This window comes from Oryza sativa, chromosome 6 (genome assembly GCF_034140825.1).
Source record: "Oryza sativa Japonica Group chromosome 6, ASM3414082v1".
NCBI classification, from domain to species: Eukaryota; Viridiplantae; Streptophyta; class Magnoliopsida; order Poales; family Poaceae; genus Oryza; species Oryza sativa.
The window spans coordinates 6908639-7046248 of NC_089040.1; the positions used below are offsets into that span (position 1 = coordinate 6908639).

Genomic DNA, 137610 nt, shown 5'->3' on the forward strand with positions numbered 1-137610 from the left:
ATTTTTCGAAAACGCTATAAAAGTGGCGACAGTTTTTCCCTTTAAAATATGTCGGTTTGTGGTGCATTGAATTGACGTCAAGATTGGCGCTAAAACAGCAGTATGCTATGGCCGGGAGTTCAGCATAGCACGCTCATACCAGCTTAGCAAATATCTTTTCTTGAAAAAAAAACACTTCTCATATATTTATACAAATTTATATAGTAGTTACATCCCACTTACACACCACTTACATATGTAATTTTAGAATTTACATATGTAATTTTGAGACTTACATTGTAAATACACTAAAATTATATATGTAATTTAGGGACTTATAATGTAAATAAATACCGACTATTTTTTAATGAAAAATATGACGCCATAAATATAGCTACTCCCTTATTTTTTTCCCTGCACGGCTAAGAAATTATCGTACGGTGGCTGAGGCGCTTCTTGAAATCATCGTACGGTGGCTGAGGCACTGTTCGGTTTGCTGCAAGGACCGGATATACAATCGAACCGGTCACAACCGGATAAACCGGGCGGTTTTTGGTGAAAACCGGCGAACCGGACGCATCTAAACAGGCGGTTCTGGCGAGCACGTGGACCAGGCTACAAAGGCCCACTAGGCCCAAGTCATGCATGTGTCATTTTTACTGAATAAATGAAACAAGGGTGGTTTGGTCACAACCGGATGAACCGGGCGGTTTTTGGTGAAAACCGGCGAACCGGACACATCTAAACAGGCGGTGTCATGCATGTGTCATTTTTACTGAATAAATGAAAAAAGGGTGGGATGATGGGACTCGAACCTGGTTGTCTCGTTACAAGTTCAACAACTAAGCCAAGTAGACCACTTACACATGTTGTTTAAAGGAGAATGCACATATAATATGAAGGCTCCGGTTCTGCAGTCAAACCGGACGACCCAGTGGTCAGACCGGTGAGCCGGTGAACCAGAAGCTTTACTGGTTCGATGGCCGGTTCGGCTTTTTGCACTATGGCTCTGGGCATCCAAGCAATCCTGGAGTATCTCAAACTCTGGGATATCCTTATGTCAATCCAACTATCGGATGAGCCTGACTCTATGATTTGGAGGTGGGAGTCCTCAGGAGAGTATTCTTCTCGGTCAGCATATCGTGCTCTGTTCTTGGGAAGAATCCATTTCCAGTACAAGCCTATTTGGAAATCTTTGGCGCCTCCTCGTTATCACTACTTCCTTTGGTTGGTCTCTCTCAATAGATGCTGGACGACAGACCGTCTCCGGAGCCGTGGCTTGTCGCACCCGGAGTGCTGTGTTCTTTGCGATCAAAGTGACGAGACTATCGAACACCTTTTGGTTGCATGTCCGGAGTACTGGCAGTTGTGGTGGATTGCTCTCAGAGCAATTGGACATTCGGAATGCTTGCCGATCAATGAACCCTCCTTTCACCTTTGGCTCTGTGACAACAGAAATAAGGTGACCAATGCGCATCGTCGGGGATTTGACACCATCGCAACCCTGGTAGTATGGACGATTTGGAAAGAGAGTAACAATAGAGTTTTCAATCAGACCAGCAGATCTTGGATGGAGATCACTCGGGCCATGATAGGTGAAGCTGATCTTTGGAGACTGGCTAGGGCAGCCATTCCTAGCTTAGTAGTCCATTCGGATAGGGAGGGGTCGCCAAATTATTTTGGATATTAGGCTTTAGTATTCTTGCTCCTCTCCTGTATTCTGTCCCCATCTTTTTTCTTTTGTTGCGCCCGCCTTGTACATAAACTTTATCTCTTCTTAATACAATGATGCGCTTCTTACGTATTAAAAAAACGGATTTTAGCGTACGCAAGTGGGACGACGGACGGAAAAACAACACCCGAAAACCTTACATAATCTTTTATTAGGTATAGATTTAACGTTTTCACTTCTCTTTTAATAAATTTCGATATAAGATTTATTTTTCTTATACTTAACTTTCTTTTTGTTTGGTTGGTTGTATATGTAACGAGGTTAACATTGGAGCATTGGTGTGCAGCCGTGGGTGTGCACGCCATAGTGGCGGACACACTCATTGGGAAGGGTGGGTCGGCCGGCCCAGCTACGGTCCGTGTCGCCCCACATCCCCAAACCCCATTTTAGTCATGCTAGAAAAAAATGCTCGTACGTTGCAACGAGAAGGCTATTTTAATCTTATTATTGTTAGGTGGTTTAGTTAAGGTAAAATTCATCGTGGGAATTCGCTTGGATATATGTTTTTTTATAAAAATATCATGAGCTGCAATTATGAGCCTAATCGTGTCAAGTTAGTATGCGAGTTTTTTTTAAGAGATTTCTTATACAACTCCTTTTGTATTTCTAAAAACAAACGAACTTAAAAACCGACTCAAATACGTATATTTATTTTCAAAAGCGAATGAGCTTAAAAACCGACTTGTATTATACAAGGATGACGCACCAAAGTATCAACAAAAACATCTTTAATTTTTATAATAGTAGAGATATATGAAGAAACTTATAAGGTCGTTTTTAATCTTTGATAGTTCGAATGGTTGAAAATAATTTTTGTCCCTGCCGTACTTGCCACCGTAAGTACATATATGTGCTCAATATAATCTAGTCTCCACTTTCTCAAAATAATAATAATAATAATAATAATAATAATAATAATAATAATAATAATAATAATAATAATAATAATAATAATAATAATAATAATAATAATAATAATAATAATAATAATAATAATAATAATAATAATAATAATAATAATAATAATAATAATAATAATAATAATAATAATAATAATAATAATAATAATCTAGTCTCCACGCGATGTCCAAGTATAATTCCTGATAATCATCACGGAGAAACATTGCCTATCAAGACGGCTAATTTCACCCAACGTGGCTGACAAACGCATGTATGTGAACATACAACCAGATAAAGTCCTAGCAAGATAATGAAGAGCCATCGTTCCGCGATCAACCATGTTCCGTAGCTTAACCCACCCATATTTTTAGTTAATAAATTCAAGTCTGAAGTCTCCAAACCTGTCAAACTGTAAATTTTAGAAATATCAGAGAAAAACAATGCGCGTTAAGGCCGAGATAACCGGATAATAATGAGATAAAGACAAAGTATCTGGAATAGATAAAGTTATAACAGCTTTTCAAATTAATCCACACGTGAGAGATGAATATACTTGAAAGGAAAACAGACCGGTGTCATTACAACAAGTGTTTACCACTATATAACCAGCTGTGGCATGGACCAACGAACATCGACCACATCAACCCACGTACAGAAACCCAGCTTTCGCAAGTAGATGAAGATGGCGCATCCTCCTCGTCGTGTTCTTGGCCTTCTTCGCCGTCGCCTCGCTGCAGCCATCGGCAGCCGTCAGGGACGCCCAGGTGTTTAGAAGGCCAATGCCGACGTGTCCCAGCTATCAGCTTCGCTGGTTGGATTGCCAGGTCTACCGCCACTGCAAACGATCCAAATCCCAGGTCTTCCACCATTGCCGCCACTTCCGACGATCCAAATCCCATGTCTTCCTCCATTGCAACCACTTCCGACAATCCAAATCCCAGGGCTTCCACAACTGCAGCCACTTCCAACGATCCAAATCCCAGAGCTTCCGCCATTGCCACCACTACTGCCGTCAGTTTCCATCACACCGGGATCATCAGGTGCACCAGTACAAGTCCCCAATAGCTCCCAGAGCGCACTGGCAGTGGCAGCGCCTATCACACCACAGCCGACGGAGTGCTTGTCGTCGCTGATGGCACTGATGCCGTGCGTGGAGTATGCCACCAAGACCGATGTGCCGGCTCCGCCAAGCGTCTGCTGCGACGGCTTCAAGTCGCTCGTGGAGATGGCGCCCATCTGCCTCTGCCACGGCATCAACGGCAACATCGGCAAGTTCATGCCGGCGCCCATCGATCTCACACGCATGATGTCTCTTCCAGCCACCTGCGGTGTGACCCCTCCTGTCGAGGCTCTCACCAAGTGCTTCAGTAAGTATTAGCTTCATTTTTCTTTCTCAGCAGTTTCCCGAATTTCACATATATATATCATTTTAATTAGCTGTGTTCTACTTTTGCAATTCTTTTTTTCTCAATTTATACATAGTACTAATAATGTTTATCTACGGGAAGACTGATTTTTATCGATGTTGTGTTAATTTTGACAGCGGGACCAGTGCCACCGTTGATGCCTGCTCCTACTCCTGCTGCTGCTCCATCTCCATCTCCCGGTAAACATGAATTAACAATTCTTTATAGAAAAAATAATACATGTTATCTTCATCAATCCTGAATTGATCCTCTCCGACGAGTGCTGTATTCTGATTCTGATTTTTGTTTTTTTTTTAATTCTTCTGCAGAGCCATCAGCTTAATTTATAGCAACAAGATGGATGCTCATAAATTAGGTGCAATCAAGTAGATTAGAAGTTTGATCTTAGATATAATATATAGTACCCCAGTACATATGAGTGCATATATGGCTGCATGCTGCCCAGCTAGTTTTTTTTTTTAGTTTCACTCTGCAAGACGTTGTAATTAGGTCTAATCTAGGGGATCAGTCTAATTAGTTTATATCAATGTCATTTGTACTCTGGTGCAAATATATATATAAGTACCAAGTCGTTCAATATATTTTTCTCCTTGCACCGTATAGACATAGTCGGTTCCGTTGTCGATATATATATTTATTACATGGATGTTTCATGTCATTATTATTCATGAGTACTCTCCCTTACTGTTACTGAGATAATTTTACGTTTTAAATCAGAATGCTTGAATTGCACAGGTGCTGGTCGATTCGTTAAAAAAAATGTATGTTACAGTAAGTTATTAAAATCTAACTAGAAAAAATGTGTTGCAATGGGTGAGGCTATTTTAATCATATTATTGTTATGCTAGAAAAATGCACGTGCGTCGCTACGGGTAAAGGAACAGTTAAATGCTATAAAGTCTAGAGTTAACATGTATATAGTACTGTTTCAAGATAGATAAATTATTTATTAGGCTAATGATAATCACGACGGATAAAAAAACACGCTCTCTCTCTCGACCCTTGTGTGACAAACTATCATATCATTTCCAAAATCGAACACATACTCGTGTAGAGATGGATCGTGTCAGGACTCACGCGTGGACGACTGAATAAAATACATGTGCATTGCACTGCGTAATGGTTAGGTGGATGAAATATGACCTCAATGATTTATCGAAGCACCTAAGTATAATCATAAGTACCGGCGACAATTCATAGTTATCACAAATGCATATTTGTGCTTGGACAATTAATCCACTCTACGCGTGCAGGATGTGAATGATGTCCCTAACACATGGTCCCGATGATTGTAGCATTGGAGAAACAGATAGCCGAGCAACACACCTTTACGTATAAGTCATCAATAATGAATTTTTTGGGAGGTCATTAATTATTTTAAACTACAATTTTTTATGGCACTTTTATAATCTTTTATCATAATTGATGATTGCTATAACATTGCATTGATTATAATCACAATGCAACAGTACAGTGCTATGCTCTAGCTGACAAAACCTGAACAGTGCCAGCCGTGCCATATGTTCCTTTTTCTTCTGTAGAAAACCTCTCTTAGCGCATGATTAATTGAGTTTTATTATTATAGTAATTAAAAAATATATAGTATTTTATATCAACTTGTATATAGAAAGTTTCAAAAACGCGCTAACAAAAATCGGAGATAGAAGGAACAGAGCCATGGTGTGAAGTTTCACGCCATGCACATATTCAGTTTTCATGTTTTGAAAAAATACCGATTGGTTCATGTATTTATATTGATTTTTGTGTATATAATATAATTATATTTAATTTTCGAATTAAAAACTGGTGCATTATAAGATTTTAGAATCACTAAAAATCTATTGAAGAAAGAGGTGCAAAACTTCTGTTTTTTCAGCCCTCGGATGTGCATGGTCCGTGCTAGTGATTGAGAGAAAAAAAATTACGCGCAAATATGATTTGAGACGAGGGAGTGAAAGTAGAATTATTCTAGGGCCTAGGTAAACATATATTGATTTTTGTGTATATAATTTAATTATATTTAATTTTCAAATTAAAAACGGATTTATTATAAGATTTCATAATCAATAAAAATATATTAAAAAAGAATCAATAAAAATCTGTTGAAAAAAGAGGAGAAAAAATTTGAAGGCAAATATGATTTGACACGAAGGAGGCAAAGTAGACTTATTTTAAGAGAGACCCATAGACACAGTAAAAGTAATAAATGGTGTTAAATGGAGAGGAAAGTGGGAATCAAACCCTGGTGGCCGAAATGAAAACTTAGATAGATTGCTACACGTGAGAGGTAATTACATGGAAGATACATATACCATATCAAACGTGGTTTTGGGGTAGATAAAAAAAAAACCCCGGTCCGACTGTTAACCGGATTAAATCCGGATTTTAGCGACGCGTGTGGTATGACGGACAAAAAAACATCCAGAAATCAAACGTATTTTTTAATTATTAGGTATATAGACTAGAAAAAATGTCCGTGCGTTGCAACGGGTAAAGTCTATTTTAATCTTAATATTGTTATATGGTTTAGTTAATATGAAATTCACTGTGGGAGTTCGCTTGGATATATATATTTTTTGAAAATCATGAGCTGCAGTTAGGAGTCCGATCGTCTCAAGTTAGCATGAGAGTTTTTTTAAAACAAATTTCTTATATGATTCCTTTTGTATTACTAAAAGTGAACGATTTTAAAAACCGACTCAAATACGAATATGTATTTCCGAAACCAAACGAACCTAAAAACTGACTCATACACGGATAACGTACCGACGTAAACATCTTCAATTTTTATAATAGCAGAGATATAGATTTCTTACACATTAGTCATCAGTCTACTATTGAATAATCAGATAAATCAAGTATTTTAAGTAGGAACAAAAATTTTTATGAAAATTCGTGTATAAGTAGTACCATTTTGACCGTTTCTGATTTTAGCCGTAAATAAAATTCGATTTTCTTTCTATTCCTTTAGCACATAATACAACCTACAGTAAATAGTTAAATTGGTAAATATATAAAAAAATCCATTTTACTCACTTGAACTATTTTGATGAAGCGCTTAAACCCCTAAATAATTTTTCATCCTGTTTTATACCCCCACCCCCGAACTATTGAAAGTGGTTCCGCTTATTTTCTAACAGCATTTCTTTTTTTTATCTCTCTCGTATAAGTTATATACGTTTGTTCGACTACCAATCTTCGTTGTTAACTTTCTCAATATTCGTGCCGTGTATTATTACGCCAATACCGTAAACTAGCGACTATGGTTTGTGTGTGTTGTATCATTACCTAATTAGAGCTAGCTCTGCCACCACTGCCATTCTACCTGTATTTTAAACCTGCATCCGCAACTGGCACGCCATCGCCTGACGGCTGGACTGGAGTCGTGAAGCGAACCGGATTTGTTCTCACGTGGATATGGTGCAGCGCTGCACACCGCGAAGCTTCCACTGGCAGGTGGTCCCCGGCTGTCAGCCAGTTCTACGGCCGTCGAAGAAACGTTCCGAGGTTTGTTTAGCACGCCGGTTTCCGTTCGTGCGTGGGGACGTGGGGGTTTTGCCCCACTTTCCAAAACCACCTATTCCTCCGCGCGTGCACCCCGAGCCGTTAACGTCACCGACACGCGGGCCCCGCGAAACGGGTGACCCCGCATGGCAGACAAAGTAACTCGCTTCTGGAGAGGTGGGGCCCTCGGTCGAGGTTCCCGTAGCGGACGACGGGGAGGGGAAGAGAAGAGAAGAAACGGCTACTCCTCCCCGCGCGCCGCGCGCGGCTGCGTTGGTTTTGGGGTTTTGGAGCGTTGCGGATTGCCACGGCGCACGCCACCGGTGGCGCACGCTTTACAGGTGGCTCCCCCGCCGTCTCCCCCGCGTGCCCTCCTCGCCGTCGTCGCTCGCTGCCCATTTCATCCCCCGCACGGCACGCGCGGGACGAAAGCAAAGCACGCGCACACACTCAAACCCGCGCCTCCTCCGCTCTCGTCCGTCGCTTCGGTTCGGTTCCGGCTCGATCGGGGAGGTTCCTCGGGGCGACCATGTCGTCGGCCGTCGTCGCGTCATCCACCACGTTCCTCGTCGCGCTCGCCTCTTCGGCGTCACGGGGAGGGCCCAGGAGGGGGAGGGTGGTGGGCGTGGCCGCGCCGCCGGCCCTGCTTTACGACGGCCGCGCCGGAAGGCTAGCCCTACGGGCGCCGCCTCCGCCCCGGCCTCGGCCTCGGCGTCGGGATGCGGGCGTGGTGCGCCGCGCGGATGATGGGGAGAACGAGGCGGCGGTGGAGCGGGCGGGTGAGGACGACGACGAGGAGGAGGAGTTCTCTTCGGGCGCGTGGCAGCCGCCCCGCTCGCGTCGCGGCGGCGTCGGCAAGGTGGGTTGGTGGTGTCGATCGGGGCGCCGAGATCGTCGTGCTCGAGAGGTGTTCTCTGCTTTGATTCGCTTTGATGTTTTCATTTGAAACCGACGCGTGTGCTTGCGCGTGCGCGCGCTGTGTTTGCAGGTCTTGAAGCGGAGGGGCACCGTCCCGCCCGTCGGCCGGTACGGCTCCGGCGGTGATGCGGCGAGAGTGCGCGGGGCGGCCGCGCCGGCGCCGGCGCCGACACAGGACGCCGCCTCAAGTAAGAACGGAGCGCTTCTCAGCGGCCGCGACGACGACACACCTGCCTCACGGAACGGATCGGTCGTTACCGGCGCCGACAAGCCTGCCGCCGCCACGCCGCCGGTGACCATAACGAAGCTCCCAGCGCCGGACTCCCCCGTGATCCTTCCATCCGTAGACAAGCCGCAGCCGGAGTTCGTCATCCCAGACGCGACGGCGCCGGCGCCGCCACCGCCCGGTTCAAATCCCAGGTCGTCCGCTCCTCTCCCCAAGCCTGACAATTCGGAATTTGCAGAGGATAAGAGCGCAAAAGTTGTTGAGAGTGCTCCGAAGCCAAAGGCGACTAGATCTTCCCCTATTCCTGCGGTAGAAGAGGAGACGTGGGATTTCAAGAAATATTTTGATCTGAACGAACCGGACGCCGCGGAGGATGGCGATGACGATGATGACTGGGCTGATTCAGATGCGTCAGATTCTGAGATCGACCAGGATGACGATTCGGGCCCTTTGGCTGGGGAGAATGTCATGAACGTGATCGTGGTGGCTGCTGAATGTTCTCCCTGGTGCAAAACAGGCATGTACACGATATATACTTCTTTTTTCTCTTTTTTGTTCTTCTGATCTTGTAAATTTGCTTCAGTTACTGATATGAACAAGTGTTGCATTTGCACAGGTGGGCTTGGAGATGTTGCAGGTGCTTTACCCAAAGCTTTGGCGAGGAGAGGACATCGTGTTATGGTATTACTCCTTTTTTCTCTCCTTCATGGTTGGATGTTTCTTCCATTCTTACAGATTTGATCATTTAATTAACGTATATTTTCAGATATATAAATTTGGATCAAATGTAAAGCAGATTAGTTCTCTTATGTTCTTTTGTTTACATAATCATGATGGCAAATTAAAAAGGCTACTCCAGCTGTTAGATTCAAAATACAAAAGTAATATTGATAAATTTGCAAATCTGTACTTGAAAGCTAAATTGCTTACTATTGTTACAGAAATGTTCATTTCTAACATGCTGTTGAAAATATATACACTATGGCGTAGCCGCTTAGATCATCACGTGGCCATGGAAACTAGTGCCAAAAGTAGTTCTCTTAGTTACACTAGTTACATACCTGTACATGATAACGGATCAGGCCCATACAATTAGGGATAGATTAGGAGCCCGTTAACGAACTAGGCCCTTATAATTAGGGAGGGACGGTAGTTACTTTTCGCATATGGACATGCTGCACGTGTTGGGAGGAGGGGATGGAAGGAAGACGACTTCGCTTTTAAGATAGTAGAGAAATGTAGCAATTTTTTTTAGCAATTTTAGTTATGGTAATAATATAAACCACAACGTATTCAGAGATCGGAAACGGGGACTCTCGGTGACTTCCTGATATAAACTGATAACTGGCAAATGCATCTTTCAATCTTAGGTTGTGGTACCAAGGTACGGTGATTACGCGGAAGCCCAGGATGTAGGAATCAGGAAATACTACAAGGCTGCTGGACAGGTGTGTGTCAACAATGCAATCCAAGAAGACTGGCATAGGAGACGCAAATTCCTTAGTAATTGGTTTTTATTTTGGCCTGCAGGATCTGGAAGTGAAATATTTCCATGCATTTATCGATGGAGTTGATTTTGTGTTCATTGACGCTCCTCTCTTCCGTCACCGTCAGGATGACATCTATGGGGGGAACAGACAGGTGAAGCTTCTATCTGTTTGGTATTACATTGCATTAGTAAAACTTAAGTTGCATCTCCTAGGCGTACTGATTTGAAAATGCTTACCCATTCCCATTTTCATTCAGGAAATCATGAAGCGCATGATTCTGTTTTGTAAGGCTGCTGTTGAGGTATTTTCTCCAACTCCATTATCAATCATTAATTTGGTTTTAGGAATGAGATGTATTTGTTTGGTTTGAGGATTGGTCAAAAGCACAAATCATTTTTTCTGTTGATAAATAGAAGAAGTGTATTAACTTTTGGACTGAAGCACACAATAAGTAGGAGAAATGAGGTCGCAGTAGATGATTTGAATTTGATCCCTCAAACAAACAGCCCGTAAATGTTTCTGCAAGATTTCACAGAGATTCATATTCTTTTTTATTTTAAATATATTACACATTATCGCCAAATACACGGATGAACTCCTTCGATACCTCTAGCAGCATTTCAACCTGCTACCGTTCGTAATATGCAATGCTCTTGCCAATGTTGTCATATGTTCCCCTACAAAGGGCTATATTTTCTGTTTCTGTACAATCGGCAGGTTCCTTGGCACGTTCCATGCGGTGGTGTGCCCTATGGGGATGGCAACTTGGTGTTCCTTGCAAACGATTGGCACACTGCACTCCTGCCTGTTTATCTGAAGGCATATTACAGAGACAATGGCATGATGCAGTACACTCGCTCTGTCCTTGTGATACATAATATCGCTTACCAGGTTTTGTTTTTCTCTCCTCCCTAATGAATCATCTTTATTCTATTTGTATGCATCTCCTGCTGTTTGTTAGAGAAATTAGTTGAGTGCACAAATTGTGGGTCATGGTAATTATTGAGCAGGGACACGATAAACTCTTCTTCAGTCTATTACTACTTTTAGTTCAGCAATTTCTCCGTTTCATATTATAATTTATAAGTCGTTTTTTTTCTAATCAAACATCTTTACGTTTGATTAACTTTATCGAAAAATTTAACAGCATCTATAACATCAAATTAGTTTAATTAAATATAATGTTTAATGTAATTTGATTATATGTTTGTTTTGTATTGGAAATGTTATTGTATTTTTCTATAAACTAATTAAATTTAAAACTGTTTAACTTAAAAAAATATCAAAACAATTTACAATATGAAACGGGCCGGGGAGTACTTTTTTTGTGTGCTAAATGGTTCGTGTAATGTTTGTAGGGCCGTGGCCCAGTAGATGAATTCCCCTACATGGAATTGCCGGAGCACTACCTGGATCACTTCAAGCTGTACGACCCCGTCGGCGGCGAGCACGCCAACATCTTCGGCGCGGGCCTGAAGATGGCGGACCGGGTGGTGACCGTGAGCCCCGGCTACCTCTGGGAGCTGAAGACGACGGAGGGCGGCTGGGGCCTCCACGACATCATACGGGAGAACGACTGGAAGATGAACGGCATCGTGAACGGCATCGACTACCGGGAGTGGAACCCGGAGGTGGACGTGCACCTGCAGTCCGACGGCTACGCCAACTACACCGTGGCCTCGCTGGACTCCAGCAAGCCGCGGTGCAAGGCGGCGCTGCAGCGCGAGCTGGGGCTGGAGGTGCGCGACGACGTGCCGCTGATCGGGTTCATCGGGCGGCTCGACGGGCAGAAAGGTGTGGACATCATCGGCGACGCGATGCCGTGGATCGCCGGGCAGGACGTGCAGCTGGTGCTGCTGGGCTCCGGCCGCCGCGACCTGGAGGTGATGCTGCAGCGGTTCGAGGCGCAGCACAACAGCAAGGTGCGCGGGTGGGTGGGGTTCTCGGTGAAGATGGCGCACCGGATCACGGCGGGCGCCGACGTGCTGGTCATGCCGTCGCGGTTCGAGCCGTGCGGCCTCAACCAGCTCTACGCCATGGCGTACGGCACCGTCCCCGTCGTGCACGCCGTCGGCGGGCTGAGGGACACCATGTCGGCGTTCGACCCGTTCGAGGACACCGGCCTCGGGTGGACGTTCGACCGCGCCGAGCCGCACAAGCTCATCGAGGCGCTCGGCCACTGCCTCGAGACGTACCGCAAGTACAAGGAGAGCTGGAGGGGGCTCCAGGTGCGCGGCATGTCGCAGGACCTCAGCTGGGACCACGCCGCCGAGCTCTACGAGGAGGTCCTTGTCAAGGCCAAGTACCAATGGTGAAGAGACCATGTCCGCCCGCGGTCTCCGCCTGCGCGTTCGGCAGCTATAGCTATAGCCTCCCTGAAGAAGCTTGGCGCTGCTGTGGAGGTGCGACTCGGTGGCGGTGTGGCGCCGGCGCCGGCGCTTGCAGGGGAGGTGTTTGTGCTGACCGAGCTGTGCGTTGAGGTGCGCAAATTAGCTTCCGGTTTGTGTGTTCATGGCGAGGCATGGTGGAGTTGAGGGAGTATTAAGCTTTGTTTCAGATGCATCATGCATGCGTAATAGGATGTTGTATTTAATAATGTGTTTGTTATGTCCATTGATGCGATGTTACTTCTTCATTAGCTCTCGTGTCTGAATGGATGTGACTTGTGAGCAACTGTGAGCATGCGGTCCGTGATTCAGATTGGTGAAGTTGTGCCGTCAAAATGGTTAAGATCTGCACGGCCGGCGCTAGAATCAGATCTCCATACCATACGCTATGTTCGGGGCTGAACCGCTGAACTACGTACACCAGCACCTTTGCACAACCGAAATCGAACGAGCTGTTTGCCTCTTGCTTGTTTAAATCACCAGGAAAGACACCTAAAAGCAAGTTACTACCTCGTCCCAAAACACTGTAGTTCCTTTTTAAAAAAAATCAACAAATACCATTAAAATACAGTCAACAAACAATGACATTTGCCATTGCGGGAACTATTCTAAACCGATATTTGCATGTCATCTAAATGGTTATGATTTTTTTTAAAAAAATTAACAAGATAAATTAATATGTAATAAATTACTCCATAAACATATTAAACATATTAGGTCAAATTTAACTTCTACAAATTGTAAAAAAAAACAAATCTAGCGGCCATAGTTTAATTTGTTTTTTATTATAACTAATAGAAGTTGAATTTTAACTTGTATGTTTTTGAATTTTAATAGAATTTGTTTTTTATTATCACACCCATAACAATCTATCTAGTTGATTTTTTTAAAATTTTTTCATAACCATTTGAATGACATGTAAATAACAAGGGGATGTCCCTCGAGAGTTTAGAATCCACTTCCAATTTATAAGAGAAATTAGGATAAAAACCTTATAATTGTACGGCTCATTTTCTAAATGCATCCCACATCAATTTTTACAACATTACTTCTTGAAAAAAAAAGAATTTTCCAAATCGTATTATGGCCTAATGCACAAACCAAACACACTAGGAGAGCAAGCAGTTAATTTATCAACTAACGATCCAAAACTGACTTGTAGCACCCAAAAGGAGCTTGTAAAGACAACTGCGCAGAACAGTATAGTACTTGAGAAAAATGACTTTTCCAATGACAATTTAGGAAATTAAGCACAACTGGCATCACAATTTATATAAGAATCTAACACTCATACATCACTCAGTTTCTACAGTCCAATATAGACTCAATTTGTACAATCCTAATTTCACTCACCTCCAACAACAATGATCGGTTGTACATCACAATTTACATAAGACAATTTACATAAGATTCTTTGTTATACATCACTCATAACTCCAAAGTTCACTTGTCTACTACTTCCTCTGTTTCACAATGTAAGACTTTCTAGCATTGCCCATATTCATATAGATGTTAATGAATCTAGGCATATATGTGTCTAGAATCATTAATATCTATATGAATATGGATCTAGAAAGTCTTACAATATGAAACGGAGGGAGTATCAGTTAGCAGATCAATGAACCAACTATGACACAATTGTAGACCAGAGAATATTTTAGAAATTGACAACATTACAGCTACGATTGAACAAATGCTAAGAAGGATAAAGAACACATACCAGCCTTATGTCCTCTTCATTTGAGTAGTAACTCTTACCTTTTGGATCAACAACTTCTAGGGACCACCACACAGTGCTGGCGTGTAAATCTAGAGGAGCTCGACGGTGCCGCCACACCAGCTGTGCTTGGAGTCGGAGGTGCCGGCAGCTAAGTGCAGAAGGGGAGAAACGTTGCAGGCAGGAAAGGGAACGCCAGATGTGCGGGGAGTGGAGATGGATGGCCAGAAGATTGAGAAAAACTAGTTGCCAGGTTTGGATCTTGCAAAAAAACGAGTGAAGCATGCTACCATCGCTGGATCCATCGCCACCTAGGGTTTGAACCATGATGAGAGGAAAAAAAAACTTGGAACAAGGGGCATAATTTCTGGGTTAGGGTTTCACACTAACGTACCTTGATCTGGCGCAACGGCTCCTGCGACTGCTGTGGCTTTTGCTCATTCCAGCGACGGCTCTGGTGCTCCTGGTAGCGACGATGAGAAGACTAAGAGCGAGAGCGAGGGCGGGCGTGGCGGTGGAAAAACGGAGCCGGTGTGCGCAAGGGAGGGTGAGGTCGGGCGCAGAGCGGGAAAAAGGTTAGCCGGCCCACACGCGAGGGTGGCGAGGGTGATTTTGGGACTGGGGGCCGAACTCATGGGCTAACGACAACGCAGGCAAGCCACAACCTCCACAGCGTGGCTGCGGTGGCGCGGTGCTAGCTCGCTCCCATGCCACTCGCCCTCTATTAGGCGGAAGAACGCGTGATCAAGTCTGGAAGTACGGACGAACGAATGTGGCGCAGAATATTTGCTGTGGAGCATATAAGATGAATGCCAACTCAGTGCACTGCCCCTGCGAACGCCTAGCGGCGCATAGCCTCGCGAATATGTGCTCGGATTGCAACATGACACATGACCTGGATTTCAGTCTCGTCCAGTAGCTGAACACGTGCAACACGGCCTGTGCAAAAAAGGCTCTCGCCGGGCAGGCGGGCACGTCCAATCCCTTCGAAAATGGCTTTGGGCACTTTTTGGCTGCATGCATGGGCAGTCGCCAGTCGGTAGCGACCGCTACTGATGCGCCGATGGACGGTTTCGCTGTCGCCGTTTTGTCTGCACTCCGTCTCCACCGTCCGCCGCGACCACACTGCTTTGCAGCCTTGGCGTTTCCGCTCGAAGAGCCTGCAGCCCTGCACCCAGCCCCCTACTGGTTTGAAGGGGATTGTAGAAAGTTATTGAGAGATTAGGGCATGTACAACGGTGTTTATTAATGTTCTCTCTTTATTGCCATGCAAGTAAATTTGGTGACATGGAGGAAAGAGAAAAGAGTATGGTTGTTATGCATGACAATGGCTCAGAGTTGACTCTTAGCATTTACTAGAGCAAATTTTGTTGCATGGTGGTTAAAGAAAGGAAATAAAAGTAAGAAAAAGTATTTTGATATATTAATGATTAGTAACCATATTGTCTCTAACTGTTGTAGGATTGTTAGTCTCTAAATAACGTAGAGCTCATATCCGACTCTACCTTTGTACATGCCCTTAAGTAATAATAATTTTACACTATAATAAATACGAAATAAATTCTCTCTAATAACTCTCTTTTTTAAGGATTAACCAATCATGATCTAAAAAGAGTTATTGGTCATGGACAGGTTTAATTAATCGTAGAAGTAGTGGAGATAGCGAATGGCCATGTACACTAATTGTGCTATAAAGATTTTTATTTTTTGAACTCGCAAAAATTTTACACATCAATTGAGAAGTACGTAGATACACACTGCACTCGGTCACGGAAGACCGACGAAAAAAAAAGAGGGGAAACACCCTAGATATAAGACTGGAAGCTTAGCTAAGAATACAGGTATCACTAAGAAGCATTTTTTATCAGTGAAAAAAGTTATAAGCATTTTAATCGTAAACATGCTTTCACTAGATTCCACGGATTAATTCCTTGTTTCATGTCTTTTAGATGGGTTAGGAATACAGAGTGTGCTTGTGTATTGAAAAGGAAAAGATTTTTTCACAAGCTGCGGTTTGCAATGGACCTGCCAGTTGGGCAGCCAATTTTAATTTTTAGGACGTAACGTTAAGTTAATTTAAGTTGTTTTTCTTCCCTCCGTTTAGCTTCTATTTTTTTTTCAGAGCAAAAGTGTAGGGTTTGTCTGGGTTGGAGCCCAATTCAACCGTGCCAAATAATTGGCATGACGAAGATTACTCCTTTGGTTTGGAATCCAAAAAAATAGCACTGCCAAATGAATTATTTGACACATTTTTATAGCAACTTGCAAGTTGAAAGCCTATTCAACCTTTGCCGAATATTCTAACGATGATCCAAACAACTTTATCAAAACTTTGACAGTGGTCAAATCATGCCATTACCAAAAGATTAGCAAGAGGTTATTCAGATTATAGCTAAAATAAACCTGTCAAAATTTTGACAAGTTGATAATATTACCAAAATTTTGGCAGAATTTCTTATGTATTTACCAAAGTTTGGCAACAAACTAAAAACTAAATATAGAAACTTCTTTTTGTAACGTTGCAAAAAAAAAGGTACGATTAAAAATGACATCAATCTGAACAGCCCCTAAGTCTAGCAATAGCATTGAACCAAGCATGCCCACGGTCATATATGTCTATTTACCTCTCAGATTATAAACCGCACCCAAAATTTAAATTTTAAAGCATAGTTATAAGCTGTCTTTAAAGTTTCTTTTTATCATACTGTATTTTTATTTTTATCAAGGGGTTTTATATTATTAAGGACACAAATATAAAGTTTTATTCGTACGTTATTTTTTAAAAATTTTGCAACTAACTTCGAAGTTTTCACTGATTTATCGGCTTAAGATTTGTGGGTCCACTAGTCATAGAAATCAGTTAATAGTCGGGGACTCATCGGGGAAACTGTTTTAAAACACTCGGGTATACGTCCACTCGTTTTTTACATGTCACCTAAATGGTTATAAAAAATTTTAAAATAATTAATAAGATAGGTTAATATGTAATATATCACTTCACAAACATGCAAGTTCAAATTCGATTTCTATAAGTTGTAACAAAAATAACAATTTTGACTGTGAATATACATATACAATTAGAGTTTAATTTGTTATTTTTGTTACAACTTATATAAATCGAATTTAAACTTGCATCTTTTGTAAAGTGTGATATATTACATATTAATTTATTTTATATTTTTTTAAGAAAAAATATAACTATTTAATTGACATGCAATAAATATAAATGGGTAGTCATCCTGGAGGATTAGAATCCATCTTCGACTCATCGTTAAAGTACACCCAAAATAAAAAGGCGAAAAGGCGCCCTGGGCGCACCGAAGCGCACAGAAAAGCAGCTGCAGCTGCAACCAGAGCCGACGACAGGCTAAAAAGGCAGTCGCGAGCAGTGAGCACACGAGCGCGGGGGCCATGGCCATGGCCGGCGCCGACGGGCCCACCGCCGGCGCCGCAGCGGCGGTGCGGTGGCGAGGCGGCGAGTCCCTCCTCCTGCTGCTGCTGCGGTGGCCGTCGTCTGCCGAGCTGGTGGCGGCGTGGGGCGCGGCGCGCGCGTCGGCCGTGGCGCCGGCGCTCGCGGCCGCGTCCGCCGCGTGCCTGGCGCTCTCCGCCATGCTCCTCGCCGACGCCGTGCTCATGGCCGCCGCCTGCTTCGCCCGCCGCCGCCCCGACCGGCGGTACCGCGCGACCCCGCTCGGCGCCGGCGCCGGCGCCGACGACGACGACGACGACGAGGAGGCCGGCCGCGTCGCCTACCCCATGGTGCTCGTCCAAATCCCCATGTACAACGAGAGGGAGGTACGCGCCTACGTATTTTTTGACCGTACGTATACGCGCTGGCTCGCGCGTGAAAAGTACTAAAAGTGTAAAACCGTATCCGTATGCGTATACAGCTCGCGTACGTACGGCTCATTTGGGCTCTGTATGGTCGCAGGTGTACAAGCTGTCGATAGGAGCAGCTTGCGGACTATCGTGGCCGTCGGATAGGCTCATCGTGCAAGTTCTGGATGATTCTACGGATCCAACGGTCAAGGTAAGCTCAAGCTTTGGTTCTGTACGTAGTGGTGCTGCTTTTGTCAGACGTGGTATGATAGGCTGAGGAAAACGCTGGTGCAGCAAGCACATCCTGCACAGGCGGATATGGTATATGTGCCAATTTTGATAATGATATGAGTTGTCTATGAGCCTCATCGGTTGGCTTAATAAGTCAAAAAAAAAACCAATATTTGAATTTTTATCTAGATTTTAGAGTTGATTTTAAGATATTTTCAACGTAATTATTTTAGCGTTGGTTTTTAAGGGCTGGTTTGGTTTGAGGCATAAATTAGGCTTACCAATATTTGGCAATTTTAATAGTGTTTAGTGTCTATTTGGTTTGAAGCCAAATTTTGGCATGCCTAAAAAAAATAGGCCATTTCAATAGTGAATTTAGATTATTTTGGCTTCAATCCAAACACAACTTTGCCTTACCAAATTTAGTCATGCCAAAACTTGCTAAAATTTGGCATTGACAAAATTTGGTAAGGCCTATTTAGGCCACAAACCAAACCAACCTTAAGTCACTACGAAATATATAAAAGTTTTACCTATAAATTAATTTTTATTTCCTAATAAGTTGTTTTGGCTTATTAGGAAATATGGACAACTGATAAGGCTCTATGGATTGTTAGTGGACCCATTATATACTCTGGTTGAAAATAATAGTCGGTATATAGGTTGGCAAGATTATGTGTACATGTTCTAAATTTTAGTTCTCGTATAGGCTTTGGCGTGCAAAAAATGTGTCATACGCGCGGGGTTTAGGTGAATCAGCATGTATGAGATGAAACATATTTGTTGTTCTGCAATAGTGACAACAGCAGTAGAGTTGTGAAAAAAATAGTGCATATGCAAAATGCTAGTTGCTAGAGATAGTGGTATAACTTAGAAATCACTTTTTGTTGTTTGGTGGAGTTGTTGGTAAGTTTTCTGAAATGAAATCGGTTGTTTTGAGCCCATGGGATGGAAGTCATGGATACGTGGACAGTAGCGAGTTGTCAGATTAGATAGTGGCATGGTGCCATAGGGCAGAGGGTGAAGTGGGATTGGATTGTTTCGTCAAGCTGGTTGAGGCAGAACAGATATTGTACGAAATAATGTAGTAACTGATAGTGATATATATGGAGTGGGAATTACTGCAATTCAAGAAAAATATATTGATGAAGTCATGAAGAGGAAAGGCACAAGGAACTTATTACTTATGTATATGCCAGCAATGTCCTTACAAATTACTGTAGTTAGAAAATATCTATAAATTTAGGATGTACATCAAAGCACAAAGAGAAAGAATAAGGAATTGATGACAAGAGGTAATACATCAAGAAGTCAAGAAGGGTCAGCTTGCATACCTGTTTGAAAATTCGGATGAATTTAGCATATTTAAATTTGCTCAAATTCCAAAAACATTTTGTTCAGAAATATTACGAAATTCCGGTCACCCGGTAGATTTGTTGTGCTCACGAAATTCTAAACCCTGTAAAGAAGTATTTACCTATTTATTGGCATAATGGTATCAATATTTACTTGTTTTAGTATAAACTAGTAGGTTCCCTAGCATTTGCCCCGCTAGATTTAACTAAAGTTTATTTATATGTTATTACTCATATGCTTCATAATCTTACATATTTCATATTTAATATATTTTCCAAGACACCATATACGTTAAAAACTATGGTACAATTTTTCTTCTTTCTTTCTTTTTTTTGTGTGTAACAGTGCCGATATTGGAGTGTGACTCCAACCATGGTCTTGCAAGTATTATCTCAAGCTATTTAATTGCAGTGGTACTGGATTTTTTTCCCCTTAAAGATGAATCATTTTTGTAGTGTAACTCTAAATAGGGTCTGGTGGAGCTTGAATGCAAGTCTTGGGGTAATAAAGGCAAGAATGTAAAATATGAGGTGAGAAACACCCGGAAAGGATACAAGGCTGGTGCACTGAAAGAAGGATTGCTGCGTGATTATGTGCAACAGTGCAATTATGTTGCTATATTTGATGCTGATTTCCAACCGGAACCTGACTTCCTCCTGAGAACAATTCCATATCTTGTGCGTAATCCACAGATTGGCCTTGTTCAAGCACATTGGGAATTTGGTAAGCTTGAAAAGCACTCAAATTTACCCTACTTAGGTTCATTAATTTGGTTAGCATATGCATATTGTTCTCTGACCATTCTATTAAAAAATTGTCCCATACCAAGCTGCCAACAAAGTATCTCATACAAATCCAAACACGTCTATACTACCGGTAGTAGGCTTTATCCTTTTTTTTTAGATAAGGGAGATGATTACATTCCTGGCTTTTCCATCTAGGATGCACGCGGCTATAAAGTTTGAGTTGCAAAAAGAAAAAAAAGTAGGCTCTGTCTGATGCATCTCTTGTTCCGATTGACAGGAACTTGCTGACTGGCATTTCGGGACGATTTTGCAGTTAATACCAGTGAATGTCTGATGACAAGGATACAGAAGATGACACTACATTATCACTTTAAAGTAGAGCAGGAAGGAGGTTCATCCACCTTTGCCTTCTTTGGATTCAATGGTAGTGTACAAGAGAGAAATATCTCAACAAAACTTAATCACTCGCATGCATTGCTAGAGGATTAACCTATTTTGACTCCAGGAACTGCTGGTGTTTGGAGAATTTCTGCCCTTGAAGAAGCTGGGGGATGGAAAGATCGAACCACAGTTGAAGACATGGATTTGGCAGTCAGAGCTGGTCTTAAAGGATGGAAATTTGTCTATCTTGCAGATGTCAAGGTAGGATGGTACTGACATGTTCATCTGGATTTGGTTATCTTGTTAAGTTGTACTTTTTTTTACACGTCTTACATTAGTAAAGGCCTTACAAATCAATGCAATACAGAATAAAAAAGAGACATTTAGGACTGCTAGAAGCATGGACATTTTGCCAATAGTTTGATGTGAAACAGTTTAGGAAATGTGAGAAATATGTAAGCAAGTACCTTTGCTTTTTCTTTTTTTTTTTCATATAGTTGGTATTGTAGTTTAATACCCAACTTTTTTGTGGTTCACAACAATATTTTTCATGGATGTTTAGCAAGTAAATTATCATGGAAATTATAGGTAAAAAGTGAACTTCCAAGCAATCTGAAGACATATCGTCATCAACAACACCGGTGGACCTGTGGAGCAGCAAACTTATTCCGGAAGGTTGGAGCAGAAATATTATTCACTAAGGTAACTTTGCTTGTTAGCAATAATCCATGGTATACACTGAATTATTTGGTGACATTTTTTCTGATATGCATGGGCCTCAACTTTATTTCCTGATATATTTTGTACCCTTTTTTTTGTGTGACTAACCTGACCATTTTTTAGATAGTTTCTAACCTGACTATTTAACTGCAACATTACTGTTTGTTTCTTGGACATATCTATGTAACATCATGTTATATTCTTCTATTTCTTGAGCAGGAGGTACCATTTTGGTGGAAGTTTTATTTGCTCTACAGCTTCTTTTTTGTGAGGAAGGTTGTTGCCCATGTGGTACCTTTCATGCTCTACTGTGTAGTGATCCCGTTTTCGGTCCTAATCCCCGAGGTCACTGTTCCTGTTTGGGGAGTGGTTTATGTCCCAACAACAATAACACTTCTACATGCCATTAGAAACACAAGGTTTCCATGCTTGCATGTGAATTAAGCTTTGTTAACAACAAATATTTTACTGCCACATAGGAATGTTTCATGTTCCTAATTATAGTTACTACTTTTTTTTGCTTTCAGTTCAATCCACTTCATACCATTCTGGATCCTCTTTGAGAATGTCATGTCGTTTCACCGAACAAAGGCGATGTTCATCGGCTTGCTGGAGCTGGGTGGTGTGAATGAGTGGGTGGTTACTGAGAAGCTCGGCAATGGCAGCAACACAAAGCCTGCATCTCAAATACTGGAACGGCCTCCCTGCAGGTTCTGGGACAGGTACAAGATCGATCGAGACATTAAGATATTTGATCAATATTAAACTAAGTTGAGTCCAATTTGTGCATGTTCCTTGTGATTCTTGCAGATGGACAATGTCGGAAATTCTGTTCTCCATCTTCCTTTTCTTTTGTGCGACCTACAACTTGGCGTATGGAGGCGACTACTATTTCGTTTACATATACCTACAGGCTATAGCATTTCTTGTCGTTGGCATCGGTTTCTGTGGAACTATCAGCTCTAACTCGTAGCAGAGAACAACACTGATTATTACTGAAGGGATTGCTCACTCTAGTTCATGGTGTAATAACCTCAGCCCTTTGTCTAATTGTCCTGTGCTATGCACATGAAGGCAAAGATCGCCTGGTAATATGACCTTGTTGTAATTTAGTTCAAAGATCCACGTTTCATTTTATAGGAGAAATGCTTGTTGTAGTGTTGCGTCATTGACTCGTTGTGCTGGTTCATGTTCATTGTACTCTTCAGGCTAACTAGAGGTTGGGGCGCGCCAATGGCGCGCCGCCTGTGCGCTAGCAGGGTGATAAAGCAAGTGTAATTTATTATTTAAGGGAAATCGTCACATGAGGATCAAAGCATATCAAAGCAGGCAGTCATATGTAAATAGAGTTCACTTTCAATCACATACATAGATAGCACTACTGAGTGGTTCTTAAGAGTAACCGTATACATAGATGGTTTTTAAAATTTACAATGTAGTTTAGCAGGCACCGTAAGAGCTACCATGCAGACCTAATTAGCATGGCAATGGGCACAGAACAGCTTGGAACACCATGTCCATGAGACAGAAATATGGTAATTTCCTGTTACCAAAAGGATTAGCATATTACAACATAGGTTCGCGATATAGCTTTCACAGGGCATTTATCGTTGCTTCCATGTGAATTTTCTTGTAGAAATGGAAGATGCAGACTGATTGGAGATGGATGTTATTTTCTGCTGCAAACAAAGTCCATTCTTTCTTTTAGATTGTAATAACCATCTGTCGAGATGCAAAGGAACATCGTCATTGGATCACCACCTGCTGTTTAGACCTGATTATCGATGGCTGTTCTGCGCCGCATAAGTGGCTGTATGTAGTTTTCTTAGTAATCTCTGGCAAAGTACTTGGATGGAAATTAATTGTCAGCGAATCGATATAGCTATGAAAAGAATAATAAGTATCTATTAGAGTAGGTAAAAAACAACAGCTGGAAAAACTCACCTAGCTGGAAAAACTCACCTCTATCTTGCTCGATGAATGTTTTGTTCATGGTGACAGCATAGAATTTGCTTGAACGGGCGAGGTGTACTGTTTGATGTCTGAGATGTATTCCTTGATTTCAGATGTCACTTGGACATTTTTCACACAAAAGCACAGGTCTTCGAACGTGCGTTTGGGAACACCTACACCTTTTTCTGTGCAGATCTTTTAAATTGTTGGGAGAGAGGGCAATCACATAACTAAATAATTGTTTTGTTGAGATGTATATGGGTAAGGTTTTGCGCAGTGCTGGTAAAGAAAATCTTTTTTTTTTGTTTATTGTTCTATTTGTTAGCCTTTGAAGATAAAAGCTAAGAAAATGGTAAATCAGAATGTCACTTTTCACTGTGAGCTATATAGAAGTATTTTGCACGGCGTGATCTAAGAGCAAGCTGACCTGAATGACAAAGGAACGGATAGCAAATTTACTTGTTTTTTTGATGTTCGAATGCACAGGGGCTGGTAATTCTGTTTCAGTGTCAGATGACGTGCCTGAAACGTTAACATTCAGTTAGTTTTAAGTAGAGCTGTCTATAGACACATGGAGTTAAACGTAAACATAAACAGATAAACACATATATGGATAATTGTAAATATGAAATGGTAAAAGGAAGCCTTCAGTTGAGCTGTTAGATACGATAACTGTTTTGTTTTTTGCAGGAGCTTGTTCCCTGAGAACTGCATGTCTGGAGTGATGATCATCGAGTTGTTTTTTATGCCATAGCTGGAGTTAGCACGCAGGGGAAGCTTGCTACGGCTGTCTCTGTCAAAAAGCAGCACATCAACCATGGACGAAGAAAGAAACTTGAATACAATGTTTTGTCCGAAACGAGCCCAACACACTGAACAAAATGTTTCCATCCCTTGCAGATAAAAAACGATCCCGATATTTCTTTAAACGTGACAGTCTGTGGTGAGATATCTAGTGCAAAAAGAGTTTTTTTTCCCCATGTCTTGCTTTGCAACTTCGTGCAAGTTTGTCTAAACAACATTGCATCAATAACGAGCGGCAAATCAAGGCTGGTATTTAAAAAGAAAAGGTAATTTTTACTCACAAAACGCTTCTGGCTTAGCGGAGTGAATTTTAGCATAGATGATGTAGGCGTATCCATGGGTAAGAACCTGCAACATATGTTGGGTTTGTGTCAATATCTGGGTGAAGGCAACAAGCTATAAAATAGTATAATATCTGAACTGAAAGAAGCAGAACTGTAGACAATGAGTATTATGTATGTTGACTTGCGTTATATCGAAATGTAACATAAATTAGGGCAGGTAAAAAGGATGTATATGAAGGGTTTTTTTTCCTATTGCTTGATGTAACGTAATATATATTAGTAGTGCAAACAATGTTCTGACTTCTGAGACAATGAAATATGAGTGAATTTATTGATGGGCAGTGAAATATTATTAGCTGAATGGAATAAAATAGCATATTACAATAATTGAGATAAAACATCTACTGACAGGCATAAGAGAATTGTATAGTAGTAATCATGATAATACGTTAATGGAGGTGAATATTTCGGAATTTAATTGTAACAGAAAGTATCAAGGAATGGACAGATGAGTTTCTTATTTTGTTGCATGATCGTATAGGGCAGTGAAACAGGGTCATGCAGGGCGGCTAAACCGGTAGCAGCTAGTATGAGTACGAATTGGTTCCTAGGTTACTGCGGATAACAGGATTGCTTTCGTTGCACCGTGGGCATTTAGCTGAGGCATAATTTATCTGATGATGCTAGAGAAGATAAATATCAACAAAAATAGGCATAATCTAGCAGCTTATCATGCACATCTTATAATGACAATGTAATTTTTGTGAATTATTTGAACATCAATTTTCTGAATGAGATAACTGTACTGGAGATTTCGTATTAATTTTGGACAGGCTCTGAGTTTGCTTCGAGGACTGCCTAAAAACCGAAATACCATCACATTTTCTCAATTTAAAATCAGTTTTGTTTAATCATGAACCTAAAGCTAAATCTTTGAACTTAAATATATTAAAAAAATGTTGAATCTGCTGCGGCGCATGCACTGTTACATCTCAAAGATCACTTGATCATGCTATAAAAAATCATCCTTTACTTCATAGAGCATCGAAATTATAAGTGTCATCATAAGCTTTGAACAAGGAAGATGAAGCTCTGAATATAATGATAAACTGAATGCACATCATAAGTGTCATCCTGAGAATGATGGTGATTATAATTATTTTTCATATGTTACATTATTGAAGCTATAATGTGAAACTCATGATTACTTGTAAATATAGCAACAAAAAGGAACTACTTTTCATGTACTGTTAACTAAAGGACCAGAATAGCATAAGAGGGGAAAAACTAATATGAAAACCTCCTGTAAAGTAAACGGCACCAAGTTGGTTATTTGGTTCAGTCAACAATCTAAAGAAGAATTGAATAGACCAACAAATGTACTTCCATCCCAAGATGCGCATAGTAGAATAAATTGCATAGAGCTCACCTAGCCTAGCTTTATTTGCACCATTCTCTTATGCTCTTGCCATCACCATCATCACAAATTGGAGTAGGAACACGGTGAGATCTCATGTCCTACAAAGCAGACATTGTGATTTAGGAGAGGAGAGCAAGAACATGTAAATAAATAGGATAATTCTTTATAAAATAAACAGGAAAGATGGACGCAACAAATGCTTTTCTGCAAACAGGGAATCCTACTTGCATTCAGCGCAAGATATCCCAACAGGAGGCTCAAGTGATTATCAGACCACCAAAATTTTAACATATATATCTTTTGATTTTTTTTTCCTTCCATGCAGCAAGTTATGGAAATTACTGCAGCTACCCTGGTTTAGTGAGCAAGCACATTCAAGTTTTCATATCCACCTCTTTTCATGGAATACCAAACGATATAACATCTTGATGGAACACAAATGCACATCCAGGCCAAAACGTTAGAAGCAAATTCGAAACGCATACAAAATATTGCTAACCACCAATTTAATACTTCAATTTTCCTTTAAATCAATTGAAACAAATGTTATCTACTCAGGTGGACATGGATAAGAAAAACAAGAAACAAAAAAAAGGGATTCATGTGAAGGAATAATCAATCACCATCAATGATGGAATTGATGGATGTCTGACCTTTCACGCTGCTATTGTCCACGTAACCATATTTTCACTTGAGCCTGAAACCAAAAGGAATAAAAAACAGGGCCCAAGATACAACCCTTGAGAAGGAGATTAGTGGCTAACTTCGTGCCATTGCAAAAGGCCAAACGCAACACATTCAAACCTTTTCTCCCAGGAATCACATATAAAAAGCTAGGAAAGCATCTTATATTATACTGCTACATGGAAAATAACAATGCAGCATGTATTAAGTCATGCAATCTACCATACATCAAACATCAGATCCTCTATCCGAAAGAAGCAAGGTAACAATATAATTCTTTCCAACAAGCATACATATGTTGGAACCTCTAATGTATCTCTTAGATGTATTAAGAACAAATCACGTTTAGAGGAAAATTAATATCTAGCAGGAAGCAAAGAAATAGTTATTGAAATGATTAAGAAACTGTAGGGAATACCTTCTGTACTCGGATGCCATGACTGATGTTATGCCATTCTTGTCGTAATACACCTCTGTCTGCACCTCATTAAGCACCATCTTGCCGTTAGTAGCACTCCTTATCTTGGACAATTCAATACACCAGCACTATACAGTATTTCCAAGCATCAATTCAACTAACAGCTCATCAGTGCGGTTCACTTGTTCCACTAATTCCTCAAACCTGCTAATAGACAGCAGAAGATGCACATTGAATACAATGTCGATGATCTGGTTCATGATGCACCCATCAAATGTCTGGAGCTAGCTAGGAACTGATTCACCTAATGTCTCAGTATCGCCTTGATGTCTGTCTGACTTGGTCTATGGCTGGGGCAAAGTGGCCACATCAGTGAGTTTACCCGTCTGAGGATGGAATCATCAGGGATAGGACATCAAGCTGTCAATTGTCGTGGCTGTTGTACTCCAGTACTCCACTACGAATAGGGGTGAAAACGGTAACGGTAATTACCGGCCGACCGGCGTTCGTTTTCGACTTTCTACCGGCCGAGCCATATGGAAATGGTAATCGACCGAAACAAAAATGGAAATGGTAAAAAATATGGAAATGAAAACGGAAATGGTTTTGCTGTTATACCGATCGTTTCCATATTTACCGTATTCTTGCGGAAATTACCGTTTCTTATAATATGGTAATTACCGTATTCTAAATATGTCGATATTATAGGACATGTTTATACTTGACCCACAGCTTATAGATTAAATGACTCTTCAATAAAATCTCTAACTTTTGTACATGGCTAAAATGAAGTTAATTTATAATTTATATAGTATAAGCTTGAATTTATGTATATATATAACATACTTATGTAAAGTTAAATATATGTTTTTATAGTTTAATGTTTCCGTATTTGTTACCGGTTTCCGATCTGTACCGACATGTTTCCGTCTGTATTGTTCCGTTTCCGGTTTTCCGATATTTCCGATATCGTTTTCGTTTCCGACTTTACCGTTTCCGATTTCGTTTCCGAGAAAAATATGGTTACGGAAATGGTTGAGGCTGTTTTCCGATCGTTTCCGACCGTTTTCATCCCTAACTACGAACACGTAGCATTCCTGCACTTTTGCAGAGGCAAAAAGAGAAACCATGAGAAAACAAAACCAAAGCAACAGATACAATGAATCCTCCAATTCCATAGCCACACCTACAGTTGTAATTTTAGCAAATGATTTTGCCTCGCAAATCTTAAGGCCAAATGAGGCATAGCACAAAGCATCTTTTATTAACATTTCTGAGGATTATGCAAAAATAAAATTCATAAACAATTTTTAGATAAGTAAATAATTGGCATTATCTAGAGCATAAATATATGGGATATGGAAGTATGCATGGCATTGCGTGCTTAACAATCACATATTTATGTAGACACTTTGGTAGAATAAAACATAACTTTAATTTTGTTTAGGAACACATAGCTTTCATTATTCAGGGGCAAGCAAACAGACAAGGCCCCTCGATTAGGGGAAAAAATAAATAAATAAACTCTAACTGTGAATTGGGGGAAAAGAATCACAAGGTTTTCTAACATCTGCTTCTAATTTGTACAAATCACAGAAATGTAGCAGAGCATTTGTCCTAGAAGAAATGCAAGAATAAAACAACCAACCCTAACCACCCCAAACCCTTGGTAAGTGCAAGAACAACAAAAGGTATATGGTTTATGTTTGCAACTCCACCCTCTCTTCTTCCCTCCATGTTGGTTTCCTTGGCGAACCTTCGGGAAAAAAACCTGCAAAGGAGAAAACCAACCAATCAATTTCAGCCAAAAAAAGAAAGAAAAAAAAGGAAGGAGTAGCCACCACCTTCCTTGACATCGGTTCTGTCACCAGCGCCGTTTCTTCGATGGCAGCAGCAACGGAGGGCAGAGCAGTGACCGTTGGCGATGGCGACAAAGGATGTAGCGGCAACGGTCATGGCGGTGGCAGAGGCGGAGACGGCTGCGCTCGCGACGGCGACAGCGATGGTGCGAGGGCGGAGGCGGAGGCGCCAGGAGAAGGCGACGCGACAGTAGCGGCAGAGAAGGTGGAGGCCGTGCGAGGGGGAGGCAAAGGCGCAGAGGGAGGCGGCCAGCGATAGGGACGGCGGGAGGTGGAGGTGGCAACGCGATGGGGAGGTGGAGGCGGTGGCGGCGGCGGGGGAGTGGAGGCGGCGGTCGGTGACGGGGACAGGGCGATGGGGAGGCGGCGGCGGCGGCGCTATGTGGCGAATGGAATGATAATGCCATCATTTGAGGTGCTCCGTTTTTCCAATGGAAAAAGGAAAAACGGAGCACCCCAAATGATGGCATTATCATTCCATTCTTTTGGAAGAAATCGTTTCGTGGAAGGCAGCAATGTTGCACTGCATCAGAAAAAAATAAGCACATAAACAACCTTAACTGCACAAATACAGTATTAAGTAGTTACATTAATGGAAAAGCTCTTCCAAGGATAGTTTGGACTTACCAGAGAGCAGCAATGCCAAGGATGGCAGTGAGAACAGCATTGACCAAGTCTTTCGAGAGAAGCTTGAATAGAAGGTACAGAGAGAGAGAAGCATAGCACTTCCCACCAAAGGAAACCGCATAGCATGCTCCTTGGACATTGAAGGTTTTGTCCCCACTAAGATACAAAAGAGCATGTGTTAAATTATATAATTCAGAGAAGATCGGTAGCACAGTAGCATCAGATCTAACATCCAAACTTTTTGGGAATAAACAAACAAACTTTTTTTCAAATAAGATAAAAATCATGCTTGAAGTGCTTTCAATGTAAAACAACTCACAACAAAATAAATTACAAATATGTAAATTTTTCAATAAGACAAACGGTCAACCATGTGTCTACAAGCTAACGGCGTCATGTATTAAAGAACGGAGGTAGTATGAACTGTTTCTGTGCCAAAAAACATAGAAATACTATGGTGGTTATGTATGTGACCTATGGGCAACTTCCTATTAATATTTAGGGCCAAGATCATTTTAGTGCAATAGAAACAAAACAATCTTAATCTTTAACAAAGGTGGCTTCTCATGGTCATAACTTGAGTCGAATCAGGGGCCGAGGTCAATTATCAGTGGCATGTGGCGATTGAGAATTAGTATATACAAGTTGATGTTGAGGCGTACCTTGTAGGTCGGCGTTAGAAGGATCAGCAGTGATGGCTTCATCAGCTCCAGTCAGGGATGCCTGCTGCCCTTGTAGATGCTATTCCCAGTTGCAGCTCAAAAGTCGCCACCTTGCCCTCCCCTTCTTCCGTCACCATAAGTGGCATGGGATGGATCAGACGAGAGGCCTCCCCCTCCTGATGACTCTATTGAACAGATGTGGTGGGTGGTGGGAGTAGGTTGGAATGGCGGCGAGCAACTGCTCTTCTGTGCTAGGCCTGGTTCCTCGTTGTTCGTCCGCATCTTCCGTTACCTCTCCTCTTGCTTCGTCTCGCCGTTGCTGCCGACCACCTTGATCATAAAACATATAGAAATGCACTTTCTATCATCAGTAATATGAAAACTACAAGAGCGTATGGTACACTATAACATGGGGAAAAACCATAGATAGAAACCGTTTTGCTCCAAAGGACAAAACAGATGACATATAATGGGAACATCAGATTTATCATTGTCTGCATAAAGTGAAATATAAATTATATTGGTTAAGAGGAAGGCAGATCACGAGCTAGCGGTGAGCAAATGAGACTCCATGTTAAATGGAACCAGTAAATTCAGTATATTTATTATTTTTAAATGAACGATAATTGTCAGGATATTCTCTTTTCCAATCAGCAATACACTATAAACAAAATTCATTTGAAAGTGAAACTGACCTCTATGGTACTGATGTATGCTATAGTAGGAAGGAGGAAAACTAAACAGCAAGTATATATTCATTTTATTTTCAATTTTCTCTCTAGTTCAGTCACTTTCGAACAGATGCATAATAGCCGTTGACAATTTAGCACTGGGATATGCACATACACACATACACATATAAGAGACATGGCACTATCATTAACAATCACATCCACTAATTTCGCAAAACTGTATTTGAGCTGTAATGGTTAAAGGAAAAGGATGAAGCGATAATTACCTTGTTCTCAGCGTGTGTAGACCCCCAATTTTAGAAATCGGAAATCATCTGTGTTTATCCGTACCAATCCCTGGATCAGTAGTTGGTACACACATATATAGTTGAATCACAACATATCACGAATGAATTCAGGCTAAAAGAGTTAAATACTTACATTAGGGCCAGGTAGGCCAACAACTATCAGAGAACAACAGCGGAAGACAAAATAATATAAGGGCCCGGTTAACATGCCACAGGCAGTCGACTGGGGAACGAGACCTAGAACAAGACCGCACTCCGATCATCTTGTTGGATACGCAAGCGTACCGACAAGGGCTTCTCTTCAATACTCTCCTAAAAGATATATGAATAGCAAGGGTGAGTACCAACCGTACTCACCAAGCCACCACAATAACAATGCATATGATAGAGGGTATTTCAAGGAATGGCTTCAGGTTCTTTTGCATAAAGCTAATTTTACAATTCTTTTCACAAGCCTAAAAGCTAGCATAGACTGATCAAATTTTAGTACCAGTGTTCACTTTAAACAACGACGGTTCTGTCCACCATCCATTGTGATCCCAAGGATAGCTTCCCGCCATTGAATCGTCATGGTTTTCTGAGGATGTCCACCTTCCCTCCTCTCGGGAAGTGGCTCCATTAGCATAAAATTCATCATGCAATATCCCATCCACCACAAGTTAAGAATTTAGAGTCTAGCCAAGTGTAATACATGTCCCGGTGCTCAATAACCACGAGCACGGCTATTCGAATAGATTTGGTTTACTCACACTGCAGTGGATGTACACTTTACCCGCACTCCGCGACTGCCCAACACATGAGCCTCGTCCCAACACATGAGACGCGTCACGGCAAAGCTTTTCGATAACCTCGCATTGGCAGTACCCGCTCCATGAACTTAAATCCTCATGCACTCTAGGCGTCCATGTTTCTAGCAGTGAGAGGAGTTCTGGCGCTCCCGGGAAAGAGAAGTCTCACACACATATTAAATTATGGTTCAAGTTAAGTTCTCTCTCTCACATACTCATGGCAGTCCTACCAATGGCGACACCGATGTAGGGCACGCCTCTCGGCCCTACCTCAACGGCTGTCCCACCGTAGCGCACCTGCCTCACTCAGGGGTGAACCATCTATGCAGGGATACTGCCTCCGCTCGGCTATCTAATCCGCTAGGTCTATACCCATACGAGAAGTGCGGTTGTACGGGGATCGTTTCATGCTTAACTTCATGGCTCGGTCCTTAATTGACCGGGGACGGTACTAGCCTTTTCCAGATACCACCCAAATCCTCCGTCCGCCCCAGTCGAAAACAGTTGTTTAATTTTATTTCTCCTTTCACAAATCATGTCATCAACATCATGGCAATGTGGCGCTCATGTCTCCACATGCCGCATCTCAATTACCTTCCCAAAGGTAATTGCCCAAGCATATAGAATTTGATAAATATGAGTATGCATGATTCTAGAATAGCATTTCTAAGCAATTGTCATAGTTGACTAGGGACTCATACGTAAACATGGTTACAAAGATTTAAGGGTAAACAATAATCAAGGCATGGCATAATCACAAGTGGGATGTTCATCATTGCATGCAATTTTATTTGTAAACAAAACAATTTCGCAATTGGGATCAACATGTTCAAGGAATAGTGATGACTTGCCTTGCTCAGGATAGTCCTTATTCTTGATATAATTCTTGATCAACCTTCACCTCCTGGAAGTTGCTGACGTTGCCTCACGACTAACCGATACACAAAGTCTATAATACGCGAGAAAAACCAATATTCAAGCAACAATCAAATATGCACAAACAAAATATATTTGTTGAGGTTGAACCTAAGGTTGCTCATATTATTCACGCTTGCTAATGGGTTCCAATATGCTAAGGGCTAAAGTTTCTTAATCTTTCTGTTATCATGGTGGTCTATTTAAGAGCTAGCCAATGTAGTATGAATGAGATACGTATCTGGCTAATTTGTGGTTTAGTCTAGCTAATGGCTATGGAAGGATTATGGCTACACATGCATCTATCTAAATAAAATGGTCGTATACCAGAGATTCTATTGTCGGATGGATTTAGGATCAATCAAATAATTACAGTGAATCATTTGTATTATTTATTTTATTGATGGAAGCTTTACTTTAATTATGAACATATTTTACTTGTCACAATAAATTATAAAAGGTTAATAATTATCCATGCTTTGTATGTTAGAGTTGTTTAGGTTAATCATATTATGGTTACAGATTATCCCATCACATAATTTTACAATGAATAATCCTAATTTACAGTTGAACTATAATTATAATTATATGAGGTCAAGATTTATAACTAGTATTTATCTAATATACATGTTTGTCATACACTCCCTCTTAATTTCATATATGCAACACGCAAATTAATACTATACCGTACCACTATAATGGGATGTATAGTATATGTGTAAGCAACAATATCTTATTATTGGATAATATATTTGAGTAGTTTCTTTTTACTGTAAGCTATACAATACATGTTGATTTTAAGATGGCTCTGTTTGGTTAACTAATGGATATCAACCGACTATATATATATATATATATATATATATTCTACTTCACATGTCATTGTATCAACTAATTTTTTTAAGTGGTCCAAATACAACTAGCTCTGTGATTACTCTCCTAAACAAGTTAAAGATTCATCTATGTGTGTTTATATTTTAGTTACAAAATATGAGGCTAAACTTTATGTAAATAATTTATAAGTCATGGAATTAGTTATATTTGGACATAGGCTAGTAAATGGCACTAATATTTTCCTTTACACCCATTAATTTGAAGGATTGATTATAACTAATTTATTTGGTTGCTACAGTGACAAGACATATTAAAGATAATTATGCTACTGTACAATATCCATTTTTTTATTTATTGGCACACTATTTAGGTTAACTATTATCTAATCATTTGATATTAATTAATTTATAATTATAAATATATTTTATTGAATAGTGAATTATATATCATTGGAAAGCTTATGAATTTAGATGAATTTAGGTTCAAGTTTCACTCAAATCCGAGTTAAAATGAATAAGTTATGCTAGTGTAAAGATTCAAATTTGAATTAATCCGAGAAATTGCGAAAAGCTACTGTTCATAAACGATTTATTTTTAATCCAAGACATATCCATTGACAAGTGGGACCCCGGGTTTATTCCTTTTTCCTACCGAATTATTTTCTAAAGGGAAATAGGAAGAGCTAATGACAAGTGGGGCCCACATGTCATAAACTCAAGACCATAAAACTTCTATAATTAGATTTTTAACCACCCGGACCCACATGTAATAGACTCAACTAATAAAGATTAAGAAGGGGATTACTATTCACTAAACACGTGGGACCCACTCTAATCTCTCCTCTCCTTTCTCTCTCTCTTTTCTTTTCTTTTCCTTTCTCTCTCTTTTCTTTTCTTCTCCTTTCTCTCTCTCTCTTTTCTTTTCCTTTCTCTCTCTCTCCTTTCCGGTTTCTCTCCTCCTTCCCTCTTCTTTCTCTCCCTCGGCTTCTCCCTTCCTTTCTCTTTCTCGGCTCCCTCTCTACCCGGTGGCACGGCGACAAATAGGGGGGGCAGCGGCTCACCGACGGCGGCGGTGGCGACGACGGTGGCGGCGACGACGGCGCACGGCGCAGCACACTGAGGCGGCGGCGCGGCGGTCACGAATGCGGCGGCATGACAGCACGAGGGCGGCGGCGCGGCGGCTCGAAGGCGGCGACGCGGCGGCGCGTGGAGAGGGGGAAGAGGGAGAGGAGGGGGAAGATGGAGTGAGGAGAGGGGAGAACGGTGGCTCTTATAGGGGAGAGAGGGAATAAGATGAAGAGGGAAGAGAAGGGAGGGGGTGACGCGACGGCGGTGCGGCGGTGCGGGGCTCGGGGCGGCGTGGGGCTCGACGCACGGTGAGGGCGATGGGCGACGCGACGACGACGGCGGAGCGTCGACGGGACGGCGCGGCGCGGCACGGGGCTCGGCTCGCGGCGATGGCGACAGGGCGGCGCGGGGCTCGAGACGACGGCGACACGACGGACGCGACGCGCGGGCGCAGGACGGGGTGACAGCGGCGGCGCGCGGCGCGAGGCAGTGACAGCGACGGCGCACGGCGCGGCAGCGGCGACGCGACGGGCAGGCGGCGCGGCGTGGGGCACGGGCGCGGGGCGGCGTGGCAGCGGCGGCGCGCGGCGCGAGGCAGTGACGGCGACGGCAGCGCGGGGCAGGGACGGCGATGGCGATGTCGGCGCGGTGGCAGGCGACAGAGAGAGGGGGAAAGAGGAAGGGTTGGGTTAGGGGACCACGTCGAACACCTGGCGGCCGATGAATAGTGTATTTTCCTATTTAATCCCTATTTTAGCCTATTTCTTGTGTAAATTTGATTCTATAAATCCTAGATTTTGTATAAATGAAGTTTACCCAATATTTGTGTCATTCCAACCAATGGATTTATTCTAGATTAATATTACTCATATTTTATTTATATAATTTATTTGAATTTTTAATTAGGGTTAATTATTATTATTATTATATATTTTTCAAAGTTTTCCTATTTTTCTTCTTTTAGGGTTTTGGTTGATTTATAAATTGAGAAAAGTTGCAAATTAAATTTGTATTTACTCCTAAGCATTTAGGTGACCGTATTAAGTGTTCAAATGTGAATTTGCCCAAAATTTAATATTGTCCAATATTTAAGGTTTATTAAAGATTCTATAATTTTCTAATGAGACTGTTATTAACACAATAGCACATTAGCTCAATTTATTTATATGTTAGTTTATTTTATATGGAGGGGTTTAATATATCAAATTTCAATCCCTAAATGCAATTAGGAACTTGGTGCAATATCGATCTACATATCGAATTAAATACTCCCGTAATTCTATTATATATACAGAGAGCTCAGTTTATTTGAATGATCATCATTTCATGTGTACACATATTATGGCACCCACCTACATTATTCAAATATTTTAATATTTGATAAAATAGGTTAATAATAACTTTTCTTTTATTTGATTTTAATATCTTGTGCATAATTATTTGTAGGATTAAATATATTCCCGTAAATCATATCTATTGCTTAAATGTAGTTCTTTTCTTTACTTTCTTGGTGATCATTTACGGTTTGGCAAGCAATAGCAATCATAACAACCAGCATGATGCAAAAGTTTTAAAAAGTTCGAAATTTTCGTGATTTTCATTGTCTTGAATTTTCAGGATGTTACAGCGTGCGGGAGTGGGTTCCATTGGTGGCGAAACGGATAGCAGGTGGTGCATCCATGGCAGCGAGGGATTTGTCGGAGAGGGATTTGTCGGCGACGTCGCGGTAGAAAAACCTAATGGCGGCATGGTGGAGAGGCAGGGGGGCGGGGGGAGGCATAGGGGGAATCGTTGGTGGGCATTGCCGTCCGCTTGATCTGCGACCACACCTGCGGCCGGACCTGCGAGCCTCCTTGCAGGCCCTCGTCATTGGCGCACTGCTCCCCTCCGCATCCGTGGCCACCGGCTCCGCCTCCCTACGTCGTCGGCACCTTCACAGCGCCTAGGTCCCACGCCGACCATCGCATGACAGCTGCCTGGCCACTGCCTCCGCCGGGCGCTCGGATCTGGCGCCGGGAGAACGAAGACAATGCCCGTCTCCAGATCCAAGCCGGCGAGGAGAGTGGACGACAGCGCAAGGGAGAGGCGTTCGGAGACAGCGATGCGGCGACGGCGTTGGAGGGGAAGCAGGCGGCCACGGGTAGGGTTTGGGGGTGACCGAACCGGAGCACAACGGAGGCGGAGGTGGCGACGGGGACGCGATGGATGTGACGGCGGAGGTGGAGATGACGACGGCGGCGACGCGACGCGGAGATGGAAATGACGACGGGGACGGCGCGACACGGAGGCGGAGAAGTCGGCACGCGGCGGAGGCGGAGATGATGACGGCGGCGGTGCGAGGCGGAGGCGGGGACGGCGGCGCGGAGCGGTTGTGGTGGGAGAGGAAGAGGGAGGAGAGGGCGTGAGCGGCGGCGCTGGCTAGGGTTGGGGGAGGCGTTCGGGGATGCCGACGCGATGGCGGCGGCGGCGCGAGCGGAAGGCGGATGCGGAGGCGGCGGGGCGAGCGGGCGACGGAGGCGGAGGCGGAAGAGAGAGGGGGTGAGAGAGAGACGAGAGGAAGAAGGGGGTGGCGGCGGCTAGGGTTTGGGGAGTTTGTAGTGGGCGTCATTTTGTGTAAACGCCCCTATACTTTTATAATTTTACATATAGGTCCCTATCTGCAATTCTTTCTCGGTAACTTTGTTCGTGGGGGGCATATTTGTAATTAGTAAAAACAGGAGGGCTTTTTTACAAAAATACACCCGAGCACTGTAAGTACTACTGTAGCGAATCGCTGACGTGGACACGCCGAGCGGCCGCCCAGCTATAGTTGGCCATATGGGCCGCCCAGCACGGCACGGCCCAGGCACGGCCGGGCCTGGGCCGAGGTCAGTCGGGCCGGCACGGCCCGACGAACAAGCCGTGCCGTGCCGTGCCAGCCCACGGGCTACAACCACGGCCCAGGCACGGCCCAAGTAGCCTCGGGCCGTGCCGGGCTGGCCCGACGGCCCGGCTAGCCCATTGTGCCCGTGCCGGCCTAGGCACGCCCTGGCAAAAAAACCCCTTCAAAGGTTCAATTCAACACAACAAATTGACATAACACATCAAATTCATGAAATTCACATGTAATTCATCAAATAAGTCAAAGAATCACAAACAATTCATCAAGTCACCAGTTCATCAAATCATGCATACATCACGTCACAGATTTACAAGCACAGATTTACAAACAAATGAACAATTCTTCAAGTCACCAATTCATCAAGTCACAGTCTCACAGATTTACAATCAGTTCAAATCAATTCATCAAATGCATACATCAAGTCATCTACTATTTTCTATCAAGTCCATCTTAGAATCACAAACCTCAGAAAGTTAGAATATAAAAGGGGTTTATATAAGCTGTGATTGTGCAATGGCTGCCTCATTAAAAACCTTTCTAGGTAAAAACTCACACCTCGTGAGAAAACCCTAGAAAGGAAAAGAGTACAGCCCATAGCTAAAATGTTCATATCAATTACAATCATCCAGTTCAAGGGTTTACATCAATTTCATCATCAAGATACATATTCTCATAAGCATTTTGAAGCTCCACATTCTCAGTAGTATGCTGACTTTTTGCATCTGCTAGCTCCCAGTCCTTGATCACTGCCAGAATTTCCACCAGCCTAGGGTTTAGACGCCGCCGACGGTCCTCGATGATCCTGCCAGTTAAGCTAAAAGTAGACTCGGACGATATAGTAGAAACAGGAACAGTCATAACATCTTTAGCTAAGATTGAAAGAACATGATAAGTTAGTTTGTGCTGTTGCCACCAACTAAGGATATTGAAGTCATCATCATATTGGTTGACAGTGTCACTGTCAAGATATGCAGACAGTTCAGAAGGATTGAGATTAGCAGTTGAAGAAGCTGCCTGAAGCAAAGCAGTAGCAGATGTCATCCTGGATAATGAACTAGCACCAAGCCCAGCACCTGGACTGGCACCAGCATTACCAGCACCTGGACTGGCACCTGCATTACCAGCACCAAGCCCAGCAGCAACAACAGAACCAAAAATCTTCCCCCATGCAGTCCTTTTCTTACCAGTGGAAGGGCCTGGAATAGTGGAACTATGCAATCTAACAGAACCAAACTTTCTTTCATACTTAGCAAAAGTATCAGACAATGAAGCTCTAACAGTTGTTAAATAAGCAGAGTAATCATCACCAATGAGTTGAGCCATAATCTGAAGCACTTTACTAAACCCCCTAATCTTGGCCCTAGGGTCCAAGATAAATGCAAATGAATAAAGAATTGGAATTTTAGACCAGTAGTTCATAAACTTAGTTTTCATGGGACCAACAACATTTGCAAGGTTTTGAACATTGCCATATGTGTTTAGATGTCCAGCAATCTCTAAAATGTGATGCATGATTAATGGAGATGTTGGATAATAAACACCAGACAAAACAACAGTTGAATCATAAAATTGTTCAAGGAAACACAAAACAGATTCAGCACATGCCCAATGTAAGTCTGTGAGTAATGGATGGTCATTAACAAAAGGATGTTGTGTACTAATAAATACTGTGAATGGTTCCCTATGTGGTATGAGATGCTTAAGCATTAGATAAGTTGAATTCCATCTAACATCCATGTCCAAACCAAACATACGAGGACCATAACCCGCAGCAATGCAAACATTTTTATATGTAGCAATGCGCTGATTAGATGCATTCAAGAATGAAATGGCAGCTCTAATGTCATTTAGCATGGGCTTGAACTTGTCAAGTCCAGCCTTAACAATCAAATTGATGATATGACATGCACAGCGTTGATGCAAAAATAAATCACCAATATAACCAGACAGAGCAGGAGTAAGGGTGTCCATAGCTTTAGAATTAGCAGAAGCATTGTCTAATGTAATAGAGAAAACCTTATCAGTAATACCATATTCTTCAGCAACAGCAATCACACGCTCAGCAATATTAGCACCAGTATGTGACTCATTAATAAGCCTAAGACCCAAGACCCTCTTTTCTAATTGCCAATCAGAACTAACAAAGTGAGCTACAACACTCAAATAATCTTCCTTAGCATGACCAGACCATATATCAGATGTCAAAGCAATAGAGCTAGCAGAATTGAGACGATCAATAATAATAGAACGACGATCCTTAAACAACTTATAAAAATCTCTGGTAGTAGTTTGTCTAGAGACAGGAACAAATCTAGGGTTATGAGCAGCCTTAATATAGTTCACAAAAGCAGGAGATTGACCAAAACTGATTGGAAGATCCTCTCTAGCAATCAATCTACACAATTCAAACCTAGCAACTTCAGGACTATATTCCCATGGAATAACAGAACCATCTGCACTAAATCTAAGCATGGACTGAGGCAAAGCATTAGACCCAAGCTTTCTAGGTTTGCATGACTTAATATGCCTAAGCAAATGTCCAGTGCCAGCAGAAGAACGAGCACTCAAAGTTTTATGACAGTAATTGCATTTAGCAGAGACTCGAACCCTATTACCATTGGTCGTTTCATAAAGTTCCTCAAACTCATCCCATACCTTAGAGGTTTTGGTCTTCTTGTTGGTACAAGTCGCACTAGAGCCAGTCGGCGTCCCATTGCCACTGTCGTCGACCGGCGGGTCGTCGTCATCGACATTCACATGGATCGGGATGTCGGAGGTATTGCCGAACACCTCCACATGATCCTCCTCCACATCATCATTGTCATCACCGCGCATCCCCATAGTCCTCAACTCGTAGTTGACAGAGGTAGGATCGTCGTCCATCGCAGGCACTCTGGTCCCTCAACGGCGGCTGCCGCTAAGCAACGGGCTTGCGACCTGCAAGCAGCCAACAACACTCAAGGTTAGGGTCGGAAATGGAGAAAAAAAAGAAAAACGATGGTTCCATGCTTGTACCTGCGCAGCCGGAGCACCGGAGTTGCCGTTGAAGACGATAGGCTCACGGATCTACGAGAAGACCAAGGGATCTGGCGAAGAAGAACAAAAGGGAAAGAGACGAAGAGGAAGGCTGGATCTGGAAGAGTGGAAGGACGATGACTCAGGCGACCATGCGTGGCCGGTGGCCCCCATCCTCATGCGCCCCTCATGCGAGTCAGGCGAGGCATCGATCGGAGACGAAGAGAAAGGCTGGATCTGGAAGAGTGGAAGGGAGGCGACTCGGTGAGTCTCACCGGTGCGCGCCTGAGGCCCTGAGCGAGTGAGCGGCGGACGGTGGAGGAGGAGATCTGGTGGGCGGTGGAGCGTCGGAGGCGGATCGGCGGAGGCGGTTGAGCGGTGGCGGCTAGGGTTAGGGTTAGGCGGAGAGGCGGAGAGCGAGAGGCGAGAGGGGACTGGGGAGGGGAGGGGCAGCGCTCGCTGGCTTATATATGCGGCGCGACCTGGCTGTCTGTTGGGCTGGGCCGTGCTCGTGCCTACCGTTGGTACGGGCCGTGGTCGTGCCGACCGTTGGGTCGTGCCGTGCCGGGCCGGCCCATCTTGCCGACCTCGGTCCGTGCCGTGCCGGGCCGGCCCACCGTGCCCAGCCATAGGCCCAGGCACGGCCCAATAGTTGTGCCGGGCCGGCATGGGCCCGACTGCTACCGGGCCGTGCCGTGCTTGGGCCGGGCCAAATTCCCGTGCCATGGGCCGGGCCATCGGGCCTTGGGCCATATGGCCAACTATACGCCCAGCCCGCCACACTTAAAGTTTTCTAATGTGAGCCTGTACAACGGAATAAGTTCTTACATGTACTGTTGTCCTTTCCGTAACAATGGGCTTCTGGCCCTTTTCCTGTTACTAATTGATTAATTAGATTAATAAATTGTTCATAAGCGCGCATCTTTATTGTTGATCATGAGATTTTTTTTTAGAAAATTATTGATCATGAGATTAGTATTAGTAACTAAGCAAACATGCGACTGTAGCGCCATGGCGTCATCTTTGCCTATATGTGGGCCAAAGTGTAATCTATGTGGCCTGATTTCTGTCCAATTTGTTCATAATCCCAATTCATTCAAAGGTGGATCGGATTCATTGAGGCTCCCATCCGATCGTCTAAATAGCAAAGAATAAGTCAAAATTTAAATTTTCAAACTTAATTTTGAAATTGATTTTAAGATATTTTTAATATAGTTTCTTTTTAAGCATTGGCTTTTAAATCATCAAGAACACATATATAAAAGTTTAAACTATAGTTTTATTTTTATTCTCTAATAAGCCGTTTTGGTTTATTAGGGAAAAAGCCAAATGACGGGGCCTGAGCTATCAATGGGCCTGATTAGCTAGCCGAATTCAATGACGGGCATCCCTCTAGCCCGGCTCATCTCTCTCATCCAGGCTGAGTTTGGCCTGGATGAGGAGATACACATGCAACCATTTGGTTGTTTGTATCAGTTTAGCCTAGCTGGGATGAGATTTTGTTTGGTTACTTGCACTAGAGATATGATTGGGTTGAAATTTTGTTTGGTTGGTTGTATGGATTGTGTGTGGTTACCTCCTCAATTTTACAGGGTGAGGTTACCTTTACCAAATATATAACTAAAAACCATATTGCATAAGCCTAAAATACGGTAAATTGTAATAAACATCAACATATCAAATTCAATAAACTAGAGAAAAACAATTTATCGCACAAATAAATTCAAGCAACGGCTGTAAAGAAAATTATGTCGGTAAACATTAAACTTTTGTGCTAGGCACTTTGATAATACTACTTTGATATCATCAGTCAATGGATAAGTGTGAAAAAACAAAAAACAAAAGGAGAAGGAAAAAGAAGCGTTGATGAGCAGCAGCTCTCTGCCCTACAGCTCATCTCTCTTTGCCTCACTGCTCGTCGGTGAAGCTCACACAGCTCGCCGCTCTGGATCCCTGCTATCGCAGCTGCTGGATCGGTTGGTTGCTCGCCGGATCTATAGGCTGGCCACCAGATCTGGTCGGGATTGAGAGGGAGTGGCAGGTATTCAGCACGGAGATGACTGAGCTGTCAGGGAAGACAACGACGGCGACGACCAAGAAGATGAAGGCAGCGTTCGAAGCAAGGAGGGAAGATAAGCCACTAGTGAGGGCCGGCCAAGCTTGAGGCCGGAGGAGCTTCGTCGGGACCGGTCAAGCTCGAAGCCCGTCGTGCTCGTGGTCAGCCAGGCGATTGGAGGCGAATTAGATGGCGATGGCTTGAGGGGAGGAGAAGAGATGGAGAGCTTACGCAAATGGAAGAGAAAGGTAAGCAGACTCACGGCCCCCTGCCCCGCGCTTGCATCCGCGCATGCATCCCCGCACCCGCGTCTGCACGAACGGAGCCTGGCTGAGTAGCGAAGGTCGATGTCCGCGTTTCCTCCGAGCCTGGCTCCGGGGTGTGATTTGCACGAGTTGAGCCTGGCTCGGACGGACGTGCAGGCAACCAAACACGCCATTGCCTGCATCCGCAATGCGAGCCAGGCATCATACAGGCAACCAAACACACCATAGATGGGCCGAATTTGTAGACGAAGAGAAATTTCGGCCTGAATTCGGTGACAAAGATATAAGACAGCGCGAACCGTCCTCCTCCCGTCCTCCGCGCCGCCGCCTCCAAAGCCAGCGCCATCCCCATACCCTAGGTCTAGCGCCATTTCCATACTCCCGCCCTCCCGCGCGCTGCTCCTTCCCTCCTAGTGGCCGCCGCCGCCACTTCGCCCGCACCCGGTTGTCAGATCTGTGATTTCTATGTTCGGTTTCTCTGCTATTTTCCCCCCGGCTGATGGATTCTTTGCTTCTCAGTCTCAGATCTGGTTTCTGCAGATGCTTCTCCAAATCGATGGCATGTTTTGGTGTTTTTTGTTTTTCCGTGTTCACCGATTGATGCGTGCATGCCATGCCATAGTCGGTATTCATCCTAGTTCTCGATTCGTATGACTCCCTTCCTTTTTCCCTTACTAGAGTAGAGCAGATTAGCAGATGACGAGAATCGAGACAAGGTGTCTGCAGCGCCCCTCGATCCGAGTCGGGGAGCGCGATAGCATGATGACTCCGTCTAGGGGAATCTCTGATGCAAGATACGTCAGTTTCGCGCTTGCATTTCATCTTTGAGCGTCTTGTGATCTTCATCTCCTGTCTTTTTTCTCCCTTTTCTTCCGTGTTCTTTATGCTGGTAAAGTTGCCTGTGATGGTGTTAAATATATTTTGAGCTTTCAGCTATGAAAAATCATTTTAATCTGAGGCACTCCGATTCCATTACTCCATTGTTGGTGATGCCATTGCATTTGTGAGCTAGTAGTAGCTATGAAATGAAGATGCTTATGAAGTAGCCAATTAACTTGTGCGAATAGAGGTTTACTTATTTTGGAAGCTTAATTTTTTTTCTTGTTTGTGGGAGATTATAAGTTAACTTGCTTTGTTGGGGCATCTTGATCTGCAAGCCTAATGATTACTGATGTTTGTAAGAACGGAGATCTGAATGCGCTCCTCCGTCGAAGCCCGCTTGGTCTATGTGGTGGATTATGTAGTAGTACTGTACTCCCTCCGTTTCCCATAATATTCCATCAATTTCATGATGTATGTTCCATTTTCACATGTCCCTCTCATTGTCATTCTCTTCCACTTCCACCCAGCAGGCTTAAGCAGGCTCCGGGGATGCGTATGTAGACGCAAGTGTTATGAAGGCTCTGACGGATTAAATAATGCCCCCTTCAGGATTCATGGCTTTGTTATAAGTGCAATTGGTTAATTCTAGTTTTATGTGGATGACATGATCTTCTCAGTGTCCACGACAAATTTTGATTTTGACAGCTAATATGCTGTCAGCTTGCTAGTGCTACGTGAATTTGGTTTATTGTCTTCATATCTTGCAAGATTTCACTACGAATTTGGCATATGATGAGAAGCAGGACAAGATCACCTGCCGCATTCCTGATCCAAATCAGGGACGCAATAGCATGATGACTCTGTCTAGGGGAATCTCTGATGCTAATACTCCTATCTGTTTTTATGGCTTCTTGGATTTTGCATCCCTTTCCATGTGAAGCACTGATGCGTTTTCGATTTTGATGGCTATGATGGTGTTATATGTACACAAGCATTTTGCAACTAAAAGTAACTAATCCGAGGCATTTTGTTGCTGACATAAAGTTGTTCTGATCTTCCAGCCTGATGATTGCTCTTGTTTGCACTAAGAACGGAGATCTGAATGAGCTTTTCCGTTGAAGCCTGCTTGGCCACTTGGTTGATCATGTGAATAATCCCTCTGAATTTTCTCTCAGGGTTAAATGAAAATAAACCCTGACATACATGCATGCACAAACATATATATCCCTCTGATTATCTTCCACCAAGCAGGCTAAATGGGCTCCGGAGAGGAACATGTAGATGCAAAAAATATGAAGGCTTTGGCAGATTGATTGGATGGTGTCTCTAGATTCCTTGTACTTCCTTAATAATCTTGGTTCTTTGAAACTTCGGTGCTGCCTGCTTTCCATGCATGCAGCCAGTGCTGTTGTTTACTGCCATTTGTTTTTGTCTTCCAAAAATCAACTTTAACTTTGGATGGATCTGGGAACGTTGCTAGTTTCTGTCGATCCTTATCATTGATAAAACATGATTAATGTTGCAATTTTTAACATTTCATGACATGAGTGATGTTAGCATATGATGAGAAGCAAGACAAGAACATCTGCAGTGCATCTGAATCAAATCAAGATGCAGCAACAGGATGACTCATGTCTAGGGGAATCTCTGATGCTATTGTCACTTTTTATTCATTCTCCTGCACTATGCTCTGTTCTTCCTGATGATTACCATTACCTTACTTTGCACTAAAAATGGTTATTTGAAAATATGCTTCTCCTTTGAAGCTTGCTTGGCCTCTGGTGAAACATATAGTACTTCCTCTGTTTTTAAAAAGATTAGTTAGATTTTCTCTTTGTAAATTGCATCGCAAGTCCGTACATATGCACACATCTTTTTACCAAGATGGCTAAGGTGGACTCTAGTGGATTTATCTTGCAAGTACTATGAAGGCTTTGGTGGATGCATATAATGCTCCTAGTAAAATTTATTTGCACTAGATTTGGTGGATGATGCATAGAATTTGTAATGCTGCCTAATACTTCTCCATTATATGCTAATTTGCTAACTAATCAACTAGGAAAATACAATTTATAATTTATTGTGAAAATGTTCATTCTTTTGGTTTCATCGTGTGAGATTAGGACTTGAGTGCTTGGGGCATTGCCATTGGGGGCATTCTGATCTGCTGGCCTGATGATTACTAGTGTTTGCACTAAAGAACGGAGATCTGAATGTGCTTGTTCGTTGAAGCCTGCTTGGCCACTCCGGTGATCAGCTTCTGCTGATGCTGTACTACTACTACTCCAGTTGAAATTGCACTGGCTGCCATTTTTGTCATGCCGTGTGCTTGCTGAAATTTTGACAAATTGACCCTTTTTGAAAACTTATTTTCCCCCTGTGCTCGCTCTGATTCTTCCACCAATTAGGCTGAGCAGGCTCCGGGAAGCAGATTTGTAGATGCAAGAAATATGAAGGCTTGACTGGTCAGAATGCCCCCGGATCTAACAATTTTATGTTGTGTCGTTTGATCACTTCAAAGCTAGGTTTTGTGGACGCTGGTTGCTGATTGTCATTGGTCTTTGGGTCTATCCTAACCACAAGTTGATTTAAGCTCTATCCTTGGTTGCTGATTGCCATTGGTTTTTCAGTTTCTCTTAACTGCAGGTCGATTTAAACTGTTCGTTGCATCTCCTTTGTTTAGGATGTGCCAAATTTAATATTGGAGCTGTGGGTGCTTCCTATTTTTAATAGAAGGACAGCAGCAACAAATTTCACAGGAGCAGCAAAAAGGGTTGCAGATTCAGATCAGGTGCTTTGTGTTTTTAGGCCATTTACAATGCAAGGACGAGGCGTGTGGCAATGTAGAGCCTGTGTTGCAACTAATTTGCGAGACGAATCTTTTAAGCCTAATTGCTCTATGATTTGATAATTTGCTATGACAGATTAATTAAGCTTAATAAATTCATCTCGCGGTTTATTGATAGATTCTATAATGTAATTAGTTTTTTTTAATTAGTGTCCGAACATCTCATGCGATGTGACACGCTTGCTGGGCTGACTCTACATGTAATGCCTGGGCTGAATAAGCCGTAGTAGTCTCTTGGGCATTTTTATTGGGACTGTCTTTCGAACGACTATTGGGACTGTCTTTCTAACCTTTAGCAGAAATACAATAAAAAATCTGCCAATTATAAGTACGGTTTAATTAATACTCCCTCCGTTTCGAAATGTTTGACGCCATTAACTTTTTAGCACATGTTTGACCGTTCGTCTTATTCAAAAAAATTAAGTAATTATTAATTGTTTTTCTATCATTTGATTCATTATTAAATATATTTTTATGTAGGCATATAATTTTACATATTTCATGAAAGTTTTTGAATAAGACGAACGGTCAAATATATGCTAAAAAGTCAACGGTGTCAAACATTTCGAAACGGAGGGAGTATGCAATTATAATATAACTATCGAATAATTATAATATAGCTTGAATGTAAGTTGCATGTAATTACTTCCTTTTGTTCCAAAATAAATTTATCTTTTTCATCATTCACACACCAATAAAAACAAATATACCCATATTATTAAATACCAATGCAATTATTTTTCATTTTATCTACTCTCAATATAATTATTTTCTACTTTTATAAACTTTGATCAGTTGATGTAATGGTTACTGAGAAGTGAACTTATTTTGGGAAAAAAAAATCCTTCGTAGCTATTTTTTATGGTTACGGGACAATGAGATTTTTGTTTTTGCAGCTAGCATAAATATCAGTTCACATCCAACGGTCAGCACCAATCTCAATACCCATCCAACGGTTTAGAAATCTGACTGATATAGCTACCAAAAATCTGTCGAATGACAGATAGCAAAACCATTTTTATTGTACTGCAAAATCGTCAACCGTCAAAATTACTCTGACTGATATAGCTACCAAAAATCTGTTGAATGACAGATAGCAAAACCATTTTTATTGTACTGCAAAATCGTCAACCGTCAAAATTACATCCGGCTCCTTTGGGCCAACCTCCCTTTGGGCCAACCTTTTGGGAGGAGATAGAAGGCAGTGCACATGAGCAATTACTCAGTCTTTTTTGAGGTAAAAGCAACTACTCAGCTTAAAAGGGAAGTGGTAGCGCTATGCATTACAGCTGAGTGTGTAGGTGTAGCCATATATGTTTCTTTGAGTTGGCAGGGGCAGGAAATAATAATACACCAACCCAACTTGCTTCACAACGAAAGAGAAGCTCCAGACAGAATAGCAGATATCCCTGCATCTTATGAAATGACTTGCAACAGTGTGTATCAATGCCTTTTTTGTAGTTGGAACGAGCTAACGAACGTTCAGTTGAAGCCTCCTGCATAACAAGACGCATAGCCATGACACAAGCCAGTCCCGTGTTCAGTGGAAGTTCAGTAGTCCACTGGTGTAAAGAGGGCCAAGAGGCCACAAACCCTGCATGAAACAATGCAATTGGTCTACTTGGGGCAATTGGAGTAGTTACCAGCCGAAATGCTCCTGGAAGTACGTATCAACACAAATCCTGCACGGCCACCTGCTCTGGCATCAACGGACCTAATCCACGCACATTACCTGCAGATTACCATGTATATATGTGTGAGAAAGGTGGAATGGTTTATTCAAAACCTCTTGAGCAATTTGAGTTTCACAGGTTCAAGAGCTGTAGAATCTCACCATGGAAGGGTCTGAGGAGCATGGTGAGACCTCAAAGGCACCCCTGAGCAGGGGGGTCAGTAAAGGAGTGTCTATACTCGATGTTATACTTCGCTTTGTCGCGATCATTGGCACCCTCGCGAGTGCCATTGCCATGGGCACCACCAATCAGACGCTGCCTTTCTTCACCCAGTTCATCCGGTTCAAGGCGCAATACAGCGATCTCCCAACTCTCACGTACTTGCAGAAGCCTCCTCAATAGTTGATAGCATTGCTTCTTTAGATAACTTATGGACATCTGATGGTTCGATCATTTTTATCTCTTGTTGGCAGGTTTTTTGTGGTGGCAAACTCTATTGTCTCTGCCTATCTCATCCTTTCACTCCCACTGTCAATTGTGCACGTCATTAGGAGCAGGGCTAAGTATAGCAGGCTCATCTTGATCTTTTTCGATGCGGTGAGATTATCACTTTCTCCAGTTTACTGCATATCAGTTTTGAACACTAAGTTTCTTCTTTCATCCTGAATAAAAGTGTGACAGTTACTAACTATACAGTAAAGAATGAATAGCATCAGCATGCAAATAGATTGTTAACTTACCTGTGATTCTTGTGAAGGCAATGCTAGCTCTGGTGACCGCGGGGGCATCTGCTGCAGCAGCTATTGTGTACTTAGCACACAAGGGAAATGCCAGAGCAAACTGGCTTGCTATTTGCCAGCAGTTTGATTCCTTCTGTGAGCGCATCTCTGGCTCCCTGATTGGCTCATTTGCAGCCATGGTTGTGCTGGTACTGCTCATATTCCTCTCGGCTATTGCATTAGCCAGGCGATAGACCAAATTGCCAACTGTTTGCTTCCTGTAGTGTGAAGTATCATATTATGGCGAGGTTCTTGCACTTACTTGCCTATGTAATAATCTGTGTGCCTATTTTTCTCTTGCTATCAACCTCTTCTATCTTGTGTATCCCCTTGATTGTACACTTCATATATGAATGCTACAGAAAATGAAATATAGATGTGGTGTTATGGATTTAAAATATTGTTGTACTTACGATCACAATTGTTGTTAGATTGCATCAACCAAATTACCAAAGTGTGACAAGTGTCACCAAATGATTAAATTCATACCTGCTAAGTGGCAGTGAGCCAGTGATGGTGCTAAGTGCTCATCAGACCATGATTCAGAGGTTTTGAATATGCTTGATCATACATGGTATAAACAACCAAGTCACGGGATCTTATGAATAGCAAGTTATCTTCTTCTTTGATGCAGTGAGATTATCCACTTCACTTCATATCAGTGTTGAACACTTAGTTTATTCTGTCATCCTGAATATCTGTTAACCTCTGCTCCGTCTCCACCCTTTGATGTGTAAATACCAGAGCAGCATGTAGTTGCTACTCTCATCCTCATTCATGTTCATTGCTGACGATACTTTGTTCGGTAGTTTTGAATTTGATGTACTGTTTGCATGCAACTCCATATAATATACAGTAATCACGGTGCAGAAAGACCAGCAGGTTTACGGTCAATTTGAGCATAACCAGCAGCTTTTCTTATCCCTCTTCTATCCATTGACCTCCGCTCTGTCTCCACCCCCAACCATTCACCAGATGAGGCATAAATTCCCGAGAGCAGAACATAGTCAGCACTTGCATCTTCATTCATGTTTAGAAGCTTCTCCCTCACAAGCTTGCCTAGGGTCATATTGCCATGGGTTCTGCAGGCCCCAAGCAATGTCCTCCATACGACCGCACTTGGTTCACACCTCATGTTGCTCACAATCGCATATGCTTCATCTAGTAAGCCTGCACGCCCAAGCATGTCTACTATGCAACTGTAATGCCTCGCATTGGGCTCAATTCCATACCTGTCTTTCATCAGATAGAAAAATTTCTGACCATCTTCAACTAATCCAGCATGGCTGCATGCACCAAGTACACATAGGAAAGAAATCTCATTTGGGTGTATTCTCTTCTCGAGCATTTTCTTGAAGAATCGGACAGATTGTTCTGCTTGTCCATGGAAGGCCAGTCCTCCTATGACTGAGTTCCATGTCCAAACATCCGTATCCTTCATCGTGTTAAAGCCTTCGACTGCAGTATGTAAATCGCCACACTTTGCATACATTGATACCAATGCATTTCCAACAACAATGCTTATCCATGGCCGCCGTTCCAAGTGCAACTGATGATGTATCATCCTCCCTGCGTCGAGCAACCCCGTGTTCGCGCAGCATGACAACAAGCTAACAATAGTCGCTTCATCAGGTGTCCACCCTGCTGCCCTCATCTCATCGAACACCTCCAACGCATGTTTCAGCATCCCTTGCGCGGCGTACCCAGTGATTATGGTGTTCCACGAAACCACATCCTTTTCAGGCGCACGGTCGAACAGCTCCCTCGCATTCTCCATCTCTCCATGCTTTGCATATGCGCCCAGCATCACGTTCCAACAAACTATGTCCTTGTGCGTACATTCATCAAACATCTTCCGTGCAGCAGCCATGTCACCTCTCGCCGCATGCCCCGCTATCACAGCCGACCACGCCACAACATCCCCCTCGCCGGCCTCGTCAAGGAGCACGCTGGCAACCCTCAGATCCCCGCACTTGGCAAACATGTTGATGAGCGCATTCCTCACGTAGGCGTCCTTCAAGAATCCCAGCTTCACGACCGCGCCATGGACCTGGCGCCCGGCGCGAGAACCCGGCAGGCCGGCGCACGCCCGCAGCAGGTAGCAGAAGGTGAACGCGTCGGGCCGCAGGCGGGAAGCCTCCGTCATCCGCCGGTACACCGCGAACGCATCTCCGGGCGCGCCGGCGTGCGCGTACCCGCGCACCATGGCGTTGTGCATGAAGAGGTCCGGGCGGGGGATTCCGTCGAACACCTTGCGGGCGTAGCCCATTCTGCCGCGGAACGTGGCGACGCAGGAGAGCAGGAGCTCCCGGAGATGCTGGAGACGCGCGGCGGCGATGCCTCCGACGACCAGGTGGCCGTGGATTTGCCTCACGGCGCGCGGGCTCAGACGCGCCGAGCCCTTCCGGATCATGGCGTGTATCGTTGTTGGTTAGTCCTGTCGTTGAAGGAGAAGAGAAACGAGATGGCTGGCTTGGTTTGACGACTTAGTGACGTCTCAAGATGAAATTTGTATAGATTGAATTAAAAGAATATGTTCTTTTTTTTTTAGAAACATAGCACAAAGGCATAGGCTAACAATACGAGCACACTCATATCTATAAACACACACGCACACTCATCCCTATGAATATACACATGCACACCCTATCGTTATAAGCATCTCCGAAAAACTGTGTATTCAGATTGACGAAGTCACCACATGTATCATTGAAAGAATAATTAGCCATAAATGCGAGCACCTGTATCAAATGTAGGATTTGAACCTGGGTGTGTGTGTTAAATCTAGGATAATCTAGATAGGTTGGTTCTACCATAAGGACACTCAAAGTGCAAGCCACTCAACCAAGAAACCACAAGATGCCACATAGACTAAAGACACGGATCCTAATTTTGGCATTCCCACAGTGCAAAGAGCCTCGTGAGTGACTTCAGTTTTTCGTTTCAGCCCTGCCCCTTACGATTTCAGCCCTCATATTTTTTCAATTTACAAATAAGTCCAAATTTTACACTAACCACCCTAAATTTGAGAGAAAAATATAAATCCCACCCCCTAACCCCACCACCTCATCCACCCCCAAAACCCCCTCCCATTCCCCTACACCCCCACCTTGGCGAGTTCACCGGTGACGAACTCCACCACCTCCGCCCCCCACTCCGCTCTGCAACGAACTCTCCCCGCCAGTGGCCTCTGCCCTCTCCTCGCCGGCAGCCTCTCCCTTCTCCCTGCCAGCAGCTTCTCCCTGTCAACGCCTCTCCACTTCCGGCGGCATGGAGCTCGATGCTGGGCGGAGCGGCGATGACATCCTCTTCCCTTCTGCAGCCACGAGCTCCGGATTTGGCCTGGCACTGGGCGGCGAGGGCGGAGGTCGATCTTGGCGGCGCAAATCGGGTCGACGAGCTCTCCGGCGGTGGCGCGGAGTGGTAGGCTGCAGCCGCCTAGCTCGAGGCGGCGAGGGTAGAGATGGATCTCGGCGGCACAAATCGAGTCCAAGAGCTCCCCGACAACGACACGGAGTGGGAGGCTGCAGTCGCCGTCAAGCTCATGTGCAGCGGCTGTATGTGGCGAGGGACTGGCATGGCGAACGGCTTTTTCAGCTTTACTTGTGCCTTTTTCATGTTTTTCAGACAAGGAACTTGCCTCTTCGTTGAGGAACAAAAAGTTCTGCAAAGGTGCAAGGGTCCACACCTTCTCTCCTCCACGACATCATGAAGTCTACGTGGTGGGATGAAGGAACGCTCCAGCGTGAAGCATTGTGAATAGCCTAACAAACAAACTTAAGCTACGCTCACTTCACAAGAAAAGAAGATGTTTGTCCCCTATTGTGGACCTTTCTTTTTTTTTTCTTCCTTTGGGAGGGATGCTTAGTTATATTGAACAACGTTTTCTAACAACTCCATTATGTACTTATTGGCTTATTAATTGAAGCTAAAACTAAAATTTTAAAATATAATTTCAAAATTAGTTTTGATTTTTTTAATGCTACTATTCAGCATTAGCTCTTAATTCACCATAAAACATAAATTAAAAGGTTTATTTATAAATTATTTTCAATTGCTTCATGTATTTTTGCAAGGCTTGTCAACAGTTTTTCCTTAAAATTTCCCAAATTTTAATTACTTTTGTTTTGATTCAAACACCCAAACTTGCACGATTAAATACAAAACTCGAGTAGAATTTGAACCTTTTCCCAAATTTAGGTTACTTTTTTTTTGTTTGTTCAAACACCAAAACTTGCACGGCTGAATACAATTCTAGTAGAATTTGGACTTCGAAATACTACTAGAAAAGATGGAAATCCAGTCCCAAGCATTGTTAAATACAAACTCGTGTAGAATTTGGACTTGGAATTACAAGGAAACAGGGAAATCGGGGTCTTATTTGTAATCCTCGGTCCCACCTGTCATCCACCCTAAGGGCCTTACACACCTCCGGAAACTTCTAGACCAATCAGGCCCTTATAAGCGAAGTCCAAAGCCCCAAGTTTCCTCTCCCTCGAAAACCCTCGCGAATCTGAGATCCCCAAGAATTCCTTCTCGAAAACCCTAGAGGAGAGCGAGAGAGAAGAGGAGGCGGCGGCGGCGGCGGCGGAAGCACATGGCGATCATCTCCGACTTCCAGGAGGAAGAGGCTCCGCCGCGGCAGCAGCAGCAACCGGCTTCGGTGGCGGCGGCGGCGGGGAGCGGCGACGAGGTCCTCGCGGCGGAGCTGGAGCGGAGGGGCGGCGCGATCCCCTTCCTCCAGGCGGCAATCGACGTGGCGAGGCGGCGGTCCGACCTGTTCCGCGACCCCTCCGCGGTGAGCAGGGTCACATCGATGGCGTCGGCGGCGAGGGCGGTGGTGGAGGCGGAGGAGAGGAAGGCGAGGGAGGCCAAGAGGAAGGCGGAGGAGGCGGAGAGGAAGGCGGCCGAGGCCGAGAGGAAGGCGAAGGCGCCCGCGGAGCCGAAGCCGGAGAGCTCGGCGGGGAAGGATAGCATGGAGGTGGACAAGAAGGAGGAGGGCAACGTGAGGAGTAAGTACTCTGTTCCCATGCCCCCTGCAATTGTTAATACTGCTGAGTTTTAGGGTTTTGATGCTAAATGTGCTTTAGATATTGATGACTTTGCTTGTCAGGGATTTAGGGATCTTGATTATTTGCGTGATGCTAATACAAACTTTTTTTTGTTGTTTTAGTACCTTAATTTCTGTCTGCTACTGCGGTAGGTTCTTTTTGTCTCTATAGAACTCTTGATTAAGGCTAATATTGGTTTATATGATCTATTCCTCACAACATACTTAGTTTTCTAAAAATAACATAGGTATACTTCGTAGTTGGAAGATGGATTTGCTGCTTAGCTATTTGCTGCTGATTACCTCTGGGTAAAACAATACTGGTGCATACGGAGTAGTATTTAGGAATTAGAATAAACTTCATGTATTCATTATTTATTATAAGTAAATTCCCATTGCAATTGTCAAATTGATGCAGAACAAAGGTATCTGTTTCCATTAGATTTGAAGGCCAATTTCAATCTGGATGAATTTTACTTTGGTTTGCTCAATTGATGGGGCTTGCAGAAAGTTGGTTTTGTGCTATGCTATATCCCGAGAAACAACTGAACTTAATTTGATATAACCATGTAATCTTACCTGTAGTAGTCCTTTCATTTGCCTATTGGCGAAATAATTTGCCCCAATTTTTGGAGATCAATTGATTGGCGTCTAACATAATCCTCTTCTATGAAACAGAACCAAATGCTGGCAATGGTCTTGATTTGGAGAAGTACTCTTGGATTCAGCAATTGCCAGAGGTTACCATCACCGTACCTGTTCCTCAAGGAACGAAGTCAAGGTTTGTCGTCTGTGATATTAAGAAGAACCATCTGAAGGTTGGGCTGAAGGGCCAGCCTCCTATCATTGATGTAAGTACCAACTACTATAAACTGATGATTTTTCTTGTGAATGCATTTGTTTTGGGAAAAAAGCACATTTTCTCTGAATCTGATATGTGGTGTTCTAATTGTCTAATTGTGGCTCTTTCTGGACAGGGTGAGCTTTTCAAACCAGTCAAAGTTGATGACTGCTTCTGGAGCATAGGTATATGATACAAGTCCTTCACTTTTACGAAGTGACCTTTTAAAATACTCTCACCTTAGTTCATTACTGACAAAAAAATCATTTGATTCTGATAATATCTTCAGAGGATGGAAAATCGCTGTCCATTTTGCTGACAAAGCAAAATCAAATGGAGTGGTGGAAATCCGTAGTGAAGGGTGACCCTGAAGTTGATACACAGAAGGTGGAACCGGAGAACAGCAAACTCGCTGATTTGGATCCAGAGACTCGACAAACTGTGGAGAAGATGATGGTAAGTTGAGCAATCCTTGATCCATAAACAATCTGAGCTAGAGAACTTCACAATTGTACAAAGCATGGTGAGCTAAATATTTTTCCTCTATTGTGCAGTTTGATCAACGCCAGAAGCAGATGGGTCTTCCAACAAGTGATGAAATGCAGAAGCAAGACATGCTCAAGAAATTCATGGCTCAGGTAATTCGCAGCAGATGATCAAACTGTGTATGCATTATTTCGTTAACCGCCTATTACGCTTCAGTTACCTGACTGAACTTTTTTTTTGTTACAGCACCCGGAGATGGACTTCTCCAATGCAAAAATAGCTTAGAACTTATAAATCGAGAGTGACCAGCAGTATGGAGAAGGTTGGAGATGCTGAATGGAGAACTACATTTCATCTCGTTCTTAGTGTCTGTCGATGGATGGTTTACGGGTAGTGTCTGTCGATGGATGGTTTACGGGTTTAGCCGTGAGGTGATTGGCCTCACGTCATTTTGTGAATTTTGTGTTCTTCAGAAACGTGAATCCGTGCTGTTTCCTGAACCTTTGAATGGATAGTAAAATCAGTTGCACCCCAGTGACCTCTATTTGTGAATCGATTGCTTGTAAAGAATTTCTCTGCATCATCACGTCTATTTTTCTTACCAGTAATCTTTACACGAACACATGCCATCCTTGAAATGATGGAACCGGCTCCTGTCCCTAACCACGATCTCACGCCCAAACACGCGAGACACGTACTTGGTCGCCTCGTGGCAATCCCTACAAACTCTCAAGTTCTTGGTGATTCGCAGCGTCTCGCGCGGCCTCGCGCGCAGCAGCCCGAAGGCGATCGCGAGCTTCTCGCTGTGGCACAGCAGCGCCGCCTCCTTGTCTTCCTCGGCGACGTCGTGCAGCGCCTCGCCGGTGTCCGGCACGTACCCCTCGGCCCGGATCCTGCTCACCATGTCCACGGCCATGGCGTAGATCTCCCGAGCCTGTGGGTGGCGCAGGTTCCCGCACCGGAACTCGCAGGCCTCGCCGTCGACCTCGATCACCGACCGCCCGGCCTCCTTGCTCACGTTCCGCTCGTCCATCAGCCGCCGGACCTTGCCCACCTCGTCCCACCGGCCGGCGCCGGCGAGCAGGTTTGCGAGGAGCACGTAGCGGCCGCTGTTGTCCGGGTCGAGGTCTATGACGCGCCACCCGATCGCCTCGCCGAGGTCGACGTCGCCGTGGATCTTGCATGCGCCGAGGAGCGCGCCGAGGACGGCGAGGTCGGGATCCATTGGCATTTCGTCGATCACCTTCTTGGCTTCGTCTAGCTGGCCTGCTCTCCCGAACAGGTCGACCATGCAGCCGTAGTGCTCTCCCTTGGGCTCGATGCCGTGGCGAGACACGATGTGGTTGAGGTAGCGGCGGCCTTCGCTGACCTCGCCGGCGTGCGCGCACGCCGTGAGCACGTTCAGCAGCGTGACGTCGTCGGGCGCCACGCCTGCGGCCTCCATTTGGTGGAATAGCTCGAGCGCGTCGTCGCACCTCCCGTGCACCGCGAACCCGCCGATCATGCAGTTCCACGTCGTGAGCCCCCTCGCCGGCAGCGAGTCGAACACGCCCCATGCCTCGTCGACGCACCCGCACTTGCAGTACATGTCGACCACCGCCGTCGCCAGCTTGGCGTCCACCTCGATCCCGCTCTGCTCCACCCACCTGTATATCTCCCTACCGCGACCCAGCGCGCCCGCGCCCGTGCAAGCCACCAGCGCGCTCGTCGCCACAAACCCGTTCCCCTCCACTCCCAGCGCCCGCATTTCGTCGAACACCTCCAACGCATCCAAGAACCGGTCGGCCTTGACGTAGCCCGAGATCATGGAGTTCCAGGAGACCAGGTTCCTCGCGGGCATCGCATCGAACACCTCCCGCGCATCGTCCACGAGGCCGAGCCTGCACAGCCCGCCCACCATTGTCGTCCACGACACGACGTCGAGCGCGCCGCCGCCGCTGGTGCGGAAGAGCACGCGGGCGAGGTCGGGGCGCGCGGCGGCGAGGTAGGCGGCGAGGAGCGCGTTGAGCGAGTGGGCGTGGGAGTGGAGGTTGAGCTTGAGGAGGAGCGCGTGGAGCTGGGCGGCGAGCGGGAGCGGCGCGGCGGGGAGGAGGCGGGGGAAGGTGAAGTGGTCGGGGAGGAGCGGGAGGGAGAGCATGAGGGCGAGGAGCGACGCGGCGGCGCGCGGCGGGAGGGAGGCGAAGAGCGGGTTGAGGAGGGCGGGGCGGGGGTCCGGGTGGTGGGCGAGGAGGCGCGCGGCGTAGGGGAGGTGGGCGGGGTCGCGGGCGAGGAAGGCGAGGAGGCGGCGCGCGTGGGGCGGGTGGGAGGCGAGGCCGAGGCGGACGAGCTGGGAGTGGTGCTGCCTCAGCTCGGCGATGGTGGTGATGGGGATCGGGGTCGGGGACGGCGCGGTGGTGGTGGCCGACATTGGTGGAGGACGAGAGCTTGGAGAAGATGACACGAGCTGCCAGTGATAAGGTCGATTTTTAGCTATGGGCCAAGGTTTAACGAAGGAATATCCTAATTTCATTTCCATCGGAAGTAGGAGAGGATACAAATTTTCATGGCAAAAAAAAAAACGCAGACAAACCTTACAATAAAAAGTTAAAATATTATAACAATCATGATATAGGCATCATAGGCATCGTCTTAACAAAGTTGGGAAAGGTCGATAATTCTATTGTTCCATGTTTTAATGGAGTCGATATTTGTGTTAATTCGATAAGGCAAGTATAAGGGAATGTTTGGTTCACTTACTCACTTTACCAAACCTTGTCATACTTTTTAAGACATTTGTTTGTTTCACTTTTAAAATTGTGATATGCTACATTTTTTTAATTCAAAGGCCCACATGTGATACACCCATCTTTTAGTCAAACCTTGTCTAAGGTGTGGCCATCAATTTATAAGTTACATATCTAGCTAGGTTTGGCAAGGAGGTTTGGTAATGTTTGGGAACCCCTAAATTTTGCTGCTCATGGTGTCCATACCCCTCAGTAACTCTGAAGATCTACTCCTATGTTAGGAATTCACTTTGCTTCAAAATGGTTTCGTGGATATGATTTCATCCTACAAAATTTCTTCGTCTTCCCATTCTAACTCTTGTGCCCAATTCTACATAAACACTCCCCTACCTCTCTTAGACTCCATCCATGTGACAACCACTTAAGTATAATTGGCTTGTGGTGTCTGTGGAAAATCTAATTATTGTATTTTGGCGTTTTCTGATGTATTACATCGACCCTCTCATGGAGTATATATAGGAGTACATATATAGGAGATAGAGACTTGGAGTACAATATAAGTAAGAGTAGATTTATCTCTAGGATTCTATCTCTAGGACTCTATCTTATCTGTAGGATTCTATCTCTAGGATATATCTTATCTCTATAATTTGTATTTGACTCTTATCTCTAACTAACATATTATACTTCTAACATTCCCCCTCAGTCGTAACGGGAGCGAAGCAAATGATTGCGACTGGATTTGAAATCTTCTATTTCTTCATCTCCTTCAACTCACCATCATCGATTGTATCTCTGATGGATGGTCCTCCACCTGTTGCCTACGTCTCCTTCTGTGTCATCCTTTGACTCTTCTCTGTTAGTGTCTTCTAATTATATTTGCCTATTTTGACACATAGATCTATGTCTCTAAATATGTAAATGGTTCTACTTAAGTTCTAAAGTCTAAATATCCTTGATCAGCGTATATTTGTCTATTTTGACACATAATCTGAGCCTAAAAGTCCCTTCGTGGAAAGTTAGGTTGAAGGGCGCATCATGTAGTGGTTGTTCGAAATTACTATTGAGCCCAGCCGTGTTGCAAATACACACTTTTTATATGGAAGTTTTTTAGATGGAAAATCTTTCGGATGAAAAGAAAAGGTATACACTAGGAACACAAACTGCTCTAAAATAACAATACATTTTGTTGTCAGCTGAAATTTAGATATCGAGCTCCACACTTGATTTATCTTCATAAAGGCATATATGCTAATTAGGGACATTTGGACCTCAAAGTTACACATTTTAGGGCTCCTTTGATTTGCATGATAGGAAAAAACAGATATAGGAAAAGCGCAAGAACTGAAGTAGATCACACCTAGACAATACAAGTCCTTCTCAAATCCTTCTCAAATCCTACAGGAATCAATAAACATAGGAAAGATAATACGAGTCCTTTGATAATGCCATGGAAAAACAAAGGAAAATTCACAAATAAATCACACCTCTTGCTACTTTTCCTATGAGATGTGAAGCATAGTAATGCAATCCTATGAAAAGTTTTTTTTTTCATTCCTATGAATCAAAGGGACATGTAGGAAAAAATCCATAGGAATTTGAATCCTATGAAAATCCTTTGCCAATCATATGAATGAAAGGGGCCTTAGGCCCCCTTTGATTCAAAGGAAATTCATAGGAATTTTAGATGATTTCATTACTATAGGAATTTTTCCTACATAGCCCTTTTAATCAAATAAATGAACAATTCTTATGGAATGTCTCTTTTCATACAAGTTTTAGAGGAAATTTAATATGAGGTAGAATCTCATGGAAAGAATGCTTTGAGTCTTTATCTCTTCTCAAATTCCCGTGTTTTTCCTGCGGCCCAATGAAATAGTCATTCATTTCATATGTTTTTCATGTGTTTTGCAACCCTCTATTTTGCACTTGCATTTCTATTTAAATTATATGTTTTTCCTATTCATCCTTTTTTCATTCATGTGATTTAAAGGGACCCTTAGAGACCTGAATGGGCTGAGCTAATCATTAAGGTTGCGTTCTTAAGAGCATTTTTATTGGGCTACTTGTACTTCGTGAGCACACTTCTTTGACTATTAAATGGTGTGTTTCATGAAAAAAAGATTTATATGGAAGTTTCTTTTAGAAACAAATGAATCTATTTTTTTTAGATTTTATAATAGTTTACAATTGATTAATCATATATTAATAATTTACCTCATTTCACATGCACGTGATAAGCTCAGCTAATAAGCACTTTACTACTCAGATTCAATCTTTGGTATTGGCAAGACGCACAGCTGTTGATGTCCATACATGAATATTTCTACTCGTCTCCATAAACAAGGCAAAAAGAAAAGGTTACTACAAAGAATAGCAAAACTTCCTTCACAATGCAAACAGAAAATTAAAAGTCTTAGCATGATATATACCAAATTGGACCAAAGAACAACACCGCGATTGTTTACTGATATGCTTGCAAGTAGTTTAATTCTTATTTTCAAAGACTAGGAAAGAAAAAGGTCACAACAGGTAACAAACCATAATGAAAACATATTAGGGAAGCACCAAAACTGTGATGAGTCGTGCGTAAAGTACTCTCGGTATGAGCTGTTTAAGTTTAGTTTAACTCACAAAATTACACATACGGATTAAAGATATTTACCCGTTAGTTTGTCTTTTTTATGTGTGCGTTTTATAAGGGAAATTGTCGCATATGTGCAAATTATTCGTCCACAAATATAAACTTCCACCAACAACTGCTTATTTAATTCACTCATTTTACCTCAGTCTTCAACCATTATCACATAATGAGAGACATAATTGTCTTCTCCTTCATTTTCAGTCTCTTAAAAAAATATATAGAAGTGCTTATATTTATGTCCTGCATAGTGGTGTATGAGCAACATGTCCTATGTAACAGAAAAATGACAAAAAGAAAATGCTACTCCTAATTAAATGTTACTCCATCCGTTCCAAATATATAAAAACCTAATACAATAAAAATATCCTTCTGTTTAGATTCGTAATATTAGTATATGTCTCATCTAATACTACTAGTATAGATTCTTAGTATAGGTTCTTATTAGTTATATTTTAAGACTGAGGGAGCATCAACAAAAAAAAATGTTGGCACAGAAACGGAGTAGAATTTATTTATTTATATATATATCAGCTAGCCTTCAAATTACGTGCTACCGCTAGTCTCACGCAGTCAAGCATGAACCTCGTGGTGAAGGAAGAAGACGTACACGGGCACACGGCCATGGACAGCACGGCAATAATGTAAGCTCCGGCCGTAGCCGTGAAGATATATAACGACGGCGAGCCTCCTCACAGCGACGTTTCCACGGTGGTTGCGGCTGCACTGCACACGGACCGAGCTAGGCGCGTCATCATCATCGCCGCCGGTTGCCGCCACCTGGAGCTGGAGAAGTGCGACGGCGAGAAAGAAGAGGACGGCGACGGTGAGGAGGAGAGCAACGGCGCCGGAGTCGGGGAGGAAGATGCTTGCAGTCGAGCCGACGAGCTCGGCCGCCCAAAGCGCGGCGCAGTAGGCGACCATGACGAGGGCGATGGCCGGAGCAGCAAGGCGCGCCATTGGCCGCGGTCGGCCGGACTGTGTTGTTGTTGGTTATTTTAGTCGGTCGGCGAGATCGTGCTGGGTATCTTGCAACACCTTCTTGCCGAGAGACCAGCTGCTATATATACACACGACGCCGACGACGACGGAAAACATGTCACATACAATTAAATTAATGAGCTAGCTTTCCTGGTTGTTTCTTGCTGGAAAAGTACGGTAATACTAGAGGAGTTCGGTCATCACTGGGGCCCCTAAGGACGTCGTTCCATCAATCCGGTGAAGGTCAAGGGGTAAAAGTTTCGGCCGCCGGAGTGCAATAGCCAATAGCCGCAATTTAATACTTAAAAATTTGTAATAGTGTGTAGCTAGTTGAATGGCCACGGGGCAGTGGAATGAAAAGAAAAAGGGGGGCGGATAGATTTTCTTTGTGAGATCGAGAGAAACATTTTCAAAGCGATGTGGACATATTCGTTCATTTGACAGCGAAAAATGAAGTATTTTGATGAAATTTTTTATCAAAACTAGTAAAGTGGCCCGTGCATATGCGCGGACACTTATATTGTTGAAAGGTAAGATTATTGTTTGTTCAGAAATTTTGTCTCATAGATTCAGGGCAAACTAAAGTTTGGATAATGTTATTTTATAATAATTTAAGGGTTCTATTTTTCTTAAGGTATCTTAGAAAACCATTCACAAACTTTTGAGTAGAAGATGGATTAAGTACTTGCGACTTTTGAACCATGTTTTTTTTTCTCGAGTAAATAAGAAACTATTGCTAGTTAATTATTATACAGTTCGTATATACATACCGTGTAGTATGGTTGCAAAATTAAAAATGCGAATGCAAGATACTCAAAATTATTTTGATTAAATCGTCTCATGAAGGCGCATGATATAGTAATAAAGGGAGGGAAGCATATGCATGGGAAAAAAAGAAGAAAGAGAAAAATAAAAAAAAGAGAGGGGAGGCGTACCTACCCGCGCACGTAGGTGCATACCTATGTCGAGGTGGGCCTCGTAGTATTTAGTTTATTTTAAGATCAATTCAATCTAACAGTTTATAATATTGGACCTACCGATTTAAGCGAAAATCGAATAATAGATATTTTGATTTGTTTTCTTAGAATTTCTAATATTTGCCTTAATTTATTATAGCACCACGTGACAGCTTGAGAGTATTTTAAGGAATTTTAAATGACTAATTAGAATATTAACTGCGCAATATATTTGTATGGGACATATGGTAATATTTGTTCCAGCTTTGTCCATGTTTATATACATGTTGAGAGAAATTAATTTTGTGGCTAGCAAGCCATTAGATGTCTAATTAATAGCAATTAATTTTGACACCTATTTACAATTGTTCAGAGCAACTCTTATATATTCATCTTATGACTTTGATGATCCGTTGATCACCAATTTACTGATCACCATGGCTCGTATGAAAAAAATATGGCTCGTATGGAAAAAATATGTACTTCCTCTGTTTCATAATGTAAGTAGGGAACTAATTATTAAAGTCCCTTTCTCCGGCCGTGTTTGTGGCTTGGCTAGCTAAGTTCTTTCTTATGAAAATGGATAAGCGGTATGTTCCATATGAAAACATATTATTTGAAAAAAATAAAATAAATATATCAGTGTTATTAGTATTATTATGTTAGGCTATTGATGTTAATGAATCTAGATAGATATATGTCTAAATTCATTAACATCAATATGAATATGGGAAATGCTAGAATGACTTACATTGTGAAACGGAGGGAGTAGTACTTAAGGTTTAGGATAGCTGAAATTGATGAATTATATAATTTATGTGATAGCTATTTGAGGGTATAAACGAATGAATTGACTTCTAAAAAGTTAGAATGCTGTTTAAAGAAGACACCATTTAGAAACTTAGAAAGCGTGAAAAAAAATCCAAAATATAGAATCGGAAAAAAGAGAGAGGGCCTTAAACTCCCTTTATCACTGTTGTCGTAGTAAGAGTTCTATTGATATTCGTCAATATTGCGCTCACATTTATAACATAATGATTCCTTTCACCTGTACGAACAAATAGTACAAAATCCAAATATGACATAACACAAATACATTATAATTGTTATGTAATCAACTCTTGGTTTCAACTTAAACAGAGCTAATTATTGCTGAGAAAAACACAACCCATGGTGCTTAATTATTCTCTCGCTGCATCACACCTTTAATTTTCTTTTCATGTTATTAACAAAATTAATCATCTCTATATATGATTTGATATGTGGCAAAGCGGTAGCGCTATAGCGGTTGTGATCACCTTAGATGTCTCAGACACTGTGCTTTGTCACACGTGCGAAAGGCAAAGGTGCAGACGTGCATTGTGCAGCGGGCAAAAAGAGAATTTTGGACGCTTTATTTATTAGCAAACAATAGATCCGATGATTATAATAATAGGTCCACCAGTTCTAGTGTAAATGTAAATTAGTTAATATAGATTTTAAATTGTTAATTTAATGGGTACACAATATAATGGTGTAGATCTTATTTTGAAACAGTGCATTACTTGAGAATAATAGATAGACCAGTGTAATAAAAAGTAGATCCGATGATTTATATAATGGAGCCATCAGTTTAAGTGCACGTATAAATTAGTTAATATAGATATTGTTTATTTGATAGGTACACGATAAAATTGTGTAAAATTTATTTTAAAATAGTGCATTGTTTGAAAATAATAGTGCAAAGTAAAGAGTGCATTATATGATGGTAGAGTCTTTGTTTGTAAAATTATGATTATTTAAACAATATATCCATTATATATATAAATGGAAAAAAGAAGAAAAAAGGAAAAAAATAGGGGGGGGGGGGAGGAAGCGTACATACCATGTACGTATGTATATCCTCCATCTGCCAATTCACGGGAGGAGAGGATAGGTGAACCCATTGTATTTAGTTTGTTTTAAGATCAATTTTATCTAATGGTGTATAATATTGGACCCACCAATTTAAGTGAAAATCAAGGGATAGATGTTTTGCTTTTTTCTTAGAATTTCTTGGATTTTCTCTATTTTATTAGAGCGCTACGTGGCGGCTTGAGAGCGTTTGAAGGGAGTTTCATGGACTTTCAGTATATAATAGATGGTCAATTCTCGGTTTGTTCTATATACTTGGCTATAATTAATAATGGCTATATTAAGAGGAATAAAATTATTTGGAAAAACTTAAGTTGCCTCTTGAAATTAGGATTTTTATGCGGTAAATGTTTAAAGGGGTTGTGTTAACCAAGGACAATTTAGCTAGGAGAAATTGGCATGGTATTTTGAAATGTTGCTTACGTATGAAAAATGAAACTATTCAACATTTATTTTAATTTTGGAGCTAGTGTCACTATGCATTGGAGAGCTCTACAGTTTTCTTCTGGTATATACTCTACATAGTATATCTTGTATTTTTGAGAATTGGCTGGTGGGGATTAATAAAAAAAGCTAGTAAATTTATTCTTGTTGGAGCATCCGCTATAGTTAGGCTATATGGTTGTGTAGAAATGATATGGTTTTTGACAAGTCACCATCTGTATCTTATATGCAGGTTCTTTTTATATCAACATATTGGCTCCGGTCCTTGGCTCAACTACTAAAGTGTGATGAAGATATCAAGTTAGTAAAACCTGCATGTCGTAATTTTGAATCAATGGTTATGTATATTTTTGTCAATTTTAGATGGAGATTCACAAATAGAATTCAATAATTTTGTGGACTTTTTATGCTGTGGACGTCTTTAGTAGTTGGTGCGTGCTCCTATTTTTTTAGCGTGTGTTTTTATGTCTTTTTGAACTGGTGTAATAATTGGCTATAGCTCTTTGAGCAAAGACCGTGATTCTATTCCATTATCTAAAAAAGTGATGTGGACATGTCTCTATAAACGACTATAAAAACAGAGTTTGTTCTTCTTCCATCCTCTCCTACCGCACGAGCGTGCAACGTGAGAGAATAAAAACATAAGGCTTAAAGAAATTTCTAGCCCGTTCTAAAAAAACACAAATATTAGAAAATGACCTAATATCAATTAAATAGAAGGAGGAAGATTTTGAACCCAGGCTGGCTAGCCGGAAAACCCCTGAAGCTAGTCCAATCTCAATGGTATGGGCTATTACGATTCAATGATCTGTTACTTAGTAATGACAAAATGTTGAATATTGCTATGACTTAGGTGCTATCTATCGAATGTTGTTAAAGTATGAGGTTTGTTTTGCTAGCTGTAAAAGATTCTTTTTTTGAAAAAAAAAAGGTTTGGCAAGGCTATTTGTCATGCTGGTGTTTGAGCACATGAACATGGCCTCATGGGCATTTTGTATAGCAGATCAAATGCTCATTGGCATCTTGTTTTAGTATGGCTCATCTGGTTCACAAACCAAACAAAAATGTGAAATACATAATCTTTGGAACATCTCATGTACAAATTCATCCTTTTAGGCCGATACAAAATGTAGGATTAATTAGTTATATGTTTATGCGTGTATTGCCGCCGCAGATGATTCCTGAGATGACACAGTCAAGTGAAATATAGGGTATGTTTGGTTTGTTACCAAAATACTTTATGAAATTTTGATATTGTCGAATTTTGATAAGGAAACTACTAAATATGTCCCTACCATCACAACATTACCAATCTCTACCAAAGTTTGGTAACTTTAGAACCTTCCACTTACAAAACTACATCAAAATTTGATAATGCCTCAAACCAAACAACACCGTTGCATTCTTGTCGATACCAAAATTTTGGTTGTGAGACGTAGATGGTCAGTGTCTTCTGATGAATAATTGGCGCCATGTCATGTTAAGTTTGATTTTGTTGCCAAGAATGAGTTTGTCTCTGAAGGTTTAACTTGATGGTTGTCTAGGTGTGTGTGCATGTTGTCTAGGTGTTAGAATTTTGTTCCTAGACATGATTGCCCAGCAAACACCCTATCGGATAATCTGATTTAAATGTCGGATAATCCGCATCCGTCAGATTTTAGAGATACTATATCCTCATCCGCATCATACTATCCGCATCCATATCCACCGGATTTCTAAAAACACATACCATATCCTTGTTTCGGACGGATTCGGAGCAGATCGGATCGGATATTATCCGATCCGTTTTTACCCCTAAAGTTATGGTACAGGCTTTTGAAAGATGGGGCAAATTTTTCAAAGGGAAGCACCCTGCTATGAGGGTTGATCGTAGTGTTGGAGATGTCCAGATGGCGTGGAGCTTGGTGATAGTTTTTCAGTGCACCCTTAGGTATACTCCCTCTGTCCCAAAAAAACCCAACCCTACCTTCCCAAGGTGGATATAAGAGTAGAGACAAAGGACCAAAATGCCCCTAATCAATAGCAAAGTTATATTGATGGGTGGATAGGTAAGTGGTATTGAAGAAATAAAACTTCTCGATTTACGGATCGGTGATAGGTAAGAGGGTAGAAGTTGGTTTATTTTAGGACAAATTTTAAACTCTAAAAGTTGATTTATTTTTGGACGGAGAGAGTACGTGATTTCAAACTCGTATGACGAAGATACGATTGATTGGCCTAGCTTGCCCGTAGGGTTGTCTTGGGTTAACTAGAAGTGTAGGGGCATTAAGGGAATTTCATTCAACTCTTAGGCTGAACAAGACATACTAATTAATCCAAGTGCTACACCGCATGGCAAACACGGTTCCCTTGTTTCATTCTTCCTAAGGACATGAACAATTATGTGACATTAGTAACTAATGGGATGTTTAGATTATAACCAAAATAAAGCTTATCAAGTTTTGGTAATTTGGCAATATTGCCAAGTTTTGGCACTATTCTAACCCATTTAAAATCCCATGTAAGCATGCCACATCTTCACTCACTATCGATTAATATTCTAGCCTATTTTAAATCCCATGTAAGCATGGCACATCATCTATAATATTATATTATAGAGATCAACAAGAATGTGTCAAATCATTTTCCTCACATTATTTTCTCAATATTTCAACTTTCATCATTTCGACAATATTTACCATATACTCATCCATAAATCACGCAGCAAAGCGCAAGGTATCACCTAGTAGTATCAATATAAACAACCCCTAAGAAAAAGGTGCCAGATAGAATTTAGTAACTTCTTTTATGATGTGGAGGAAAGAGAGTGATAATAGGGAATATCATTATTCGCTGACCGGAACACGAACTATTAGACAACTTAATACATCGATTAGGGCATGTATAATGGTTGTCAATAGTACTGGTCTTTTAGCGTTGCTAATTAGGACTACTTGTTAACATGGAAGAAAGAGAAAAATGAGAGACAAAACATCGTTGTTATGTATAACAACGGCTTAACAACGATTCTTAATCACTATAATATGGAAATATGGTTGCATGAGGATAAAAAAATGGAAAGAATATTAACAAAAGGAATATTTTTTTAAGTTAATGATTAGAGCCTTTATCGTCTCAACTATTGTAAAGACACGGTCTCTAAATAATCTTGTATTGTTTAAGAGACCATGCTTGTTTCTACCATTGAACATGCCCTTGGACAGCTTAATACATCTGCACCATTAATCTACAAGCTATTTATATACTCAAATCATTAATTATATGAATTTATTTGAGACAACCAGCAAATAACCTATTGTGCCAGTTGTTTATATGTCTAGATATGATGTGAAAAATTTATACAGACAGGAGTCAGTCCTAATCATTCTTTATGCTTTAAGGTCCTACGACATAAGACCTTCGTCCGGGAAAATCTGTTCCGACTTCCGAGAATGTTGAATGGATGAGATTCATACCGTATCTCTACTATTATAAAAATTTCAGATGTTTTTACCGGTATTTTGGTAGATCGTCCGTGTATGAGTCAGTTTTAAGTTCATTCGCTTTTGGAAATACATATCCGTATTTGAGTCGGTTTTTAAGTTTGTTCGTTTTAAAAAATACATAAGGAGTTGTATAAAAATCTCTTTAAAAAAATTGCATGCTAATTTGAGATGAAAGTCAAACTTCTAATTGCAGCTTATGATTTTCTTAAAAAAAAAATCCAAGCGAATTCCCAAAGTGAACTTCATCCTAACTAAACCGTATAACAATAATAAAATTAAAATAACATTCACCCGTTACAACGCACGGGTAAAAAAACAAGAACTAAAGATGGAATAATTATTTACCGTCGTAGTAGCGCATCTGGTTGCAAAGAGATGGCTGTAGTCCGATTGATAATGTGAACATTGCAGCGACATCACAGTGCACACCCATTTTTCCAGATATAACATAACAGAAAAACGAACACTTCTATTTTGTTACATCTCATGTTCTCAACCAAGTGGGAAAATGAAATGTTTAACCCAGAGCGCATCCGATGCAGAGAACTTTTTTTTTTTTTGAGAGAGACGCACGTATGTAGGACTGATTTACAGTTGGGTAGAAACTTTCTGTGCATGATTATAACACATATTTGCCACAAAAGCATGTCAATTTGGTTCTAGGAGAGCCAAACGTCATCTATGATCTACACATGTTGCCTACATACAGGGCACGAGCCATGGCCAACGAGCCATTTGTCCACGCAAGGCTGATGGAAAGTGTGAGAGCATTTCGGCAATCTCCTCACCGTCTGTCCAGCCACAACATCCTACAAGAGCAATTCAATCCGTCAGCATATCTTTTTTATTTTGAAGGAAATCGGTCAGGATATCCAAATTAAATCAAACAAAAATAGCATGGTAAATATTCAGACAAGTTAAATTCCAAGTTCTTTTGAGCAAATCAAATTCCATGTTCTAAGCAAAAGAATCCCTACACTGCGAGCTACTTCGATTTGATAGTTAGTAGGACTTAGGAGTATACTCCAATATACAAATATGTACTACCTTCTAAAAAATCACTTTTATACATGAATCATTCCAATATAAAAGTGAACTTATTTTAAAATGAATGGAATAGTACTAGGATTCGATTCCCAGTATATGTGATGTGGAGCTTGTACCTGCAGGCAAACAGGGCAAGACAAACTTTCCCCAATTGAGCCATTATTATGATCTATCACGACATGGTATGGCAATTTCATTAAAGAATATTTTGAAAGCCCTTCTCCGGATGGAACATCTCCTAGGATTTCATGTACAGCACCATTGACAACGTCTGCAATACCAACCTGTTGACATAGCATTTTGTTATAAAAAATATTAATAAAATTTGTTTAAGAAAAAGAGTATGTAAACTTTCAGTGAAAAAAGAGTGGTCATTAAACTTTGAAATTCCAACACAAGCCAATTGACATTTGAATTCTTCACTCACTGTATACCACTGAATATTTGCCCCCCAAAAAAGGATACTTTTGCGAATCCCAGTCGTGGCCATAAACCTATTTGTCATATATGAAATGAGACACTGACCTGCCAACGATATGTGATATGTCCTGATGCCTCATTCTGCTCTTGCACAAAACGAGCATGAATAAGCTGCTTTACAAAATCACCCTGGAAGCCAAACAAATTATTTTTCATATAAGCATATTTTGCCACTGGCCAATTTCCCATCGTAATTAAAAACATTTCACAAAAACACCTCAAAACATTTTCTAAAATCTTGGCCCAAATACTCCTCAGGGAAAACAAAAAAGAGAACTATCAAACACAACAATTAATGCAATCCAAATGGACACCAAAACGCGCGAATGATTAATTGAACAGTTGAATGAATGATTGATTGAACAGCTGAAGAATCAAGAATGAATGATTGATTGAACAGTTGAAAGAATCAAGAAGCTTACGCACCATGGACAATGAACCAGGCGAGCTTGATCGATCTTGGCACCAATACGCGCGAGAGGCCTCAAGGATCTCAATGGAGAGGACAGCACCAGCAAATGTCCCTAGCCCAGCTCCCCGGAGAACGCCGCCGTCGGAGGCTCTCCCGGCCAATGCTCCGGTGACCGCCCCCGTCAAGCCCCCAGCTTAATTCATCCATCATTTCATACCAAACCAGCACAAAGAAACCAAAATCAGCACCAAGAAGAAGAGCTCGAAGAAACGTTCGGATTAATCCTATATCAAGCATTTCGAAATTCCAATAATCTTCAGGGATCACAAGAAATTAGTCGCACGCCTCACCGGTTAATAGATTTCTTGGCTAATTAATTAAGCTTCGAAGTTCCAACCATGGCGATCCTTTCCGTACCAGACAAGAAACACACGCTGATTTCCTGATTGTTTGCGATAAGCGACCACGAAAGAGGGAGAGAGAGAGAGAGAGAGCAGGCGCGTACCGACGGCGAATATACCGGTGAGCATGCCGGAGACGACGCCGCGGAGCAGCCTGGGGAGGCGCGTCGCCGCGCGACGGCGACTCTCCTCCTCCGCCCTCGTCATGGCCGCCGCCGGCGCCACCTCCATTGTTCACGCGGGCAGCCCAATCACAGGTTGCCGATCAACGCAGCGTGATGGTGGCGGCGGCGCTCGTCCGTCGATCGCCGGGGTTGCGTCGCGCAACGGGGAAGGAGGGCTCGCCGGGAACGGAGGGGGAGAAGAAAGGGAAGGCGTGGGCGCAAGAGAACGAGTCTCTCAGCTTAGTAGTTGGGGCGATTTGGCGCGTGAAAAACATGAAAACTATTCTGTTCGAGAAATTCCGTACGGAAATGGAGATTTTTGTTCGATATATTTTTGAGATTCCTACGAACCAGCATTGTTTCGTACCAAAAGTCATCAGTTTTTTAATCTAGAAATATATAAAGATATTAATACTATGTAATTAGTTTGACCGAAATTTGTGGCTGTTAACGCAATACAGTGGGCATTGTATGACCACTGTGTTGCGCTAGTCATCGGTTGGTGATACAATCTTCCGTTTCAAGCAACGTTTAGTTGAAACAGGCAACGCTGCACATACCGACATACTAAACTCACTTAACTACAATAATTGAGAAACGTCTTTAATTCCGGCTAGGTACATAAGGTGGTAGACTAGTCGGTCTGAATTAGAAACATCACCTCTTTTAATTATTTGATATTAGATTTTTCCCTAATATTCATGTTTTTTTACTTAACAATAAGAATATATCTATTATATTATTAAAACAGCTTTGAAACGAGGCATCACGTTCGCTGTGGGAACTAGAAATTCCCACATTAATTGGAGAAAAAGAAAAAGAAAAGAAAAAGGAGAGTCCAAGTAGAAGTACAATCTAAAAATAGCTGAAATTCAGAATTAAAAATAAGCAATATTGAAATAAGTTTCCATACAAGAACCCAATACGAGATTAATCAAAATTTTAAAAAAATAAAATAAAATCCAAAATTAGAAAAGAAAAGGATAGTCCATGTAGGAATACAATTTTAAAATAGCTAAAATTCGGAATTAAAAATAAGTAATATTAAAAGAAGAGTCCATATAAGAACCCAATACGAGATTAATTAAAATTAGGAATAAAAATAAAAATAAAATCCGAAATTAGCAAAAAAAAGAAGAGTTCAAGTAGGAATACAATTTAAAAATAGCTGAAATTCATAATTAAAAATAAGCAATATTGAAAGAAGAATCCATATAAGAACCCAATATGAGATTAAATAAAATTCAGAATAAAAAATAAAATAATATCCAAAACTAGAAAAACTAAAAGAGAATTCAAGTAGGAATATAATTTTGAAACAACTGAAATTGAAAATAAAAAATAAAAATATTAAAAGAACACAATACGATATTAATTAAAATTTGAAAAAAAATAAATTCTGAAATTAGAAAAAGAAAATATTATTTTAATTAGGAATACGATTTATAAATAACTAAAATTTATGATAAAAATAAAGACTATTGAAAGAAAAAACCATCTAAAACACATGACGAGATAAATTAAGTAACATGCCTATAAAAGAGTAGAATGGTGGCGGTTGATACGACATATAAAAACTGTTAATAAAACACCAAATAGAATTCTAATGACGATTAAAAGGAGGGACGACAGACAGGCCGTAAAGCAAACGAGCAAGGCGATTGCCGGGACTTCTAAAAAGTAAAAAAAAAACCCATTGATAATCATATTCGATTTTTAAAATCTCAATGACAATAAAAAGGAGAAGCAGCGGGTGGGGTGTATAGGAGTATAGTTGCAGAGCCGCCGATGGTTGACGGGACTTCTAGAAAATAAAAAATGAATTCCAACGATAGTTATGTTCGATTTTTAGAATCACAATGACAATAAAGAGTAGGCGGCGGACGGACCGTAGAGGAGCATAGTGGCATCGTTTGACGAGACTTCTAAAAATTATAAAAAATGAAACCCAACAAGACAATAAACTCTAAAAACTACAAGGTTAAATTTTTAAAGGTTCGGAACTTCTATAAAGTAAAGAAAAAATAATGATAATCATGTTCAATTTTAAAATCTCAATGACAATAAAGAAGGGAGGCAGCGGGCGAGCCGTAGAGAAGTACAATGGCAAAGCCGCTGACGGTTTGGCAGGACTTCTAGAAAGTAAAAATGAACCCAAACGATAATTATATTCGATTTTTACGATCACAATGACAACAAAGAGAAGAGACAGTGGACGGACCATAGAGGAGTATAATGGCAACGTTTGACGGGACGTCTAGAAATTATAAAAACGAAACCCAACATGACAATAAACTCTAAAAACTATAAGATCCAATTTTTAAAGGTTCCAAGGAGAATGAATAGAAATAGTGGTAAATCGAGCAAGCAAATAAAGAAGGAGATGACATAAGGGGTAGCAACTGATGTGACTTTTAAAAAACTATATAATTAGAAACACTAGGATGATAAGATTTGGTCTTTCAAACTCTTAAGACAATGAGATAGTTATTTAATAAATTTTAAGTAAAATCATACTTAAAAAAAATATGATTTTGTTTGGATGCTAGCCGCGCAATTGTGCAGGCCACCCAGCTAGTTCTTTTTACAGGACAACAGCCAATATGGGTGAAAATAGATCGGATAATATTCAATCTGATCTGCTTCGAAACCGTCCAAAATAAGGATATGCTATGGGATTTTAGAAATCCGGCGCACGGATATGGATACGGATGAATTCTATTTATAGGAAAACAGCAATTCAGCAAAGCTACCACACATTTCAGTATTCCACCCATTATAGCACTGTAACTTATCTTGTTTGAATGTGATAATTTTAGGGGGGAAAAAAATCAGAAATCATGCTTTTCTCATGTTCTAACTGGTTTTAGATCACCAGGTTGGCCTACATGGAAAACAAACCGACAAGAAAAGTGGATTCTTCGGGTGGCCGATTGCTCAACAGAAGGCATGCAACAGACCAACATAAACATGCTCTGCATTTATAGTCAGGTTGGTAATTGGTACACGTGTAGCGATTTGGCGAGAATGGGCTACATAAAAGTGTGATGGCGGCGCAAGCCGTTGCAGCATCACGTCTTGTCAGCTCCTGTGGACCGTGCTGGCTGGACGTCGCCGTCGAAAGCAGCGGCGCAGCGCCGGAGGAAATATGCCGGGCAAGATCAAGATTACATTTTCAGGACCGTGCTAGATTCCAAGGTGAACAAACTTTCAAAAAATGGAACAATGTAGACTAACAAGCAGACAAAAACTGATCTATAATTTTGGAAACAGGATAGCTAAATGGCTTGGCGACAGATTTTTGGAGCCCATGCAAATTACTAATCTTGGGATTTGCTTTACGATCCGTGCTTCAAGGGAAGAGGAGGAATATCACCAAGCTTAGAGGGATGGCCGTGGAAGACGATGGCCTAGCGGTGGACGGGGCACACGGGCGGGTGGCGAGGCGTCAACGACAAGCCAAAGCCGTGGGGATGGAGACCGGCAGTGAGTCGGCGCCGGTGGCATGGGCAAAGCAAGCTTATGGTTAGGAGGTGATGGTTGGTGGTAACGAATCCAATGACGGAGAGCCACCGAAGACGGGAAAGACGGGGGTGAAGGCACTCACCGCCGCTGGTTTGGGGAAGAGAAGGGGAAAGGGGGAAAGGAAGAGGGAGGAGGCCGGCCGAGGGACCTCGCTGACACCTTTGACTCTTCCGGCTAGCCAGTGAGGCCGGGCAGCGGTGCACTGGAGCGGTGTGGATCAGACGCTGTGAGCGAAGGCGGTATGAAGGGGTGTTGGAGAAGGATGAAGAAGGAAGGGGTTTTAGGGTTTGGTTGTCTAACATGAATCTTAAAGCAAATCGGATGGTCTAGAATTTGCAAAATTTCTAGAAGTTTTTCAGTTAAATGGTACTACATATATATAGATAGTTCCTTTCGAAATAAGTATTGGTTTTAATAGTTAGGGTTGAGGGTTCCAACATTAAACATGGAGTTGTAACTTATACAAAGAAGGGGAATTCAAATGGTTAATTGAAACAACTATTGTAATGGTTCTTACAAATGCTAACACAATATGATTTTTGTCCTTCTAACTGTTAAAATGAATAAATTTGATGAACCGTGCGTAAACGGCAGGAGTAACTATAAACGATTTATAAGATAACCAAATACCTTATCTAATTTGTGACACGTATGAATAGATTAACAAGACTCTCATTGTCACTGATTACTATCTAACGAAACCAACGGCGGAAGAAATAGCCGCCTTGACGGAATCAGCGAGGAAAGAATGACCCTATTAAGGTTAACCGGCCACTTATCTTGCACTGGTTGAACCAACGATATCGTTACGCTCGGATGACTAATACTGTTTTCAAGTGAATCACTTTCTACGGACGACAACGGTGTGGGAGGACCAGCTAGGGTGCAGCTCTACGGTTTTTACCTTCGAGATTTTGAAGCTTACCGTTCCAACTCAACGGAAATTCTCCCAGCAAAAATAAAAGAAAGGCTAAGTTTCGAAGACGTCATGGACATGCACTAACCTACAACAAACCCCAAGTTTTAACAAAATCTATATTCAAAACCATGTGCAAAGCAGCGAAACCATCACCCCCATGGCCTCATCGCCCCTCTTCTCCGCCCCCTACTCATTCTTTCCTTACCGACGCCACCGTTGTCTTCAGCTCCACTACAACCCCCTGCAGCAACAATTCTAGCAGATGGGATGTTGTAACCAACTGCAAGATCAAGAACATAGTAGACGCAACAGGGGCACATATATACACCAATCATCCCAAGCAAAGAAATGATAACTGACAGAGTGATTGTTTAGACATGCTTCAAACATAAAAAAACACGCGCAAAGCCACAATTTATTATCAGTGTTGAAGCGACATCATACTATCATGGAGACGGATAACAAATAGTGTCCATGAGACGAACGATGAAACGACTGAGCAGGAGCATCTTTTATTCACGCAGAGTACTATGGCTGGCAAGTGATAGCAGCAATCGATGGCCCCGTAGAAGATAACGCACCGGAAGCTTAATCATCGTACTCCTGGCGGCGATGGTGGTGGTGCTTCTGATAACGCTGCTTCTTTTCATCATCAGAGTCATTGTCATCCTACAAAAAGACAGCATGAACTACTTAGCACGGAATAGAAACCATCTACTTCTCATCCTCCGGTGTAAAGTCTACATTGAAGATACATTAGAACAGCTCTGCACAACAGAAGCACAATGGCAAATGCTCTTCTGAGCCTATGAAATTTGCATCCTCATCAGAAAATTAGTTACAGAACCATACAATATACTATAAATCTAACAAGTGGTTCTGAAAAAATAAAACACAATAAAATTGTGAGGTACCCCTGTTCCTCTTGAGTTTTAAGAGTTCCATTACGCCTTATTAAGATGCAAATTTACCAATATATAGAGAATTTTACCTTGTCCCTTCCACAGTAACAGACTAATTATATGCTTGGGAAAACATCAATACGATGACAAATAATGATATTTGATACATGGGGATCATATAGGATATGATAAAAAGTAATGATACTAAGCCATATGATAAAAAGTAATGATACTAAGCCAGCAGTCAGGCACCAGATTAGCAGTTCCCTCTTTCTCTATTTAACATCCAAACCATGTGTCATGTCAATAATGATTTCCCTGAAAAACTCTTTTTAGCTTCCATTTATACCATATTTCACTACTTTTATGATTAAAAATGGTGTGATGCTAAAGGTTGTAGCACACTTTCACTGGGGAAATTCAAAGATGCAAACAAACATGAAAAATTTTAGCCAAAAAACTGTGGAAATATTTGAAAAAAAAAAGAAGAGGATGACCAAATAAACCAGGCATGCAGAGGAAACAGTTGGGGTCTGCCCAACTCTATATGCAGGAAAATCACCAATCTAGTAGACAAGTATGCAGTCACTGGAATGAAAATTCAATGCTCCTATACTTCTATCAAGAATGATCCTACAGCCATAGGTTATGTCTGCAGGTTAGGTTGGAGCCAGATATCAATGTACAAATATTTGAACTAACAGATGGCCATGATCCAAGCATAAGTTTGTAGTAGTCTCTGGTTTGACTCCTAACTTTTACTAGCGCAATCTTAGTTATTCCAGCCTTTCTTACGCAAGTGCTGCTATAATTTTGGAGTACACCACTTTATTAGCCTGATAAATTACATGTAAAAGGTTCCTGAATGGGCATTTGTGTGATATGATTCAGTAATGCCCATTTGTTGTAGACATACCAAAAATTTTAACTGGTGAATTTGCACGTAACAGATATGGCATATCAAAGTAATTAGTACTCCGTATTATGCAAGATCCAGTCCACTAATATATTTAGTATGAATGAGTACAGTAATGTCCATCTTCTGTAGATAATACAAACATTTAACTGGTCAATTTGCGCAGCACTTGTATGATAAAATAAACTAACTAGCATTGATGAAGATTTAGCATTATAGACATGTCACAAGGAATTGTGCACTAAAGATATCTAATTCTGTAGTTGATAGTTACATATGGATAAGCTGAATAACACTTCCATGAGTTAACACTACATTGCCTAGAACTATTTCAAGCATCACAAGCCTATATTATGCCAGCCACTATTTTTAGAAACCATTTCTCTAATGTCATACAATTCATAACTTTCCTATGCACACCAAGAAGGTCAACAATGGTTTTAATTCATCATCTATCTCCTATAGTAATATATAGTGTGGCTTAATACAATTGTGCAAATGAATATCCTTATCTTCCAAAACCCACCGTACGCTACTTTTAGCCATTACATCAAGCATAGAAAATGGTCATATAGGTAAAATGCAGAGGACCAGGGAAGTGCACTCACATGTTTCTTGCGGCCGTAGCCTCCCTGGTATTCGTCTCCCCCGCCATAGCTCGGCTTGTTGTATCCACCACTCTCATACGCAGGCTTCTCGCCGTACCCATACCCATAAGAACCCTGCGTCTCCTCCTGACTGTAAGGCTTCGGCTTGGGGTAACCACCAGAGCCATAGGTCCCTTCACTCTCTTCCTGGGCTTTCTTCCCATATCCATAACCAGAACCACCACCATAGCTCTCTTCCTCGGTCTTCCTGCCGCCATAGCCCGCGGAACCATAGCTCTCCTCCTGAGCCTTCCTCCCATACCCACCGCTACCATACTCCTCCCCACCCTGCTGTGGCCTGCTCCCATACCCCGATCCATAGCTCTCGGCCTGCGGCTTCCTCCCATAGCCGGAACCATACTCCGATCCGTAGCTCTCCTCCTGCTGCGGCTTCCTCCCATAGCCGGAGCCGTAGCTCTCCTCCTGCTGCGGCTTGGTCCCATACCCAGATCCATACCCTGATCCATAGCTCTCCTCCTGCTGCGGCTTGGTCCCATACCCTGATCCATAGCTCTCCTCGACCTGCGGCTTGCGACCGTAGCCGGAGCCGTAGCTCTCCTCTTCCTGCTGCTTCCTTCCTCCACCACCGTACCCAGATCCATAGCCGGAGCCGTAGGTGTTCTCCTCCTCGGCCTGGGGGCGGAAGCCATAGGCGGGCTGGGGCTTAGATCCGTAGCCAGAGGAGCCGTAGGATTGCTGCTGCTCGTGCTGGGGGCGGTAGCCGGAGGAGGCGTAGGACGGCTGCTGCTGCTGCTCGTGCTGGGGGCGGAAGCCGTAGGCGGGCTGCGGCTTGGAGTGGTGGGCGTAGGGGGAGGGCTCGTCGGCGGAGTAGTGCGGGGCGTCGTAGGAGGTGGAGGGAGCGGAGCAAGGGTAGCAGGTCTCGTCGGAGGGCGGGAGCGGGCGGCCGAAGGTGATGAAGAGGTCGTAGCCGCCGCCGTACGGCGTGGGGTCGTACTCGTCGAAGTCGTCGGGCTCGTCGGCGTGGTCCCTGGCGCCGCCGCCGCCGCGGTAGTACCCGGTCGCCATGGCTGCGGCGGTGGTGGTGGTGGTAGGAGATCTGTGCGCTAGTGAGCGAGGCGTGGGATGGAGAGGGAGAGAGTGAGGCTTGGACTTTGGGAAGAAGGGGGGATCGGATCACGCGGTGATTTGCGCGTCGGGGGCGTGGGGGCACGTGGTGCGGCGGCGTGGATGGACGGTGGGCCGGTGGTGGCTTCGGGAGGAGAGGACGGGCCTACGCTGGCGACGGCAAGGGGAAATCAGGAAATGTAGGACAGAGAGGGTTGCCACTCGCCAGGTTCGGTTGATTGACTACTGCTACATCACTACACTCTCCATCTCATAATATTTTAATATTTTAAGTTGTTGCTTTCAACGTTTGACCACTCGTCTTATTTAAAAAATTTTGAAATTATTATTTATTTTATTTATGACTAAGCACAACTTTTCCTTTTTTATATTTGTAAAAAAAAATTGAATAAGACGAGTGATCAAACGTTACAAGCAAAAACTCAAAATTCCTTATATTGTGGGACAGAGAGAGTAGTTGACTTGAACAATTTTTTTTTTCATGTTCAGTTGCTTGGTTCGGAGCCTATTGTTGCCTTACCAACATTTTAATATTATTAAAAAAAATTGGCAAGTTTTAGCACTAGATTTGATAGTACGAGTGAAAGTTGGTAGCAACCAAACATTCATTTGAAAATATTGAAGTAAAATTGTGGTAGGAAAAAGAATAACCTCAATTCAAGTAAGCCCTAAATTTTAATACTTTCTCCGTACCGAAATGTACACATTTTTTTGATAGGAACGGGTATAAAAAAATTAGGTAAAAACTGATTTGAGGAAGATTGTGATTGGTTGAGAAGAGAAAGTAAGCGAAGAAATTAAATAGAGAATGGTTGTGATTAGTTGATAGAAGAGGGTACTCCCTCCGTCCCAAAATAAATTAACCTCGTACAAGGATGTGTCACATCCTAATACGAGATTAGCTTATTTTGAGACCGAGGGAGTAGGTGAAGAAATACCTTCATTTTCGGACAAAGTATTGTGCTAGAAATAGCTGTATTTTAAGACGGAGGTGGTAACCAACTTAATATCGCAACCTTATTTATCTTTACTAAAATTTGGTAATCCCTAAAACATTTACACAAAAAAAAATCCACCAATTTTTAAGTAAGGTGTCCAACGAAATAGGCTCTTTACATCTTGACGCTGCAAACTGCAAAGAGAAAAGTAGCATTGCCAACAATTACCAAACTTTTGCAAAAGAAAAAATAAAAATGGCATTGCCAACTTTATCAATTGCCTTTTTTTTCCTTTACCAACAAATAGGGAGGTTTAATTTCTCAATGAACTGGACATGCTTGTAGTTTTTCTCTCTATAGATCACGTAACATGATACCAATCAACGCAACCCATACCTCTAGTTTTTGTTTCTATTGAATAGATAGAGATTGCAACGTTCCAGATAAGGTTAAATATCAAGCTAGCTTGGCTTGGCTTGGCTCGACTCGCTCTAGCTCGTTAGGATAATGAATTGGCTTGGCTTGACTTGTTTGCTAGCTCGTTAAGCTTACGAGCCAACATATTCAAACCAACATTAATTCGAGTTTACAATTGTTCGCACGCAATATAAGTATCAAACCAACATACAAATTAGTAAATGTGTCATTAGCACGATACTTCTATACAATCAACCAACACATAGCAAAACAAGTCTAAATATTCAGGTCTATGATCGAGCGAAGCAGCACAAGACAACTAGTGGATGGAGAGAATGGATTGAGTTGAGACTCGAGAAGACCACATGCCACAGGTGCGGATAACATATGCGCTTTGTTTTTTTTTGTGTTATATAGATAGACCTTTGGTGCGTTCGGGAAGAGGGGTTTGTGACCCCCTCCTCCCCGGCATGCAAAACGAAGCACGTATTATCGCATGATTAATTAAGTATTAACTATTTTTTTGAAAAATGGATTAATATGATTTTTTAAAACAACTTTTGTATAGAATTCTTTTACAAAAAATACGTCTTTAACAGCTTGAAAAGCGTACGCGCGAAAAACGAGATAGATGAATTGGAAAAACTGGGAGAAGAACACAGCAAGTGTTGAGCTGCTGTTGGATTGCTGGCCCGCTTCTTGCTTTGGCTCATTTAGCTTATGAGCTCACAAGCCAGCTCAAGCTGGCTTGCTATACATAACGAGTTAGGGTCCATTTAGTTACCAAAAAGTTTTTCCCAAAAACATCATATCGAATCTTTGGACACATGCATGAAATATTAAATATAAATAAAAAGAAAAACTAATTACACAGTTATGGGGGAAATAGCGAGACGAATCTTTTGAGCCTAATTAGTCCGTGATTAGCCATAAGTGCTACAGTAACCCACATGTGCTAATGATGGCTTAATTAGGCTCAAAAGATTCGTCTCGCGGTTTCTCGGCGAGTTCTGAAATTAGTTTTTTCATTCGTGTCCGAAAACCGCTTCCGACATCCGGTTAAACGTCCGATGTAACACCCAAAAATTTTCTTTTCCCCAACTAAACACACCCTTAATAATCTTAACTCAAGCTCGTCCATAAATCCAAACGAGCCAAACAAGCTAACGAGTTTTGAAGAATGTCTAACCCTATTTTCATAGGGAACTGCAACTCTTAGACTAACATTTTATTTTTATTTTTGTTTGGAAATACTGCTTGAAAGATACAGAAATCATTGGGTGGAACCCATCTAGGTGAACTGCAGCACTTATCAATTCAGTACAACTAGGTTTACTACTAGCTCCGGGCAAAAGTCGTCCAAATGACAAGTGATTTGGACAGAGAAACAGCGAATGCAAACGTATTTCAGTATTTCAGAACAACAAAACAAACCCTGCAGAATGCGATTAACGTATTACAGCTAAAATGTTTGAGGAAGCAAACACCACACTGTAAATTTGGGCATGACGAAGTAGCAAACAATCGTGATAAGCTTCCAGACCTCGACTGTCACAAATTATGATAAGTAGATGACAAATAAAGAGTTCGAGAAATTGTTCAATTGCTCTTTCCCATGTAGTACTTTTTATTCTTTCAATTTGAGAAAACGCAACAACAAACAGCAGAAGGCTGTAGTTTCGATTACTGTTCTACTCTGTATGGGATATATAGTTGTACACCAAGAAATATGTGAATCCGGATCAGGTGCAGTCGCTGCTGGGACTGCAACTTAGGCAGTACCAGTTTTCATCGACAGATGCAAATGGAAAGGTCCAGATCAGTGAGGCATACTGTTCGTAGCACTGTAGCACAGAATACTGTTTGTACGGTCGCTGTATCACTAGATCTGAGCCATTGATCACTGAAATGGACGGCTGAAATTGCTTGCAGTTCTTAAGTTACAGTCACAGCTATAACTGCACCTGATCTGAATCCGAAATATGGAAATGAGATTCAATATTGTTCCAGTAAAGAATGATGGTTAGGTACAAAAAGGGGTTTTTCTCCTGCAATCTAATTGTCAGTTCCGACGAATTTGTCAGAATGTGATATACACAGGGGCCCTGCCAGAGGGCTTCTTCAAGCTTGCTGATTAAGATGACTGACCTTTTATGTTGAACAACAATACAATTGATTGGGCCTTACACATTAATACTCAACCTTTGGGAACCAAAGAAATGACAAGGAAGAAAAAAAAATGTACAGTAGTTTTGCACAAATTTTCCTTTTCCCTCCTTTACCTTTTCTTTTGCTTGATGGGTTGGCTGCTTTTCTAAGCTCGGCATTTCTTTGCCTGTGGAAAATTTACAGTGTATTCGGACGGGTGGACAAAAATAGAACTTCACCTTTTTCACCTTAGCCATGCATTTGATGTTGCTATACAAAATAATGGTATAGTTACAGGTGGGCAGTTACTGGAAGGCATGAAAGACCAAGGCACCTTGTTTTAACGTTGTCGCCTGGTGTTGACCTCCATTTTCTTAGCCATCTGCTCGTTGCACTCGCTGCCTTTGGGGTTGATTGGCAAGCGTGTTTTTCAATAATGGTTTTAAGGAAGACATGATCTCTGAAAATGATGGACGCATCTTTGGGTCTCTGCAGCAACAGAAAAACAAAATGGAGTTAAGATAGTGGCAGAGGCAGACAAGAGGAAGGCATCAATTCAATTTATTGAGAAGTTCATCACGAAACCAATAAATCTATCCATTTTGTTTAGATGAGTTGCATGTCACTATATGTGGAGAAGAATATCTTTTATCCCTCCACATATAGTGACATACAACTCATCTAAACATACTCCAATTTTGTATACAAAACACATATCAAATTCATGGTAGTTAAGTTTGCTTCGCTTGTTCATACTAGTTGGAATAAGATAGTAAATTTGTCAACTAAAAGAAAGTAAGTTTCATACCGTTAATTCTTGTATGAATATGCACATGAAAACTAAAAGACTGTAATAATATGAAAATATACTTTAAGTGACAAATGTAATGGTATCAGTTTACATGATCAATCTTAACAGACTTTGATATGCAGTTGTTAAAGAAGTTTGACTGCATGGATTTTATAATGTCATAAGTTTATGAACAGTAGTAGCATATTTATACAAAGAATGCTCTACATATTCAGAAAACAGTCACTGCAGCCCAGCAAATCAAAGCATACTCACGTTTGCCAGCATCTCCTTATTATCTCTGCTATGGTGGGATCCACATGAGCTGGAATATCAAGGCGACGTTGCTGAAAACCAACAGCTCCAACAACTTGCATGGGGTTCATACCTTCCCATGGCTGAAGTAGTGTGAAAAGTTCCCATAATATAACCCCGTAGCTGAAAACATCACATCTGCAAAAATGCAAATATATTTGGCAAATGCAAGCTGACTAAACTAAAGAAAAGATAAATCATAAAAACATGAGAAACCTACTTCTCATCAGATGGTTCGTTTCGAAGTACTTCTGGTGCCATCCACTCTGCCTGTATGTCATGCAGGTAATCAGTAACCTCTAGAAACAGCTTTGTGAAGTCAATTAATTACACATTCCTATCCATAGCTTACAAAAGAGCACCCAGAGGCAAGACCAGTGATGTTCAATGCTAAAAAGCACAATGTTAAACCAATCACAGCAAATACATGGATAGATCAAATCAGGAACCAGCTAAACTTTCCATGAATAAGACCATACTATGTCTATGGTGTCCGTATTGAATTACAGGTACTGATATTTTTTCATCAAACCATCCGATTGATCCATTTCATTTTATATACTGATATTTCTTCACTGAACCATCTGATGGAACCATTTCATTCTCATAACAACAGGAAAACAGATACAGTTTGTAGATTCAATTATGGCAATACAGAATAATCAAAAGATAAACCAAAGATGCAAGTTTGTAAAAGATGAGTATCAGAATAAATCACAATGAACCATGGATAAGCTTCTGGGCTTGAATGTCAACATTCTCCCAGTTCCCAACCCTTCTAGCTACTTGCACAAGTCCTCAAAAAGTAAAATCGATTCAGGATGCATTTGAATTATTTTCCTACAATCCTACTCAATGGTACTATATAAACATCTTACTATTCAATCTGTTTTTTGGCACACACAATTATAGCATATTTTGGTCCTAGATACATGTCATGCTACATTTTCAAGATGAACTCCAATCCTTTTAATGATACTTTCCAGTTCCAATACCATTTACTACTCTATAAGAGTTGATTCTAACAGCAACAATTAGCATCACTAACAACGGCAGGGTGGTCTTATCTATATTTACCTTATTGTTTGTCGTGTAAAACACTAAACCTCTATTTGAGAATGGGAGAGTATAACTATATCAAAAGTCAATTAAATACTAAGCAAAAACTACAGATAAGCTGCACATATAATTTTTTTTGTTAAAATAAGAGTTTCTTAATCCCATAACAGCTGGAAAATATTTAATTAAAAAAATATAAGCAGCTTACTGTGCCAGCCGTGGATCTCGAGGAAAGGAAGGTACTATTCTTCATACGTGATAAACCAAAATCACAAACCTAAATAATAAAATAAGCAAATGGTTATAAGTGCCAAACATCCAATGCATATTACTGATGAGGCAACCTGTTTCTTACCTTCACAACCCAATTCTTGTCAACAAGAAGGTTTGGAGATTTCAAATCTCGGTGCACTACAACAGGGGAGCAATTGTGCAAATAATTCATACCACGAGCCTGAGGCAAGAAGAAAGGAAGTAAGAAACAAATTTAGCTTGAAATTCTCCATCTAAGTGGATCAGGATAGGGAATCTTTAGGCATACCACATCAAGTGCCATTCTTAGACGTCTTCTTTCATCCAATTGGTTGTTGGGTCGATGAATCAATCGAAACAAACTACCTCTACAATGTCAATATTAATACATTGTAGTTAGCAACTATGCTGGTTAGAACCCTACGACATAAAATATTAGAACCATGATGGTATTCAACTGAAAAATGCTTATTATTTTATATGCAACTGAACTTGCTGTCTCCGGTCATGCATTATGTATTGGTTTGCATGATGCTTGGCCATCATCTTCTATATTTGTTGCTAACTAACCAATGCAAATTTGCTGACCCAGGGACAAAGCTCCCCCATCTTCTAAAATCACATGATGTCCAAAAGAATCCAAAATATACATGGCGTAGACATAAAGTCATGCATACATGCAAAATTTCAATGTCCAATCTTTACATATGTAAACAATAAAAGAAAAGGAACTGCTAAAGAAATTTGCCATGTGTATAAAACTATTACTTGTATTTCATCCCAGAATTTCTTTTAGAGTTTTTGAAAAAGTGTCACCCAATTCGTACATGCATTGTGTAACAAAAAAAAAAAACTGGTTGTCCTATGGAAAACATCTCAATTTATGAAAAATTTGGAGCAGTGCATAGGGACAGAGGGATTTCCTATTACCTATATTATTTGTTTCAGAATTCTGAAACGGTGACACCCACCACTAGCCCACAACAATATTTTTTTAATGTGTAATAAGTTTCCAAAAAGGAAATTAATGTAAACTACTTATCACTTTTGATAAAAGTCAGAAAATAATGCGAAAGTGAAATGTTAGTAGAATAATATTTAGTTAAGAGAGATAACAAAACCAGGATAAAAATAAGTGGTTACTATACTTGGTACTACTAATTAAGACGTTATAAATTGGAAAGAGAATTGCATGAACAGAGAAAAATGTACCTTGGAAGAAACTCGGTCACGATAGAAAGATTAGGTACACGAGTAACAGCACCCATAAATAGAACAACATTTGGATGACGCAATCTCTTCATTATTTGGAACTGCATATCAAGGAAGAGTGAAAAAAGCACGGACAAAATTTTGGAACATCTGCGTGATCATTGTAATGATGTAAGCATGTCATGTCAAACGCATAGTACAAAAAATCAGACTGGGCCAGCAGTTAAACCGGAAAAGACCGGAACCAACACCCTTGATGGCTTAGTTTGCTCTCAAGACCATCTCCGCAATTGAACTGGGATGAACCGGCTGAACCGGACAATGTCTCCTGTAAACCAGTGAACCAACAAAGGCCAGACGGTAGCTCATCATGCGCACCAGCAGAACTTGGGCTACTTTAAGGACCATATAGCGAAACTGATGTATCAAGGCCCATTTATTTGGAATGTAAATCAGAAATTGGTGCGGAATGGGGATTGATCCCTGGTGGATTCAATGGAAGCTCCACTCCCACCTAGGCAGTTGAATGGTTGTGGCATAGAGGGAATGTTAAATCTAACTAATGTGTTTGGATTGCGGTGAAACCAGCAGCCTGCCAGTCAGACCGATGGACCAGTGAACCAAGTACTCTAACTGATTCAATGGCCGGTCCGACTTTTCGTACTATGGTCAAAGTAAAAGTCGTCAAACATTCAAACCATGTTGAGGGAGTTAAATAAGCACTTACAAATGGCCTCAGATGCCTTTATCTGTTCAACAACTAGACCAATTAATTGTCATAAACTAATATAATATTTGGCCTATTAGTCAGACCTTATCAGCTCAGGCAAATGGATATACAAAATATACACCACAAGAAAAATGAGCTCAAAACCTTAGCTGAATGGAATATATGTAAATTTTGCATCTAATATGATTCGTTTCATTGAACCAAAATGATTGCCTCGTTTATGTCACAAAACAAAACATGCTGGGATGCAGTATCAACGCTAAGTTTTTTTTCTTTTTTTGCAGTCATAAATTTGGATTGCAGACAGTTACCTCAGTTCTAAATTCATCCAGAGCATCGCTTGATATATCTTGCTGCAAGAATTTCTTCACTGCGACTTCCTACACAGAGGGGCAAGTAGGTAAGGCACAAAATGCATAACAAATAAAGGATAATGAATATCACTCTCGAGCTGCTCGAACATAGAGGGAAACAAAGGAAGGTGCTCAAGCTAATCTAATCAAGCAGTTCCTTGGCACATTTATTTTAATATTATTCAACTTTAAGTTGTCGAAAAAAAAACAAAGTGTCCCAGGTATTTTCAGCTTGTGGAATACAAAGTCAAAAGAAATATTTCTCTAAAATGAATGGAGTGTCTTTTTTTGTGAAGAAATACTAGCGACTACTAGATTACTTAGAAGCACACACATAAGATGAAAACTAACGCCGGCTGGCAAAACCAGGTTACATAGTGTCCATGGTGGCACCACGGAACCACACTCAAAACTGGCCAAAGTGGGTGGAGCCATCCAATTAGGGGGTTGATTAAAATGATTGAAAGTTTAGTGTGTTAAGTGGACACTAATGATACTGATTAAAATGGAATTTTCCATTTATGATTTATTAAGGGATATGATATAATCCCCCCAATTACAATTAGGTGTGCTGGTGCAACCTGTAGAAACAGTTGTTGTGTCCTAGTATGCGACCAACCAGAAACTATAATGTAAAGATATCCAAGCTTTTTGCTATATTGACAAGGCTAGAACTTAAAAAAGACACAGGTTAATGAGGTTAGTTGATCCTCACATGATATGTTGACTATGCTATAACAAGAACTTAATGTCTTGATTGCACACGGATTCATTAGAACAAAAGTTTGCTTTCATTATTTCAACTTGGTGATAATTTAGAAATATGGTATTGCGGTGAGCCATATTAGGTGAAAAACTTACTGTTCCATGCCATTCCCCTTTGTACACCTCTCCAAAGGATCCTGATGCACAGAAAAAGGAGGAAGTTGAAACAAGATGGAAAATATGATACAAGTATACAACATTATTGTATGCGGCTTTTATTCAATTTAATGGGGAGGTAATGCTCATGAATGGGAAAATTAGCTGAGTAATCCTGCAGATAGTCAAAACATAGTAGGGGAGCTATGAACAAAATGAATTTAAAGAAACCAAGAGAAGTGTACCTAGCCCAACACGTTCTCCCAGAGTGATCTCTTCCCATTGGATTTCAAACTCTGCAACACCATCTAGGGCAATATCAGATCTTGAGCTTTCAGTCCCAACCGACTTGTCAGAGACTCTTTCAGCTTCCTGAGGTACTTCAACCAAATCTTTTTCTTTCTCGGGAACACTAGTTTGTCCATGATCAATTTCAAGCTGATTATCCCAGAAGTCATGTCTACCCTTCGGGATCAATTCATTTGCCCCTGAAGAACTTGGCAAACTAAGCAATTGACAACCAGGTTCCAAGTATTCGTACTGCTTGTTAACAGCAGCAGTTGTAGCCACAACTGCAGCAGCAGTCGCCGCAGCAGCAACAGGCACGTCGAGTTTGATATCACTGTTAGATTTAGCTGCAGCGACAACCATTGAGGATGCAACCACTGCAGCGGTTGCAACAGCAGCTGCTGCAACAGGCATTTGTTTTATAAGTTGTAGTGGATCCTCCTGGGGAGGTGCAGATGGTTCATACATATGTGAACTACCAGTACTGTTCCGGGAATCTGAGGGATGGTAGGTACCCAGCCCCTGGATAGGTTTAAGATCCAGAGGAATCCGATAAGGAACAGCCTTTGTTTGGAGTTCATGTCCAGGGGGATGTGGCACCGAAGGACCATGACAAAAATCAGCGTTTGTTGTAGATTCAAGCTCATTCATCCTCTTTATCATTTCATCTTTAGTTTGAAACAGAGATGTGTCATACACAATAAGGTCTTTAGGTTGTTCCCTTGATTCTTCTGAAAACAAATCAGGTGGTGGGACAACTCCATTTTCAAGTAAGACAGCATGGATCCTCTCAGCTATCTGGGGGTTTTCTTTTGCAGCACTAATCATATATTCTGAGACATCTTTCACTTTCATCCTTCGTACTGCTGGAGCACCACCCACCTCAGAAGATGAAGGAGAACTTGATGACGAATTATTCGCTGCAGAGGACTTATCTTTGCTCTGTGTACTCATGGTATGGTCTGTATTTCTAGATTCATGAATAACAGGCAAATTTTCACTTGTGCTTGTGCTAATTGATAGTTCCCCAAATGAACCAGATACCGCTGATCCCTGGCTGCCAGTCTGGCCAGTTGTTATGCCATAAGGATCAGAATGCCCAAAATTGCTGGGTGTGGATACTTTTTCAAGTGACTCATTCTCAAAAGAACCATACATAGAACTTGAGACTTCACTAAAGGAAGACCCCAACTGAGTGTTACAGTCATCTTTGTTAACATGGTGACTATCTGCAAATAAACTATCTTCAAATTCTCTACCCAAGCCCGCACCGTCTGAAGGTATAAGAGTACCTGGATCTGACATGAGATCAACAATGTACTCCCTGCAATAATATAATACAGTGCAGGCAGCATTACAAGAAGTTTTTCCATACTTACCATTTAGATTGTTAACAAACATGTGAGGAGGAAAACTGGATGGCCAGACACAACTATACTAAGCAAGTAAGCATTAATATCACTTTTATCCAAGTATAAAAGTCCTAGTTTCTGTTGTCAAGGAATTAGTAAATACCTTCCATCATTAACTTTCACAATGCTCTAGATGTCCAGATACAATTATGCTAAGCAAGTAAACATTAATAACATCCAAGTCTAAAAGCCCTAGTTTATATTTTCAAGGAATTAGTAAGTACCTTCCATCATTAAATTTCACAATGCTCAAAGCTCCATCATCCGATCCAGTGTACTGTCTTCCTTTAACTAGTCGACAAGGAACAGCGAGGCTGTCGGCCAAAACCTAGATGCAAGTTTGCAAATGTAGATATTAGCATTTACACATCTCCAAGCCACAAAACCTTTAATGAAGTGATGCTTATGCATTAAATCCACTATGTCATGAATCCGGTACAAGGACTAAAAGTCTAGAACAAGAATGAAGCCAGGTCTTGTGCTACTGATAGAACGAGAACAAGAATGTGCCATGTCATATTGTGCACTGAACAGAAATTTGATAACAATAGAGCAGATATTGCATTTGAAAATTAATGGACGTCAATATCTGCTATCTAAAAAACATCATAATTAGAAAAGGAAATGATGGCTTAGATGGATGGCCGAAATCCAATAGTCACTAACCTTAAAAAGCAGTGCACGGTGACGAGCCAGACCAATTGTTAACTCACCGAGAGGCATAACAGCACTTCTTATACTAGCTCTCAGAGAGCTGCTCACATTCTGGTACTTGGACAAAAAGCTTTCTGGATCGATGACTGGTCCACCCATGTAGTCGGAAACTAAAGTAGCTAGTCTCTGGACCAGGTTGTGCCCAACAAACTCTGGAGTTTTCGAGCGAACTTCCACAGCCATGATGAGTGCCTTCTGCTCAAGTTGTACAAGTTTGGTGTCTTGTGCTCTGTTGACCAATACGGCTTCTGTTTTGGATGCATGTGAAAATGGCTGTTGATGCAGTTCCGTCAAGGAGGGTATGGTTGGCAATGTGGGCTCGTCCCCAATGACAAAAATGTCATAGAAACCATCCAAGATTTTGTCGTCGTAGCTAAGGGCACTGAAACTCTGTGAAGCACGAACAAATCTACCATATGAGGCAAGTACGAAAATGGTAAGAGTCACAAATAAGTAGGGCAATATTCACTTGTGAACAATTTATACTGAAAAGAAAGCATCTAAGTTGGTCATTTGAGGACTACAAGCTGAGTGTTCATTTGCCTCATTATCGTTAGACAGTACCATCCACAAAAAGAAAGGCAGCTTGATCAGCCATTATTCTGATAAGTGATAACACCTCAACAAAGGACCAAGGACCACCACAAAAGTTCATAGACTGCTTGTTTTGTTCCAAAGTGCTAATAGTCTGAATGCTAATAGCTGCTTAATCCACGGGGTGCTATTTCTCACTAACATCATTGCAGATAAACCAAATGGCCAAAATGAGTATGTATAGGTTACATAACTACCACAAGTTCGGCCACCCCTTTCATGACTGAACAACAGTTATCAGACTGTAGATGAACATACCATGATCAACCCATCTCATGACAGCTATTTCATCAACAAAAACACCATCCTTCCCATTTTGTTACCACTAATAACTAATCGAATGGTTTGTATTTGAACGTCTAAGTTTACTCAACAAAGCAAGAGCGAGATCCCATCGCAGTAAACAATGCGAACAGCGTGCGACGCGAGGAGCAAAAACCAAAAAGATTAGGATCGAGCAGGAGGGATGAGACGGTGAGAGTACCCAGTAGCGGAAGGCGACGACCTCGGCGGGGGAGCTCTGGAGCGGGCAGGAGCCGAGACTGATCTGCTTGGCTACCTCGATCTGCGTCGCCTCGGGATCCTCCCGCGCGCTCATCTCCAGCGCGAGCTGCATGTGGTACTCCTCCAGCTCCGCCTCCTGCTTCTCCTTCTCCATCTCCCTCTTCCTCACCGACTCCTCCCGCGACTCCCTCCTCGCCTTCTCCTCCTCCTCCTCGACCTCCAGCCTCCTCACCTCCACCGACGACGCCAACGCCGCCGCCTCCGCCTCCACCACCGCGTCCGCCGCAAACGGCGGCGATGGCGACGGCTGCGTCTGCGGCCGCCCGGTCACGGAGCTAAGCCAGCTCGAGATCCCAGAACCGTGCTTATGCTCGTGCTGCGCTCCACCACCACCGCCACCTCCACCGCCTCCGCCGCCCTTTTTGGAGACCGGCGGAGGAGGCGCGAGCGACGAGGCGCCATCGCCGGCCGAGTCGCCGATGTGGAGCTTCCGGAGGAAGTTCTTCATCCCGCTCCCGCCACCGTCTCCGCCGCCGCCGCTACCGATGCTGGTGGTGGTGGGGCGGTGGATCCAACATGGCTTCGGATGCGGAGGCGAATGGAAGAGAAGAGAAGAGCACAGCGAGAGAAAGGAGAAGGAGTCGCAGTATTGACCTGCCTACGAGCAGTTCCAAGCCGCATTAATTTAATTTAATCCGGTTTTTATTATTATTGCTTCGCTGCAACTGGCTGGCTGGCTGTTTGCTTGCGGCTGCGCTATACTCTAGTCGCCCGAATTCTCTCCTCCCGCTCGTAAATCCGATTAAAAAATCAAATTAAGTTCGCTTAAATTTCAATTAAAATGGCGCTTGGGTGTGATTAGCGAACACTTCTTCTAAATTTAATAAAGAAAGAAAGGTCCCGTTGGTGCGGGAGATGGACCTGCTAGTACTGACATGTGGGACCAGATAAGGCATGGACCCACATGGCAGAGGGATGGCGCACTGCTGCTTGGGAAACTTGTCGCGGGGGACATGCAAGAAAAGGGCGCCCCGGATAGCGAACGCGGCGGGGTATACTCGGGCCCCGCATTGCGTTCACGGTGGAAATCTAGAAAACCATCTGCTCTTTCACTGACGTCCGGGACCCACAGGGGGTGGACGTCACCGGCCGGTGGGGCCCACCGCTTCCGCCTACTCTCGCCGTCGGGCGAGAGGCTGCGGCGCGCGCTGCGCGCGGGGGAGGCAAGTTGGCGGGTGGGGCCCACCTCGTCGTCCTCCTCGTAAACCGGCCGCGCCCACCACCACCTCCTCCTCCACTACCATGTGGGTCCCACGATCCCGCTGGGCCCACGTGACATTGAGCTCGCCGCCGCCGTGTGCGTGGTGGTACAGCTCTGCCACTAGCAGGTGGGCCCACCGTACCACTGGAGTACTGCCAGGCACCAGGGTTGGGTCGCTCGTTTTTTTTCCGTGGGAATTCCGCTTTTACTCCAAGCAAGTTTAATACACTATCTGTCCCATAATATAACAAGAACTATATAAGAACTATATAAGACATTTTATAGCTCAATGAATCTAAACAGGAGGTCTGACCAGATTTGTTGTATTATAAAACGTCCCATCATATCTTACATTACTATATTATGGGACGGATGAAGTAGTATAGCCAAGTCCTAACTCCAAATCTTTTATAGTCAATTTAATAGCTAATTTATACAATAGTTGCATATTGCACTATTAATATCTGGTCCCACATGTCATACATATATTGTGTCTTGGAGTCTGTGCTACAGCTGGCAATTTATACAATAGTTACATATTACACTATTAATATCTGGTCCCACCTGTCATACATATATTGTTTTAGAGTCTGTGCATCTGGCTATAAATCTATAGTCTGTTGTTCTTCTCTCTCCTCTTTTATCTTTTTAAAATATGTTTATAGATGGTTTATAGTTGCTGTTGTATATGCTCTCCTATGCTACTACTACGCGATTGCCCTTTTTTTTTCTTTTCCTTATGATGAATTCGCGATGCGAAGTTGCGATTTGGGCATCGCGATGGGTTGAACGCGGCAACGCGCCCCGTGCACGTGGCCCTCGATGCCATGTTGGTACTAAAAGATTCTCCGTCCTAGGCTCATCTCGTCTCTCGTCTTTTTCCCTTTTTGTAACCGGAAGGCTAATCTCGTCATCTTTCGTCTACATATTATCATGATGCAATGCCAAATATAATGCACACGCATAAAAAAAATTACAGGTTTCAAGTATTTCAGTGAAATACACTTTCAAGGTGGTAGCTAGAGACTAATCAACAAATGAGTAAGACCAATAATATATTCTGTTTTCATTATACCAAAAAAAAGTTTTTTTTCCTAAAACAATGTGCTTTCTCCGTACTCGCAAAGGAAGTCGTTTTGAACAGCGACACGGTCTCCAAAATAAAACATAACTTTGACTTCTTGTTTCTATAAAAATATTTATTGAAAAATGATATAGGTATACTTTTATGAAAGTATTTTTAAGACAAATCTATTCATATAATTTTTATATTTTCAAACTCAACAACTTAAAAGTTATTCATGATTTATATATTCTTAAGGTTTGACTTAAATATTATCCTAAGCGATTTTCTTTACGAGTATGGATAGAGTATACAGTAGTATATGTAAGGGATACAATAAATGTTTTTGTTATGGCTAGCTGTTGTCTTGCATTACTTTTAAGTTGTGGGTTACGATGAGTTTTGCTTCGTTCCTTTCACGAGCGATAAGCGCAAAAAGGGTTTAATTAATTAATGTGTATATTTGTTAATATATGTACTCCATCCGTTTTATAATGTAAGTCATTCTAATATTTCTCATATTCTAATAAATCTAGATATATAAATCTATCTAGATTCATTAATATCAATATGAATGTGGGAAATGCTATAATGACTTACATTGTGAAACGGAGGAATTACTACTCATTTTTAAAAGTCTCCAATGGTGGCAGCAGTGTATCTGCCACCCCACTATTGTTTTTTTATTTTTTTTATAGATTGACTCCTGCTATATTCTAATATTATGGTATAGTTCAACATTAGCTCATGTGAATAGCACATAAGCAAATAAACAAACAAATTATATTAAGATATTTGTAAAAAAAAATATTTTACTATCATATATTAGTAATATTTCTTCTGTCCATAGCAAAGCCTTTGCTAGTAAAAGAAACTTTTGCATAAGAGTCCCCACAAAAAGCTCCATACATATATCATCCTAAAATTATATAGTGTTTGAACTAATCACATATGCGTTGGATCCATGGTGGTTCAGCACGACAATGGTATGGATGCTGCAAGAACGAGCGGAGGGTACCGACGCTGCTAACCAGTAGCAACTCCAGCTCAATGGAGAGGAAAGAGGAGAAGCTAGAAAGATTGGCTCAATAGTGAAAAGATTAACTTAACCCTATTCCAATTTATGTAACTAACGTAAAAATAGGTGGCTTAATATGAAATTTACTCCGATTCTTTTGTAAACTCGCAATCGAGCACTAATATATACTCTGAGCTAGTTTGATGCATGCTATGCTTAATTAAAAGTGGAGACAGCTGGGAAGCTTCCTGCCGAGCTCCGGGGGCCTCGTTAAGCCACCCTAGCTTGGCAGCCTAGGAGAGATCGAAACAACATGGCATGTTGATAATAGGACAAATGGCTGATCTTGCAGGACAAATGTATTACTGGATTGTTGTCATTTTTTTCAAGGGAATATAATATTAAGAGTAAAGTCCATCACCGGTCTCTAAACTTGTACCGCTGTGTCATCCCGGTCTCTAAACTTGCAGATCACTCGTTTAGGTCCTCCAACTTATTCAGTCTATAAACTAGGATTTGAATATCATCTGGGTCAAATAGGACGGTCTAAAGACTTTATATTTAAAAATAATTCATAACTTTTTCATGTGAACTCTAATGAAGACAAATTTTATATCAAACTTGTAGCCCTCGACACGATCTACAACTTTGTAGTTGAATTTTTTTTATTTTAAATCATTTTTTGTCCCAAAATGTAATTTCAAAATTAAAATTTCAAAATCTATAAACATGCACCAAGTAAAATACATGTGCTAACCTTCTTGTTGTTAACAGAATGAATACTGGGAGCGTCGTCCTTTACTAGAAATCAAGAATGTAGAAATTGATGATTTTTAAGATGGAATTGTTTGTTGTGAACTTGTGATGCATCCAGTCTGCCATGTGCATAAGCACGTACTCCCTCCATCCAAAAAAAAAAAAGCTAACCTAGAAGAGGATATGACCCCTCCTAATATAACGAATATGTCTAGATTTATTGTATTAGGAGGGGTCACACCTAGATTCGTTATACTATGAGGGAGTTGGCTTTTTTTTTGGGACAGAGGGAGTAGATGATAGTGATCCGTGGTGAACTTTTTTGTGTTCTTTTTTTTCTTCTAAATGAAAACTTTTTCGGGTTGGTCCGGCAAAAAACTTTTGTATGTCCTTCTATATTTAAAGCTTCTTTTTGTTTATTTAAATTGAATAGGTGGATTAAAAGTACAAAGGGCAATTGTATAGTGCGAAAATAATACTAAGTGAAGTCATATAATATGTATATGAGAAAACTCTTTTTTAATTAACCCTGAAATTGCCCGATCCCTTCTAACCCAAACTTTGGTTTAGATCCCTTCCATACTCTTTTTGCCAGTTGAATGTTAAATTCTTATAAAAAAAAGTTAATTTTGCCCTTTGGTGTGAAGAAACATATAAAGTGTAGAAATTTGTTATATGAGACTTTTATATTTTATGAGTTTGTTGTGTGCTCTATTATTCAGGACAACATTATTTTTTAGACTGACAAAAAAAATTTAATCTTTGCTTTTAGTTACTAAAAATTGTATATGTAGCATATTTTTTTATAGTAAAACATATTTATTGTATAAGACAAATCTATTTATATGCTACATAAAACAATATTTAATAACTAATAAATAAATATTAATTTTTATGTCATGTCTAAAAATAAATTTTGTCATAAATAATATCTCACATAACAAACAATAGTATCATATAACAAAATTTTACACTCTAGCAATATACTCCATAAATTTATATATTTCTTCATACCAAAGGGCAAATATACCTTTTTATATGAATTTAACAGTCAACTCATGTTCAACTAACAAAAAGTGTATGAAAGGGACCCAAAATTTGAAGATATATATAAAGAAATGAGCAACTCGAAGACATAAAAGGGATTAGGTAAATTTTGAAGGTACATTAGGGAAATTTCTTGTATATGGATAACCTTGTAGAATAATCGAAATTGGCGACGAGTATGTAGGAGTGGAAGGATATGTCAGTGTGGTATGGGTTTAAACTAAATTATTTATGGTGTATGGGTTTAAATGCTAATCACTCCATCTTAAAACATAACTATCTTTAGAGTGTTTTCTGGAGATTGAAGAGAGAGAGGGGTAAAAAGACCTAAATTATCCTTCAGAATTGTTTCGGTTGATGGGAGGTGGGTGGGGAGTGTAGAGAACTGGAGATGAATGGTGTCCTGGACATTTCAGTAAAGTATTTCTCCACTGCAAACATCCCTTGTATATTTTATGAATAACTATATTTTAGGACAAAATTTAGTATTAAAATAATTTTTTTAGCATGGAGAGAGTTGAAAAGTATAATAGTGTACCTGTAACTTTACTGTAAGGGGAAATTACAAATATACCAATACTTTCACCCTCTAACTCAAAATAGCCATTAAAAAACATGAATAGTAAATTTACCACTGATTTTAATTTGTGTTGCTTCCGTTTGCCACTACCATTTATTTTCGTGCAAATAAGACGACAAAAATAATTCTTAAAAAAGAAATAAACATGAAAAGACCATTTTGCCCTTGATCCCCTTGCTGCTCATCTCTCACAATCTTTGCTCTTCACTCCATCGTGAGGAACGGGGGCCCCCCTCTCTCTCTCTCTCTCTAAGAACCCTAATCCCAAATCCCCTCATCACTTCCTCCGAATCAACCTAAAAATGGTCACACTGAAGTAGATGACAAATGGAGGAGCTCGTGGAGATGATTTTGGCGAGTAGCGACTGTGGCTGGGGGCAGCAGGGGTGTCAGGCGGCAGGGAGGTGCCGAGGCATTCTGCAGCAGCATGCATCAGGGCATTCTTGTCCTATTTTTGGGAAAATCCATCATCTAACGGTGTTTGTCTAACCTATCAATCCAATGACAGGTATGTTGGGTTTTGACCCTTTTTATGGCAAATATGCAATTACATTTCTTACAATGAAATTCACAATAACGGTTCAAACCATTGGCAAATATGTAGTTGGCCCTTACCATAAGCACATTTTCGTTATTCGTGTGGCATGCGTATGCATTACAACTACACCATAGTGCTGGTGTAGTGGTGTATGTGCGCAGTACGCGTAGTTGGTCAAATTATTTCGTTTGCATAAATGCGTCGATGGTTGACGCGGCTTATTTCTTACCGTTCAAAGCGGATGCAATGATTTAGTTTGTACACGTAATTAGAAAAGATGGTGTTTTGAGTAATTCTCATCCTCCTGTGATTTGGTGGAAGCTTTGTCCTGTAGTCAAAAAATAAATAAATTAAACGTAGTAGATGCAATTTTTTCAATCTTCCGGCCGTTTTCCCCCTTAACATGAAGCACGTTAACGCATGAACTTATCGCTTTCGTGATAATCAAGCGCCCTTTTAATATATTTTTTATCAGCAATTCCGACCTAACTATATATCAAATTTGAGGCGATTCCATCATCTTCCCGTCATTTTCAGAATTATCCACGAGAGGAAACAAGAAACGAACACGTCATGTGGTGCGTATGCGCCACCCATGCACACAACTAACGCAAGAAAAAAGAAAAAGAGAAAAAGGAGGAAAAAAAAAGAACCCCTGACTAAGCCCAGTTCGATTCGTCTAGAAACCATACGATTCAGCCAAAAAGGGTGGAGTCTGGTTTTTAAAATTGAAATCGCATCACTTTCGTGGAGTATACTAGTATACTATATAGTGGGGAAGTGGGAAATGGTCCAGCGACCAACTAGTTTAATCAGTTTGTGCGCAGGGCATGCATCCACTTGCCAAAATGAGGACCGTTCACTTTGATGTCATTTTTAACCTTATTAAATTTTAGTAAAGTTACTAAAAAAGTAGTTACATTTATTTTGCTACCAAATTTTGGTAACTATATAAGAAATCCTGCCAAAATTTTGGTAAGGCAACTATGCCAAAATTTTAGTAATACTAAAATTTTGGTAAGATTTTTTTTGGCATCAAAGTGAACATGCCCGAAATGTGTGTCAATTTCCAAGTAGCAAACTGTTACTGTGACTGCTACTGCTAATTAATGGTCATCTGATCATTAGCCGGAGACAAATTAATTCTCGTTCTCACAACTTGCATGCAAAAGTTGCAAGAGCTAGCGCAATTGCCCCCCTTGTTATAGCTGCGTTTATTCCATATACCAACTCGGCCGGTAACCGTTATCTAAATAATTCAAATTTAAATATATGAATTTGAAATTTAAATATATGAATTTCAGTAGCCGGCCGACAACCGGTTCATTTGACAGACCGGTTGTCTTGAATACAGAGCGCTATAATCAGGGAAATGATTTCAATATGTCAAGAAGATGTTTACTCGTTTCTTATATATTATTTAAATAATTATGAAAAATTGATAATATATAAAAATTAATATGTGGTATAATATGCAAGTTCAAATTTAATAGTTAAAAGAATAACTGTGAATATGTATATAATAGTAGAGTTTAGTTTGTTAATTTTGTTGTAACATATAGATCTTGAATTTGAATTTACATGTTTATATAGTGATATTAATATATCTTGTTATTTTTTTATAATTATGTAGATAATATATAAGAAACCAGTAGACATAGTTAAGAGTTTTAAATCCCATGTAATCACGTACTAATAAGACATAACTATGAGTAGAGACAAATCCAATATGAGGACGGTGGAGGCTCGAGTCTTCACTACTAGCGTGAGCTCACACATTTTTTTTTTGCTATACGTGGATGGGAGGGGGGCTGTAGCTTTGTTCTAGTTTGTTCAGACCTCCTGCTATTTCTTCCTGTATCCGTCACTGAGTAAAGAGATTCGGGTAATTTTATTCTATAATCTGAAAGTAGACCGGTTGTCTCAACACTTGTCTTCTAAACCAATAGGAGTAGTGAGTTGGTGACAACACCTAACAAATTGTAACTTGTCACACCATGACTCCATGAGGTCTCAAATCTGATATTGTCAGCAAGATAAAGCATTGTCTAAGTTTGTGTGACACAACAAGCAGAAAGGATATGCATTAGCCCAGTATAATACAACTTGTACAACAGGTTGATGACAATATGACATGCTAGTTGTTCGCTGATGAGGCTTGGCAAGCGGGGAGCATCCGAAGTGACAAAGCCAGGGACATGTAGTAAAGGATGAAAACGACCAGAAACAATACGATGATTCTCTCGATTGGTCAAGAATTTCTTTATTTATGGAGTTCCTTAAACTATTTGGTGATGACTATAGCCTACTACTGAAATAAATTAGAATATTCAGATTCTATATGTAGCTAAAATCTATACTATTCCCTCCGTTTCAAAATGTTTGACACCGTTGACTTTTTAGCACATGTTTGACCGTTCGTCTTATTAAAAAAATTTGTGAAATATGTAAAACTATATGTGTACATGAAAGTATATTTAACAATGAATCAAATGATATGAAAAGAATAAATAATTACTTAAATTTTTTAAATAAGATGAATGGCCAAACACGTAATAAAAAGTCAACGGTGTTAAATATTCGGAAACGGAGGGAGTATTTGAGTAGAATCATCCTCCTTCCGCCCTCTCTCTGTGTGATCACCAGCTTACTACCGTGTTTTATCTTTAATCCACTTACCAGTTAATCTCTAATCATATGGTCTGGTCTATATTGAAAAATACACCCATCATATATGAGTTTAACCCATTGTAAAGTATAAACATGTTAGTAGTAAAAGGTTAAAAAAAGACAATTGCACGATCCTTGATCCGTGGGGAATTACCATGTCCATTTTCATCCGTAATACGTACGTGCTCGTCGACCGGTGAGCTGGAAAAGCGGCCAGGCCGGAGCTGATACGAAACGGAGCAATCCAGTCCACTGGCTGGTGGAGCATCGGAGCATGTTGCCCACTTCCTAGGAAGCACTTGTGTGTGTGGCCGACCGGGAGTGGCACGGTCGAACATGCCAACCGAGAGGAGAGGAGGTTACGGCTGTTGCTGAACCATGAGTGATGTCTCAACTTTGCTAGCTAAGGGATGTTTTGCTCAGCAGATGTATTTGAGGATTTTGTTACACGGTTTGCACTGGACTCAATTGAGAATTGCTTCCTCCGTCTTAAAAGAAACTCGAATGACAGTTCCAGTGATATTTTTACAATTTTCTAGTGGCAGTCTTGTAATAACGATTCAAATTAGCGGTAAATTTACAATTGCCCCTAAAAGAAAATACTATGTCTATCTTAAAATATAGCTTCCAACTACATAGCTAAACATACTCTTTTATATTTAGATATAGAGCTAGAAGTAATTATGTTTTAGAATAGAGATAGTAACTCTTAGCGTCCAGATCTATAATAAGAAGTTAGTATTCTAAAATAACGGAAGTGTTATGCTAGGTACTCTTATAATTTTTTTTTGTCCGAAACCAACGTAGAAATCCTATAAACTTACACGCTGCGGTGCAGATCATGTAATGCCGGCTCTAAAATGGTGGAATCAGGCTTAATTTTTTTCTGGATAGGTAGAACTTGAGCTGATTTTCTAGTGCTGTATAAGTAAAAGGCTAATGCAAATGTTCCATCGTACTTGCGCATTTCGTGGGCTGATATAGATGGGGGTATAGTTAGTTAGTTGTGCTTAGTCCAAATTAGGCCCAGCTTGGCAAGTCCTTGCATTATAATCCAAAATGCTGATTTTAATTTCAGATTTATTTCATTTTCCGTAAGACCAACTTTCAAGGTTCCTTCGTCGCTTTTATTGCTTGATGATTCTCTTCTCGTGTATATATGCTTAATAAAAGGGAAGAAACACACAAATTATTCTTAAAATCTACCACCTTCCGTCCCAAAACATAAACACCTAATATTAGATAGGACAATATTCTAATACCACAAATATATACTAACCAAAATATAAGCAAATAGTATTGAATATGACACATTCTAATATTTTTTTGAGATGGAGGATAAAATTCAAAATCTTTTTGATTGTGCCTCAGACCTGTTGGGAGGAGCTTATAACATCTCTAGCTTCCTTTTCTAACCGTTTAACTTTTCATCTAAGATTTAAGAAGCTATAATTATAGTATTTAGAAAATAAATTAAAAGCTAGATCTCCTGATTCTCAAGAGTGCGTATGAATTTTTCTTGACACGTGCAATCTGCACCGTCCGTTTGGTATGTAGTACAGGACAATCAGACGGCCGGCGTTCTGCTCCTCTCCCACGAAAGATCCGCACCAGCTTTGTCAGCTTTTGACCTCCGTTTTAGTCCACACTCTCTCGCAGCGGCGGAGCTCAGCCGCTCGCCTAGCTTCCTGCTTCCCCCCCCCCCCCCCCCCCCACCTCGCCGCCTCCGCCTCCTCGATCGGTTCCGCCGCCCCGCGGCGGCCATATTCTCGGCTACGCCACCGCCGCATCCGCAACTCCGGGATGGCTCTCCACGCCGCGCCGCCGCCGCCGCCGCCCTTCACCGCGGGCCGGCTCCCCACCACCTCACGTCGTCCCTGCTTCAGCGCCGGCCGCATCTTCCGCTGCTCCCTCCCCGCCGCGGCCGCGCGGCCCCGCAACGCCGCGTTCCTCGCGCCGCTCCGGACGTCATCCGCAGGTACTGCGACTGGCACCGCTCTCTGTTTGGGGGGGTTCGGACCTCGGGTTTGGCTGGCTGCGGGAGTTGATTTGGGGACGGTTTCGTTGATTCGATAGCTCGCTCCGGGAGCCAAGCCTTGCCCAAGGGATGGGACACCGCGGCCGGCGTAGTTGAAATGTGAGCTTGGTGTGTGGCGGCCGCGAGCTCATGGCTTTGTCGTCTGTGAGAAATGCAACTCCGTTCGCACATGAACTTGGTGTGCTTTTACTAACAGTTTTGACTGATCAGGAAGTTGAATCCTAGTGACGGTTGGAGTTGGTGCCAATATCACGCTTGGATAATGTGCACCGATGAAAATGTAGGCTGGGGCATCATGCATGTGAACATTTTTTAGTTTTTTGTGGAACATGTGAAAAAAAATTTAGTTATGCGGTGATGACAAATTATGCTTAGTGTGAAAACTGAGGCTATTTTTGGTGATTATAACTGTTATGTCAACTACGGAAGGCTTCTATTTTATGGCGTTGACACAATTAACTTAACTGTATTGTAGTAATGCTGATTGGGATTGGGGTTGTCAAGGAAGGTGTTGGACTCATTTTTTGTGGTAAACTGGTAATCTGTGCCAAAACATATACTCCCTCCGTTTTAGGTTATAAGTCATTTTGACTTTGGTCAAAGTCAAAATGCTTTAAGTTTGACCAAATTTGTAGAAAAAAATAGTAATATTTTCAACCTAAGACAAATTTATTATGAAAATATATTCAATTATTGATTTGATGAAACTAATTTAGTATTGTAAATATTACTATATTTGTCTATAAACATAGTCAAACTTGAAATAGTTTGACTTTGACCAAAGTCAAAACGACTTATAACCTGAAACGGAGGGAGTAGCAGTATAGCATAATTTTGTACTCCTCTTACAAGTACTTGAATTTTTTTTTCTCGTGACTGAAGTGGGTTGCACTCTATGTCACCCTACTCGCCATAGCCATCTTCTGTGACATTATGTGCCAGTTGCACTCATTTAACATCTAGTGAACTTAGAGATATTTAGTTTGAAGGTCCTTTTAGATAGTGAATCTGACGATTTCTTGCTTTTGTTCAATTTTCAATGACAGTTTGTACCAAAGCAGTTTCAAACAGTGATGGCACCCCTGGAACAAGCAGTTCTCCACATGTGGTGTGCTTTGGAGAATTGCTCATTGACTTCGTCCCAACTGTCAATGGTGTATCATTAGCAGAAGCGTCAGCCTTCAAGAAGGCTCCAGGGGGCGCACCTGCTAATGTTGCAGTTGGAATTGCTCGTCTTGGTGGGTCATCGGCTTTCATTGGAAAGGTAATTTGCAAACTTTCTTCCTGTTTATGCGTGCTACATGCGTATTTGTGCTATTGCACTTTCTGTTTGGGGCCTGAAAAAGGACACAGTTTAGATTGTACAAATTCAATCTTCTTTCTTGCTCAAGAAAGCAAATAAGAGCAGTAGGAGACAACGCAAGATACCACAATAGAGCAGGACAAAGCCATCTGGGTGAAGATCCTCTCAACTATGCCACAGTAAAATGGAATGTGCCTTGGTGTTTGGGAGATCAAGAGTTTCTGCTGAAATGAAGTTGTAGCCAAGAAAATGAAGAAGAACAGCAGCTTCAGAGTCAGAGATGAGGGAGGGAGCAAGCATGTGCAGTAGATAAGAAATAAAAGACGTGTATTCTGGGAGGCATATGAAAGAATCACATGTACTCACGTACAACATCAGCCCAGCCAAGCTATGGAAAAGATGTGCAAATTCGTTTTTCCTGCCAAGGCAGGTCCAACCGCCCGAGGCATCCTTTTGTGTCTGTCTGGTCAGGGTTAAGAATGCAGGCAGCCAACCAATTGTATCATATGTTTTCTGGCTTTTAGGAATTGTATTTGTGGAAGCCTGTCGATTTACTTTCTGCATATTGTAGCAGGTCATGTCATCTCTGGTTCTTCTGTCATGCTTGTACCTCTCAGTAGAGCAAACGCTTCTATCACTGACTAGGACATAGGAGCATCACCTTGAGAGTTACCCAAGCTAAACGAATCAGAGGAAAACATCAAAAGAGCCAGCAAACACTTCTATGTTGGCACATTTTGGAACTTGAACTAGATGATGGGTTTATGTGAGTAATTTTGCAAATCTGCTGCCCTAGGAAGATATTTTTAGAATTTGGATGCCAAAAGTGCAGTGTGCTCAACAGTCCCGTACCTAAGAATTAGAGGCCCTGGTGATAAATACAAAATGAGGCCCTACATTTGGTAAATGCTAATAACTAAATATATTTTTGCTTCATTATATGACTGAAACATTTTTTCAAGAATAAGAAATAGGAAAAAAAGTCATCAATTTTCATTGTCATTGCGAATCATTGCAGCCCCAATTTGAGTTAGGAAGAAACATAGAAAAGGTAGATGAGATGGGAGGGAGTGAATTCATTGTCTCTGTGATTTTAATTGGTAGGAGAAAAAATAGGAGGGAGAGGAAATGATTTTCATGGGGAACGGTGGAAGAAATCAAGAAATCAATTGACTAACTGTTGAGAAGGAAGAGAGCTGCAGAGGTGTGAGAAGCTCTGGATACCTTGGGAAGGACATGGAGTCAATGCCGTATTGCTGTTGATTGCTAGCTGCTACTTATACCTAATCATACCATTACTACTTAAGTAAAATTTGGGGGCCCTTTTCAGTAGCTCACCCTGAACTACTGTATATACGGGCCTGGTGCTCAAAACCATTATGTTCCATTCCTATTAAGAGTTGGCTTCATTTCAAAATGCACTTATTTGTATTGCTGTTAGGTTTTTCAGCCCAGCAGTTTTAGCTTCAAAATCAAGAGGCTTTTTTTTCACTACACGCTGTTCAATATTCAACACATGCAGGTTGGCGATGATGAATTTGGTTACATGCTAGCTGACATACTGAAGGAAAATAATGTAAACAATCAAGGATTGCTATTTGATGCGCATGCTAGAACAGCTTTGGCATTTGTGACACTCCGAAATGATGGTGAACGTGAATTTATGTTTTATCGCAATCCAAGTGCAGATATGCTGCTTGAAGAAAAGGAACTTGACCTTGATCTTATCAGAAAGGTACACCTTGGTGAATGATATTATGCCTATGCCCTATCTACTGCTAGTGCCTTCAATAATCATGTAATATTTTGTGTCAAACTGGAGCTAACTTAATCATGGTAACCATGCTAGGCAAAAATCTTCCACCATGGCTCGATAAGTCTTATAACTGAACCATGTAAAACTGCACATATTGCAGCTGCCAAAGCTGCTAAAGATGCTGGGGTGCTAATTTCGTATGATCCGAATTTGAGGCTCCCACTGTGGTCATCAGCTGATGATGCTAGAGATGGTATACTGAGCATATGGGAAACTGCTGATGTTATCAAGGTAAAGTTTAACAGGGAAAGCAATTTATAGGTTAAAGAAGTGCTTGATTTGATTGTGCATTCCTTTTGAAACAGATTAGTGAAGAGGAGGTTTCCTTTTTGACGAAAGGGGAGGATCCATATGATGATTCTGTAATAAAAAAACTCATGCACCCAAATCTGAAACTGCTTCTTGTCACTGAAGGTCCAGAAGGTTGTAGATATTATTCTAAGGTAATTTTGTCTGTCTATCAGCTGTATATGACTAACATTCGCATTGTTTCTTAACCAATTTATGTCAGTAAAAAATTGTTATTGACGCCCTTTCTATTATCTCCTTAAGCACACTTATTTCCTCACAAAAGTAATGCAGGATTTGATATAATCATTTCTGATATAATAGAAATATTCTATATTTACTCCCTCCGGCTTTTAAAGTTTGATGCCGTTGACTTTTGGATATATGTTTAACCATTCATCTTATTCAAAACAATTAAGTAATTATCATTTATTTTGTTGTGATCATTAAAACTACTTCAAGCATGACTTATATTTTTACATATTTTCACAAAATTTTTAAATAAGATGAATGTCAAACATATATGTAAAAGTCAACAGCGTCAAACATTAAAAACCGAAGGGAGTATTTGTGATGAACATGGTCACACTTGGAGGTTGGAGATTATTGTTTTACTAGATGGGTACCCGGCGCGTTGCTGCGGGAGAATTATGTGATAATATAGTAGATATTACTTCTAAAATTTTCTTTCTTACCTACTATACGATTTTTTTCATGTGTTTATATATTTTTTACCTTTATCAATTATCCATAGGTTATAAATGATTGGGTTGTATGATGTGCCTTTTGGGGGGAAGAGATGTAATTTATACCCTTTATGAATCATCCGAAAGCTATAAACAATTGAGGTGATGTGAAGAGATGCAATTTACACCTTTGATGAATCATCCAAAAGCTAAAAACAATTGAGGTGATGTGGCTTCATGAGAGAAGAGAGAATTAGCATTAATTACACTTAGTGGGGATGAACTTTATAGGTATATAGGATTACTATCTCGTTTATTTTTTCTTGCAGTCACTTGGAACCTTATTGTGTAACTAAGGCTGTATAAATTGTGCCTAATGTTAATGTTTCTTGTAAAATAACAGGAATTTAATGGGAGAGTTGGTGGACTTAAGGTGAATGCTGTTGACACCACTGGTGCTGGAGATGCCTTTGTTGCTGGAATACTATCCCAGCTATCTGTTGATTTTTCACTGCTGCAGGTATGTTCACAACAGAAATAAACATGAATTTCCATTCAATTTGTTTTGTTCTCTGTGGCAGTAGAATGAGGATGTATGAAATGATTTTCAACTGAAAAGGAAGCAAATTGATATAGCCCAAATGTGTATTTCGAGTTTTTTTTTTCTCGAAAACGCAAAAGGCACGCGCTTCATTTCATTAAGAAAAAAGTGTACTTCGAGTATCTGAATTGATTGTGCTTGTCTCATGTTAATGAGCTACACCATTGCTTTCAAGCTAGCATATCATTGATCAGCTACTTGGAGCTTTAATGCTTCTCTAATTCTTCTTGTGTGGTTTAAATAGGATGAAGGCCGATTGAAAGAAGCTCTAAAGTTTGCAAATGTCTGTGGGGCTCTCACTGTGACAGAGAGAGGAGCCATCCCGGCATTGCCCACTCGACAGCAAGTGGTTGATGCCCTAACAAAGGTTGTTGCTTAAAAATGTAACTTATCTTATTTCTCGTGTAAATCAAATTGTGAAAAAGGCCTCGCAGCACCACGTTGTTAGAATAGGTTTATTTGTTCGTGCAATTTGGTGTGAATACTCATGGCGCCTTGGTGATGTGTCAACTGTCAACCGTGGCTTCCAGCCAACCAAAATAATCAGGTGCAAGAGGCTATGAAAATTGGATTTTGAGCTATAGAGCTACTACACACGACTTCAAATTAATGACGATAATTTACTGTGATCAATACCCAGTGCGGCAATTTGAGGTGAAATGTTCTGGTTGACATGTATTTTGGCAGTAACACCAAGCATTTTCCCAAGGGAAGAGTTCGTCGGATGATCTCTCTTAATTGTTACATGTGTGCCATCTGGGCTCAATTTTCCCAACACTTCTCTTCTACTAGGCCTCTTAGTATTCCAACAGTCTAAATTTCAAAAATGATTCCTATACAATATCATTTGCTTTTCAGCTTATGAGCAATTGTCAAATTTTGAATTTTAAAACAAGTTGATTCTTTTAGGGGTGGGGGGTTCATCGTATTTTATTTTCTAGAATTAGCTTTTAAACCGTGAATAATATAGATTTAAAAGTTTTACTGACAGATTATTTATTGGTTGCTTATATGCCGTTCTATCAGCCGTAGACCCAATGATCAAGTAGAATTATCAGATTCCTCTTTGTTCATGCCTTTGTCTGCATGCTTGGAATTTGGATGCATTTTTCAAATCAAAGGGGAGCTAAAATCTGAGCAGCTCACCACTACTAGCTCAGCCTGCTGGTAGACACCATCCCTGAACTTGAGGATGACCATCCTAAATCAGAGCAGGCAAACGTTTAGTCCACTCTGAAGAATGTCGGCCCAAATCGTGCGATCTTGTCTGCCTATGCGAATAGGCCCCTAGGGCTAGGTCAACCTTGCAAGTCGAACCTTCCATCGCCTCAATTCTCTAACTCATCCCATGTTCTTTGTTGTGGTCTTAGCTTTGACCTATGCCTGAAACAATGCAGGGAAACCCTGCACTAGCCCTGTAGCCCATATGGCATCACAACAACGACAACGAGAATATCCGGTGCTCTGGTACTCTAGAAGCTAGGCGCTTGGCGAAGTGTATAAAAATCGTGTCCCAAAATTCCCCCAAATTTCTTTTTGTAATGTTGGGCAAGAGATAGTATACTGTTAATAAGAAAAGATAAAAGCTTACAGAGAAGTTGTCTTCATCATTTCTCGTTATTTCCATGGTAAAATTTTGCGATATATTATTGTGTCGTACAACATTAATTGTATTCGGAGTTCTTTACTAGTGTGAACCATAGATGACACTTACACCTTAAATCGTTTCTTTTAGATTGTTTATTGACATCTAGTATAGTTTTTCAGGATGTCAAAGGTATCTTGCCTCTTCCATTGTCTCAAGGATTAAAAAAAAAACTTATTTCACATGTCTTAATCATCTCCCCTCATAGCAGGTACAATAGCAAACTATAAGTCAGCTATAAACATATTTTAAAGAGATAAAAGATAAGAGAGAATAACAGCGGGCTACAGATCTGTAGCCAGCTGCAGTACGGACTTCAAGACACAATATATGTATGATAGATGGGACCATATATTAATAACGTAGTAAGTTACTATTGTATGAATTGGCTATTAAATTAGCTATAAATAATTTGGAACTAGCAGTTGACTATACTATTAAACTTGCTCTTACATGATACAGCAACGAGCCAGGCACCAAATCAAATCATGTGAGATGAAAAACGATCACGAGAGGCCAAGGATGGTCGATCGGCTGGAACGCGCCGAAAGGATGAGCAGCCAAGGCAGCCCAACTTTTCAGGGATCATTTCCCAACATGAAAACCGGTGTCCAAACCCCAAAGTCCAAGGCAGGAGCAGAAGCCTTGCCTGGCCACATTCCAGCAATCCAATCTCACCCCAAATCTTGCCCAAAAAAATTTTGTAGCAAGTGACAGCAGCATTGGCCACCGGCCATTGCATAGTTGCAAACCACACAACCAGCTCACACATCCATGGTTAGCAAACATATACTACCATAGCATATCTGCTTCAATTAACCTGGTCCCAAGAACTTGGTTATTTAGTTGAAATGGTAAGTAAAAATCATAGATTAGTGAGAGATGACCGAGGTTTGACCGGTCAAACCCATAGATGAAATCGGGTCAAACCGGTCAAACATGTAGATTTTGTAGGGTGATGGGGAAGGGGAATGAGGATATCATGGGCACATGCCGGTGTTCATGGGAAACAACAAACCGGTTTTGATTAAGCTGATCGAGCTAAGAGGATAATAATCACGCAACAAAAATAATAAAGGGAGTTAGCCCCACGAATGCACATACAACCAAGTGAGGGATAAACCAAAATGCTACATGAACATACATTGATTTCTTGCTATGCATGGTACATAAGTAGCAAAACATCCTTTGTTGTAATGGCAAATTTTGGAACGAAGACAAACAAACATAAGTTACGCATACATACATAGCTTGGTGTGAATTCCAGTATTTGTCAAATTATTTCGAGAGAAAATATTTGTCAAAATTCATCATGCAAGCTCATTTTTTGTACTGCTCAGACTTTTTTTTTTCAAGTAAACACACCGTTTCCACGAAAATTATGAGACAATCCCAGCTAACCACTATGGCTAAAATCCCTTATGGCTTGTCCGTGCCGTACCGTGAAAATCATACCACTTTTTCGCAGTATGTTCTTCAATTGTCACCGTGTGAGTAGGGTCCTTCTAGATTTTGCTTGATTCTCTATTTATCTTCTTATCTTTATCGGTGATAGGATAGACAGGGATGTGGAACGACGTAGAGTGGACATGGTTGTAATGGATATGGTGGACAAGAAGACTTTGTCAATTATGATTGTATTTCTTTTTGGTATGGTATTATTTTACTTGTTCATGCTTTCCTTTATATAAGTCAGGTATAAGATGTCTTTGTGGGCGTCTTTGTTAAAAAATATATTAGTGGTCTTTGCACTAAAATATTCTCACAAACAAGTTACAAACAAGATATTTTTTCAGTTTTAGTTATGATTCCATATGAAGATTGAGATTGAACCAAAACACGCTGCATCATTATTTGTGAAAGTATATATTTTGCTTCCTTTTGGTGCATGTGATTTCCATCTGATTCCTACAGAAACTGAACCGGTTAAAAAATTATTTGCTTCTTTGGAGCATGGTCGAAACCTTAAAAGTTTGATCCAATCTTATTCTGAACATCATCAAATATTTATGTTTCGAAAGAATAAAAAGTAGTAAAAAAAACTACCACTATCTCCGTCCCAAGAAGATATATGTATTTATCTGAATGCATAGATAGAAATATCTTTTTTTAACAGAACTGGTTTTCTTTTTCATTTATTGTTTTGAACATTGACACAAACTTTGATGTATGTGTTTCATCGTTACTTTTTCTTTCTAGTTACTCCTCCACTTCCATATTTTCTAGTGTTTTGGACATAAACTTATTTACCAATAAATAATTAATGCATGTATTATATACGTTCTTCGTTTTAAATTATTCGCCGTTCTAGCTTTGTCCTAAGTTAAATATGACTGTTTTAACCATTAATTTTTAAAAAAATCTGTTTAGTTTAATCATATATGAATTATGAAAATATTTTTATAGTGAATAAATACATAAATCTTATTATGTTAAACTATATGAGTTTTTAGGAATGGATGGCAAAAATTAAAATGTTTGACTTCAGACAAAAGTAGTTTGAAATAGGAGTACCTTTAAAATCAACATTTCTCTTATGTTGGTCTAATACATTCACAAATCTCTTCAACAATAGAAATTTTCATCCAACTCAAAAAACGCATCAACGAAGGAAACATGGAACTTGAGGGACTGTAGATGTATAAAACATTAAAATTACAACCAAATGAACGTGTTTTATGACAAATCTATTAGTATCATTTTCATGTATCAAATTATATACATATTTTAACGTACTACTTCCTCCGTTTCACAATGTAAGTCATTCTAATATTTTTCACATTCATATTGATGTTAATGAATCTAGATAGATATGTATATCTAGATTGATTAACATCAATTAATATGAATGTGAGAAATACTAGAATGACTTACATTGTGAGATGGAGGGAGTAACAATTTAGGAGCTTGAGATTTCACCGTACTTATTGTAGGAATGTCATCTAATTATCTAAAATAAATTGTAGGACATCATTTTTTTTTCTCTTCTAAAGAATGGAGGTAGTAGTGCAGCTGTCAGCCTGTCACCACAAGGTGCACAACCACGGAAGCTTTGGTCCCTCGACGATCGAATGGATCGGATAGAGCAGATCGACGGATGATATCTCGGTGGCATCGAACTCCATAATTTTGTCCCCCCATCAAGGCCAACCCACACGGACCCGATCGATCGCCGCACCGCACCCACACATCTTTTATACGTACATTTCTCGGTGCGCGTCCATGGACTCCGTCTCGTCCGTCCCTTCCTGCCGCCTCCCTCTTGCCCCAAGTTTCCTCCTCCTTTTCTCCCTCTCTCTCGAGCTGCTTCTCCAATGCCACTGCTGCCACCTTGTGCTTTGGGATGCTTGAGGTGCATGTGGGCCTCGCGTTTTCTTTTTTTTTTCTTTTGTTTTTACCTCGTTGCAAACAGCGATCGAAGTTGTATTGTACTGTACGTGTCTAGCAATTACTCGTCGTGTGTTGCTACTTTACACTCTTTTACTAGTCGTGTCAAGTGTAAGCTCGTGTGGAACTGTATTCTGTAGTGTTAAACAATGTTGGGAGAGGATTGAGAAAGATCTTGTCAAACGGAGGTACGTGCAAAGGAAGTACAGGAATGTGACAAGTGGCAGAGATGTGCCGACATGTAAGTACTCTCTCTTTTTATTTAAATGTAGACAAATCTGCAAAAGCCACATATAAATCTAAGTTTGATATTCTACCCCATAAATCATTTTATTGTAAGTACCCACCCAGCTACTCAGTTTTACTGTAAAACCATCACCAGTGTGCACATCAATTAACATGTTTTCATAATGTGTAAGCCGTCAATATATTTGTCAGGGTAATGGATACCACGTACCTAGGGTTATGGATACCACATGCCTAACAGTAGTTGACTAAATCTCGGTAGGACCCACCACATACTATGTCTTATACGGAAACAACCTTCGGATATGGATGGAGTTTCGGATAAGGAAAGACAACTAGAGTTCTACATGGAAACGACAAGAACTACTCGGATTGTATCCATATTGGTTTCCCTAGTTCTACTTGGACAATGGGACATCTATGGGTATAAATACAAGGCCCTCTAGGAGGAGAGGGGCCAACATACGCCAAGACAAGACGCCGGATATCGACTTCAGAGATAGGCATGGCTAGTCCCCTGCGGTGCCTACAGATACCGTCAGGAGAGATATAGCGCTGTCTCTGATCTCGCCGGATGCGGATTCGAGGAGGAAGGCTACCCTGTTGTCGACTACGAGTCAGAACTTCAGACCGCTATATCGACAACAGTTAGATAGGCTACCCCAAATATTGTACTGGTGTGATTATAGTGAATAAGAGCAATGACCGGCTTTGGCCAAGAGGAGTAGGGTTAATACCTGATAATTCAGGGGCCCGAACCTGTATAAAAATCATCGTCTCTGTCTCTTTTACTACAATCTCGCATATATCCTAGTACCAACGATCCCCATACTATGCAAATACCGGAATCGCGACATCAAACGTCGACAGTGGCGCGCCAGGTAGGGGGATTTTGGTGCTTAAGGTTTTAGACGAGATGGGTCTAAGAGATGGATTCTCCAACAACAAGCTACTCGACGACTTCGGCTATGGAGAGATCTAACCTGACCAGAGTACGTGCTCCGATGAGATCGGAACCATCGTCGTCAACAATTCGATCTCTCGAGATCGACCAACCTTCAAGACATCATCGCCGTGGAGGGTATCGGTTCAAAGTTGTCAACCGTGAGGCCTTGCCCGGATCGACTACCTCTAAACCAACAACCACCGCCAAAAAGTTCGACGAATTACCATCGTCGGGTATTGACGACATCCGAGATCAATCTGACAGTTAGCCTATTCTGAGAATCGACGAGGTGTCCTCATCGGATTCAGATACATTAGCCTACATCAGATCGGAGTCAATTACCCGTCGTCCAACCTGCCAACGAAGACCGACGACCTACCTCATAGCACCGGCCATGGCTGGACTACTCGAGAAAAGGTTATTAACGGATAATTCCTCGCGAACGTCGTCGGCTTGATCACCCGACAAGATTGCGAACGGACATCCGGATATGCTATAAGTTGGGTATGTGAGTCATGCTGGCCACATGAGATGCACATATAATAAACCAACTCTAGCGCCCCCATTGGTGTTTGAGAGATGATTCTACTCGCTCGCTGGTTCTCGAACCAGTAAATCGTAGCAATCTCTTGCACCACAACTTCCATTGGTGTTCGAGAGATAATTCTACTCGCTCGCTGGTTCTCAAACCGGTAAATCGTAGCAATCTCTCGCACCGCAACTTCCATTGGTGTTCGAGAGATAATTCTACTCGCTCGCTGGTTCTCAAACCAGTAAATCGTAGCAATCTCTCGCACCGCAACCTCCATTGGTGTTTGAGAGATAATTCTACTCGCTCGCTGGTTCTCAAACCAGTAAATCGTAGCAATCTCTCGCACCGCAACCTCCATTGGTGATCGAGAGATAATTCTACTCGCTCACTGGTTCTCAAACCAGTAAATCGTAGCAATCTCTCGCGCCTTAACTTTAGATGGTTGAGGTACAACTACGGTAATAGCGTAGCGGTCCTCGCACCACTACTTCAGATGACTTCGGATGGTTGAGGAACAGCTACGACTGGTCTTCGACCGGCAGCGTAGTGGTCCTCGTACCATGACTCCAAAGTGGTCGAGAGACACCTACTCAATGGTTCTCAATCAGTCAATCGTAGCGATCTCTCGTACATTTACTTCTAGTGGTCGAGTTACGACTACTACCTGGTTCTCAATCAGCGGTGTAGCGATTCTCCCACTATTTCCACTTTAAGTGGTCGAGTTACGACTACTACCTGGTTCTCGACCAGTGGTGTAGCGATTCTCCCACTATTTCTACTTCAAGTGGTCGAGTTACGACTACTACTTGGTTCTCGACCAGAGGTGTAGCAATTCTCCCACTTCCTCTACTCCAACAAAGTTGATATCAGGTACACAATATTGCCAAGTGTTTTACCCAGAGATCCCTTACCACGACGACACCTAGAGTTGAAACCAATCCTACTGTCCCTTTACGCCGTCCTGACAAGGCCTCTGAGGAACCTAAGGGAACTTCGGCTGGGGACGCCCAGAGCGGATAAGGCCTTGTCAGATCATGTAGAGACAAACGACCATGTAAGACCTGGTCATGTAAGACTTCTCGCCGTGCGTATTAACCAAGCCGTGTAATCGGAAATTGAGTTTTCCAACTTCACGACTGGGGGCTAGGGTCAGTGCTTTTTCAACCAAGGCAGGTCAAGGGTACAAGAGCCTTATCCTCCAAGAATGATTCTCCGACGACAAGGCTGGGGGCTAGGGAGAGTGTATGACTCAACAAACTGTCTGATCGAAGTCGGTAAAAGAGAAGACGCTCATATACAAAACATTGGTCTGTAAATTTAATTCATTTTCAATTTTCCAAACATATGATAACATGCCACCCTTTGAGCGTTCGCTTGGGGGCTATTTCTATCTAATATTCTTTTCTGAGTGTTGATTTCAGGAAAATTCTATTCGATATTGTCGAAGACTCTATGTTTCTATGGTTCTACACCAAGATCGACTAAGGCGAGTACGACAAATGTTGACAAGGCTTCGTCGTAGATTCTACGCCTTCTCGATCGCTCGAGAACAGTTGGTGGATCTCGACAAGGAATACGGAATGAAAAGATGGTGTACCCGCCGAGAAAAAATTTCTTGACTTCAATCCAAATTCTCGATTACAACAAGACGGGAGACTTAGTCGTATGCTCTGCACTTTCTTGGTTGACGTCGGAGATTGACTCAGACAAACCCTATAGGTGCCCGCATGAGGCTGATAAGGGAAGTCTAACGCTATCTCTGAACTCACCAAGAACGGTTATGTGAGCTCGATAACAGTTACTCCAAGGTCTGCGGTTGAGAATATGAATTTGTTCATTTGCATTGAAGTCGGGGGCTACTGCCAGGGTTATGGATACCACATACCTAATAGTAGTTAACTAAATCTCGGCAGGACCCACCACATACCATGTCTTATACGGAAACAACCTTCGGATATGGATGGAGTTCCGGATAAGGAAAGACAACTAGAGTTCTACATGGAAACGATAAAGACTACTCGGATTGTATCCATATTGGTTTCCCTAGTTCTACTTGGACAATGGGACACCTATGGGTATAAATACAAGGCCCCCTAGGAGGAGAGGGGATACGGACAACACGGAACAACAGAAGCCACAACATACAAGCCAACATACACCAAGACAAGACGCCGGATATCGACTTCAGAGATAGGCATGGCTAGTCCCCTGCGGTGCCTACGGATACCGTCAGGAGAGATATAGCGATGTCTCTGATCTCGCCGGATGCGGATTCGAGGAGGAAGGTTACCCTGTTGTCGACTACGAGTCAGAACTTCAGACCGCTATATCGACAACAGTTAGATAGGCTACCCCAAATATTGTACTGGTGTGATTATGGTGAATAAGAGCAACGACCGGCTTCGGCCAACAGGAGTAGGGTTATTACCTGACAATTCAGGGGCCTGAACCTGTATAAAAATCATCGTCTCTGTCTCTTTTACTACAATCTCGCATATATCCTAGTACCAACGATCCCCATACTATGTAAATACTGGAATCGCGACATCAAACGTCGACAGTGTTCTTTACCAAAATTGAATACTTCCACAGTATAGTCTTGATACTTTTTTTGAGATTCAAAAAAAGAATTGCTGATGAGAGCTTAAACATTGTCACATTGAGTTTCGCTACACGCAAAAAAAAGATCAATCAAACATGAAAAATAAGTCTAATGCAAGCACCTAGATAAGATTGACTCTACTAACTTAGCATGTGGTGACCCTATGATCCTGTTGCTAGTCAAGAGTGCGAGGGTTGTGGGCGATATATATGGAGGTGATCAGCAGGGTCACCAAGGTTTACAAATCGAGGAAAGCGGTGAAAAGAAAACCGATCGGCTTTTGATAGGACTTTTGCATGGTGATCGTATTTACGACTTGTTATTTCAATGGTAGATGACATATATATCGACAACAATAAATATTTATGTTGATTTTGTCGAACTTAAGATATATCGGTCCAATTTCTCGAAGATGCTAATAGGATAAGGTGTGCATGTATACGTGTTTATGATAAGTGTACGTATGTGTATACATGTTTTAAAAGAATAAAATTTTGCACATTGATATCTATATTTTGTGGCCGGTTTCCAACGGACCAAGAGAATAAACTACCACTGCGAGGTTATCTTAAAAAAACACACAATTCTGGAATGAATGAAAAATGGAAAATAACTTAAAAATTCTCTCCATTTTTCTTGCGTGCCTTGTTCTTTTATCAAACGTCCAATTTTTGCAAAAAAAAATCTATATATGAATTTCTTAGACCAAAGTTTTATATCTATTTTTCAATTTCATTATATTTAATTGATTCGTTTATACCCTCATACAATTATCATAAAACATTCGGCTATCAGCCGTTCAGGATAGAGAACAGCCCCTTCTATAAATTTTATAGAATTCAAATCATATAGTAAATTTCCTTATTTGGTCCTTTGGGCCCAAAAGCTGATCACCATAACCGAAAGCTCATGCATGCGCCCGGGATATATCTCGTCTCTCTCACGAGCCATAATTAGCACCGGGATGGAGCAATTGACTTGAGCATGGATCCTCCTGCTTGCTCCGATTCATGGCACATCCCCTTTATCTGAATCTTCCAGCACTACACAATAGCCACAACCACACGATGAGATGCACACTTGGAATATACTCCCTCCGTATTTTAATGTATGACACTGTTGATTTTTCGACCAACGTTTGACCATTCGTTTTATTCAAAAAATTTTGTGCAAATATGAAAATATTTATGTCATGCTTAAAGAACATTTGATAATGAATAAGTCACAATAAAATAAATAATAATTACATAAATTTTTTAAATAAGATGAATGGTCAAACATTGGATAAAAAGTCAACGACGTCATACATTAAAATATGGAGGTAGTATATACTATCACGTGTTGACCGTTTGATGCCCTGATATGTACAAGTACTATACTAAAAGACACCACTCAAATTCACTATATGTGTGTGTATAGCCCCCACAAATTAAATTTTGTTTCCAAAGAGTTTGAACCAATTTGATCCCGGGAAACAGGCTTGAATGGAGGGTTCAAATCATGAGCCAAATCCCTCATTTCATGGATCATTCGGTAGTGCACCAAAAATGTTCAGTGTGGCACTTGCTATTTTGCTTTGTACAAAGGCTTATTATACCCATCTACTTAAGGAAAGAACATGGCTTAATGATCACATTGCCATCATAAAGCTGGCTAAGAACATTTGGAATCTTGATAAGTGATTTTTCTGGTTCTCCTAAAAAAGGCCTACCTATAGCCAGGTAGAACAAGATAGCCTTTCTCTTAGCCTTTTCTCTCTTTTTTTCTACTTTAATTTGTATTCCCGACAGGGCCGCCCTCAAAAGAGGTTAACTACACAAATTTTTTTGAGTGAAAAATAGAAATATTTTTTAGGTTAACTACACAATTGTTATATGCACACACGCTAACCTTCACAAAGATTGATTTTGTTTATTTTTGTATAGGCATGAGTTCATCCTCAAGGGTTCAAATTGTATTAGTACCGTTTTTACATGTTAACAATACCCCTACTACAAACAAAGATGAGATAAAAGGCTACTAATAATCCACTTACAAGGCTTGTTATAAAAGTTAAACATGTTTGTAATAAAAGTTATACTTGATATAGCGGAACAACAACTAACATTATTCTAGATCGCTTCAATCATTAATCACCTAAGACAATGCCAGATGATGACATAAGAACACACGATATTGTTTATGATGATCAGCAAAAGCCTATGCCCCGGGGCTCTGACTATAGGCGCTCCTACCCACAACATAGCACATAGATTCTACGAACCCATTGCATCGCCGCTACCATCTCCATTCATGTCTATGTTACATTTTAGTTGATATGGTTAATTGTGGTGCCCCCTTTTTATTTAAGGATTGTCGGATTACATAGAGTTCAACTCTAACTTCATCTTACCACATATTCAAATCTAGATCTAACTGTAACTAAATTATACTAGTATATTCACCACCTATTTTAACAACTAGTAAGGTGGCCCGCGCGTATGCGCGGGCACTTATATTGTTGAAAGGTAAGATTATTGTTTGTTCAGAAATTTTGTCTCATAGATTCAGGGCAAACTAAAGTTTGGATAATATTATTTTATAATAATTTAAGGGTTCTATTTTTCTTAAGGTATATTAGAAAACCATTCACAAACTTTTGAGTAGAAGATGGATTAAGTACTTGCGACTTTTGAATCATGTTTTTTTTTCTCGAGTAAATAAGAAACTATTGCTAGTTAATTATCATACAGTTCGTATATACATACCGTGTAGTATGGTCACAAAATTAAAAATGCGAGTGCAAGATACTCAAAATTATTTTGATTAAATCGTCTCATGAAGGCGCATGATATAGTAATAAAGGGAGGGAATCATATGCATGGGAAAAAAGAAGAAAGAGAAAAATGAAAAAAGGGAGGGGAGGCGTACCTACCCGCGCACGTAGGTGCGTACCTATGTCGAGGTGGGACCTCGTAGTATTTAGTTTATTTTAAGATCAATTTAATCTAACAGTTTATAATATTGGACCTATCGATTTAAGTGAAAATCGAATAATAGATATTTTGATTTTTTTCTTAGAATTTCTAATATTTGCCTTAATTTATTATAGCACCACGTGGCAGCTTGAGAGTATTTTAAGGAATTTTAAATGACTAATTAGAATATTAACTGCGCAATATATTTGTATGGGACATATGGTAATATTTGTTCCAGCTTTGTCCATGTTTATATACATGTTGAGAGAAATTAATTTTGTGGCTAGCAAGCCATTAGATGTCTAATTAATAGCAAATTTTGACACATATTTACAATTGTTCAGAGCAACTCTTATATATTCATCTTACGACTTTGATGATCCGTTGATCACCAATTTACTGATCACCATGGCTCGCATGAAAAAAATATGTACTTCCTCTGTTTCACAATGTAAGTAGGGGACTAATTATTAAAGTCCCTTTCTTCGGCCGTGTTTGTGGCTTGGCCAGCTAAGTTCTTTCTTATGAAAATGGATAAGCGGTATGTTCCATATGAAAACATATTATTTGAAAAAATAAAATAAATATATCAGTGTTATTAGTATTCTTATGTTAGGCTATTGATGTTAATGAATCTAGATAGATATATATGTCTAGATTCATTAACATCAATATGAATGTGGGAAATGCTAGAATGACTTACATTGTGAAACGGAGGGAGTAGTACTTAAGGTTTAGGATAGCTGAAATTGATGAATTATATAATTTATGTGATAGCTATTTGAGGGTATAAACGAATGAATTGACTTCTAAAAAGTTAGAATGCTGTTTAAAGAAGACACTGTTTAGAAAATTAGAAAGCATGAAAAAAAATCCAAAATATAGAATCGGGAAAAAAAGAGAGGGCCTTAAACTCCCTTTATCACTGTTGTCGTAGTAAGAGTTCTATTGATATTCGTCAATATTGCGGTCATATTTATAACATAATGATTCCTTTCACCTGTACGAACAAATAGTACAAAATCCAAATACGACATAACACAAATATATTATAATTATTATGTAATCAACTCTTGGTTTCAACTTAAACATAGCTAATTATTGCTGAGAAAAACACAACCCATGGTGCTTAATTATTCTCTTGCTGCATCACACCTTTAATTTTCTTTTCATGTTATTAACAAAATTAATCATCTCCATATATGATTTGATATGTGGCAAAGCGGTAGCGCTATAGCGGTTGTGATCAGATACTATGCTTTGTCACACGTGCGAAAGGCAAAGGTGCAGACGTGCATTGTGCAGCGGGCAAAAAGAGAATTTTGGACGCTTTATTTATTAGCAAATAATAGATCCGATGATTATAATAATAGGTCCACCAGTTCTAGTGTAAGTGTAAATTAGTTAATATAGATTTTAAATTGTTAATTTAATGGGTACACAGTATAATGGTGTAGATCTTATTTTGAAACAGTGCATTACTTGAGAATAATAGATAGACCAGTGTAATAAAAAGTAGATCCGATGATTTATATAATGGAGCCATCGGTTTAAGTGCACGTATAAATTAGTTAATATAGATATTGTTTATTTGATAAGTACACGATATAATTGTGTAAAATTTATTTTAAAATAGTGCATTGTTTGAAAATAATAGTGCAAAGTAAAGAGTGCATTATATGATGGTAGAGTCTTTGTTTGTAAAATTATGATTATTTAAAAAATATATCCATTATATATATAAATGGAAAAAAGAAGAAAAAAGAAAAAAAAAAGGGGGGGAAGGAAGCATACATACCATGTACGTATGTATATCCTCCATCTGCCAATTCACGGGAGGAGAGGATAGGTGGATCTATTGTATTTAGTTTGTTTTAAGATCAATTTTATCTAATGGTGTATAATATTGGACACACCAATTTAAGTGAAAATCAAGGGATAGATGTTTTGTTTTTTTTCTTAGAATTTCTAGGATTTTCTCTATTTTATTAGAGCGCCACGTGGCGGCTTGAGAGCGTTTGTAGGAAGTTTCATGGATTTTTAGTATATAATAGATAGATAGATAGATAGATAGATAGATAGATAGATAGATGTTGAAGTATAAGAGAATTGTCCTTCCATTCATACGTATTAGTTTAATGTATTTTCTGAACTAACTGATACGTTAAATTAAAATTCTAGTGGGCGCTATTACACAAAAAAAAAGTTATTGAGAATTCACGAAAGTATATTCTTGTACTATCAATAGTAGAAGAGAACAACATTTACATGTACTAAATATAATAAAACCCAAAACTTATTTTTAAAGTTATTATTTTATTGAAGTAAGTTTAGATCATCCAAAAACTTATTTTCAAATATAAACTTTTTTTTTCTGCATCACCATGCCTGACGTGGCAAGACAACAATGTCATTTCATGAAGAGTGGTGTGCTTGTGGTTGTCCTGTCACGTTGCCCACAACAATCTAGCTGGAATGACGTACAATATTGTCATGCCAAGGCTGCTTTCACATAATTGCATTATTAATTAAGTATTAGCTAATTTTTTTAAAAAAATAGATTAATTTGATATTTTTAAGCAACTTTCGTATAATTTTTTTTACAAAAAACACACCGTTTAACAGTTTGAAAAGTGTGCGCGTGAAAAAGGAGGAAGAAGTGTTGGGAACTTGAAGGAAAAAACACACCCTTATTGTGACATGGAGTATTGTGCTACCATACCCAGCTATATTAGACTAAATGTTCAGATTTAGAAATAAATCTTTTGGGTGTCTATTTTTGAAATTAAAATTTCAAAAGTTCAAAAAATAAAAATAAAAATCTTGAGCAGCTGCCATCAAGTGTTTCAATCTGACTAACCCATCCCATGAAGTATAATCATGTAGTATTATTAAATCCACAAACTGTGACAAATGCTATAATTAATGATTCGTAGAGTCGACAATACCGATGCTTGTTATGAGCATGTCGCGGCTGCAACTTTATTCAACGTTATTCTCATGTGCAAGGACAAAAGGTTCACAACTGTGAATATTTTTGGAGACAAAACATGCAAGAAAGCCTGCCACACACTAGCCATCTTGCGGCCGGGTATATTCACCTGCATGTACTGCTACTTTCTTCGTTGTCTATCATATTCCTCACGAATTCCGAGCTAACCCAATTGCATGAACATCACTGAACATTGTCGATATAATTAATCGCACAAGGCGGAAATGTTTCGATCGGCAAGAGTTGAGGAAATTGTACATCGATCGGTAAGATATAATTAATCACACATCTCACTAGATCGTGCCATTCTTGAGAAATTAGCATACGAGAGGATACTGGATACCATACCTTTTACTGAAGCAGAGCGCCAAAGCCTGTGCTACAATCGACCATCGTTGTAGCAGCCGAAGCAAAATACCCCAGTAGGACCACCACTCTCGCCGGCAAATCCATCGACCAGAAGACGTACGTACCCATGCCCCGTGGACGTGTAACAATGTGTGTGCCCAAACAGTCAAACACAGCCAGGCAGTCCCTGCAGCTAGCTGCCAGCTCGGTTTCTAACGGTGTGCCTTGTGCTCATATTTAAGGGTGTAAGTGATCAAAATAAACTTTTTATTTACGATTTACTTTTATCTTTAAGTGAGTTCGTTGCTCTCTTAATTTTATAAAAAGAAAATCTAATACGGATGGGACGGGCAGATTACGCCTAGAGAGTAGAGACGCTACGGCACGAAATGGTGGCTGTGTTTTGTTGTACCGCGCGGCCACCATATATCGTCCGTCGAAACTCGCACACGCAGTGACGCAGCCACGCACGCTGCAGCGGCCGTGGAGGCGCGGGGGCGCAGATAGCTAGCGGTCGCGCGAGCCGATGAATTGAACGGGAAACCTCACTCCCCCAAGGCACCAACTCCCTGCCTGCGCGGAGGCTGAGCAGCGGCGACGGACACCGGCATCGGCACCGGCGGAGTTGGTTGTTTGGAATTGTTTGGCAGCTTTTTTGGTTGCCCTGTCGGCACCGTGCGTGCCACGGGAAGGAGGCGTCCGTCCGCTCGCTGCGCGCTTTGATGATCTTCTTGCCGGCCGCCTGCCGAGATTCCTACGTGCGTGCGTGCGTGGAGCTTAGTTGTCTACCGTATTAGAGCAGGTACAATAGCCGGCTATAACCATATATCGAGAAGAAAAAAGAAGAGAGAGAAGAAAGCGGGCTACAGATTTGTAGCCGGCTGCAACACAGACTTCAAGATATTTTGTGTGTATGAGAGGTGGGATCGGATATTAAGAGCAAGTTTAATAGTATAGCCAACTACTAGCTCCAATTCATTTATAGCCAATCTAATAGTTCATTCATACAATAGTTATATACTACATTATTAATATCTGGTCCCACCTATCATACACACACTGCGTCTTGGAGTCCGTGCTACAGCTGACTACAAATCTATAGCCCGCTGCTCTTCTCTCTCCTCATTTATCTTCTTAAAATATGTTTGCAGCTGGCTTATAGCCTGCTATTATACTTGCTCTAATGGCGTAGTATATTTTTATAGTTAACTATTATATGAATGGGCTATTAGATTGGCTATAGATATTTTGGAGCCAGTAATTGACTATACTATTGACCTTGCTCTTAGGCGCAGACAAAACATGCGCGAGGCAAAGCTGCGTGTCAGTATAACAGCGATTTTATTCTCTGTAAACAACAACGGTCACTATATGTTGGTTGCTGCTCCTGTCAATATTGTCACCGTGGTTTAGTATGTCACAGCACGTGTAGCAGGGGTAGAATATTATGCTACATTGATATTTAGGATAGTCTACGATGAGATGGGATGGGATGAACTTAGGGGTGTTTAGTTGACGGGTGAGTGTGGGTTGGTCCTAGGAGAGGAATATTTTTCTCAGATCCGGGACCAATCGATCCGGGAAAAATAGTCGGACGAACTCGTCCCACCTGGGACGAGTGCACGGTGTCAGCTCGTCCGCGACTGCCGCCGCTCATCCACGCCTCGCCTTACCTCCGCGTCCGCCTCCGCATCTGGGACCGGCCGTCGCTCGTCCGCGTCTCGCCTCGCCTCCGCGGCCGGTCTCGGAGATCCGCAACCGCCGCCGCCTCTGGGACCAGCCGCCACCGCGTCTGCAACCGCCTCCGCTGCCGCCGCTCGTCCGCTGGGAACCAGACGGCCCTAACGGTCCATCTCATCTCAACTCAATTTCTTCTATCAAACAAAAAAAACTATAACCATCCCATTTTTTTTAAAAAACTAGAATAGGTCTAACTCATTCCATTTTGTCCCCAAACCAAACACACGCTGGGATTCCTTTTGAGGAAAAAGAAATCAGCGGCATGTCAGCTTTGATGGTATTGTTTACAACACTGTTGTGGATAATTTAAAATTTTGGCTTGACGTGTCAGGAGGCTCCTGGCATCCAAATACATGCGTCGTCTGAAATATCAAAATTCAGCCCCCAGCAGCTCGTAGTGGAGTGAACGAGTGATGTGGAACAGGTAGGGCACGCGAAGAAGATGTTTGGTTGATGCCAATGCTTGATACAACTAATTTTAGGTAAGTTATTTTCACTTTGAGCTGGAGATTTTTTTTACTTTTGTGGTCTTTTGAACTAACCTCAACAAATTTTATCTATCTACGTCTAAATTGTCATACGACGAAGAAATAATCTTACATATAACGACGAGAGTTCGTTGACGAGTAAAAACCGACGTAATCGAGATCGTTGATATATTTGAGAAAAGAGTCAGGTGTTCTAAAGTAAAAACAAAAGAAGTAAGTTTACCTGATCGAAAGTAAAAATATTGATTAAAGGGTGGTTTAAAATAAAACATCGATAATAAAAGATAATCTAAAATAAAAAGTTTTAATTAAAAACCCCTAAACATTGAGATAAGAATTGATTTTGAGAGGCCGCTGGTGATATTCTTAGTGAGAGAACCTTTTCGATTTCGATCTCCATCGATCATTTCGGTTCAGGTTTTCGTTCTACTGTGCCGAGTTGCCGACCCCTCCCCAGGAGGAGAAAATTGAGTCCCGAATTTCTTTTCAATCACAAACCATTTTTTTTTCCGTTTCCTTGGATACATGCTCATGTCGGGGTGCGTGCAGCGTCCACATGATGTGTATAAATAATCACCCGCACATATGCCCACTCCCTCCCACCTTCCCCACCCTCATTGGCTCCCCCGCCTGCCTCCCCTTCTCCATCCACCAACTCGCCGCACACTCAACCCCGCCTCGCCGCCGCACACCACCCACCGGCGAAGAGAAGAAGTCGTGGTTTTTCTTGGCTGCAAGATGATAACGGGGGCGGACTTCTACCACGTGATGACGGCGATGGTGCCGCTGTACGTGGCGATGATCCTGGCGTACGGGTCGGTGAAGTGGTGGCGCATCTTCACGCCCGACCAGTGCTCCGGGATCAACCGCTTCGTGGCGCTCTTCGCCGTCCCGCTCCTCTCCTTCCACTTCATCTCCACCAACAACCCCTACACCATGAACCTCCGCTTCATCGCCGCCGACACCCTGCAGAAGCTCATCGTCCTCGCGCTCCTCACCCTGTGGAGCCACCTCTCCCGCCGCGGCTCCCTCGAGTGGACCATCACCCTCTTCTCCCTCTCCACGCTGCCCAACACGCTCGTCATGGGGATCCCGCTGCTGAAGGGGATGTACGGGGAGTTCTCCGGTAGCCTCATGGTGCAGATCGTGGTGCTCCAGTGCATCATCTGGTACACGCTGATGCTCTTCATGTTCGAGTACCGCGGCGCCAGGATCCTCATCACCGAGCAGTTCCCGGACACCGCGGGCGCCATCGCGTCCATCGTCGTGGACGCCGACGTCGTGTCGCTCGACGGGCGGAGGGACATGATCGAGACGGAGGCCGAGGTGAAGGAGGACGGCAAGATACACGTCACCGTGCGCCGCTCCAACGCGTCGCGCTCCGACGTCTACTCGCGGCGCTCCATGGGGTTCTCCAGCACCACGCCGCGGCCGAGCAACCTCACCAACGCCGAGATCTACTCGCTGCAGTCGTCGCGCAACCCGACGCCGCGGGGCTCCAGCTTCAACCACACTGACTTCTACTCCATGGTCGGGCGCAGCTCCAACTTCGCCGCCGGGGACGCGTTCGGGGTGCGCACCGGCGCCACGCCGCGGCCGTCCAACTACGAGGAGGACGCGGCGGCGCCCAACAAGGCCGGCAGCAAGTACGGGCAGTACCCGGCGCCCAACCCGGCCATGGCGGCGCCGCCCAAGCCCAAGAAGGCGGCCAACGGCCAGGCCAAGGGCGAGGACGGCAAAGACCTCCACATGTTCGTCTGGAGCTCCAGCGCGTCGCCCGTGTCCGACGTCTTCGGCAACGGCGCCGAGTACAACGACGCCGCCGCCGTCAAGGAGGTCCGCATGGCCGTCGCCTCGCCGCGCAAAGGTACACCGGACACCACCCTCCTCACACCCGCATTTCGTGGTCGCACATGGCGGCGAGCTTACCATGCTCTGTTCTTGCTACTTTGCCTAATCGATCGGCAGCGGACGGCGTGGAGAGGGACGACTTCAGCTTCGGGAACAGAGGCGTCGCCGAGAGGGACGCGGAGGCCGGCGACGAGAAGAGCGTGGCGGCGGCGGTGTCGGGTGAGCATGGCAAGCCTGGCTTGACGCCGGCGCCGACGGCGATGCCGCCGACGAGCGTGATGACGCGGCTCATCCTGATCATGGTGTGGCGCAAGCTCATCCGCAACCCCAACACCTACTCCAGCCTCATCGGCCTCATCTGGTCGCTCGTCTGCTTCCGGTAATCACCCACACACACGCTCACGCTCATCGCCGGACGCCGGCGAGGTTAGCCATGGTTAAACTAAACGCGTTCCCGTTTCTTGGCGCGCAGGTGGAACTTCGAGATGCCGGCGATCATCCTGAAATCCATCTCCATCCTCTCCGACGCCGGCCTCGGCATGGCCATGTTCAGCCTCGGTTCGTTCTCCTCCTCACCTCACCTCACCTCCCCCACCAACCGATCGATCGAACAGTTCTTGCAACTTACCAAACACAAACACGCTTCTCCACGCGCAGGGCTGTTCATGGCGCTGCAGCCGCGGATCATCGCGTGCGGGAACAAGGTGGCGACGTTCGCCATGGCGGTGCGGTTCCTGACCGGCCCGGCCGTCATGGCCGCCGCCTCCATCGCCGTCGGCCTCCGCGGCACGCTCCTCCACGTCGCCATCGTGCAGGTACAGTACTACTCCTAAACACCAAACCAATCCCTGAATCCCCTCACCAACCGAACCAAACCGCACAGCTCCGGCGCCGGCAGACCGGCCACTGACAAGAACCAACTTTCAAAAAGATGGGAAAAAAAAAACAGCGGCGCCTGTGCCGGCAAAGTAGTACAGCGAGCGCTTTCGCTTTTAGACAAAACAAAAGCTCGCTCGCCTTTCCAGTTCGCTCGAGCTCTCGAGCTCGCCACTGACTTTTTTTTTCCTTTTTTTTTTGGCAATCCTCCTCTGCAGGCAGCGTTGCCACAGGGCATTGTCCCCTTCGTCTTCGCCAAGGAGTACAGCGTGCACCCCGACATTCTCAGCACGGCGTAAGTCCATCTCTCTCTCGCTCGCCAAATATTCTCTCATTTTCTCTCGGTGGTTTTTGTCTCACCTGCCGTTGGTTTGTGTGTGCAGGGTCATCTTTGGCATGCTCATCGCGCTGCCCATCACGCTGGTGTACTACATCCTGCTGGGGCTGTGACTGTGAACAACCACCACCAAGAACAGCATGTTTTTGCAGGTGAGGGTCGTCATGTTTGCAGCGAGTGCCGGGACAGAGGAGAAGACAAAGGGCTGCATGCATGCATCACGCTGCAGTCACCCACCAGTTCACCATGGAGGAGGAGGAGCAAGAAGCCAAGCAACCAAGCAGCAATGCAGTGCAGCAGCTGGGTTTTCATTAGAGTTTTTTTAGGTGTAGAGATCGATGGATGGGAGTATGGATAATTGTTTTAGGGCAGAGAGTTCCAAAAATTGCAGGCATGTGCAAAGGCTTTGGAGGGAGGGGAGGGGGAGGGGACAGGGTTCAGGTTTTTAGTACAGGGCCTGGGGGTTTATAGGGGAGTGAGAATGTGAGATGCATCGCTTGGCTGGGTTGGCTGGCCTTGTGGTGAAATGGGTGTGTGTCACTTTGGTGGAAAAAAAACAAATGGTTTAGTAGAGCTCTTGTTCATCCTACGGTATAGTAGTACTTTGGCATGGCACAATGCTTCGGCTTTGATTAGCAAGATTAATCAATAATACTAGTAATAGCTAAGTGACATGGTTCTAAGCAATGCTTTACAAATGACTTGTTTCCTCCGTCCCATTATAAATCGAAGCAATGGATAGGGTCCAAAAATTTCACAGAAATAAGTTCACTTCATCTTAGGAATCAGATAAAAATACCCACTTTTTTAAAGGAGCCCTCGAGTGTGCTCCATCATAATATACTCACATTAGACAGTAGTGACTGTTAACCTTCTTCACTAATTCGTTTTCTGCGTCATCTTCAGGGGCCCAAGTAGGCGACTGTGCTTGAATATTTTGTGGATAGTGAAAGAAAGCGAACTAGAACATGATATGTGGAGTTTCATGCATGTTAAATGTCTCATGATATGTGGAGTACACTACAAACTGGATTACACGTCATTAAGATTGTAACACTTAGGTTAACATCATCGGAAGCAGACAAACTAAAACAGATGGGATTCTCCTTTAATTTGCATGTATTCCTGGGTGGAAATTACTGGTCCAAATTGCGGCTAGCCACATGCTTAATCAATCTGAGGCCATTAATAGGCCGGACCCTCACATTCTTCCTACTACTAACAGTTGCTCATCACCTGATAAGACATGTCGGGTGCAGTAGACTGAGGCCAAAATTAGTATATTCATGACCCAATGCTAACGTGTGTGCTTGGAATGGTGACGTGAGGAAAAAAAATCATTAAGAACAAAGACAAAATTTAAATAATTTTTTTTGCCAGAATTGAACTAATCCATCTGTCCCAAAGTATAAGAAGTTTTGATTGTATGGAACATATCCTAAAACTATGAATCTGGACATGTTATATGTCCAGATTCATGGTACTGAAATGTGTCCCAACCAACCAAAACTTTTTTATATTTTAAGACGGGTGGAGTAACTTATATAAAAAAAACTGTGAAATTCATGTGTTTAAAAGATCAAACGTGGTGATCAAACCAAAAATATCAGTCACTCAAATGGTTCACAATCTTTTGGCGATTTTATCTAAGTAACTGAATTAAGCTCGGGAACCTATCACCTATCCTATACAAGACTTCACATGTACACATCATGCACACCAACTATTCTCTGTTAAAAAATATAAGAGATTTTAATTGGATGGAACACATTATAGTATTATAAATCTGGATAAACTCCTGTGTCCATTTCGTAGTACTAAAATGTGTCGCATCCAACCAAAGTTCCTAATATTCTAGGACGGAGGGAGTAACAAATATCATAAAATTATGATAGATTTAGTCTTAAAACTATTAGAATTTTTTTTGCTACTGCTAAAATATAAAAAATAGCATGGTGGCTCGCGCAGATTGTGCGGCTAGCATCATTATATTTTCTCTCATAAAATAGTATATATGTTTTCTGTCATGACCGGAAATAACCCAACGGGCGTTCCTTACGTGCGTGTATTATTCCTTGTCCCAGGAGGCAAGGTACACCAAAAGTTGATACATTTCAGAGTTTATCAAGCGGAAGCGTAAATAGTTACTTTATTACATGGGCGGCGAAGGCCCAGCACACACAAAGACAAACGGGAAACAACGGAAGACTAGGGCGACAACCACAGGCGCTTGACGGCAGGCACGAGCTAGACACCAAAGCCTTCATCATCCAGGGGCTCCTCTTCTGGGTTTGGGAAAAATTGAGCAAGACTGAGTACAACCACCGTACTAAACAAGACACACCCATAAGTGCAGAATAAATGCAAGGGAGTACAAGGGAGTCATAATATAGGGGGTTAGGGTTTGCAGTAAACAGCATTAAAAGTCACTTAGTTGCTCAAAGCTACTTTGTAAACACGGTCATAGAGCTATACAATATTATTAACCAAGGCCGTGAACCCACACGAACCTGCCTTAACCCAAGGCCTACGATGATTCAGACCGAACTGGCAACCCGACCCTAGGTCCCAGCTCGTCCCAAGCCAACCCAGGCCTACCATTCCACATTTTAGTTGTTAAGCAGGTTTTAAGAATTAAAAACACTAACTTGGGTACATTGCTCGGCTTGCCCATAACCGAGGGCGCGACTATTCGAATAGATTATACTCTGATCAGAGGTGTACATCTTTACCCACAAGACACATCTTCCTCACGTGTAACCACGTGCCACATACCACCACGGTATACGGACGGAAGACATGACATAGTTTCCAACCCATCCTAGCCATAAACAAGAGTACCGACCCAACCCCGCCTACGGCCGGAACCCCCGGGACAGGTAGGCAGGACTGAGCCCCTAGCAGCAGGACACCGGCCCTGTGCCATGACATCTCGACTACCGGGCCGCAGCTCGTGTAGCCTTCATTTGCCCTAGAGATGTCCATCGACCCCTGACTTCGTCCATCTCCATCCGTGTACTTTTGTTTATAACCAGACTGAGCCACAAACTAAGCCTTACCCACTAGACATGTGGAAGTACGGTAGTGCTTTGCAACAGAGGCCCGAAGACCGGTCCTTATATGGCCGAGGTGCTACTATCAAAACCATGCACCCCGAGCCCAGCCTAAAACCATTTTGAGGGTTTTGAATAGAGGGGGAGGTGTGAATCCAATTCCACAATAATCCAACCATTCCATAGTGTCCAGGTGATAAGAGTATTCCCAAAGTCTAGAGTTGTAAAACCACCTAATGTTGCCTAATTAACCAGCGAAGCATCTACCTAAAATCATATTAGTGGTACCATGAGTAGAGTGTCCACTAGTTGGGGTTTTTTTTATTCTAGGGTGAACAAGGAAATAATAACAATAACAATAATAAGGTCATAACAAAGGTAAATAGGCATGGCTAGATAAAATAGTGATAACGCAAGAATTTAAATAAAGCGATAATGCAATAATTTAAATCAAAATAATTTTATAAACTGGGATTCAATATGTTCAAGGATGATGTGACTTGCCTTGCTCACTTTCCCAAACGTCGGGTTCAACCTCTACGAAGAGCGGATCTTCTGAAGCTGCAACGTCTACACGACCAACGGAAAATAAAAGGGCTTTTACTCTAATAAACTCCATATAACAAGCAGGAACAAAGCACAAAAATGGGTTCTTGACTTCTTAAGGAAAAATTAGAGACTTGAACGGTCCAATTCCGAGTTCAAATGGCCAAGTTATGGCCATTTGAAGTTTATATACTCTTTAAATGAATATTTGCGAATTTCTTCATTTAAATTTTAATTTAAAAAGGGTTTATTGCGTCAGCCGAGGGGAGGGGGCGCGTGGACCGGGTCCACGGGAGTGGGGCCCACGCGGCAGCCTCACGGTCCACGGTGGACCGGGTGCACCCGGGCTCGCACCGGCCGGCGCCGTGGGCCCCACGCGTCAGCCGCACCCGAGGGCGCGGGCGGTTGACGGCCGGGCCCCACGCGGCGGCCACTCGGCGCGCCCGAAGGCGGCCACTCGGCGCGGCCGGCGGGAGGCGGCGCCCGCGCCCCTATGGTCGCCGGCGGCGGCCATAGGCACGGCGGAGCGGCGGCCGAGAGAGGGGAAGGGAAGGGGGAAAAGAGGCGGCGGTCCACGGCTCACCTTAGGTCGACGGCGATGACGAAAAAGGCGGCCAGAGCGGAGGAAGGCGGAGGCGCGGCTCGGGTCGACGGGGTCGACTGCGTTCCGGCGGTCGGCGGACTCGGCGAGGGGGTGGACGGGGTCGACGGCGGTGCGACGAAGCCGGAGGAGGCGACGCCGGGGCGGGAGACGGTCCCGGCGAGCGGAGAAGGCCGGCCGGAGGTCGTCGGCGACGGAGGAGAGAGAGGGCGACGGCGCGAGCTCGATTCCGGCGGGGAGACGGTGCGGCAAAGGGGCGGAAATGGGCGAGGGAGGCGCGGGGAGGGTTTAAATAGGGTTGGAAGGGGGAGAGAGCGGCCGGAGGGGAAAGAAACCGGCGCGGGAGGTCCGGCCGCCATCAATGGCGCCGGCGAGATTTGCGGGGGCAAATCCGCCCGTTTGAACGCGAGAGAGAGAGGGAAAAATGGGGGGAAAGGGAGAGGGGATCACGGGGAGTGATTCCCCCCACTTTATTGCACGCGGGGACGGCGGGAGGCGGCGGGATTCGCGGCGGCGGCGGCGCTAGGGCGCGGGGGAGGCGGCGGGAGCGGCGGGAGGAAGGGGATGACGGGTGGGCCCCACCCGTCAGCGAGGGTGGCGGGCGGGCCCGCCCGTCAGCGGCGCGCGCGCCCGGAGAGGCCGAGTGGGCCGCGGGGAGAGAGGAGAGAGAGGGGGAGGGAGATGGGCCGAATTCGGCCCAAGGGAGGGAAGGGGGACTTTTTAGGGTTTTTCTTTTTATAAAATCATCTTAACTTTGTTTATTTCTTAATAATTATTATTTGTGCTCTGAAAATTCCACTAAAATTTATTTACGCATTTTAGGCTTTTAGGAAATTTACAAAAATCCTCTAAGCCTTATTTGACTTTTAACTTTGCACATTTTAATTGTTGGAGGCTTTCACACGGATTTTAATTATTCTAGGCATAATTTAAAGGATATATTTTAGAGTCGTTTTGGGACGTGACATTTTCTCAATGTATTATTCAAATATATTAAAATAACAACATAATTTTAAATTTTGTACTGACTTTATGAAACTACTATTGTGTAATATTCATATTGTATTTTATATAGGTGTTAGTTATCAATTATTTTTAATATCAAATTTTAGTTATTTGTAAATTATATTCCTAATATATGGACTATAGGCTCGTCTTTCTATATTTCTTTTTTTCATTCCGAATTTTCGTTATCTGTAAACTGTATTTCTATTTAGACTCTAGACTCTTCTTTCAATATTATTTATTTTTAAGTCTGAATTTTTATTATTTCTATTTGTATTTCTATGTGGACTCTAAACTTATCTTTCAATATTCTTTAATTTTTGATTTCGAATTTCAGTTACTTCTAAATTGTATTCCTATATTGACTTTAGACTCTTCTTCCCATTTTTTTTAATTTCGAATTTCAGTTACTTCTAAATTGTATTCCTATATTGACTTTAGACTCTTCTTCCCATATTTTTTTAATTTCAAATTTTAGTTATTCGTAAATTGTATTTTTATACGAACTCTAAACTCTACTTTTAATTTTATTATGTTTATTTCAAATTTTAGTTATTAGTTTTAAATTCCTATATGGACTCTATACTCTACTTCTAATATTCCTTATTTTTAATTATGAATTTCTATTATTTCTTAATTGTATTTCTATATGGACTCTATACTCTACTTCTAATATTCCTTATTTTTAATTTCGAATTTCTATTATTTCTTAATTGTTTTTCTATATGAACTCTAGTCTCCTCTTCTAATATTCCTTATTTTTAATTCTGAATTTCAACTATTTCTAAATTGTATTTCTATATGGACTCTGTTTTTCTTTTTCTCCGATTAATATGAGAATTTCTAGACCGTGAGAGCGAACGTGGAGGCTCCTTTTTCTATTCTTTTAATAAGTTGATAGATTTGAAGTTAGATCTTTACCCATAAGTGTAACACCATTGAAAGTATTCATATTTTTATAAGTTTTCTTGTGACATTTTTTTGGTTTATGTGCACGCAAAGATTGTGTGCACGAGATATGTTTCCCACTTGGAGAATCTAACACTCACTCCACTCATCCCATACATATCAATGCAAACAAAAAGACTAAAAATACTCCCACTTTATCAAATACAATACAATTATTTCTCTTTTTATCTACCTCCAATACATTTATCATCTATTTTTATAAGATTCGATGTAATGATTACTTAAAAATAAGCTTAGTTTAGATAAACGGGAGAGACAAAAGATAAATTTATTCCGAGACATGGGAAGCAACTTACATATTAATTTCTTCGTTCTCGTCAGGAAGCCCTGAGCCCCTGATCAACGTTACAATATGCTCTCAGAGCAGCAAAAGAGAGAATTCAATCTAAAAGGAGAGAAAAAAAAAGACTTACATTATGGTGAACTGATGCCTCAGTGTGCCGACAGGTGAACCTACTGAAATGCTGATAGACTATGACCAAATCGTTGAAGCATCAAATGTTTTACTAAAGTTAAGTCCCCATCTACATTTTAAAAAGGAAATCTTCAATAATGTTTGTATTGGATTATTATATGCCCAACACTAGGTGGAAAATTAGATCGGCAAATGCATGACTGTACCAATCAATTCATTTTAAAAGAACTTTCAAAGGAAATGATTGATATACATTGCATACAGACACGCGCAAAAAAACACAATTATTGAATCCATTCAAGGCTCTGTCTATGCACCAATATATAAAAACGCAATGAACTTTGGATGCGTAACATTATCACCCAACAAAAAACCTGTGCAATCACTCCATGCTGCTGTGTTACTACATATGGGTTTTATTAATTAACCATGCTAAGATTAAAGCTGTGTGATGCTGATCTAACAGAGTTGGATACATCATCATCATCAATCAGATACATTGTCACACTAGCTAGTTTTTCACACGAGTCAACTCAATTTAATTATGTAGGATACGACTCGATATTTGGTTTTCATAAGAAAAAATAATTCAAGACTTGTTCACCGGGTGTACGTAGCAATTTTAGGGCTGTAGAACGCTTGTGGCCCCCACATTCGGTCCATGGCCACCTCACGGTAATTAGGGATTTGATGTGGACCGGTCTCCAGCGACAAGCCGGACCCTTTGCATCACCATGGCGTTGAGCCGTTGAGAGCTATCTCCTTATTGGGCTCCCTATGCTCCCCTTTGCCTTGGTGTCCTCCTAATCTTCTCTTAATTAAACCATTCTTTATTTTCTCTTTCTTATTATTTATTCCTCTTTTACTTCCTTTTTCGTGGATGAGCACTTCAAATAGTTCACCCCTATCATTATAAGCTGTTAACATTGCATCATGCAAGTATGGCATCCTGACCCAATTAAAGTGTGACATGTGTGATCCATATATAAGCACTGTGTGGGGATGTTTAGTATCATATTGCTAGTTTAACAAGGGTAAAACCAATCTATAAATACTTATCTCTCTAACTATATTATTTCCGGGTTAACCCTTTTACATGAAGCGGTGACGAAAATGTGTAAGGGTTAATTGGATCCATGCCATTGCAAATATGGCATATTAGAAAAACTAGCTGGGTGGCCCGCGCAATTGCGCGGCTAGCATCCATATAAAATTATCTATTTTTAATATGATTTTACTTAAAATTTATTAAATAGTTATCTCGTTATCTTAAGACTTTGAAATACCAAACCTTATCATCCCCGTGTTTCTAATTTTATAGATTTTAAAAGTCACCCATTCTTTATTTATTGGTTCGATTTACCATTGTTTCTATTCATTTTCCTTGAAACCTTTAAAATTTTGATCTTATAATTTTTAGAGTTAATTGTATCATTGGATTTTGTTTTTATAATTTTTAGAAGTCCCATCAAATACTGCCACTATACTTCTCTACGATCCGTCCGTCGTCCCATCTCTTTATTGTTATTGGGATTTTAATAATCGAACATAATTATTGTTTGGGTTTATTTTTTTACTTTCTAGATGTCCCGCAAAACAAAGTGGCTTTGCCACTGTACTCTTTTACGGCTCGCCCTCTACCTCCCCTCTTTATTGTCATTGAGATTTTAAAATCAAACATGATTATCATTGAGATTTTTTTTTTAGTTTTTAGAAGCCCTGAACCTTTAAAAATCGGACCTTAAAGTTTTTATAGTTTATTGTCTCGATGGGTTTTATTTTTATAATTTTAGAAGTCTCGTCAAACGCTGCCACTATACTCCTCTATGGTCCGCCTGCTGTCTTCTCTCTTTATTATCATTAGAATTTTAAAAATTGAACATAGTTATTGTTAGGGTTCATTTCTTTTACTTTCTTAAAGTCCCGCCAAACCGTTAGCAGCTTTGCCACAGTACTCTTCTACGGCTCGCCCGCTGTCTCCCTCATTATTGTCATTTCTTTTACTTTCTTAAAGTCCCGCCAAACCGTTAGCAGCTTTCCCACAGTACTCTTCTACGGCTCGCCCGCCGTCGCCCGCTGGTTATCATTATTTTTTTTTTACTTTTTAGAAGTCTCGAACCTTTAAAAATTGGACCTTATAGTTTTTAGAGTTTATTGCCTCATTGGGTTTCATTTTTATAATTTTTAGAAGTCTTGTCAAACGCGTCACTATAGTAATGTACGACTCGTCTGCTGCTTTATCATTGAGATTTTAAGAATCAAACATAATTATAGTTTGGGTTCTTTTTTTTTACTTCTAGAAGTTGACGTCCCGCCAAACCATCAGTGGCTTTACCACTGTACTCCCCTACGGCTCACCCACTGCCTCCCCTCTTTAATGTCATTGAGACTTAATCAAACATAATTATCATTGGAGGTTATTTTTTACTTTTTAGAAGTCCTTCCAACCACTGTCAGCTTATTGCTTAACGACATGTCCATCATCTCTCCTTTTAATCGTTATTGGGATTTTATTTGGGATTTTATTAACAGTTTCTAGATGTCCCATCAGCAATCACAACTCAACTCCTTTACAGATATGTTGCTTCTCTAGTCTTTATTGTCATTTGTCATATGTGTTCTAGATGAAATTTTTGTTTGAAAATTTCATATTTTT

General features: G+C 41.6%; 11 protein-coding genes, 3 long non-coding RNA genes and 4 other non-coding genes across 20 annotated transcripts; 11 read left to right on the forward strand and 7 right to left on the reverse strand.

The window, feature by feature from the left end:
• The first annotated feature begins 7908 nt into the window (after positions 1-7908).
• LOC4340567 (soluble starch synthase 2-3, chloroplastic/amyloplastic-like) lies at positions 7909-12849 on the forward strand. Its single transcript, NM_001402798.1, has 8 exons — positions 7909-8401; positions 8531-9203; positions 9303-9367; positions 10057-10134; positions 10217-10327; positions 10433-10477; positions 10894-11067; positions 11535-12849. Exons 1-8 carry the CDS (start codon positions 8072-8074, stop codon positions 12489-12491), a joined length of 2433 nt encoding a protein of 810 aa, NP_001389727.1. The 5' UTR covers positions 7909-8071; the 3' UTR covers positions 12492-12849.
• A 923-nt stretch (positions 12850-13772) lies between these two features.
• On the reverse strand, positions 13773-15057 carry LOC9269987 (uncharacterized). The gene is made up of 2 exons (XR_001547018.3): positions 14675-15057; positions 13773-14591 (listed from the first exon to the last, which is right to left on the reverse strand). It is a non-coding gene; the product is annotated as an uncharacterized lncRNA (long non-coding RNA).
• A 2507-nt stretch (positions 15058-17564) lies between these two features.
• LOC4340570 (probable glucomannan 4-beta-mannosyltransferase 3) lies at positions 17565-22914 on the forward strand. 2 transcript variants are annotated; one of them, NM_001421477.1, is made up of 9 exons: positions 17565-18075; positions 18212-18310; positions 20157-20409; positions 20746-20856; positions 20938-21074; positions 21402-21515; positions 21753-21952; positions 22061-22255; positions 22344-22914. In NM_001421477.1, the coding sequence occupies exons 1-9, from the start codon at positions 17692-17694 to the stop codon at positions 22504-22506; spliced, it is 1656 nt and encodes a 551-aa protein (NP_001408406.1). In that variant the 5' UTR covers positions 17565-17691; the 3' UTR covers positions 22507-22914. The 2 variants fall into 2 exon arrangements, with proteins under 2 accessions (NP_001408406.1, XP_025882410.1); XM_026026625.2 differs by lacking the exons at positions 17565-18075; positions 18212-18310 and having other exon boundaries at positions 20262-20409; positions 20710-20856; positions 22344-22701.
• Positions 22915-42865: 19951 nt separating this feature from the next.
• Positions 42866-46832, forward strand: LOC136351185 (uncharacterized). The gene is made up of 2 exons (XR_010742217.1): positions 42866-43027; positions 44398-46832. It is a non-coding gene; the product is annotated as an uncharacterized lncRNA (long non-coding RNA).
• On the forward strand, positions 43735-43839 carry LOC112939504 (small nucleolar RNA R44/J54/Z268 family). Its single transcript, XR_003243218.1, has one exon. It is a non-coding gene; the product is annotated as a small nucleolar RNA R44/J54/Z268 family (small nucleolar RNA).
• On the forward strand, positions 43938-44010 carry LOC112939500 (small nucleolar RNA Z267). Its single transcript, XR_003243213.1, has one exon. It is a non-coding gene; the product is annotated as a small nucleolar RNA Z267 (small nucleolar RNA).
• Positions 44650-44753, forward strand: LOC112939503 (small nucleolar RNA R44/J54/Z268 family). Its single transcript, XR_003243217.1, has one exon. It is a non-coding gene; the product is annotated as a small nucleolar RNA R44/J54/Z268 family (small nucleolar RNA).
• LOC112939502 (small nucleolar RNA R44/J54/Z268 family) lies at positions 45421-45524 on the forward strand. The gene has a single exon (XR_003243216.1). It is a non-coding gene; the product is annotated as a small nucleolar RNA R44/J54/Z268 family (small nucleolar RNA).
• A 1238-nt stretch (positions 46833-48070) lies between the features above and the next one.
• On the reverse strand, positions 48071-48694 carry LOC107281428 (uncharacterized). The gene is made up of 3 exons (XR_010742218.1): positions 48550-48694; positions 48359-48447; positions 48071-48211 (listed from the first exon to the last, which is right to left on the reverse strand). It is a non-coding gene; the product is annotated as an uncharacterized lncRNA (long non-coding RNA).
• On the forward strand, positions 48205-49565 carry LOC9272689 (casparian strip membrane protein 3). Its single transcript, XM_015788162.3, has 3 exons — positions 48205-48765; positions 48862-48985; positions 49146-49565. The coding sequence occupies exons 1-3, from the start codon at positions 48551-48553 to the stop codon at positions 49359-49361; spliced, it is 555 nt and encodes a 184-aa protein (XP_015643648.1). The 5' UTR covers positions 48205-48550; the 3' UTR covers positions 49362-49565.
• LOC107277681 (pentatricopeptide repeat-containing protein At5g15300) lies at positions 49233-51650 on the reverse strand. Its single transcript, XM_015788161.3, has 2 exons — positions 49657-51650; positions 49233-49523 (listed from the first exon to the last, which is right to left on the reverse strand). The coding sequence occupies exon 1, from the start codon at positions 51578-51580 to the stop codon at positions 50027-50029; it is 1554 nt and encodes a 517-aa protein (XP_015643647.1). The 5' UTR covers positions 51581-51650; the 3' UTR covers positions 49233-49523; positions 49657-50026.
• A 2014-nt stretch (positions 51651-53664) lies between these two features.
• On the forward strand, positions 53665-56078 carry LOC4340572 (protein BOBBER 1). Its single transcript, XM_015785507.3, has 6 exons — positions 53665-54179; positions 54896-55068; positions 55195-55243; positions 55348-55514; positions 55613-55696; positions 55791-56078. The coding sequence occupies exons 1-6, from the start codon at positions 53765-53767 to the stop codon at positions 55827-55829; spliced, it is 927 nt and encodes a 308-aa protein (XP_015640993.1). The 5' UTR covers positions 53665-53764; the 3' UTR covers positions 55830-56078.
• Positions 55948-57998, reverse strand: LOC4340573 (pentatricopeptide repeat-containing protein At5g06540). The gene has a single exon (XM_015785506.3). It carries the CDS (start codon positions 57949-57951, stop codon positions 56143-56145), a length of 1809 nt encoding a protein of 602 aa, XP_015640992.3. The 5' UTR covers positions 57952-57998; the 3' UTR covers positions 55948-56142.
• An 11118-nt stretch (positions 57999-69116) lies between these two features.
• LOC4340574 (NEP1-interacting protein-like 2) lies at positions 69117-71537 on the reverse strand. Of its 2 annotated transcripts, XM_015786489.3 has the most exons (5): positions 71112-71537; positions 70621-70799; positions 70240-70323; positions 69831-69998; positions 69117-69476 (listed from the first exon to the last, which is right to left on the reverse strand). In XM_015786489.3, the coding sequence occupies exons 1-5, from the start codon at positions 71236-71238 to the stop codon at positions 69354-69356; spliced, it is 681 nt and encodes a 226-aa protein (XP_015641975.1). In that variant the 5' UTR covers positions 71239-71537; the 3' UTR covers positions 69117-69353. The 2 variants fall into 2 exon arrangements, with proteins under 2 accessions (XP_015641975.1, XP_015641976.1); XM_015786490.3 differs by lacking the exon at positions 70240-70323 and having other exon boundaries at positions 71112-71485.
• Positions 71538-75915: 4378 nt separating this feature from the next.
• On the reverse strand, positions 75916-79165 carry LOC4340577 (uncharacterized protein At5g39570). The gene is made up of 2 exons (XM_015788224.2): positions 78042-79165; positions 75916-76284 (listed from the first exon to the last, which is right to left on the reverse strand). The coding sequence occupies exons 1-2, from the start codon at positions 79104-79106 to the stop codon at positions 76204-76206; spliced, it is 1146 nt and encodes a 381-aa protein (XP_015643710.1). The 5' UTR covers positions 79107-79165; the 3' UTR covers positions 75916-76203.
• Positions 79166-82510: 3345 nt separating this feature from the next.
• On the reverse strand, positions 82511-92373 carry LOC4340578 (probable serine/threonine-protein kinase SIS8). The gene is made up of 13 exons (XM_015787847.3): positions 91734-92373; positions 90608-91045; positions 90166-90269; positions 88487-89853; positions 88242-88282; positions 87339-87407; positions 86298-86398; positions 85375-85453; positions 85189-85287; positions 85042-85110; positions 83995-84044; positions 83736-83912; positions 82511-83158 (listed from the first exon to the last, which is right to left on the reverse strand). The coding sequence occupies exons 1-13, from the start codon at positions 92259-92261 to the stop codon at positions 83044-83046; spliced, it is 3237 nt and encodes a 1078-aa protein (XP_015643333.1). The 5' UTR covers positions 92262-92373; the 3' UTR covers positions 82511-83043.
• A 9909-nt stretch (positions 92374-102282) lies between these two features.
• LOC4340579 (probable fructokinase-6, chloroplastic) lies at positions 102283-108051 on the forward strand. Its single transcript, XM_015785564.3, has 7 exons — positions 102283-102664; positions 103771-103988; positions 105550-105762; positions 105877-106074; positions 106149-106286; positions 107221-107337; positions 107663-108051. Exons 1-7 carry the CDS (start codon positions 102490-102492, stop codon positions 107795-107797), a joined length of 1194 nt encoding a protein of 397 aa, XP_015641050.1. The 5' UTR covers positions 102283-102489; the 3' UTR covers positions 107798-108051.
• Positions 108052-125902: 17851 nt separating this feature from the next.
• LOC4340580 (probable auxin efflux carrier component 1c) lies at positions 125903-129031 on the forward strand. Its single transcript, NM_001421479.1, has 6 exons — positions 125903-127168; positions 127270-127531; positions 127625-127710; positions 127810-127967; positions 128247-128323; positions 128412-129031. The coding sequence occupies exons 1-6, from the start codon at positions 126040-126042 to the stop codon at positions 128476-128478; spliced, it is 1779 nt and encodes a 592-aa protein (NP_001408408.1). The 5' UTR covers positions 125903-126039; the 3' UTR covers positions 128479-129031.
• Positions 129032-137610: the final 8579 nt, after the last annotated feature.

Excerpts from the sequence above, each read along its gene's own strand:
- LOC4340577 (XM_015788224.2), bottom strand. The coding sequence starts at position 79,106 with ATGGCGACCGGGTACTACCGCGGCGGCGGCGGCGCCAGGGACCACGCC. Across the intron at positions 76,285-78,041 it reads GCTACGGCCGCAAGAAACAT|GATGACAATGACTCTGATGA; the intron begins GTGAGTGCACTT and ends GTCTTTTTGTAG.
- LOC4340572 (XM_015785507.3), top strand. The coding sequence starts at position 53,765 with ATGGCGATCATCTCCGACTTCCAGGAGGAAGAGGCTCCGCCGCGGCAG. Across the intron at positions 55,069-55,194 it reads GCCAGCCTCCTATCATTGAT|GGTGAGCTTTTCAAACCAGT; the intron begins GTAAGTACCAAC and ends CTTTCTGGACAG. Across the intron at positions 55,697-55,790 it reads TCAAGAAATTCATGGCTCAG|CACCCGGAGATGGACTTCTC; the intron begins GTAATTCGCAGC and ends TTTTTGTTACAG.
- LOC4340573 (XM_015785506.3), bottom strand. The coding sequence starts at position 57,951 with ATGTCGGCCACCACCACCGCGCCGTCCCCGACCCCGATCCCCATCACC.
- LOC4340578 (XM_015787847.3), bottom strand. The coding sequence starts at position 92,261 with ATGAAGAACTTCCTCCGGAAGCTCCACATCGGCGACTCGGCCGGCGAT. Across the intron at positions 90,270-90,607 it reads ACCGTGCACTGCTTTTTAAG|GTTTTGGCCGACAGCCTCGC; the intron begins GTTAGTGACTAT and ends ACTTGCATCTAG. Across the intron at positions 89,854-90,165 it reads GTGAAATTTAATGATGGAAG|GGAGTACATTGTTGATCTCA; the intron begins GTACTTACTAAT and ends ATATTATTGCAG.
- LOC9272689 (XM_015788162.3), top strand. The coding sequence starts at position 48,551 with ATGGAAGGGTCTGAGGAGCATGGTGAGACCTCAAAGGCACCCCTGAGC. Across the intron at positions 48,766-48,861 it reads AGCGATCTCCCAACTCTCAC|GTTTTTTGTGGTGGCAAACT; the intron begins GTACTTGCAGAA and ends TCTTGTTGGCAG. Across the intron at positions 48,986-49,145 it reads TCTTGATCTTTTTCGATGCG|GCAATGCTAGCTCTGGTGAC; the intron begins GTGAGATTATCA and ends ATTCTTGTGAAG.
- LOC4340570 (NM_001421477.1), top strand. The coding sequence starts at position 17,692 with ATGGCCATGGCCGGCGCCGACGGGCCCACCGCCGGCGCCGCAGCGGCG. Across the intron at positions 18,076-18,211 it reads CCATGTACAACGAGAGGGAG|GTGTACAAGCTGTCGATAGG; the intron begins GTACGCGCCTAC and ends GTATGGTCGCAG. Across the intron at positions 21,953-22,060 it reads CATGCCATTAGAAACACAAG|TTCAATCCACTTCATACCAT; the intron begins GTTTCCATGCTT and ends TTTTGCTTTCAG.
- LOC4340567 (NM_001402798.1), top strand. The coding sequence starts at position 8,072 with ATGTCGTCGGCCGTCGTCGCGTCATCCACCACGTTCCTCGTCGCGCTC. Across the intron at positions 8,402-8,530 it reads GTCGCGGCGGCGTCGGCAAG|GTCTTGAAGCGGAGGGGCAC; the intron begins GTGGGTTGGTGG and ends CTGTGTTTGCAG. Across the intron at positions 10,135-10,216 it reads ACTACAAGGCTGCTGGACAG|GATCTGGAAGTGAAATATTT; the intron begins GTGTGTGTCAAC and ends TTTGGCCTGCAG.
- LOC4340580 (NM_001421479.1), top strand. The coding sequence starts at position 126,040 with ATGATAACGGGGGCGGACTTCTACCACGTGATGACGGCGATGGTGCCG. Across the intron at positions 127,169-127,269 it reads CGTCGCCTCGCCGCGCAAAG|CGGACGGCGTGGAGAGGGAC; the intron begins GTACACCGGACA and ends ATCGATCGGCAG. Across the intron at positions 127,532-127,624 it reads TGGTCGCTCGTCTGCTTCCG|GTGGAACTTCGAGATGCCGG; the intron begins GTAATCACCCAC and ends CTTGGCGCGCAG.
- LOC4340574 (XM_015786489.3), bottom strand. The coding sequence starts at position 71,238 with ATGGAGGTGGCGCCGGCGGCGGCCATGACGAGGGCGGAGGAGGAGAGT. Across the intron at positions 70,324-70,620 it reads CGCCTGGTTCATTGTCCATG|GGTGATTTTGTAAAGCAGCT; the intron begins GTGCGTAAGCTT and ends TTTGGCTTCCAG. Across the intron at positions 69,999-70,239 it reads ATATCACATATCGTTGGCAG|GTTGGTATTGCAGACGTTGT; the intron begins GTCAGTGTCTCA and ends CTATGTCAACAG.
- LOC4340579 (XM_015785564.3), top strand. The coding sequence starts at position 102,490 with ATGGCTCTCCACGCCGCGCCGCCGCCGCCGCCGCCCTTCACCGCGGGC. Across the intron at positions 105,763-105,876 it reads ACCTTGATCTTATCAGAAAG|GCAAAAATCTTCCACCATGG; the intron begins GTACACCTTGGT and ends TAACCATGCTAG. Across the intron at positions 106,075-106,148 it reads AAACTGCTGATGTTATCAAG|ATTAGTGAAGAGGAGGTTTC; the intron begins GTAAAGTTTAAC and ends CTTTTGAAACAG.
- LOC107277681 (XM_015788161.3), bottom strand. The coding sequence starts at position 51,580 with ATGATCCGGAAGGGCTCGGCGCGTCTGAGCCCGCGCGCCGTGAGGCAA.